The sequence below is a fragment of the Eulemur rufifrons genome, chromosome 15, assembly GCF_041146395.1.
Source record: "Eulemur rufifrons isolate Redbay chromosome 15, OSU_ERuf_1, whole genome shotgun sequence".
Taxonomy (NCBI): Eukaryota; Metazoa; Chordata; class Mammalia; order Primates; family Lemuridae; genus Eulemur; species Eulemur rufifrons.
In genome coordinates, this window is record NC_090997.1 from 62,184,769 (window position 1) to 62,328,947 (window position 144,179).

Consider the following 144,179-nt stretch of genomic DNA (forward strand, 5'->3'; position numbering starts at 1 on the left):
AAACATAAACAAACGCACGCCCGCCCGGGCTCGGGTTCGGGCTCCGGCTGCGACCGTGGCTCGGTTGCGCCAGCTCGGGCCGCTGCCCGCTTTAAAGGCGCGGTCCGCCCCTCCCCCTTCTTCCCCGCCCAGCACCTAGCCCAGGAGAGACCTGCAGCTCCGGCGGCCGCGGCGGGGGGAGGGGGCTGCCCCGTGCGAGCCCGTCGATTCGCTCGCGTCTCCCCCGCGGCCTGGCCAGGGGGCGGTGTCTGCTGCGCCAGGTTCGCTGGACGCACGTCTCCAGGTCTGCCTGTTCCTGGGAGGCGGGCGCGGTGCGGCTGAGAAGCGGCGGCGGCGGGCGAGGACTCGCAGAGGACTGGGCTCTGGCCCGGGATAACCAACTCTCCTTCTCTTTCCTCTCGTGCTTCCCCAGGCGGCGGCGGCGCCCGGGAGCCGGAGCCTTCGCGGCGCCCACGTCCCTCCCCCGCCGCACCCCGCCCCGGCGCTAGAGGAGAGCGCGAGAGCCCGGGCCGCGGGAGGGCGGAGAAGATGGCAGAGGCACCGGCCTCCCCGGCTCCTCTCTCTCCTCTCGAAGTGGAGCTAGACCCGGAGTTCGAGCCCCAGAGCCGGCCGCGCTCCTGTACGTGGCCCCTGCAGAGGCCGGAGCTCCAGGCGAGCCCGGCCAAGCCCTCGGGGGAGACGGCCGCTGACTCCATGATCCTCGAGGAGGAGGACGATGAAGACGACGAGGACGGCGGTGGCCGGGCCGGCTCGGCCATGGCGATAGGCGGCGGCGGGAGCGGCACGCTGGGCTCTGGGCTGCTCCTTGAGGACTCGGCCCGGCTGCTGGCTCCCGGAGGGCAGGACCCCGGGTCCGGGCCAGCCCCCGCGGCAGGCGCGTTGAGCGGGGGAACTCAGACGCCGCTGCAGCCTCAGCAGCCACTGCCACCGCCGCAGCCGGGGGCGGCGGGGGGCTCTGGGCAGCCAAGGAAATGCTCGTCGCGGAGGAACGCCTGGGGGAACCTGTCCTACGCAGACCTGATCACCCGCGCCATCGAGAGCTCCCCGGACAAACGGCTCACTTTGTCCCAGATCTACGAGTGGATGGTGCGCTGCGTGCCCTACTTCAAGGATAAGGGCGACAGCAACAGCTCTGCCGGCTGGAAGGTGCGTACCCACCCCAGGCTGGCGGCCGGACCCGCCGGGCCTCCTGCGCAGCGCGGTTTGGATTCGTCGGAGCACGCCTGCGGGCACCGGGGAGAGGGGTTGGTAGGGGGACCCTCCGCTGTGAGGGTTTGGGGGCTCTCTTTGACCCCTCGAGTAGGAGCACCTGGGGACGGCCGCGGGGGGTAGGGGGAGGAGGCTCCCGCGGAAGCCTCGGGCTTAGGCAGGTGAGGAGAGAGGTCAAGGAACGCTGGCGAGGGCAGGCCAGACCGACAGGAGTGCATTTGCTGGATTCTCCGGACGGCGCTGAGGAGGTGGGTCCGCGGCCAACTTTGGAACAGAGTTCACCCTAGTGGGGGTCCCATGAGGGCGCTGTGGGTGGAGTGAAGGGGTGGAGGGGAATATTTGAGACTCAGTGCCCGGAGGAGGGGTTGGATGTGTGGTTTCTAGTCGGTCGCAGGAGCATGATGCATTGTCACTAGCTGAATGAGAACCTGTGGGTCCAAGTTTCGGCTTGTGGGTGTTAACTCCCACAGGAACATTGATCCCATTCGAAAAAGCAGTGGTTGCAAAACATTTTCCTGGCTCTCTTTCCTTGTGTGTATTGACACCTTTGCACCTCAGAGATTTCATTCCAGTACACCTGCCCTCGAGTAGCTTCTGAAATGTTATGGGACCTCGAACCGGCCAGCCTGGCCTCCTCAACACGGACTGGCCGTACCTGCTGTTCCTTCTGATGCCTGGACTCTGGCACTGTTTGAGGCGGGGGTTCAGGTGTGGGGGACTGGGGCCTGCGCTCCACCTACGACGTCGTTGAGAGGGAGCTGTGGTGGCTGAGCTGGGCCAGGCCATAATGGCATCTACCTGTAAATGAACCTGAAAAGAGACTACATTTCCTTTTGGGCCTCTTGGGGCACCGGACACGTGGTAGAGAGAGAGGTGTGGAAAGGCCTATGATGTAATGATTTCCTGCAGTTGGGTATCCAAAGAGATTAACTCGTTTGCCCCTGCTGGGCCGCGGATACCCAGCTGCTTTGCCCTTCCTAGGTACCTCTCTGGCCCCTTCCCCCAAGATAAGAATGTGTCAGTACCAGGCAGAAGAGAGACATACGCAGTTGGAGATACACATGGCTTATCAGCTGCTCGTATTTGCAATTTAGTTGCATTTTTGTGTTTGTTTTTTTGTTTTTAATGAAAGAGGGAGTCGCTTTCTCCTTTTTCCCTCTCATTGCCATTTGGGGAGCCCTCTGTCTTCCAGGGTTCCAGTAGGTGTAAAAGTAAGAACAATTTAATGTTAGGCAATTGAAGCTCTGGAGAGGAGCCTGTATATGAAAAAGCTAGAGAGTTTAGTGTAGGGAACGTTATAATTTGTTTTTAGAAAAATCTTGCAAACTGCCTAATTTTTTTCTTAATTAGAAAGGCTCATATTAGAGAGGCCTTATTTAAATACTTTAAAAGCAAAACGTGTGCTTGATATTATTACACAAATCTGTTTCATCTTTTAACAAATGCTGACATTATGAATCTTACATTTGGTTTAATTTTATTGCTTTACAAAGGAATGCCAGTTGGATATGAGGTTTCTTTACAGAAAGAATGAAAGTTAGATGGTTTTGTGTCAAAGCAGCACTAATATAATACCTTTTAAAAAAAGGTTTCCAAGTAGATGGCAGGGGTTAATCTCAGTGTAGTGTCAGGAAGGGGTGAGTGTGCAGGACCTGAGAAGATGGATTTGAGTATTTGAGATATTTTTCAAATTTCTCACACTCAAAATTTAGTCCTGCATGTCTGAATTTGGTACAGAGGATCTGTTAGTTAACTAGGTTAAAAGTTAACAAAGAAAGGGTTTTCACCTTTCTCATGATTTTTAAGATTTTAAAAGCAATTTAATTTCACAAATAACATTTCTTGCTATTATGTTTATGGTTAAAGATAGTAACAGTTTAACACACTTGATTTTTTTGGAAGATTACATGAGAAAGTGGTAGCACCAAAAGTAGCCATGAATTGAGATTGGGCTAGTTCTGTTGTCATGTAGTTTGCCGGACTTGCAGTAGAGATTTTTGGGCCTAGTCATAAACTTTGTGGTTTTATGTCATAACCATGTTTACGTCTCATGGTTTCTTTTATCCTTCCCTGCTATCTCATCTCTCTCTAACTAAAATCTTAGGATATACTGTAAATTGAAATTATTAAGGTTTAGTATGTTTAAGATAGGGTACACATTTTATGATTATTTTTACTTTAACTTTTTTACACCAGTTCCATTTCTGAATGTCATGTGGTAGCTAATCCTTGAAGACTAAAGGGATATAATTTAGAGTTTTTGTAAGATGACCTTCATCAAAAGATGCAGCCATGCAGGAACTTTCAAATCTTTGATGATGGAGAAGGCTCTTTGAAACTGGGGCTGGTTTCATATTCTCATTATGACTAATAGCCAACATTTTTTGTGCTTGTGGTTTATTGGGGGTGGAAGAAGAGGGAAAAGGGAGAGGTCAGGAGCTAATTGTGACCCATTTCCATGCATCCAAGTTTAGGAATTGATTCCTATCATGATTGGTAATTTTGGAAGCATGCATGTGCATTTAAACCACACTACTTGCATTCTGAGTTATGCATTAGGATTTTTAACTTCTAAAAATGTCTAGAATTCAAGTTAACTTCTTCTAGTCAAGTTTTAGGCACGGCATGCACAGTCTAGGCCTTACTTTTGTGGCTATTTGGGCCATTGCATTATGAGATCCTGTAACCAGAATTATCACCCTGTCATACCAAATGAAAAATTTAGAAAAGAGGCCTTGGAGATCTGAATCTAGACCAGTGGTTCTCAGCCCTGGTTATGTATTAGAATTACCTGAGAGCTTTTGAAATATATAGATACCTAGAAAATCTGATTTGACTGGACTGGTGTGTGGCTTAGCATTTTTTTTTTTTTTTTTAAGCTTCTTAGATGATTCTAATGGATAACCAGGGTAAAGTTTGCTTATCACTTCAACTCTCTTATTTTATTGGCGAAGAACCTGATTCTTAGAGAAGTTAATGACTTTTCTCAAATCACACAGCTAGTTATTACAGAGGTAATTAGTAGCCACAGTTCTAAAGGTCTTTGTTCTTTATTTTCTTTCTCTCTATTTTATTGTTTAAATTGATCTTTTTTTTAAAGGTCATTTACTAAGTAATGGGTCTTACATAAGTAGAGGTTGCTTTCCTGAAAAGCATGTTTGCCTCTCAATTACAAACATTTTGGTTATTATTCCAGTGTCAGAAGGATAGGCGAATGTTGGTGGAGGCCAGATGAGTGTATCATGTTTGTATAGCTGTCCTGTCAGTGTGGGGGCTTTGGAACTATGAAGTGATAAAAGAAAGAAGAAAGATAGCATTTTAACAAAAGGAGGAAGCCGTTGGTTAACTTACATTTGTCAGATGCATACTGTGCCAGGGAGAAGGCTGATGGCTATCTCACAGGTTCCCTTACCTCAGGCATTAAAGTAGAAATGAATAATCAGATGTGGTGAAGAGGGGAAAAGGTTGCATTTCCTTTAATTCAGATTAAGGTTACTTGTACTGCACCCATAAATGAACTAGTGAATTTTCTCAGTTCCTCTTGTCTTGGGGAGATCTCTAAGGACTCCAGGGTTTACCCAGTAAGGTCTATTTACTATTAATTCCTCAATACACACCCACACACTTGCATTTCCCATGGGTCAAAGCATGATCATATAGGCAACCTTGTGTTTTTGTGGTGGTGCCCACAATTTCACAAATGTGGGATACGATGTTAAGACTTTGCTGCTGCTGCAGGGGATAATTCTTTAAGAGTCTGAGCCTTCTTCTATGTGAGAATATGTACTGTTATGGCTTCTTGCCAAGGTAAAAAGATGAGGGCTGACCTGCCACATAATGCTTATTTATGTCCTCAGTCTTCCTGTTCTTTAGGTTAATGTATCAGTTCCTTTTCAACATACTGTATTAAGAAAATGTTAAGTGCAACTTTAAAAAAAAATTTTTTTTTAATTTCAAAATAACAAAGTCCTAATTGTACATTGGCTCACAATTTTGATCTCAGTCACCTTTTGAAATAACTTACCAGAAGGGTGGTTATGGTCTTGTGTGGAGAATCTGTTTGCTTGGCCCATGTTGCCAAAATGCTGTTTTGTAATTTCCTTTGGCATACTGTCTTCGTCAGTGATTCTCAGCTAATATACTTCCTCTTTCTACAGCAGCAGTACACTAGGGGGACTGTTTTTCCTCTTTTTCAAAGCTGTGTCACTGACCTATGAAGTGAAGAAATTGGCCCTTTTAGACTTTGATCTGTGAGCCCCATGTAGCAGAGAGACTCAAAAGAAACTAAGTGTGTGTTTTGATTAAGTTTATCTCCTTCTTAGAAAATGAAATGAAACTATAGCCGACTTATTTTTAGGAGATTTTAGGAGGGTTCTATTTTAAGAAAATGACACCATAGAAGAACATCTTGTAGTTAAACTTTTTAGTACTCTGCTTGTGATTCTTACTTAAAAACCTGCAAGGTATTTTTATTTGGAAAATTAACGAAGAGGCCTTGTCCCACTAAGAAGTCATTTACTTGGTCTGGCAAAAGTTTAGCAGACACTATCCATCCAAAGATCTGGGTAAAAATGCAAAAATAAGACTTGAGGCCTGTGCATCTGGTGAGGTACCCCATTTACCCATCACTGGAGGAAGTATGGAATTTATTTTGCTTTTATACCCACTTATCATGCCTGTAGGGTACAGACTTGATCCTATTCTTGACTTCTCATCTCTCTCCTTTTCCTGCATCACAAATTGAGGGGTCATGAAGAGCCACTTTGCCTTTTTGCTGTCATTGAAGGAGCTGGGGACCATAAATGCAAAGGTGGGATAGTATCAGTGGATGTTACAGCTGGTGTACAGAGAGCAAATAAAAGATAGAAAAGAGAAAACCCTTTTCACCCATTTGCATCACATCCCATTTCATTCAGTCAACAAATATTTATCAAAGGCATATTGTGTGTACAGCATTCTGCCAGGCCCCAGGAATATAGTAGTAGCACAAGGCAGATAAGGTTCCGGTTCACAGGAGTTCACTTTCTAATGGGGGAGACAGAAAATAAACTTGCAGTCTGTGCTTTGTGAACTTGTCTTTGCCACCTATTCCCTTTGTCTTATCTGTACTCCTGTTTTCCCCAGTGCTTCAACTCTGCAGAGAAGTTGCTGGCAAATGGCACAGTGGATATTGGGCATGGTTCAGAGCTGGCTTTTAACTCTGCAGATCATTTTGAGCTTGCTCTGGAGATGCAAGGCCACTGTAACGTGGCTTCTGTAGGTTGGGTCTGTTTGGGAGAAGCTTGGGTTTTCCTAGGTCCACCCAGATTAGAGCACACCTGTGGCCCTGAATGGATGTGGGATCCCCACTTCCATCTTCCAGGGCCTGATGTAGGACTGGCCTCCCTCCGGAGTGTATATGGAGCCTTGACACAGCTGACTCATCTATGTTGTTTGTTGTCTAAAACTCAGAACTAAAAGAGGTCTTAAAGATCATCTAACTCCTTAATTTTACAGTGGAGGAAAGGCCAGGAGTGCGTGAGTGACTGGCTCAAGGTCCCACAGCCAGCAGACGTGGGGTTAAGAGTGTGTCCTCATGAGCCCAGGGCACCTCTGTTCTGTCATGTCTGCTGCTAACCATTGTGGTTTCACAGCTGTTCCCCTTGGGTTCTGCAAGCTCTTACTTCATTTGTTCTCTGTTGCTCCTCCCCTCTAAAAGGCGAGCTCGAACTAGAATAGCTATGTTTCTCTTTTGCATTCTCCATCAGGCTCTCAGCTCACCTTGCTGGAAAAGCTTTTTCTCTTAACCCCACCCTACCCTGTCTACCCCATGACACCTGCCTGTTTCTTTTGTCACTTTCCTGTGACTCCTATATATTCTCAAGAACAGTGTAAGAGCCTTGAAAGCAGAGTGTGTGTCTACTAGACGCATATGCGTTGCTCATACTTGCGGCCTTGTTCTAGGACTGTGATACTAAAACAGGGTGATGTGACTCAGGAGTGAGCTGATGTCATGTGTGGAATCTTTTGGATACTTGTAGCTCTGAAGGTGCCATTGATCTTAGACCTTTTAGCATTGATGTTGATATGATGTGGTGTAAATGTGAAATGATGCTCTGATATCTCTGAGGTTTCTTACGGTGTCTTGTTTCTTAGCATAGAAGTCCCTGAAAACTGCATAAGTGCCAGTGACTACTCACCACAGAAACTGAGGGAAACCTGATCTCAGGATGACTTTTTGTTAAAAGAAATATGAAATCGTTTTCCCTCTGTATGTATACCCCGCTGTACGCAACATCGGTGTGCACTGTCTAGAAGGTCACTATGGGATTGTTTGGCCTAGAGTTTACCCACTTCTTACAAGAGCAATGCTGTTATGTAAAACTAGGTTGGTTATAATGTTCTGCATTTTAGGGCATAAGTCCCAGATATTCTTGAAGTTTTATATCCATGGATTAGGACGTAGACGTTACATATGAAGGAAGAGGAGATAGCAAGCAGTCTTTGAAACGAACCATTTCAGGGCCAATCTGCAGCTCTTCCTGGTTAGTTTTCCGAATAAGTGGTTACACTAGTGATTATCACAGCATACCCCAATTCTGTTTATATCACTGCCAAACAGACTCAGTATCTTTAACCATTTTATTTCTTAACCAAACAACTTTCATTTCACAGTGTCTCAATTTCCCCCAAAAGGAAAAGAACTTACAATAGCAGACATCCATAGAATACTGTGGTGTGTCACTCTTTCTTGGTAAAATGCACATATATGATTCGAGTATCTAGAGTTTGTGTGTTATCTTTTTACTCCTGCTGTTTTGAGGTTTTAATCTTGAGACTGTCTCTGCAGTGCCTCGGTGACCGTCTGGAATAACATTACAAAGCAAAGCAGACTACTCTGATGGACCGTGGTCCTTCTAGTAATTCTGCTACTCCCAGGTCATTGCCTACGGTGAAGAGCCAGGTTATCTTCTGGGGACTCACCATGTCTGGGTGTCCACATGCATCTTAGTCCTGCAGTGGGAAGTTGAGCACAGAGCAAGGAAGGCATGTGGTATGTGTTTGTAGGAGGCAAGGCCAAAGCAGAAGTGACCGCTCCCCTAAACAAATAAATGATATGCATTAGCTTCCTTCTGGAGTGAACCTATAATAAACCCAACAGAGATGTGTTTGACAGTTTTCACATGTGTTTTGACATTTCTCTTTAATTTCTTTGAACACCTTTGTGGGGGGGGGGAGGTGGAGAATCCACATCATATTTTTCTTTGTGTTTTAGATGTGTAGTGAAATTAATAGTTTAGTTCCTGAAGCCTTTGAGAATTTATTTTAAATTCAGAGCCAGCAGAGGGAGTACATAAGTCTTTAAGCTGATCTCAGATATTTTTTTTCCTCACAGCTAAAATAATAATCTTCATTTAAAAAAAGAACAACTCTGATATATAGTGTTTGCATGTAGCCTTATTGTTATCATTAGAAAAGGGTAATTTGGGAGGGGAGGGTAGACATTAAAAAGCTAAGGTTACTTTTTTAAAGGAAACCTTGGTCTTCTAAGGCCCATGGTTCACTTCCCATACCCAAATAGTTAAGTGAAAAATGTCCTCCTCTGCTGTTCATTTTTTTGCTGCTTGGCTCCCGATAATATATGTGAATGTCCATTTGCACCTAATACCTAACTTGTGCAGAGTATGCCCAGCGTCTGGATGAGTGGAATGTTCTATGTTTTAGTGTTATTTTGATGGGGACTTTTGGTATTTTCCAAGGCCTCACAGTTTCCCATGGGTGACAGAAAGGTAAGAATGACATTATTTCCAGTTCAAATTTAGTAATTGTGGATCTCCTGGAGACTATAACTTTGAACTTGTTTATGATTCTGTCATGGTATAATTTGTCATCTTCCTCCACTTTGCCACCTGTTTTGGTGGTGGTTTATTTTGATTTGGCAGCTGTAGTGGGTTGGATAGTGTCCCCTTAAAATTAACATCCTCCTCAAACCTCATAATGGTGACCTTATTTGGAAATAGGGTCTTTCCAGAAGTAACTAGCTAGATTAAGATGAGGTCATACTGGATTAGGGTGGGTGTGAGAAGAGGAGGGGTTACACAGAGACCCAGAGAAGGCCTTGTGGAGATGGAGGCAAAGATTGGAGTGATGCAGTTAGAGGCCAAGGACCAAGGATTACCAGGAACCACCAGAGGCTGGGAAGAGGCAAGAAAAGATCCTCCCCCGGAGCCTTCAGAGGGAGCAGGCTCGGCCAACACCTTGATTTTGGGCTCCTAGCCTCCAGAACTGTGAGAGTAGATTTCTATTGTTTTGAAGCGTTAAATTTGTGGTCGTGTGCTATGGGCAGCCCTGGGAAACTGGCATAGGAGCCTAGGGATGGAAGAGAGGGTCCCGGCAGGGCTGTGGAGAGAGGTGACAAATAAAAGGGCTTTATTTAGATTCAAATTAAAATGTTAATGATTATTCATAAGCTACTTTCTGGTCATCTAAATTTCTTCTTTTTCTAAATCCTACTGTGAGGGACACATGGGAGGCATGAATTCTCCTTGATTTCGCAGTTAGAACTGCTAGAATTTGTCCCCCTCTCCTGTTTTGAATGAGGTATGTCTTCCCTGCTCCCCCAAACCCCTACCCCCGGTTAAATTTCTTTTTCTTGACCTATTTCATGAAACTGGTGATAAGGCTGTGCTTGTCATTTGTGGGCTGGACGTTTGCAGGTTTACGCTAAGACTGTGAGGTCTGGCTGAGGGCTTTGGTGTAGAAGAGTCAGTCTTTGAGGGGAGAGAGGAGCCAAGGATCCTCCCTTCCCTGTCATGGAGCCATGCTGGGTTCATCGATGATGGCAGCAAGGCTAGTCCCCACTCTCTCTGGAGTCCCCTCAGCTTGTCCTGTGCTTGGTTCAAGCCTTTCAGTCTCACACACCTGACGTTTCAGGCTCACATCCTGTCTGTTTACATCTATGTCCGAAAAACGTCTGTTCTGTTGACACTTATAGAGTGGTTGTCCTCATAGAAGTAACAGCAGTAGATATTTGCTAGGTACCTAATAGGTGTTTGGCTTGAAATATTCAGATATATTTGAGTCAGAGTTGCATCTGTTTATTCTCATATTTTAGAATGATACTTTTGGGGGCGGAAGCCAGGGTTATAGTAGCGATATAGTTTGGTTTTTACAATAAAAAGAGTCTACACAAGACATTCCAGGCCTAGTTGTAATAATAATGACAAAAATAGCTATGATTTATCGAGCCCTTACCATGTGCCAAATACTCAGGTAGGCTTTTTACACCCAATACTGATCCTATAAGGTAGACATTTAAATGTAAACTCCATTTTAAAGACAAGGAAATGTTTCAAAGAGGTTAAAGTAACTTACTTGGGATCCAAACCCAGGTCTCTCTGACTTCCGGAGCTTTTTCCTTTTCTGTTATGCTTGACGGCCTCCTGGAGTGTGGGTGGGCTTTAAGTACAACAGTGACTTAAATAGCTGCCATTTTAAAAGTTTCTATTATGCCACATTCTTTACATATATTGCCACTAATCCTCACATTAATCCTTCAGAGTATGTCTTGAGTGCTTATCTTCAGAGTTGTGCTGACTCAGAGTTACTAACACCTGTCTTTGTGTGTTGGTGGAAAGTATGCTGTGACCTAGGATTTAGGCTCCTTCCCTTGATTTTTGCGTGAACTAATAACTTTTAAGAATACTGAGACAGGAGGATCCCTTGAGCTCAGGAGTTTGAGGTTGCTGTGAGCTAGGCAGACGCCACGGCATTCACTCTAGCCTGGGCAACAAAGTGAGACTCTGTCTCAAAAAAAAAAAGAATCAGTGAGTACCTGGGCCTTTAGTGGGGGAGGAGGAGTGGCTTGAGTATTCTGTCAGAAACCTGTTGGTTTGGGGATCCTCACTTGTGTTTGGTCACTGCTGTGTGTAACCATGGTTTACTGAGGGTCAGATGCAAAGTGGTGGTTTTAATTTGCCACAGGAATGCAGTACCTATGTGTCCTAAGATAAAATGTGGCTAGCAGGATGTTAATTATCCCATGTTGTTCTGTATGTGTTGGAAAAAAATTCAGAACTCTCAGTTTCACAGTAAAGATAGGTAAGTAGTGTCTGGATAACGTCCAGAGGATAGACTGAAACCCTGTGATAACTGTGAGCCGGCAGAACGGTTGGTTCTGCCTGATAACTGGCTATGGCCAGCGTGCGGGGGAGGGGGCGCAGCTGGAGGCACTTGCGGTGGAATTGGCAGTGCCCCTGGTGCACTTGGAAAAGGGCACCTCTAGGTGTAAACCTGAAGTTTAAGGAGGGCATAGAATTACGTACAATTTAGCTTGTTAGACGTCTCCTTGAAAACTGGTACTACATTAAAAAGATCAAGTGGGTAGTTAAGTCATTAATTCAGGTAATTCAGATCTCCAAACTGCTTTTTTCCTGAAGTGTCCTAATAATTGATTTTAAAAATGATATTTCTTTCATCATAAATTATCTGCATAATTGCTTTGGTCCCATATTTCATATTAAGCTTGGACTGAGTGATGTTTAAAGCCTCCTGCTCACCCGCCTCCCTTTTAAAAAAAATTTTATTTACTTAATATTTAAAAAATAACTTGATGTAGTTTAATTTTCTTCTAATACTGTAATGGTTTTATAAAGTAAAACACTTTCCCTAGGTCTCTCCATTTGAACTTTTCCTATTGGTAAATCCCTAGAAAAAAAATTCTACCTAACTTAAAACTCATGGTGGCAGTAGCTCTTCCAGAGTTGTTACCTTAGACATGGCTGTTTGGGGGCTTCCCAGCAACATTCATTTCCAAATCAAGGACTTGTTAGTCTCACCCTTCATACTTCTATATCTAAGTCTGAACTGGGTAGTTTTTTTGCAGTGAAATGTTCAGTTGGTAGGATGAGAAGGCACATATCTTTATTTACTAGTTACTTTTTAGTACAGTCCCATTAACAGCATTAATTTGCCATGTATGAATATACCTGTCATGCAAATAGTGGCCCACAGACTAGTAAAATTTTAAGCAAGAGAATTTTTTTAAGTAAAAATTAAAACTCTGAGCCCAAGTGTTCTAAAGTTCTTTAAAAGAATACTGTCAGATCAGGTTCATCATTTATGTAACCCTGAGAAGCCTGGAATTGACTTACGTATATGTCGTGGGCCTGATTATTTTAAAGTTATCTTCAAGGCGATAGCAGTGTGAGTTTGCTTGCTTTAGAACACTTGGGCTTTTAAGATCCTGGTAGGTAACTTCCTAGGTGAGATAGTGTACTGTTTCTTGAAATTAGTGGCCTAGATCAGGACTTCTATCTCCAAGCCTGTCCAATAAAGATAAGTTTACAGCCTCCTGTTTGAATAGGCACATGTCCTTTGCTGAACTGAATTCTCTAAGTCTGTCCTAGTTAGTCTCCTCCCTTTCCAAGAAAGATCCTTATTTCAGACAGGAAGGCTAGGTGATTTGGGCCATATTTTAGGCTTTATCACACTTAGCTTTCATGTCCGTTGCTAAGGTGAAATTCAGCACTTGACTGTAGGCATCATTTAGTAGTGTTCTTTGGGAAGAGGGGAGAGGTTTATCTTGATAATCCCATAAATCAGGAAATGCTTTGAGTTAATTCATGGGCAGCCAGTACTGAATGAGTGAGGTATCATGCGTTAAATTAGGAAAGGTAACTTGTGCTGCTAGTGAAAACTGTGTCTTCTAAATTGGCTCTAAAATGATTGTCCTACCTCAGCCTCCTGAGTAGCTAGGACTACAGGGGTGTGCCACCACACCTAGCTAATTAAAAAAATTTTTTTATATAGACGGGTTTTCGTTATGCTGCCCAGGCTGGTCTTGAACTCCTGGCTTCAAGGAATCCTCCCACCTCGGCCTCCCAAATTGCTGGGATTACAGGTGTGAGCCTCCACGCCTGGCCTAATTCACATTTTTAAGATGTAATTTTATCTACATCTAAGTTTTCTAAACAACAACAAAAAAAATGGTGAAGCCATTTTCACTTTTAATGCAGTGGAAATACATGTGGACTTTTATCTCTGGGCTCCCGGTGTTTGCCCTATCCATATGAGCAGAGATAATTTTCACCTGACATCTTCATTGCCTGCCCTGAGAGTCCCTGCTCTTTCCAATGACCACCAATACTGCATTCTTCTCACTGGTTTGTTTTATGTTCATTCTGCCTTAAACCGGATCATAAAGCTTTCCAAAAGTCTTTTTTCAGCTTGTTGTCTCATGCATATGTGCTGGTCAAGAAGGAAGAGAAGAAAATATCGTCTGCATCACATGATTTTACAACTTCAAAAACCCATTTGTCAGCGTGATTACTGGGAGGGTAATTTCAACTACCAACTGCTCTGAGAGTTACTTTTAAAATCTCTTCCCTCCCCTTTTAAAACAATTGCTGAGGGAGAAATTTTATTGTTTTTCTGGCACATGACTTCAAACTTTAACGTTTAGGTGATTTGTGAAAAGTTAAAGCTCTTTGCCTCAAGTTCATTGTTATTTCTCGTACATCAGTGGCTTTTTCAACCCTGGCTGCATTTTACTATCACCTGGGGAACTGAAAAAAAGAAAAAAGAAAACAAAACAAAACAAAAAAACCCCACCAGTGTCTAGGTCCCATCCTAACATAATCAGGTCAGAATTTCTAGGTGTGGGGCCTGGGCATCTCTATTGCTAAGCCTCCAGGTGGCTATAATGTATAGATAGGGTTGAGAACCATTGTCTTAGAGAAATTAGATCTGGCTGTGGAAGTTATCAGCTATTTTAGTATTGACTTTTGGACCCATTTCAACCCTCCTCCATACGAAGCTCAATATGAAAAGGAGCCTGGTCAGGTTGGGATTGAAGAGTGCGGTTGGCTTCTAAGTCAAGGGCATCATTTTTACTTAACAAACTATGTTTAACTGGAATCTCCTCCTCTCCTTTCTTGTGTTATAAATGCATGTGGCTTCTTTAAAGTTTCCAACTCCCACTTGTTTTCCTAGACTCTACTGGACTCTAGTAAACTTATTTTGAAGTTTTCAGGAATTTGTAAGAAGAGATGGTATTGTTTCAAGTCATTGCATAAGACTTGAAAACACAGACATAAACTTACCATCCCTCTTTTGTACAATCTAATCTGAGATACTAGGTTTCACCGTATTCTGATGGTTTAAGCTAGTGGTTCTCAAAGTGTGGTTCCTACACCAGCAGCATCCACATCACATAGGAACTTTTTTGGGAATGTAGATTCTCAGGTGTACCCCAGACATACTCAATCAGAAACTCTGGACTTAGCAGTCTGTGGTTTAACAAGCCCTGTAGGTAGTTCTGCTACAGCTGAGATTTTAGAACCACTCTTTTTAAGTCATTTGCTTAGTCTGTGGAATTTTTCTGGTGACAGATTAGGAGTCAAAAATCAAGCATCTCATGCCATCTTTATTTCAGAATCCTGACAGGAAGGGGAAAAAAATGAACAAAAATCTTATGGTGGTATCTGTTGGAATATAACAGAGCCCTAGCCCCTCGAGTGTTCTAGACTTCCCACAGATCCCAGTTGCTGTGTAGCTTTCTGTGCAAGACAAGGGTGCCAGCCTTCCAGGATGACAGTTCATTCTAGTGTGTATATCGTATTCAGAGGGCTTGTGTTTAGGTTGGATTCTGGTTGTTTTCTGATCTTTCTCCCTTACGTGTTTGTTTTGGTCCTTTGGGAATGTTGCTGGTTTTAAGACCAACATCAGACAGGGGAGTAGTCACACTGAGTCATCCCAAGACGGACAGGGGACCTGTGGGGGACAGATAAGATAAAAATGTGCTGGGTGTAATCACTGTGAGAGGGTTGGTGTGATGAAGTGGAGAGTGATGCAGCTCTGGTGGTGGAGTCCTGGGCGCGGCAGTGGCGAGCAGCTGACAGCCATCCTGGCTCAGGATCCTAAAAGGCCTCTCCCGCCACAGGTGAACAAGTGTTGCTGCTTGTCAGTATTGTTGGATTCTGTTGTCTGATAAGCAGTGCCTCTGGATCAGCCATGTCACACATAGCCGCTGGCTTCAGGAGTATAAATAGTGCAAAGAACAGGTTGGCCAGCACTGGAAGTTCATTTCAGGACCTCTTAGCAGCTGCTTCAGAATGTTGCCCGAGATTCATAAACACTCTTATATCTGACACATTAAAAAAAAAAAACCACCAGGATAAGTTTGGATTGCAGACTGTTCTGTTGTTAGTAACATACCTTTTCCTACATGAAGCCGTATCCGAGAGGCTATGGCTTGAGAGTGCTGAGCTGCCAAAGGGCAGCAGTCTGTGCTTTCTTCTCAGGAGAGTGGGTAGGGCAGGCAAGTCACTCTGCTCAGATTCACCAAGATTCTTGGGAATGGTCAAGAAGGCAAGTTTAGGTGTCGGAACATCAGAAGGTCCACACAGAAGGGAAAGCTGCACTGGGCACCCTATGTCTGAGGCCCCAGTTTAGAGGAAAGTCCTAAATATTGTGCCATCAACACTGTAGGCAGCATTCAAAATGGGACTCTGGGAGAGTACTGGGGACTTTGAAAGATCAGAAGGCAGTGAGATACAGCTGGTAGGAACTTGAAGTGCTTGAGAGAATGGGACACTTTCCAGAGCTGCCACTGCTCACAGAAGAAATATGTAAACATGTCAGTGGCACTTCTCAAGTTTTTCAAAACCATGGGCCTCTGCTTGCATGTTTTGGGGGTAAGGAGAGGGGTGTATCTTGAAAGGATTTGGCACTGAGGATACATTTATAGAGAAGTAAAATGTCTTAGAAAACAATCAGGCTCATGAGAAAAAGCCTGCCTGGCAGCAGTCTAGAAGGTTTGGCTCCCAGCCTGAGGGACTGAGTCCTTGGCTCCTATGGCCCAGATTTGAAGATGGTGATGAGGGACATCATCTGCTTGACGCCTCTGAAAACTTCCTCTAGGAAGCTATAGAGGAGGCCTTTCCCTGTGTCCTGACTTCCGCATGCTGCTGAATTGCACAGTCGATGTTGGAAAGCTTTTAGTCTCATGCCCCACCGCCAAAAAGGTGCAAAAAATGCTCCATCTGTGTTGGTGTGAATGGATATGATGTGTGCAGTCATAGCTTTAGGTTTGTCCATCATTTTCATGGCTGTCACTAAAAGCTACTGTTAATTGAGCATTTATTAGCAGTGTACCATACACTGTTGAGAGCTCTCTGCATATTAGCTCTTCCTCTTCACACATAAGAAAACTCAGGTGCAGAATGGTTAAGTGACTTGGCTGAGGCCACACAGTTGGTAAGTGATAGAGGTGGGATACCTCTATCAATACATCTCCACTTTGACTAAACAAACTCCAAAGTCAATTTACCCAAGCTTTTAAGGATTTTGATTTTATAATACTGCCTGAGACCTCGCTGGGCTGTTCTTTTCCATCATATTTCCCATTTTGGTTTAAAAGAAGAGAAAGGAGGGGAGTTTGCATGATCTTTCTGTTAGAATTGAGACAGGTGCATTCTAGCTGGCTCGTCATTGTTTCAGAACCTATAGAAAGAACAGACTTGAGTGTTGGGTTGTAGACAAGCATTCACATTGAACACAAAAGCCTTTTCAGACTTGTACTCTTGTGAAGTGTGATTATTCTTAGTGATGGGACTCTTTAAACTGCCTGTTTTCTCCAGGCAGTTTGATATCACATCCAGAGCAGATGTGATATTCCAAGAAGGATGACCTAGGTTGTCTTTTGCAGTTTCAGAAATGAGACACAAAGATACTTTTACTCTAAACTGCATCTAAACTTTCCTGTGATCACTGCTTGCTTTCTCTCCTCCTCCCTCTCCCTCTCTCCTGTGGAAGTGGAAACAGCCTAATTGTATATCATCCCTTGGTGAGCAGCCCCATTGTGCTTGGAAGCTGATGGGTCATCCAGGTATAGACAGTGTTCATTCTTTTCTTTGGATCTGCTTCACACTTTCAGGCCCAGGACGTTGTGCATGGTGGTTTAAGAAGGTGATAGCAGCAAGCAAATGTTGAACAGTGGAAGCAGGAGGAAGAGGACCGGGGTAGATGACTGAATTGGCAAATGGGGGCTGAGGAGCCTGGGAGGTGGCCCAGTAAAAATACCTTGGCACAGAGGCTAGAGTGTTGTAGTTGTATGACTGCGATAAAATATTAGCAGTGATGGCTGGGTTTAGGAAAGTTAAGCCATTATGTAATTTCTTTAAAGAATGTCGTGAAGCAACATATATATGTACTCCTGGCTAAGCGGTATCATTAATGAGCACCCTTTGTAATTTAAAGTACAAACTGAATTTGCTTTCAGTCTCAAGTCTTGGAACCATTGAGACACCTTGGGGAGGCCAGTGAACCATTGAAGTTCTTCCTATACTGGAAGGAAAGAGGAAAGCAAAGTTATTTTGTCATTCTGGAATAGTAAAAAAAAAAATAAATAAATAATGTACTGTGTTTCGGTAGTGCCTTCCAAGGAGTTCAGAATTATGAGTCATTTCTTCTGTGTCAAGGTGGGAGAGGCATTCTATCTGACTAAATCTCCTAAAGTCTTTGGTTTTTGATGGGTGAAAGAATGAGAGGAAAGACATAGGAAACTGTCTGGGCCATCTTTTCCCCATTATCATCCTTTCATAAAAAATGATCTGTGGCTTGCTGCCAAGACCATATTAAAAAAACACTTGGTTTTCTGGTATTTCTCATCTCCATGAAAAATAAAAAGTGTCTCCATTTTTTTCTGAGATAAATGGTAAAGATAAAGCTTTCTCAATATTTTAAAATAATAGACTGTACACTCTCCAAGAAAAAGCCCTAAAAACAATGGAGGCTATTTTTGGAATATTACATAAACAGTTTTAACTATCACATAGGGACAAGATACTTCTCCTGTGCTCCTAACCCTTACGGGAAAAAGGAGAAATCAGCTCTCTTTCTTGGGTTGGCATTGGGCATTTATTTCCTAGCCACTTAAGCAGGTGCCTACCAGCCACTTTGAGATTAAATCTAGGGATCATCTTGTTTACCAGATGTGGGACGCAGGCTCAGCGGGCCTGTGACTGAGTGGAAGTAAAGGTGAAGCATGGGCTAAGAAGTTCAAGGTTCCCAGGCCTGTGTTCTAGCAGGAGCCATCACCTGGAAATCTTTATATCTGGTTGTTAAGAGCTCAGAAGCATCACTTTTCTCAGTCACAGACCAATAACTTTTTAAAAAGTGGCTGCAATTTTTTTTTTCCTTTTCTGGAGAGAGGGTCTTGCTTGTTGCCCAGGCTAGAGTGCAGTGGCATCATCCCAGCTCACTGTAACCTCAAACTCCTGCGCTCAAGAGACCCTCTTGCCTCAGCCTCCCAAGTAGCTGGGACTACTTGTGCACACCACCACACCTGGCTAATTCTTGTAGGTTTTTTTTTTTTTTTGTAGAGATGGTGTCTCACTATGCCCAGGCTGGTCTTGAACTCTTGGCCTCAAGCAATCCTCCTAAAGTGCTAGGATTACAGGTGTAAGCCGTCTCTGGCCCCGGCAGGCTGGACTTTTTAGAATAAAAATTTTATATTCTTCTGCATGTAAACAGGGATGTCCTAAAAGACCTAAAAGAAAATAAATGAGCTATTTGTCAGATAATACATTTATTCTATTTACCTTTAATCCTTTTCAGTTAGGTTTTTGTCATGAAAATGGTGAGTAACTCCTTCAGATGATGTTAAGCAATGGTGTTACTTCTTTTTTAAGGAGAGAATTTTTAGGGCAGACTTTTAGTATTTTGTCTTGTTTTGTGTATATAACTATGTATAAAGATAGGAAAGCCGAGCCTGACCCAGAAAAAATAGTGCCAGTCCATGCCCTTGGTCTGTCATTCAAGCCCTTGTTCGGTGTGACTGCCCTCCATCTGCTGGCCAGTGCTGTCGGTATCTACACCCCTTCTCCGCAGCCCTGCTTTGTGTCCCTGACATCCCCCTGTTCATCTCACCTGGGCTGTTTCCTGAGGGATTTTCTAGGGGATGGTCTAATCCAAGAAGCAAATTAATGTTAAATTGGTGGAACCCTGGAGTTCCAAAACTTAATGCTTTGGATGTCATCTAATGACCCTTTATTTTCTGAACAAGGAAATTAAGGATCAGAGATGTAAAGGAGCTTGCCTGAAACCACTCAGTGAGGTCACTCAGTTATGAACTGGCTCTCTGGTCATCACCATTTTTGCTGAGGAAGATCTGCTGACTGTCTGAAGAGTGTCTGTAAAGTGCCTGCACCTGCCTGGGCACATTCCTTATTTCAGGCACCATTACCTTGTTCCAATTTTAGTATTCGCGCAGCCGAAGCGAGCACACCATTACCTTATTATCTAGGGAAGGAACAAGGCCTTTTATTTCACTGTAGCCAGTGTGGAGGCATTCTGTGGAAATGTACCCTATGGGAGGCTTCTTCCAGTGGCCATAATGCTACCTTATAAACCTCTAGGCCTTGAAGAATGACGGCCTGATGGCAGCCCGATACTGCATAGTGATGTGGCCTGAGTTTTCTAAGAGGTTGTAACTTCGAGGGTTGTGACTTCGGGAAAGAATTACACCACATGTAACGTTTCCAAGAATTACTCTGTGCCAGAGGAGTGGGCACAGTAAGCTGGATCAATGGGTTTAATTGGTAGCAGTTTGCTACATGAGAAATCTGCAGTTCACCAGATTTAATGCTGGGCGGCCCTTGTATTAAATACTGTTTGGTAGAGTTGGATGTCTTTTATTGGGAATTAAGCCCCCAAAGCAGCTTTTTATAACTATTAAAGTCCGATTGATAACGCTAAGCTCTTTAGGCACTGGAGAAGTCTGGCAGTCTTTGGAATGAGGAATTTCTTTGGCTTTGGCACTGAGAGCAAAAGTGCCACTTCTAGTCACTTTCAATGTTACCAGGAGATTTCATTCTCAACATTGATCATTGAAAGGTTTGTGGCAAATAGGATTTCAGTGCTGTGGTGAATTAATCTATGTGTGTTTTAAAGTTGAATAAAAGTACAGCATATTGTTTGAATATATTTCCTGTGAACAGAGTTTTATTGGTTACACAGAGGGTTGGAAGTTCCTCAGCAGTGGGTTGGTAGAAGTGGTGCTGGCTTCTATAGCCTGGGCTACGTCCAGGCCTAAAGTCAGGGGAAAGTGTACATGTCCAGGGCTCACATGACTTGATCATTTGGGGACATGCTCCCTGGGCCACGCCATGGTTATTCATCTGTTTGCTTCATTCAGCTGGCGTGGTAATGCATGGAATAAAGATGGACATAGAATTGCTTCTGATGGGTCTGCATTATAGTGAGTGATAGGGTTATGCAAACAGAAAGTTGCAGTATTTCTTGGGAGACTGCACTAATCCACCTTGTCTGGAAGGAAGGGAAGTCTTGCTGAGCTGTGCATCCTGGCATGTATTTCTGCCTTCATTCATTATTTTCACCTCTGATAATGAAATTACTGACAATTCAGTGTGTTGTTGGAGTTCATTTTCTTTTGTTGCTAAAAAGTATTACAGTAATCAAAGAATCCCTTGCAGAACTTTTGCAACCCTTGAAGAAAAGTGATAAAACACAGACTTTGCTTGATAGATTGCAGGGTACAGGGAGGTGGGAGTTGTCCCTCCTTTAGCTTTGGCTTTGCTATTTGTTTGTGTAACCATGAAAGAATACTGAGTCTGCTTTTTGTAAAGGAGATGACTTGGCTCATCCCTCACATGCAGAGTGTTGGGTGAATTAATGAGTGGAAGGCACATAATAATATGTGGCACTTATGTAGTATTTTGATGATTTCACCTAGAATCTTGCCATCTGGAAACTTGCATTTATGAGGATACAGAGCCAATTTTGGATGATACTGAGTCCAATGTGTATTTCAAATGGTTTAGATTTTCATTTGGCTAAAACCTAGGAGGTGTGGACTTAATAGAATAACAGTAATGATAGCTTTTCCTAAGGAGTTCTGAATAGCCTCAGAAGCACTCTAATGGGAAGAAAAAGTCAGGAATCTTACTCTGTTTCATAGGATGAAATGGAAACATGGTAGCCTGTACAGGGTGGTAAAGCTGGCCCCCTTTGAAATGAGAAGTTCAATTTCCAATCCCTGGTTTTGGCTCTTGCTTTGTTACCAAGCATCGCTGTCTCCAAAATCTCCAAGCCGGGAAGAATCTTTGCCGTCTTATTTTCCCAGCTCCTGGGGAACAGAACTTTCTCCCACCTGGATTTTAGATTCTGCTGAAGGCACTTCGGTCCGAGCCTCAAAGATCTCAAAGCTGGTCAGGGCTCATAGCCACTTCACCTGGGCACCAGCTGCACCCTGTTGAGTTTGGAGCCCAGGCGGTGGTGAGGCCCTGGCTCTTCACTCCCCAGGAGGGCCCTCTGCCACCCCCTCAGCACGTCAGCCAAATGAGGCTATGATCTTTCGCAAGACAGTTGGGAGTCTCTGCAAGGTGTGCCCCATGCCTTCCTCCAATTTAGAGATGGTTTTTACCCCTCATTAGAGTGCTTCAGAGGCTATTCAGGGCACCTTAGGAAAAGCTATCACTATTGTTATTCTGTCATTCTGGAGCCTCCTAGGTTTTAGCCAAATGAAACTCTAAACCACTTTAAACACACTGGATTCAGTATTGTCCAAAATCAGCTGGGTGCTTAGAGTTTTCCACAGGGTGGTGGGGTGCGCTGCCCCGGGCATCTGTGTCTGTCATTCTGGCTGCTGCCCTTAAGCATCCTTGTAGGGAACATGGGAGAGAGATGAGGAGCAGCACATGCCTGAGTTCTGCTCCCACCCCATGCCCATCCCACTTTCTCAGCAGGCTTCTTGCTTTATCATTGCCTCTAAAACTGACAGGGACCTGCCATTTCTGGATAGACTCAGGCCTACAAAAAAAGCAATGACTGCCTTTCCCTAAAGATGTTAATTTCAAACTTAGGTTTGTTTGTGCCCCTCTTGGGCAAGAGCAACTTACAAAAGTATATGTAGGCTGGGCACGGTGGCTCACGCCAGTAATCCTAACACTCTGGGAGGCCGAGGCGGGTGGATCGCTCGAGGTCAGGAGTTCGAGACCCAGCCTGAGCAAGAGCGAGACCCCGTCTCTACTAAAAAATAGAAAGAAATTATCTGGCCAACTAAAATATATATAGAAAAAAATTAGCCGGGCATGGTGGCGCGTGCCTGTAGTCCCAGCTACTCGGGAGGCTGAGGCGGTAGGATCGCTTAAGCCCAGGAGTTTGAGGTTGCTGTGAGCTAGGCTGACGCCACGGTACTCACTCTAGCCCAGGCAACAAAGCAAGACTCTGTCTCAAAAAAAAAAAAGAAAAAACCCACACAAAACAAAAAAAGTATATGTAGTATTAAGGGAGGAAGCGTAAGGGTCAGGGAGGATATAGTACTTGACAGGTGCTAGAATTATGTGACAAATTTGACTCTTGAGTTTCATTGCAGTGGAAACAACAGGGGGACATAAGATTAGCTTCCAAACTTATAACTGCCTTTAAATAAAAACATCAGTTTCACAGAAGCAACATGGCCTTTTCTGTTACTTAAAATTTTTTTTCTTGGGACATCATAAAGTGAACACTAATCTCATAGGCAGTGTCCTTGTGTTTGAAATTTAGGTCTCTAAAATAATGAGCCAGTCCATTTGTTTCAGTGTTCTTTCCTCAGTGATGTGTTTATGTCCATCCATCTAGCCTTATAAATCCTTTTTTGACATACCAGGACTTTGGCTGGTTTTGCATGGCTCTGGACTTAGGGAGTGACCAGGACTTACAGATGAAGCAGAATGGAATCAGGTTCTTTGGAGGGGTTCTTGGAGCCCATGGGAGGAGCTCAGACAGGTGGGAAAATTGAGGAATCGGAAGAAGTGGGCAGAAGGCAAAAACCTGGTGTAAGAAATTATCTATAGCAAGAAGTAGCAGCAGGGACTCGGCAGATGGGTCCGGGGCAGAGGGGAATACCAGGGCCTGCACGACTCATCAGATCACGTCGCATTGCTAAGGAGTCAATGAGGAAGTTGCATTAACATGTATTGAGCACCATCCTCACAATAAACATGAAGGTAAATATGATTCCTTTTTACTTGCTGAAGAAACTGAGGCTCAGAGCTGGGTCTGGCCCATGATTGGCTCAGTAGGTATTTGGTGAACCGAGTTGACCAAGCTCACACAGCTTCTGAGTGGCAGAGTGAATACAGACTCAGCCTGCCCACTCCACTTTTTGGTTTCCCTGCCCCCACCTGAGGCCTCTATCGCTTAGAACAAGAGCTCAGGGCTGGGATAAGCCTCTAGGTGACAGATGAAGGGACTCTGAGATTGCTTCTCTCTGGGGCAAAATTGGTCCCAAACTGTTCAAGGGAGTCAGGTTGTTCTCAAGGGAGCATCAGATACGGAGATCGATGGGAGTGGGGGTGTCAGGCAGCCACTGGAAGCTTTGTGTGTCCATCCATGATACATATACTATGCATATTTATACAGAAATGTGTGTATACCCACACACACCCGATTCCACTGCTTGCTTTTGAAGTGAGAGCTGTGGCTCGGTATTGGCCTTGGTTTTTCTCCCCTCCGTTTTAGACCAGTCTGTGTTCCTGCAAACAGACAAGGCATTGTTTCAAGTACAATGTACTCTCCTGCTTTTGCATTGTCATCAGAAACTCTTGATGAAATGTTTAATTTTTCTCTGAGGTTATCTGGACTTGGTTGACTTCCCTGATGGTACATTTCGTTCTGGAACATGGAACTTTCCTTTTGCCTACCTGTGTTATGTTAGTCATTGAACACACATAAATATTTTTATAGAAAACTTAAGGATTCCTTCACTTTGAGATGACTCAGACCAGTGTTTCCAAACGAGTAACATTAACTGGGACACATGCTGGAGAAGGGCTCCCCATGCCCCCCAGCTTTTCCTCTGTGTAGCCATCCTTCCTAATACCCCTGTTTGCAGTAAGGCCAAAGAGACCTGCCTCTTAAGTGTAAACGTCCATCTAAAAATGAAGTTAATTTTAAAGGCAACTTTAGCTGAGTTAAAAGCTCTAAGTTCTGTGATGATCTGCTAACCAGTTGCATTGCTTGTGACCTCATTTAAGAATGTGTTTTATCATCTTCCAGTTTATAAGTTCTACAAGGGTAGAGAGAGATAATGTGAGTTGTTTTTAAGTAAAATTATTTTGAACTATTTTTTAATATATTTAAAAAATTTGGCCGGGCGCGGTGGCTCACGCCTGTAATCCTAGCACTCTGGGAGGCCGAGGCGGGTGGATCGCTCAAGGTCAGGAGTTCGAGACCAGCCTGAGCGAGACCCCGTCTCTACTAAAAAATAGAAAGACATTATATGGACAACTAAAAATCTATATAAAAAAAAAAATTAGCCGGGCATAGTGGCGCATGCCTGTAGTCCCAGCTACTTGGGAGGCTGAGGCAGTAGGATCGCTTAAGCGGAGGAGTCTGAGGTTGCTGTGAGCTAAGCTGATGCCACGGCACTCACTCTAGCCTGGGCAACAAAGTGAGACTCTGTCTCAACAAAAAAAAAAAAAAAAAAAAAAAAAAAAAAATTCAGTTCATATTTTTCTCTGCACTTGGGCTTATTCTTTTTGCTAGTTTGCTGATTCATTTGCATGGACCATTGACTGGATGTAGTTTTGTTTTTTTTAAAGCTAAACTATATGAGAAATCAAGATTTACAAAAAAGACAAATTGAGGCTATTGTACAATTACATTTCTTTAATGAGCTGTTACATTTTAAAATTTTTAATTAATGAGCTGTTTTGCTATTTCAGAAATTCAGTTGTAGTCTACATTACAAGAGTGCACTGGTTATACAAAATGAGGTACGTGTGTATAGACAGAGACCATGCTTTCTCCTTCTTCCCTCTGGTCAGTGCTGCTTTGTATGCCCGGGTCTCCTCCCCACCTCCAAAAAGGCAGAGGCTAAGAAGAAACTTAAAGTATCAAGACACACTGACCTGTCTTTGTGGTGAGTCAAGCTGCAGTGCCCTGCTGGCTAGGAAACAGTGGGCTGGGCCTCCCAGAACATGGGAGGCTACAGAGAAAACACAGCTTCACTGGGCCTTGAGCTCACACTCAAAGCCTCAGCAGGATGCTAGAGCTTTAGCACTGCTTTCTGCTGTGCTGGGATTATTTTTTGCAACTAGGCAAAAAAAAAAAAAAAGCCAACATGGTTTGTTCTGGTGCAGTTGGAACATGGAAAAGCTTGAAGGAATACTTAACATTTTTGGTGGAAAGTAATGCAGTATTTTAATTCCCCAACATTTATTAGGTAAACATAGTTTTGTAGGTTCTACAGTTAGAACATTTAAAAATTGGTGTTCTGAGAGTGTTTCCTAAGACAAAGTAGCCAAACTTGTGTTTGGTGTAATGGGGTTGGAGCAGTTTGATCCCCATCTGTTTGAGGAGGGTGGAGGGCATCATGCACCCTGGGTTCTACCCCTGTGAATGGTTCCACAAGTAGTTGTTTTCCATATTCCAGCTTTACTTAACTCAGCTTCAGAAAATTATTGTTTTTGAAAATAAAGAAAAAATCTAAGTGGTAGAGAGAAATACAGGCTGTATTTAAACTGGCCTTTGTAATTTTTCTTGGTCACACGCAGCCCACATTTTGGAGCTCTGTGACGTGAGCACCCCCTGCCCAGGGAGCTGGGAGTCTTGACCAGGCCAGGCCCTGGCCGCCCTGGGCTACGTAGACACAAGCACAACCCAGATCCTTGTTTACTTCCTCTCCAAGTGCTGAGGACATTCAGTACTAAGGAGGACCGTGTGCTTACACAAACATTCCTGCCAGCATTCTCTCTCAGCCCCCTTGGGCCTGACTGTCTTAGAAAGTGCTTCATCCCAAGGCAGGCTTTTGTTCTTAGAGTGCAGGTGTTATTGCCCGCCAGGCACCTTCTTCCAGGATCCCAGTGCAGGCTTGCAGGCCCACTCCCCCACTCGCCTGCAGGCTAGCCGGGAGTTAAGAGCAGGCTGATTCAGGCGGGGTGGCTGGCGGTTCACTGTGAGTTTCTGTGACTAATATTTGGGAAAGCTGTACTTTCTTCAGATGCTTATGGGAAATTTAAGGACTTGTGGATTATACTGTGTTGCCTTATGCTGATTCTAAGATAGAGCCTTCCAATTGCAAGTGTGTTAAAAAAAAAAAAAATACCATTTCATACCAAATGTTAGTCAGGCTTGAGAATGAACCTTTGCAATTTGGTGAATAATCAAAACAAAAGCGTGCTGCCAGGATGAGCTGTTGCAAAAGCAGGTGGTATTTCTTCAAGGAACTTTTTTACTGTCATGCTATTGGTATTAAGAGATTTATTCTTAATCAAAGGATGTCTTGTTCTGTACAATGTCATAATAAAAAACCTTGAACAGTAGCATTCAGATAAAAACAGGCACATAGATGTATAACACTGAGACTCATTAACAGGATTTAATTTAAATTCTTTTTTGTTTCTGAGAAATAATACAGGTTGAACATCCCTAATCTGAAAATTTGAAATGCTCTGAAACGTGAAACTTTTTGAGCGTCTACATGATGTCACAAGTGGAAAATTCTGCATCCGACTCATGTAACGGGTCAAAGTCAAAACTTTGTTTCATGCACAAAAGTAAAAATAGTGTATATTTTTGTAATCTGGGAAAGGGAAAAAGTGCTGTATAAAATTACCTTCAGGCTATGTGTATAAGGTGCATGTGAAACATAAATAAATTTAATGTTTAGATTTGGATCCCGTCCCCAAGATATTTCATTATGTATATACAGGTATTCCAAAATCTGAAAAAATCTGAAACACTTCTGATCCCAAGCATGTTGGATGAGGAATACCCATCCTGTACTCAAATCTGAGGGAAGGGAAACAGTAATGGATAGACAAAAGAAAAGTACTTGTTTAGCAACTACACAACCAAGGATTATGAACAGAGAATCGAGACTGATGGTTCTGTCGGAATTTTGAATGCCTTGCTCACAAATATGGTTTAAAAATATGCAACTTTTCTCATTTTAGTACTGGAATTGTGGCTCTTTCATGAGCCTCACATGACAACTTTCAGACTGAAGCGAACCTTAGAGCTCATTCTAACTCAGCCACCTCAGTTGAGAGAAGGAGAAACTGAGGCCCAGAATTTGGTGGTAGGCTCAGAGAACCCAAGCTAGTTGGTGAGGCAGAGTGGTCAGTCTTCTCACTCCAGGCCCTTTCCTTTAAAAAAATGCTGCTGCCTGCCCTTGTGACTATTACAAAGAGCTGTTTGGGGCAAGGGTAGGGAGGTGGGGGCTGGGAGGTTTTAGGTTTCTCATTTCACATTCCAGGTGTAGCTGGGACTCACTCGGTGACATTTTAGAACGTCTGCTTTCATTTTTGTACCCAACATTGGGATAAGGGTGGTCCATTTCCGTTGAGAATAACCATGCCTATTAGAGGCAACCATCTTAAGTACCATCTGAGGTATATGCTTTGTATATCTGTTAGAACAGTGTTTCCCAGAGTGTTTTCCCTTGGAAGCACTAGTAGTCTTGCATGATTTGGGCAGTTAAACAAAATTTAAATGGTTTATTTCCTTTTCTAAACAGAACTTCTCAGGACAATCCCACCTCAAGGGAAATCCCATCACATCGTTCTGGTGGGATAAGCCAGGAGTCAGCATGAAATCCAAGATTCTGAGCAATCAGGAAAAAGCAAGACGGATCAGAACCTAAATTAAAGTGAAGTTCTGAAGTTCAGTTTTTGGTCAGGCATTCAGGAAGTAGCACATGAAAATTTGCTTGGGTACAGTTTCCTCATAGTTCTTCAGCACCTTGAAATAACATTTTTATTTGGCAGTAAACAAAATTCTCTATCATTGTTCTTTCCATCTGATTGAACAAGTTACTGTATAGGGAGGTGACACAAAATAAAACTTTGTGTTTCTGAAGCCAAGATTTTAGGATCTGCACTTTATACAAAGTTACTTATAAGTTGCAATTACCTTGAAAGAAAGAAAGAATGGTATCCTTAGAAAGTCTTACCTACGTGTTTTAAAGTTAAGCACTGCCATTTTTTATTAAAACAAGATTAGAAACTTGTGCTATATCAGTACAAAGGGAGTACTGCTCTGCGGTAAAAAGGAACAATTCACTGGTGCACAATATGGATGAATCTCGGAAATATGCTGAGAGAAGAAAGTCGGACACATAAGAGTACATACTCTTTGATTCCATTTCTGTGAAATTCTAGAAAAGGCAAACTAATCTATGGTGACAGAAAGCAGATCAGCAGTTGCCAGGGGCCACGGGGATAGGAGGGCATTGACTGCAAAAGGGCATAAGGGAACTTCTGGGGGAGAAATGAAAATGTTTTCTGTCTTTCTTGTGCTGGTGGTTACAGTGGTGTAAATACATTTGCCAAAATTCATCTGACTGTATGCTTAAAATGGGTATGTTTTTTGGTATGTAAATTATACCTCATAAAGTTGATTTAAATAGAAAAAAAACGTTTAGAAAAGACTTTGGTTGGAATTTCTTTGTGTAATTTAAAAAAACAAATAGTCCAGTTGGGCCAGATTTTTTTTGTTTTTGTTTGTTTGTTTTTTAAAAGACTCAGGGTCTCACTCTGTTGCCCAGGCTAGAGTACAGTGGCATGATCATAGCTCACTGCAACCTCCAACTCCTGAGCTGGAACAATCCTTCTGTCTCAGCCTCCCAAGTTACTGGGACTACAGCTGTGCACCACCACACCTGGCCCGGCTGATTTAAATCTTTTTTTTTTTTTTTTTTTGCCCCTATAGAGAAGGGAAGGGGGGCGGGTCTCATATGTTGCACAGGCTGGTCTTGAACTCCTGGCCTCAAGCAATCCTCCTGGACACCTCAGCTCCCAATGTGCTGAGATTGCAGGTGTGAACCACTATGCCCTGCCGTGGGCCAGATTTTATGGCACTGTCATCTAGGCCCTTAATGTTCAGATTTCTTCAGTTATCCCTTTATTCATCATTACTCGGGCATCTTCCCATCTCTTCTGCCTTCCTCCTTGTTCCATGATCTGAGCAACAGAAATTCTTTGCTTTCAGGAGCTTACAGTCCTTGTTAGTTGTAAGCTAGAATGCATTTTGAATTCACCTCAAATCATTTTTAAAGTAGGAGGTTCTGTAAGCATTGGTGATTTTCTGGAATGGAGGTGTGGTGGAAGCTTGAATGTATGTGTGTGGGAAGAGGCTGGGTGTTCCTCAGATAATTGTGCTGTGGTTCCTCACACCTGTCTAAGCTTCTGTGTGAATACTGAAAGAAAATGTCATGAATTTTGCTGCTGGCATTTGTCGGCCACAGCTGGGGCCTTGGGTGGCACATTTGTTGTGGTTTCAGAGTCTCTGAGAAGCCGTTTGTTGGGAGTGTGCTGAGAATGGTTGGTGTGGGTAGTAATTGAGTAGGTAAGGGGAGGAGTAGGATTCCCAGTGCCTTCATTGCTCTCTAGCTTTTAATCTCAATCGCAATGCCATTAGAATTTAAAGAGGCATTTTCCTTGTGTGTCCACAGAGGAAATGGATGCATGCTTAGGAATGTATAAGTTAGTGGGCAATTTAGACCATCTAGGTATTGGGAATATTGTTGAGTGTTTTTCAAGTTCAAGTCCTCCATGTCTAGCCCACATTAGCCTCCAAGAAAGAACTAGTTGTTCTTAATGGATTGTGTTAGCTGGATGTGGTACAAATATTTTTTCTTAGAAGGGAGGATTACACATTATAGTAACAAGATGTTCTTTTATTTCCTAGTTTATCAAAAGATGTTGATTATGAAATAGGGTGTGCATATATTCAGATATGAAGGTGTTTTAAATAGATGAGCTTGAAAGAGTGAGGAAAGGTTGTGTCAGAAGGTTAACTGGCCTTAACGAAAGCATTTTAAATAATTGGAGGGGGACAGAAAAGTAAATAATTTTTTCCATTGCTATGTATTTCTCTTGGACATCTTTTGGCTCTGTGTTTATGTTAACTTTGACTTAAAACCACAGCAGTAAGAGGGAGATGGCAGAAAGTGGTGTGCTGCTACTCTTTTTCACTTTTTTGTTTTTCCCTCTGCGAAAAGTTGCTGCAGAATTCATTTTAAGTGGAGGGAAAGGGGCAGCTTGAGATTTTTAGTTTGACAAGTTATATGTTTGTTTACAAAAAGGTGAAAACAGGTGAAGTTTGAGAAACTTCAGAGAAGAAAAAAGGAGAATGGTTGTAGAATATCAAAAGCTCATTTCATACTCCTAAGGTTTAGAAGCCAAAGAAAGAAAACAAAACTGTCTACTGTACTAGTTTTGATTTCTTACTAGCAGACTAAAGGTATGAAATGGGCCAAGTTTCAGAGGGTTTCTGTAGGTAAGAGGTATGCTTCACTCTCTTCCCTCCTGCCCACTTTAGCCACATCTCCTCCTGGCCCTTGCCTCCCACTCATGTACCCTTCTTCTTTTGGGCTTGCTTGGGCCACGTTGTTTTGGTTTTACTGATCTGAACTCTAAAAATATAGGTGGCAAATCCGAGTTCTGCCTCACAGGCGGTGGCCCAGTTCTCCCTGCCCCCTTGAGTCTCATGTCCTGTAAGTCTGGCATGTCTCGATGACCCAGTGGGTGTAGGGCAGGACAGCCAGGCACTGGCATGCCTGCTAAATTGCGCTTTGTTGAATCTGGCAGAGCTTCAGCTCTTTCCAAACATGACTCCTGCCAGCCTCTATGCTGTGAGATAAGAATGGCCTGCACCTGAGCAAAGTTTGGTAGGCAGGTCTCCCTTCCTTTGTGTACTTATAAAGACTTTTCAGCACGAGTGTGTTGGTGGTCTAAATGTGTCAGGGAAAATGTGTGATTTTGGTGAAGATGCTTATAATCCAAGGTATTTTCACAGCGATTCCCCAAGCAACATTAGCAAGAACTAAGGGTTCAGTTTATCCTCCCAGTATATTAACGTACTCAAGGAGAGATGTTCCCCCCAGGAATGATTTCTACCCTTCCTCTGTGCAGCTGAGTTTTGCAAACCCTTGTCAAGCCACAGGTCGTTGAAGCCAAAAGCCTTCTTATTTCTGTTGAGTGTATGAGAAGTGTGAGCAAAATAGTGTTTTTTGGTAGTGATGTGGAAGAGTTTTCAGGAACACTGGAAGTATTTCTGAAGAAGGAGGTGGAGAGAAAAAATATTTTTTCATTATAATTGTGACCTCTGCACCGTTCAACTTAAGCTAAATTTAACTAATTATATAGAAAAAATTTTGTGTTTATTATGTTGAATTTATTTCCCAAGCATACTCATTGTTTTATATGAAATACAATGTGAGCTTTCGTTTTTTAAAAATCCAAGAAAAGCTACTGGGTACAGGGGACCCCTTTGCCCTTTCATTGAGGCCATCTAAAAAAGTTTTTACAATTTCTGAAACTTATTATTTAATGTTTTCTCTCTCATAGAAGTGTATTCTAGAGGGAGGGCAATTTCTTAATACAAATCCTAAAGATAAATTATTTACTCTAAAAAAGAAAGGATCAAAGAAAGCAGAAAATCTGCTCTTCTGTTTTAAGTCATTGCTGTCTAAGGGAGCTTTTTGCACACAGCATGAAATTATAGTGACCTCTGCGTTTGCACATGGTCATGAAGGGCCTGATGGTGTTAAAATGCCATGCAACCATTTTACCTTGTTAGTGATGAGCTTCATAATATTACTGGAAATTGATTTTGCATTAATGGGCCAAGTATAGTATATTTTGAGATTCCAGTAAGAAATATTTTAATGGTGGCAGCTTTGGCCCCCTTCATCTGTCAGACTGCCCAGACTTTGCTTCCTTCCTCCTGTCCTTTTTGTTTAAACTTCCCATCCTTATTTTTTCTTCCTAAAATGTTTACTTATTTTGAAGAATGCCCCCAAAGCTTATAATCTGTCAGTGTGTATTATTTTACCATAAAGGTCAGTGTCTTATTTTCTATATTTCTCCTCTCCATTCTATTATCCTTTAGCATTAAAAACATTTTCATAATACTATAAAAAAGTTCTAAGTAAAAGTAGGAATATGAACTCAAGCATAGGAGGAAAATATCCAGATTACTTGAAATCTGGATATTGGTGAATGATGGGTTGGTGAATGATGTTTTGTAAGCAGAGAAGGAAAGCACTTGTTTGCAAAGGGGATGAGAAAGTTTAAGCACGAAATGGAAATCAGAGATGGAGCTCTGAGAAGGGACATTTCAAGGAAAGAGGAAGGTAAATATGCACCTATCCATGGCCAAAGTAATAAGGAATTCGGGAGAATCTAGAGTGCTAACCTAATCACCCATTTTATTTAAAAAGTGATCTGTGGTTAAAAAAAGTTTGTGGAAAATACTTAATGCACTATCACCCTTTGGAGATTCAAGATGTGTATTGGCAGATTGAAGCCCCTGTGAGGTCCTACAGTAAAGAAACCTATTTTATCTTGTTTAACCCAGTGTATTTCAGTTTTGGCTCCAAGGGATGCTTTTTTTGGGGGGTGAGGTGCCAAAAATATTCATCAAAACACACTTTGGGAAATGAAATGCTGGACTAAGTATACTAGAGGCCTTTCTTTTCTAACTCTTTAGAGTCTGAAGTGTGGATGATACCCTGAGCCACCGTAAGCTGAGAAAATCCCAAAGGGCTAGAGAGAAAGTTTTGCTCTGGAGATGGCAGCAGCTAAGTGAGAACATAACTTGGCCTCACAGTTGTGTCTTCTCTTGTCCTAAAGGGGAAGTGCTGGAATGTGGGTGATACCACTGAACTATGTTAGAGACACATCAGTGCAGAAGTTGTGTAAGTTGCTACTAGATGAGAAAGAAGCCAGACCTGAGTGTCCATTTGCACCATTAGAGACCATGTCACCCTAGAGATTTACTCTTTTCAATTTCTCTGTCCCCGTTAAATCCAGAAGCACACCAGGCTGAGACTAGGTAATAGGCTTAAGCACAAAGAAATTGCTTGTGATTCTGAATGTGGAAGGCATTTTTCTTTTCAGCTATGAGGATGCTCATATGAGAGTAATTGCTTTCTTATTAAACAAAATGATTGTGCTGTTTTTAATTGGATCAGAACATCTCCATGCTGTCTTGTGGTATTCATGCTCATTCTGGATAATGACTGTATGAAATTACAGATTCTGTGGGCTAAACTTAAGCTAGCAATACAGGGCAAAGGGGTACTTTGATTCCATCATACATTGCATTATCAGTCTCCAGAGCTCCTGGGGTTAGATAACCCATGTTTTAATATGTTTCAAGAGTATTGTTTTATTCTGCAGGCTTTGGTGGCTCTTACTTAGACTTGTATGTGGCTGAGTCTGGCCGCAGCATGTGCGATACCAGAGAGCTATTTCAGGCTCATGTTTCCTCCAATTTTTAATAAGCACTTAGGTCTTCCCGACTCTTTGAGATGTATCACAAGCTACCTTCTGTAGTACCAAAGAGTTGCTAAAATTAGAATTCTTGCTTTTGGTTTTTTTAAATTAGTGATGCTTCTTCCTTTGTTAAAACTACTTATATTTGTTAAATAACCTCTTTTAAACCCATAAAGTCTAAACTAGAATTTATGAACACTTAAAGTAAGCAAGACAAAACTTAAAAAAATAAAAACATAATTGCTGTCATAGTTTTTTGAGGTTCCTGGTTATTTGGTGGGACATGTGTTTTTCTTTAAGGATCCAGTTCCCATGCAGTTAATAATATACAGTTTTGTGGGTTCTCTCTGCTCTGATCCTTGCCGCCTTCCTCCCAACACCCCTCTTCATTTTCCCCAGCCTGGGGAAGGAAAAATCCCCGTGTCTCTCAGTTTGAAACAATCTTTCTGCTCTATCTAGAATTGGGTTCTCCAGTAGTTTCTTCATCTTCCCTTGAGTCACCTCAGCCCAAGGGGAGGAATAGATTGGCTGAATTCTGCTGACTTGTTGCTGCCCAGCTCTGCTGATACGGACATTTGTAGGGTGGGGATGACAGGGGATTACCAAGCAGTTGCTGAGTGATAAACTGAAGTGAGGCAACCGCAAGCAGGATGCACAAAAAAGCCACTGGCACACACTGACCCATTGCTCTGAACCAGCTGTCTGTGCTGGGGTCTGGTAGGAAACAGGAAAAAAATCTAGAGCTTTGTCTTGAACAAAGTTAAGGACAACATGAGTCTGAAGTATAATTCCAAAAGGTTTGGGCTGTATAGATTTGGTGGGAGGAGGGGGAAGGGGCAAGTGTTACACATTTTATGGTGATTGACTTCCTGGAAATTCGACATCTTGGAAATAGAAATTTAGGGAAAGAAATCTAAATGTATTCTGGGAAGGAACCCATTCATGAAGTTGGTTTGGCAGACAAATGCCTTCCAGGAATGCCCACCCAGATTTATATAACAACATGGGGATGGTTTGTAATCTCTTTTTCTGATATTGTGACCTGGTCGTTATTGGAGACTGCCCAGCTGGGGCAGGGATCTCCCTCTCCACACATAGCCCTCCACCTCCTTCACTCTGACTTCTGATGGCCAGCAAGTTTTTCCAGTTCTCATCTGTGCAAATTCTTTCTCTTTCCCTTTTCTTTTTTTATAATTAATAAAAAGGTTACTAACACTTATTACGTAAGAAACTTGAGATGTAAGCAGAGTTCATTAGAAAATGGGATGAGAGCTGTTCACATATTCCTAGATCAGAGTAACTTTGAGAGAGCAAGTTATTTTTTATTCCCTGTTCTCCACCTTCCTTTTTACTCTGTTATTATTCCAGTTAATAAGTAAATGACCCTTCTGAACTGAAACAGGCTTGGGACTGTTCTTTAAAAACATAACCTTTTTTATTGGGATTTATTTTTTTTTTTTTGAGACAAAGTCTTGCTCTGTCGCCCTGGGTACAGTGCAATGGCATGATCATAGCTCACTGCAACCTCAAACTCTTAGGTGAGGACTGCAGGTCCACACCACCACACCCAGCTAATTTTTTGTATTTTTGGTAGAGACAGGGTCTCACTCTTGTTCAAGCTGGTCTCGAACTCCTAACCTCAAGCCATCTTCCCATCTCAGCTTCCCAGAATGCTAGGATTATAGGCCTGAGCCACTGCGCCTGGCCATTATTGGGATTTTTTTTTTTTAAGACTGGGTAATATTATTAAAAGAAAAAAATGTGATCTTGCTAGGTATTAACTTTGTCACTTATTCTGGGACCAAGAAATATGTTAATTTCTATACTTTAAGCTATGCCTAGAATATTGTGTGTGTGTATGTACATATCACAACTATAGTTTGTGGATGTGTGTTTTGAATACAATTATTTCTCTTTATTTGAATGGTGTTCAGCATTTTGTTTAGGAAGCGGCATAAATAGCTTAAGATTATTATCTTTTCAAAATGCTTCTCATAATGACCTTTCACTATGTGCTTTGTGCTGGGACTTGATGGGAGTGTTGTGTTTCCAAGAAGATGCTTCTTCATGGTCTTTTCTGCACAATCAGCCACAGAAGGCTTTCCCGGATTCTGTGTGCCAACTTTTGACTGTAGCTCAATGGATCTAGTTTTCTAAAACCCTTCTCCTACCCTCCTCTAAAAAATTTTTAGTCCATTAAAATCTGCCTCACAATCTTAGAAAATGCTTTAGAGTAAGTATCTGAGAAGCAAGCCCCCCCCCCCACATCCACCCTATATGGTGGTTTCTGTTAAAGGCTATCATCCCATTTCTTCCCACAAATTCCATCTTCTTCCTCCTGCCCCATTTACTCTTGATTGTGAATGTGGATTGACCTGTCTCAAGTTTCCTTCCAGAACGTAGCCACATTTCAGCAAGAAAATTTAAGGTGGCTGGTTCTTTCCTTAAAGACCCATCTGAGTGTGTGTAGGTCCTCTGTTTCAGCAAGATTGAGTTGCTACCCAGCACCACTCGCCCCTGGATATTCCTGCCTGTTAAGATTGCCAAGGGTAAGCCGCTCACTTTAAGAGATTACTGACAAAACCTAGTTGTTACTGGGGGGACTAGCTCCATGCAAAATACAAGCCTTTACAACTTTATTTCCTCCTATTATAAAAGTATATGTGTTGATTGTGGAAAATTTAGAAGCCACAGGTTACACAATGAAAAAGTAAAAATCACCTATAATTCTGTAGTTAATTAGTGTTAACATTTCTTTGTGCTTATTTCCTGGTTGTTTGGCTGACGGGAATTATACATACTATTTTAAAACCTGGTTTTTCACTTTAGCCTCAGGGACTTTGTGGTTGGATGGCTTGGTTAATTTTCATAAAGAGGGAAAGATTATGAATACTTTTCTATGTCATTAATCATTGGGGACTTTATTTTTGTAAATTAAACATCTTATTTTTAGTTAATTATAATTCACATGCAGTTGTAGGAAATAACACAGAGAGATCTCATGTACTATTATTATCCATTTCCCCTCAGTGGTAATATCTTGCAACAGGGTAGTACACACAACCAAGGTACTGACATTGATACAGACAAGATATTTAATGTTTGCATCACCACAAGGATCCTTTCTATTGCTCTTTTATGGCCACACCTACCTCCTTTTCCCCACCTGTACCTTTACCCCTGGTAACCATTAATCCGTTCTCCATTTTTATAATTTTGTCATTTCAAGAATGTTATATAAGTGATAATGCTATCTCATACAGTATATGGCCTTTGGGGATTGGCTTTTTCCATTAAGCCTAATTCCCTGGAGATTTATCAGTAGTTTCTTCTTATTACTTAATAATGTTCCATTGTATGGATATATCACATTTTATTTATCCATTCATCAGTTGATGGATATTTGGGTTGTTTCCAGTTTTTGGCTATTTTGAATTCAAGCTGCTATGAACATTCATATACAGGATTTTGTGAGAACATAAGTTTTCTTCTCGTGGGGATAAATGCCCAATGACTTCATTTTTTTGATGGCATAATATTTCATTGTAGGATGGCATTGTCTTTCATTGTGTGAAATAAATATTTCATTTATTTAGCTGGTTGCTTCTAAATGGATTGTTGAAGATTTTTTCCCTCTAGTTTGTTGTTTTTTTTGTTGTTGTTGTTTTTTGTTTGTTTGTTTTTTTGCTGTTACAAATATCACTGATGAAAATCTTATAGGTAAATCTTAAGGCATATCTACTTTTACTTCCAGGAGTCAAATTTATGCCTCAGAGTATACAAAATTCTAAAGCTTTATTTTTCTAGTACCTCTCATTTGTGTTTCCTAAAAACCTAATCTCCTACCAGCAGTGTTTGAAAGTGCCGATTTCTCATACCCTTGCCAACACAGAGCATTATTACTTTTAAAAAACTTTGTAAATTTCTACCATACCACTGCAGCAGCATACACTTAAAGCTTTACTGTTAGTTTTCCAGCCCCACTTGGCCTACAAAGATCTTCCAGAATAACAGAGATACTACCAAGATCTTGTTTTTGCATGAAGTTTGGGACTCTACTGAAGTGGTTTTGTAGAGCCTCAGAGAATTTGGTCTAGAATTTATTCTTGGATGTTGACTTTGTCTCTTCTCCCTCAGATTCATCAGAAAAACTAAAGAATGTTGTTATAACCAATAACATTAAAAACAAACCAAAGGGGAAAAAAAGACCTTTGAGATGTGAATTACTTTTTATAAAGACTGATTAATACAAGCAGTGTAGGGGTGTGTGTGTGTTATGCAGTGGTCTTTTAAAATAGAACTGCTAAGAGAAGGTAAAGTGGTGAGATGCTTTTCTTCACATTTTATGCTAGTGTTTCAGTTGTTCTTCTCTGTGGCTGGGCAGTGACTTTGAAGGAATAAGATAGGGTTAATAATATATATCTACCAAAACCTGGCAAATGTGTTTGTGTTTTCTGAGATAAATTAAATCTTTGGTTTGAAAATTACTTTCAGGTAGAATATGGCAAATTGACAATTTGTCTGATATAAGACTTTTTTTTTCTCTTTTTGCATTTTGAGATATGTAGGGTTTTTTTTCCTTCTCCTTTTCCTGTGGTACCATATTTAAGATGAATCAGATCAAATTTCAGTAAAATTTGTTGTATTGTTTATCACTCCAGTAGAAGTTTGGATGATTTAAGACAGGATTGGTCACTGACTTTTTTTGGTGCTAAATTAGTGTCCTGTGACAAAGAAAGACCCAATTCTTACAAATAATGAATAAAGGAGACTGGCAGAATCTGGCATTTCTGTTTTTAAAGTTTACAAGACATTCTTGCTGAGCCATTTAAGTACCTTCTGCCAGTTTGTAGCTAAAGACTAATAATGAGTGTAATTAAATGAGTGGATCAAGTAAAGCATCATCTGTGAAAACGGTTCACTTTCTCAGGGATGATAAAGAACCCCCTTGTTTTTCTTGTCATCTTTTCCATTTTATCATGATTCTTACAGTATTGGTGATCTGAACATTCAAGTATCTAGAACGTTTACACACGGTTTGGCCTAGGGAAGAAAGTACAGTATTGAACATCAAGTTTGTCATTCCTATCTTCGGGTATTCTATATAGCCTGATTTCCAAAGCATGGCTTTTGGTATAAAGAGGATGTAGGGAGGGAGCTCTGCTAACAGAGGAGAGGAGGTGATCATTAGGAGAGTTTTGGATAGAGCATTTTCTTTGAACTCAGCCTATACACCCTGTCCCAAACTGGGGATGTGCCATCATTTCCTTCAGGGCAGTAGAAGGGCCCTGGAATCTGTCAACTTTATTCAAGCTCAGAGTTCTATTTTTGAAATAAAAATTTGTTGGCATAGTACATTACAATTTTTTTAATTTTAAAAAGAAGTGTTTTTGTAATGATCATGGAAATAACTGCAGGTCCAAAACTCCTAGAATAATTTTTTCACTATGAAGTTACTAGGAATGGTGATGTAAGCTACTCTGAAAGATGTGGTGTTGAGGATGACCAGTGCAAACCACAGCAGCCTCAGACCCTCAGACTCCTTTGACTAAAAAGGTGATATCTGATTCTAATCTGAGTGGTTGTTAGGAAAGGAGGCAGCACTGTGCAGAATTAGTTTATCAAGGAGGTCTGAAGGAGCTACAGGAGAAACAAACTTTGTTATTTTAAATAATCAAGATTTATTACATAGATATTTTAGGAAAGATTTGCTCATGAAAAAATCTAGAATTATGGTGGATATAGTAAGTAATAAAACTGGAAGATGACAATACCAACTGTTAGTATATTTCTTGGTGAACAAATGAGGTGAAACATGTTGCATTCCTTTGCCCTCTTCAGTGGCAGGTTACGTTTTTGTGGCTTGTTACATAATACCTTTGCATTACTGTGTGCAAGAACTTCCTGATATTTTGTGTTCTTTTGGATTTGGATAACATTTAACAGTGATGTGCCTTTGCCTGAAGTAAGTAGAAGCTTCATATGATTTATTAGCATGTAATGTCACTTTTGATACTGACATTTGTGAACAAAGAATAATCAATTCACTTTCATTGTTCATTATTGTGTTTGAACAACAAATAAGTGTTACAGTCTTAGGGTCTGTGCTAGAACCGAAGTTGAAAAACAGCCCGTGAACTCAGGCAAACAAAACAGCCAGTTTGGATGTTTCAGGCCCCCTTAAGTTTATGAGAGTTGGGTTTTTTGTGGTTACTTCTTTGCTTTTTGATTTGTTTGGTTTGGGCCCTTTTTTTTTTTTTTTTTTTGCATCTGGAGAATTGTCTTAGCTCTTGTTCATCCCTGTGCAGATGCCCTCATGTGCCACGTCTGAATGTCATGAGTGGGTGGTGATTTTAAACCTTCCCCAGTTTGTGGCATGGCTCACCTGTGGGTTATAATGGCCCAATGAGAAAAGAGAAAAAGGTATTTCGAGTCAAATGCTTCTGTTTTGTAGATTTCTTTATACTGTTCCACCATAGGGCCATGGCCTCTTGGCTTTACTAATTTTTATTTTTAAGCTTAAGGTGTTGCTTAGCCCAAAATAAACTTACTAGTTGAGATAAGTAAAGTTCATAATCACACTCTTTATTATGGACATTCTTATGTCTGCCTACTCCTAATTTTTTGAGTGCTCACTGTATGTCATACACTGTATTGGGTCCTTTTCATACAGTATTTCTAATCCATACCTCGAAAGTGGCTCATTTCTCAGAAGAGGAAACAGAGGATTAGATCAGTTGAAACCTTGCCTAAAATGGCAGTTTTCGGAAATAAGAGTGGGGTTACAGGTCTGATTTTCTTTATTTCATAGGTGATTCAGAGGTGATTGGATTTACCCTAGGAGATTTGTTTTTGTTTTGATTAGCACAGTGAATAGCGGGCTGTTTCCCGTTATGACTACCTGCTTAGATGAAGTTAAGGGACCAGGCCAGGATGGCTGAACAATGCTGAGGGGGTGAGCATGGGAGTGAAGCATGAGGCAAATTAGCATGTAGGACAGCAAATTAGAAGAAAATTGGGTTGAAAGGAAAAGTCACAAGATCCAATTATTTTGTACAACGTGGTGTTTTCAAATCACTCAAAAGACGAAAAAAAATTTTATCTTGTAATTTGAGCATGTGATACTGGATAATTAATCGCTTTGCAAATTGTCATTGGTAAAATATTTTGGGAGTTTTTAGGTAAGAATTACAAGTAAATTAATATAGTTTGTGCCACAAAGAAATTTTGATGTGAAACAGAACAATTATAATTTAAAAGAGGTGGGCAGGGTAAGAAAACAACTAATTTGGTATTGAGGGTTTAAAGACTGGAGTTCTGTGTCCTACGATAGGAGACTCATCAGAGCCTCTTCTTGGTTGTCAATAATGTTCTTGTCGGTTAATGACTAATTGCTGCTCTTGCCTCGAAATCCAGAAGCTCTGGAGATAAGTTCTTTCTGAATCTAATTCCACAGTACATCACCCCTTTTGTTCACCCCCACAGACTGTACCCTGGCTCCTCTTCCCAAAGGGCGGTTCTTTGGCAAGTCTGTCTGGTAAGGCGGTGTTTTCTGCATAGTAATCAGGCCTCTGCAATTGTGATATTCCTCCCCTTCCTCCTAAACTCTTTGGGTTCTTGACACACAGTGGCAATGCCACCGGTAGAACAAAAATCAAAAGGAGAAAAGGAAAAAAAGTCCTCTCAGATTTGATGTGTCTGCACAGTTCTGCCACACTATGATTAAGGCTTGTCTACAGGAAACCCCATTAAAAACTTTCTTCTCTGCCCAGGAAGCAGCCTTGTGAACAAGCGAGTTCAGAAAGCCAGGGAGCCAACGGACTTTTTCTAGTCCTTTTACCAGCCTGTCCTACTTTTACCAACAGCTTAGTGATGGGTCTGCACATTTTAAATTGTTAAATGTGTATTTCGATCACCTTCAGCACACGCTTATTTGCACGGCCATTTTAAAAGCCTGATGTAATTTGGCTATTTGACCACTGTTATGTGTGATTTTCATTTTTGTTGCCTGCTGTGGCAGAAGGGAGTGTCGGTGATGGTCCCATAAAGTATGGAGTAAGTTGAAATACAGTGTTGGTTCATGTTGGTGTTTTGTTTTGTTATATTTAAAAAAAGAAATGAATGGGATGTCAGAATATTTAGGAGCAAGGTGTTGTCATTGGTTCTCAGACTCAGGGAATTTAGAACTCATAGACTTCTAAAGTATTAATTTTTGTGTTTTGTCTTTTATACCTAAAAGGGCATACATAAGAGATGAAAGAATTTTTATCATGAATTGAAATTGTGGAAGAATAATATTTCCTACATTTCCTTCTTTAGAAACTTGTTTCACTGATACTTTGTTTTCTGATCCCAGAAAGGTTACGTGTCTTGAAAATAGGATTGTAAAATGTGCTCATTTCTAACCATTTCTCTTGCTGTCTTCAGTGAATGCCTAGATAATTTTGGATAAATTCTACTTAGTCTCTAAAGTCCAAGAGAGTCCCTGTATCCTAATTTTTCTGCCATCTGACATATAATAGGATATAAGCTTTCTCCTTCCTTTAGGGACTCACAGATTAAATTCTTTAGATGCCTTACCTCAAATGCTAAGGAAGAAATGTACTCACTCAATATTTATTGATGGTTACTATGTGCCAGGCACTGGTATAGGCTTGAGGAATAAATCAGTCTTGGGGAACAAAAGACACTCTCCCCCCCCTCCCCGCCCCCCGCCAAATAAGATCACATCCTAATAAAAATTCATATTCTTTAACAGTAGATTATCGTAGAAGAACTGGTCCTAGTCATTACCAGTTTCCTGGTTCAGAGCAGTGGCATTTGGAGAGTTGATGGCAGGTCTAATCTTCAGTCTTGTCCTGTTTGCTACCATTTTCCAAGAACCCTGGAATCATAGAATGTCAGAGTGGAAAGATATGCAGAAATTCTAGTGCAGTTCCTTCATTTTATTTATCAGAAGTAATGGGCAGCTTCATATGTGTACTGCCGGTGGGCCTTAAGATCACCTCAAGTTTCTCTCTGTTTCACACTGAAGTGTCTGTTTTATACTCAGAATCATCTTCAGAATACTTGAGTGAGAGCTCTAGTTTAGCCCACTGGAAAACTATGCTTTGATAAATTAAGTGACACTCTTACTTCATTTAAAGATGATTGGGAATTGATTATCACAGACCTATTTGCTGGCCTTACAAGTAGTTCTGCCTAAGTGGCTAATTTCTAACTGGGAATTACTGTTTTGCCCCCAGAGGGAAAGGGAACATGGACTAGATTGGAGGCACAAGTCACACAAAGTGGAAGGATACTCAAAGAACTTTTCAGAACTTTCTGGGTTTTTAAAAAAAAAAAGGAACCAGAAGAACCACTCTTTTACTCTTTTCTGATACTGCTGCAGTTTCTCAATCAAAAACAAAATCCAGAAACAACAATGCTCTGACAGAAATCAGGAAACCAAATATCCTACCTGCTAGCCAACTGTATGGTTTCTGAACAGAGTGTACCATTTAGGATCCCTTTCAGCTGTCTTTGGGTTTATTTGAAAATCACTCCATTGTGTTTGTAAGTGGAAAACAATTTAAAGGCTTTTCTTTTGGCTTTGGTACTTTTATAGGGTTTAACATTTCTGATAGTAAACTCTTCAAAAAGTTTGTAGAGAAATATGCTATTCTCGGAGTGGGGGGAAGCCAAACTTTTTGTTTTTCTCTACCCCTTCCCACCCTGAGTCAGAAAACTGGCCCTAAAGTCCTTGGACAGATTTGTTTCAACCTCAGGATAGTTGTTGAAGCAGTTAATGCTCAACAACATAGAGAATATTTCCTTTTGTTAATACTAAGGAAGCCGAGATGCTTCTGCCAGCTTCGAAGATTTGTTAGCTGGACCTCAAGCTATTAGGAATATCTTTGGTTGGTTTTCCCTTAAATCCATATGGACAGTTACCAGAGTACATGATACAGCAGAGGTTATTGGAGGTTAGTTCTTAAAGTCTTTAAGATCAGCCTATCGTAATTCACATTCATTAAAGCTATGGTTTATAACTGGTAAGCTGAGTAAATGGATTATCTTTAAACCCTACTATTTTTAAACTTACCCCCCCAAATAAATGGTGAATTGTCACATCACTTCCAAAAAGTTTTATTTCAGTGAGTGTTTAGAGACTGGACAGATCTCATGAGTTGTTCCGAGAGAAGGCAGTAGGAGGGAATGGCTGTGATGACTGGGGGCATTGTCCACCATTGAGAGGCACCAAAGTGTTCCAGACCTGGGTGCCCATAGGGTGGGCCTGCGTTCCAGTCCAGGTTTAGCTGCTTTAATAGCTGAGTCACCTTGGGCAGAATTGTAAAGTTCTGGTCTTGATCTCTTTAGCTTTAAAATTAGTCAAAATACGGTTTTCCCTGCCTATTACCTTTCAAGGTGGTGATGAAAATACAGTATTGAGATTGCAGGTGGCATTGTGAAGAAGGGAAGCGGGAAGACTGAGCCATCAGATAGGCACATACGTTTGTCTCTCACCGCATCTCTCTTTGTATAACACTATCGATCCGTCACCTTTAAGACTAAGGTATTTGTGTTTCTGGGTTAGGCACATGGGCCAACAGAGTGACCTCTCTTAAACTGGAAAGCAGTTTGATGTTCTCATTTGTTTTTTCAGGCCATACCCCGTGAGCGGGACGTATCATTACAGGTCCTTCAGTTGTAGTTGGAGTATAAGAACATGCTGATAACATGCCTGAAGGATTTAACTCTTGACAGCAGGGCTCCTTCTTGCCCAGGCTGGAGTTCTTTCGTTAACTTGGGAGATATATGCATGTTGGATTTTAAAAATTATACATGCACACACACATGTATACTTTTGAAAAGAAAAAAGTCAGGGTAACCTGTCATAACCTCTCTTAATTTATGTGAGTTCCTTGCAGATTTGGTCATATGTGCATGTGTTATTTACTTAGCTGCAGTAAGAAATTTTCTGCTCTTTGCTTTTTGTCCTCACCTCCTCTCCATATATAGGCTTTATAATGGCTATTTCAAAGTGTCCTTTTATTAATAATGGGGCAAGGATTGATTTATAATTTATTTGATTATTTCCCTGTTGAAGAGCCCTTGGTTTTTTCTTCATTTTAATATTCTCTAATATTATAGTTATGTTTATAATTTTAAAATGGAAAGACTGAATCTAAGAGTCCTGTAAACTGCTTAGGTTTTAACAGTGGACTCCTGACCAGGATCCCCGAGTTAACTGGCTATATTGTAAATGTACTCCACAAGAAACTCAGTAGAATTAAAAGGGGAGGATTCGGTGTGCTTAAGTACAAATGAGAGTCATGAGACTGGACTTCTGGGCTTCGAAGGCGGAGCCTCTTCACCTTTGTGCTCTGAGTCAAAGAGGAAAAAAAAAAAGGGAGGTTTGGTGGGTGTGTTGGTTTTTAAGAGAGAGAATGCATTCACATTCTGTTGTCTTTGCAGGTAGATATAAGTGATGGGACGGGCTGGACGAAGGCTGAAACACAGTTTAAAACAACTCAGAAACAGCAGCCACATTTTTCTATTGCCTACACTTTTTGTTCCTGCTTCCCCATCCCCCATCTTGTGACCCAGAAAGGATAAAGACCCCTTCCCCCCCTCCACAATCCTGCTGTTTTTGAGGCATTTGGATAATTTTATAGTGAAATAAAATTGCCTCTGTTTTTAAACTATGGTGATTTATTTTGAAATTTAAACCTGTGGGAAAAAATTTAATTATATTTATTGAGTTATAATTTGAAAACATTAACATTTATCAGTTTAAGTGCAAAATTTGAGCTTTGAGAATTGTATATAGTTGTATAACACCACAAAAACAAACATTTATCACCACAAAAAAATTCCTGGTGGCATCATTTCATCAGTCCCCTCCCCCCACTCCCGACCCATGATAACTGCTGAGCTGCTTTTTGCCTTTTCTAGAATTCTGTATAGATGGAATCATACTGTATGTAGCCTTTTGTGTTAGCATCTTTCACTTAGCATAGTGCATTTGAGGTTTATCCATGCCTTTCATGAATGGTTCATTCTTTTTAATTGTTAAGAAGTATGCCATTGCTGTATGGATATTTCATTATATAAATATACCACAGTATTTTATCTGTTCACTAGAAGATGGACATTTGAGTTGTTTCTACTTTATGACTATTATAGATAAAGCTTCTATGAATATCTGTGTTCAAGTCTTTTTGGGATTTATTCATTTGGGAGTAAATACCTAGGAATAGGATTGCTGGGTCATAGGTACAGTGTATGTTTAACTTTCTATGAAACTGCCAAGCTGTTTTCCAGAGTGGGTGTACCATTTTGCATGTCTACCAGTAATGTATGAGTTCTAGTTGTTCCACATCCTCTCCAACACTTGTAATTGCCGATCTTTTTACTTTTATCCATTGTAGCATTTAGTGAGTGTGCAGTGGTAGATATCTCATAGTTTTAATCACATTTACTTAATGACTAATAATGTTAAGCATCTTTTCATATGCTTATTTATAATTTATATATCTTCTTTGGTGAAGTATCTGAAATCTTTTTTTAAAAAACAGAATTGTTTATATTTGCACTATTGTTAGGAGTTCCTTGTGTATTCTCAATATGAGTCTTTTATCAGAAATAAGTTTTGTGAGTATTTTTTCCTGTCTATGGATTGCTTATTCATTTTCTTAAGTGTCCTGACAACTGAAGAGCAAAGTTTTAGCTCTTAAATTTAAGTCTCTGATACATTTGGAGCTAATTTTAGTATTTTGTATAAGAGTCTAAGTTCATCTATCCTTTGAACTACCTTGACACCTAGCATATTTCTGGACCTTCTGTCCTTTCGGATCTGCATGGTGTATGAATACCACACTGTTTATTATTGTAACTTTATGGTAAATCTTGAAATCAGGTAGTGTAAGTCTTCTAATTTAGTTCTTTTTCAAAATCATTTGGACTATTTTAGATCTGGTCATCTTTAATGTCTCTCAGTGATGTGTTATGTTTTAGAGTACAGTTCTTACACATCTTTTGTGAAACTTATCCCTAAGAATTTCATATTTTGATATTTTAAATGGTATTTTAAAAATTATAGTTTCTGATTGTTTTTTCTCCTATACAGAAATATAATTGGGTTTTTGTATATTGACCAATATCTCTTGTAACTTTGCTAAACTCATTTATTAGTTTTAATGCCTTTTTTGTATTAATAGATTTCTTAGGATTTTTTACTTTGTCTATGTAAGTAGAGTTTTACATCTTCCTTTTTAATATATACTGTATTCATTTTATTTTATTTTTCTTGCTTTATTTCACTGGCCAAGACCTCCAGCACATTGTTGAATAACAGTGATAAGAGTGGAGAGCCTTACCATGTTCCTAATCTTAAGGGGAAAGCATTCACTCTTTCAGTATTAAAGTATGATGTTAGGTGTAAGTGGTTTGCATATGCCCTTTATCTGGCTAAAGAAGTTCCCTCTATTCCTGTGTGTTCAGTAGTTTTTGTTTTTGAAATCATGAGTGGGTATTGAATTTTTGTCAGATTCTTTTTCCTCATCTATTGAGATGATTATATGGTTTTTCTTTTTTAGTCTTTTTGAATGATGAAGTACATTGACTGATTTGGAATGTGTTAAACCAACCTTACATTCCTGCGATAAATCCCACTTGGTCATGATGTGTTATAGTTTATGTTGTGGGATTCAAATTGCTAAAATTTTGTTAAGGACTTTGGTGTCTATCTTCATGAGGGATATTAATCTATAAATTTGTTATCTTTGCCTGGTTTTGGTATCAGGATAATGGTGGTTTCATAAAGTAAGTTGCTTGTTCTGCATTTTGGTAGAATTGTATTATCTCTTCCTAAAATGTTTGGTAGAATTCATCAACAGTGAAGCCATTAGAGCCTGGAATTTTCTTTGTGAAAAGATTAACTAATTCAATTTATTTAATAGATGCAGTGTTAATGGCTTATCTTTTTCTTCTTGAATGAATTTTGATAGTTTTTCAAGAAATTTTTTCTATTTCCTATAAGTTGTCAAATTTATGGCATAAAGTTGTTTGTAATATTACTTTATTATCCTTTTCATACATATACCATCTATAGTGATTTCATTTTCATTCCTGATATTGATGATTTATCTTAACTCTTTCCCCCCCCTTATTAGTCTGGTTAGCGCCTTACAATTTTATTGATCTTTTTAGAGAGTCAACATTTGGTTTCAATTGATTTTTTTCTCTGTTGCTTTTATGTTTTTAGTTCCATTGATTTTTATTGTTTGTTATTTTTTTTCCTTTTGCATGTTTAATTTTCTCTTCTTTTTCTGGCATCTTAAGGTGGAAACTTAGATCATTTGTTTGCAACATTAAAAGCTATAAATTCCCTGCTACAACTGCTTTAGCTGCATCCAGCAAAGTTTGTTTATTTTTGCATTCAGTTCAATGGTTTCTAATTTACCTTGTGGTTTCTTCTTTGATCTGTGCTTTGTTTAGTAGTGAGTTACTTAATTTCCCAGTATTTGGAGGATTTTCCAGATATCTTTCTGTGATTTTCTAACAAAATTCTTTTGTGGTTAGAGAAACTATTTTATGTTCTTTCAGTTCTTTTAACTCTGTCTATTTATTTATTTAGAGACAAGGTCTTGCTTTGTTGTTCAGGCTGCAGTGCAGTAGCATGATCATAGCTCACTGTAACCTCAAACTCCTGGGTTCAAGTGATCCTCCCGCCTCAGCCTCCTAGGTAGCTAGGAATACAGGCACATGCCACCATACCTAGCTAATTTTTTTTTTTTTAATTTTTTGTAGAGATGGGGTCTTGATGTGTTGCCCAGGCTGCTCTTGAACTCCTAACTTCAAGTAATCCTCCCACCTTGGCCTCCCAAAGTGCTAGGAATTGCAGGCATGAGCCAATGCACCTGTCCTCTTTTATATTTATTGAGGCTTGTTTTATGGGCTAGAATGTGTTCTACTTTTATTGAATGTTTCATGTGTACTTGAAAAGAATGTATTTTTTGTTGTTTTGGGTGATTTGTTCTATAAATGTCAATTAGGTCACATTGGTCAAGTTCATTTTCTGACTACATGTTCTATCAATTACTGTGAAAGGAATGTTGAAATACCCAGCTGTAATTGTGGATTTGTCTATGTCTCTTCATTCTGTTAGTTTTTGCTTCATGTATTTTATAAAATTTTACTCTTAATTGAAAAATAATTGTACACTGCTTTATGTATTATAGAGATCTATTAGGCAGCTAAACAGTTAAGGTGGTTATATTATCTTGTATGTTGACTCCTGTTATTATGGAATGTCTCTTCATCTCTGGCAATATTCTTTGTTAAAATCTATATTAATATAGCTGTCATTAACATAGTTAGTCCAGTTTTCTTTTGATTAGTATTTGTATGATCTTTTTCCTTCCTTATACTTTTAACCTATCTGTGTCTTTATATTTAAAGTGGACTTCATGCAGGAAGCAAATAGTTGGGTCTTTTTGTTGTTATTTTTTAATCCAATCTGACAATCTCTGCCTTTTATTTGGATTTTTGTTATTTTTTTTCAAAGACTATTTCATATAGTGTAGTTATTAAATAAAAGTAGGGGTTTAAATCTACCATCTTGGTATTAGTTTTCTATTTGTCCCATCTATTTTTTTTTGTATCCTTTTTCCATCTTTTTTTTTTTTTTTTTTTTTGCCTTCTTTTGAGTTAGGTTGTATTGTTTTATTTTAATGAATCCATGTTATCTCCACTCTTGGCTTATTAGATAAACCTGTTATTTCTAATGATTGCTCTAGGGCTTACGCATCTTTAGCTGATCATGGTCAATCTTCAAATAATATACCACTTTACATAGAGTGTAAGATCCTTGAAAAAATATACAGCCATTTCTCCTTTACAATAAGCTGTTCCTACAGCTATTTTACTACTACGTAATTTGTAAGCCCCACAATATATTGTTATTTTTGCTTTAAATAGTCATTATCTTTTAAAAAGATTGCAAGTGAGAAAAAATTCTTTATATTTACCCCATATGTTGATCATTTCCAGCTCTCATTCCGTTGTTTAAATTCAAATTTCTATCTGGTATCATTTTCTCTCTGCTTCATGAACTTTTAAAAACATTTCTTTCAGCGTAGCTTGGCTGACAGTGAATTCTCAGTTTTGTTTGAAAACATATTTTATCTTCATTTTTGAAAGACATTTTTACTAGGTATGGATTTCTAAGTGTATAGCTTTTTCCCTCTCTTATTTAAGATGCTCCGCTGTTGTCTTTCAGTATATATGGTCTCTGAAAAGCAATTTGCTCTCATTCTATCTTTATTCCTCTTAATGTCTTTTTTCCTCTGCTGCTTTTAAATATTTTTCTATATCACTGGTTTTGATTATGATGTGCCTTTATGTGATTTTTTTAATACTTATTCTACTTGGGGTTTGTTGAGTTTTCTTGGGTCTGAGTGTTTTATAATTATCAAAATTTTAAAAATTTAGCCATTATTTCTTAAAACATTTTTTCCTGTCCTCTCCCTCCATTCTCTTCTTTTGTGACCCCAATTACACATGTTAGACAATTTAATATTGTCCTCACAGGTCACTGATAATGCTTAATTTTTGTTTTTTCAGTCTTTTTCTCTTTCTCTGCTTCATTTGGGATAGTTGCTATTGTTGTTTCTTAAAGTTGCCTGATCTTCTGCAGTGTCTAATCTGCGGTTAATCCCATCCAGTATACATTTAATTTAGTTATTTTATTTTTCTTCACTGAAAGTACTGGGTTGGTTTGTTTTGTACCTTCCATTTCCCTGTTTTTTGTTTTTTGTTTTTGTTTTGCTCTACCTTCTTACTACTTAGAGTATATTTATAATAACTTTCTAATAGCTTTATTGAGACATAATTCACATTGCCATACAATTTACCCATTGAAAGTGTACAAATTAACAATTTCTAGTATATTCACAAAGTTGTGCAACCACAGTCTAATTGAGAACATTTTCATCATCCCGCAAAGAAACCTTGTACCCATGAGCAGTCACTCCCCATTTTCCTCATTCCTCTCCAGCCTATGTTGATATGAAATGTCCAGCCTATTGAGAACATTCTGGACATTTCATATTAATGAAATCATATAATATGTGGTCCTCTGTGACTATTTTCTTTTACTTAATATAATGTTTTCTAGGTTCATCCATGTTGTAGCATTTATCAGTACTTAATTTCTCTTTATTGCTAAATAATATTTCATTATATGTATATACCACATTTTGTTTATTCATTCATTAGTTGATAGACCTTTGAAGTGTTCCCACTTTTTAGCTGTTATGAATAATGCTTCTGTGAACATTTGTTTATAAGTTTTTGTCTGTCTCAATACAGTATCCCTGGCAGGGAAAAAACAAAGATTTTGCGAGGACATATATTTTCATTCCTTTGGGTATATGCTTAGCAGGGAATTGCTGGGTCATGTGGTAACTCTGTTTAATCTTTTGAGTAGCTGCCAAGCTGTTTTTCATAGAAGTCGCGCCATTATAATAGCTTGTTTAATGCTCTTGTCTGCTAATTTCATCATCTCTTGTCATTTCTGGGTCTGTTTCTATTGATTTTTTTTCTCCCTGTTATGGGTCATATTTTCCTGTTCCTTTGCATTCCTGGCAATTTTTACTTGGACACGAGGCATTGTGAATATTAAATTATTGAGTGCTAGATTTTGTTGTATTCTTTTAAAAAATGCTAGATTGATGCAGTAAGCTATCTGGAATCTGTTGTATCATTTTGAAGCTAGCATGTAAGCTTTGTTAGGGTGGATGTAGGGCAGCCATTTAGCCCCATTACTGAGGTGATGTTCTTCTGAGGACTTTACCTGATGTCAGGTATATTGTGAATTATTTGTTTTTGCTGGTGGAAACATGAACTATTCCTAGCTGTGTGTGAGCTCTAGGACTTAGGCCAACTGCTTTCTGGTGCGTCCATCCTCAACTTTGGGTAGTTTCCTTTCACACATGCACAGATCAGTCTAAGGCTCTAGAGAACCTCTGTGCTGCTCCTTCCTCCCCAGTGTTCTGCTTTTCCAATTTTGGCCATCTTGGCCTCCTTGAATATGGCCTCCCTGATTACTGATCTCTGCTGCTCAGTGAGACTGACATGCTCTGAGTTCCTCCTTCTCTATGCTATGGCTTGGAAACTGCCTCCTGTCAATAAGTTCAGGCAAATATAGGGCTTGCCTCATTTGTGTCACTATTCTCACAATTTAAGTCCTGTGCTGCCTGTTGTCGAGGACTTGAAAACCATTGTTTCATACACTTTATCTGGTTTTCCAGTTGTTCTTCCATCATAGATTGAATCTATGATAAATGTGATTCCAATGCCCAGATCTGCTGCTATATTAACTCTTTAAAGCAGAGCTTGTTATATAGGTAGAGGAAAAAAAAGAAATGTGTACAACTGTGGGGCCAAGGGAGAAAGCATTCTGCCTGTGTACGACAGACATGGCTATATTTACTTTCTAACTTAGGGCATTTGTGATTTGAAGAGGAGACATTTGAATTTTAAATATGATGGCCTTTGTTTGAATAATTGCCCCTTCTCATTCTTGTAGTCATTCAAGTAATATTTATTAAACACTCACTGAGTACCTGGTGCCCTTCTAGGTATTACTTCTCCTTATTCATACTTCCTAACAGTTGGAATATGCCAAACAAATGAAATAAAAATAGTTTTTCTATTCTGGATTCAGGTTGGATTCTTGGATGTATCTCCCAAGCTTTGACATTCAGAAACTGAAAGTGGAATTTAGTATATTCTCAGACGTGAAGTTGATCTCTTTTCCTTACTGGCCATCTGTTTATTTGTGTCCAAGAATAACAAAACTCTCATATCTGTATTTTTAATTACTAAAAATAATAAATAGGCTGAACCATGCTTGCCCCACTTTTGAAACAATTCCTCCGATAGACTGTTGCAGTAGGGAGCTAATACCCTTGATTAAGAATAAAGACCAGACCTACATAAGCATATGTTGTATTGCTGTATCTGATGTCATGAGGGTGTGATTAATGATCCTTAAGAGTTTTAATTTGGCGTGTCTTACTCCTAAATCTCACTTAAGCTTTGTTGCAGAGCCTGACAAATGAGTCTTCTGTACATGCCAAGATAAGATGTGGCACCACCTTCTTGGTGCCTCATTTCTTAAACCTGCCTGGGTTCTTACAGGTTAAATTCGCAGGGTAGGATCAGGTTTGCATGGAGTCATTGGGAATCTCCACAGATCATTCTTAGTGCAGAATAGTTATGTAACTAACATTCCTTGGCTGAGAACATGGTTCATTTCCCAAACCAATCCTAACACTGTCCTCTGTTAGATCTTTAATAAATCCTTTTATTGTATTTTTGGGATCAGAAAAACAGACCCTGCTTGTATTCTAGAGTCAGGAAATACACAGCATCATTGACTAATTCCTGTCTTAGAGGTCTTAACAGGATTTCATGTTGCCTTTTGGTTTATTTTTATATGTGGAACATTTTTTCTTAATACTTTGAATAGTACATAATTTTTTGTCTATCCTTTTCCTTAAAAGGGAGAAAATTTTTTCAGTAGGAAAATATCTCGTGGTTAATACTATCATTTTATTCCAGGTGGGATGCAGAAGTTTCCCCTAAAAATTAGTTACCTGCTTTTTGAAGACGGGGCCCCTATATCTCTCCCATAGTACTTTATAGATGGTAAGGCTGTACACAGCAAATGTGTTTGAATGCATGATGTTTTCCTGGTGGAGCTGAGATAATTTGTATTATGAAGCTATGCTTCTGAGTGTGAGGATGAGAACATCAAGTCGTTATTTATCTTGGAAAGAACTAATTTGTTTATACTAATAGCAATTTTCTTTTATTTTTCTTTCTTTCAGTCAGTAGCAGCTGCTGTTGGCAGTATATTACTAAAAGATTTCAAGTTGTAGTTTTTAATCTGGGGTGGGAGTAGGGGAGAACAAAATTAATAACGTAAATGTTTTTATTTGGTAAAAGTTTTATTTGATGTGGGGCCTTTACTGGTGTCTCAGTCGCATAGTGTGTTATTACTGACATGCAGTGCTCTCTGTGCCCATAGCCTTCCACAGTAGCCAAAATGTAGGCACTTCCTAGATCTTTGAATGAACGATACAACCCAGAATACTAAAATGTGTATTAAAATCATGTCTCATTTATGCCCCTACTTCCAAAGAGAATTTTAAGGATAATTAGAATTTTAATTGTTAAGGTTAGATAATTTTGTTTGGATGAAGAATCTATGTTCCTGTGAAATTGGGGTTTATGAAATAAGACTGGAAAAAATAGAGTGTATAATTGGGCACATCCTGTACAGCTTGTTGAATCACTCAACCAATGTTATCACCATTAAGCACTTCGGAAACCAGGCTTGTGTGTCCTTGCTCTGCCTGAAGAGCTAGGAGTGCCCGTGAGGAGCAGTAGTTTGTCCAGGCCATAGTCATTTGTGTGACTTGTGGAGCCCCTGCTTATGTGAGTGAGCCTTGCTGGCTGCCTGTGAGTTGCAAAGACATCCAAGCCAAACCAGGCATTTCCTTGGTGATTCTTAAGGCAATGGCAGGAGGTACAGTTCAAAATCCAATTTACAAAGCAACGTCCAGAAGAAAGAATTAAATATGTGTATAGTGCATGATGTACCTCGGCTATTGCAGTGAAAAATTATTGGATTGAATTCTTTCACCGTATTTGTCAGTTTTTCTTTGGCCCCAATACAAACCTACTTTGGAAGGAGTAGATGGTTCATTAGAATAAAAATGCCTGAAAAAGTGAAATTCAAACTTAGGGCCAGATTAGCGGTTCACACCCCTTCTGACCTTGTAAAGTGTAAAAACCTTTTAAGCGTTGTGAAGATGGCACACAGGACATTGTGTGTATGGACATTTTTCTGGGACGTGGGTGAGTAGCATTCACCAGACTCTCAGAGGAGTCCATGACTCCACAAGACGATGACCCACTGACCTAGAGAGATGGTTATGGTTGTAAAAAGGAAGTTTTAAACACACTAGAAAGGAAGATACTTATCCCTGGAAGAAAAGGGAGCATTTATTGGCCTTTCCCTGTGCCTGCCTGCAGCACCCCATTCACTCCAACCCCAGAATCCTTTTGAGGAAAGATTTTGATTTCCCTTGTGGGCGGTAGTGTTTCCAGTGGCTGGTTAAACTGCTGTGAGACATGGAGCTAAGTTTTGAAGAACTTTTATCCTTGGAAGCACTTTTTCTTTCCCTTTTGCCAACTTGTGGTCTTCAGTGTAGCATTGCATAGTGGTTATAAACATGAGTTTTGAAATTAGAAGAATTTGTATTTGAATCCCAGCTCCACCACTTATCAGCTATAAGACCTTGGACAAATCACTTAGGCTTCTTGAACTTTAATTTTTTTTCAGTTATAGAATGGGGATAGTAACATTCTCTATATTATAGGTTGTTATAAGGATTAAAAGAGATAATGAATATGAAGTACATAGCAGAGAGCCTGGCAGATTATAAGCTTCCAGTAAACCTTAGCTGTTTGGTAGTGATAAAGATGTTGATGAATGAATCCCAACTTGATTGTCAGCAACTTGAGGGCAGGATGTTTTATCAGCATCTAGATATCCTAGAATAATCAATTGTTGGTTGCCTTATTTTGGGGGGGGCGGTGGAGACAGGGGCTAGTGTGCAGTGGCATCGTCATAGCTCACTACAACTTCAAACTTCTGGGCTCAAGCAATCCTCTTGCCTCAGCCTCCTGAGTAGCTGGGACTACAGATGCATGCCACCATGCCCACCTCATTTATTTGTTTATTTTTTAAATTTTTTGTGGAGACAGGGTCTCACTGTTGCCCAGGCTGGTCTCTAACTCCTGGCCTCAAGCAGTCCTTCTGCCTTGGCCTCCCAAAGTGCTAGGATTACAGGCTTGAGCCACTTCACCAGGCCTGGTTGCTTTTTTAAATGCGGTCCCAAGTCCCTCTGAGGCCACCAACGGAATTACTCCACTTGTACAAACCCTCTCACAGACATTGTAGGTCTGTGTCTCACCTATTTCAGCTTTTCTACAGATAGTTCGTTGGTCCGGTACTGGTAGAGACCCTCCTCAGTAGAATGGCTGCGGTTTTTTGCTTCATTTCATTGGTCAGGTCCAGTTTGGCCCTTTGGTTGTGGATGTTTGGTGCACTTTAGCCTCTCTGGGATTCTGTTAGCTTCCTGTAACGTCAAGTCCGTATTTCGTGGATAAGACAGAGACTTGAATTTGCTTCTGTTCTCTCATAAATAGGGGTAGAAGCAGCTTCAAGTCCAGTGCTACCAATGATGGGTTGGTGTTTTCTATTGTACTGTTTCCTACTGCAGAATTCTCTGTTCTCCTCCCTCGCCTCAGCCCTGCCCCCAAGACTGTGCCCTCTTAGTTTAATCATATCCTTGTCAGACCATATTCCTTTCAGAGCATAGATTAATTCACACCCATGTCTCAGTAGCTTATAGCAGTTCAAGTCTTACTTTTCCCTCTAGGAATATGAGAATTTACAAAGAGAATATGCAGGGGTGATATCTTAAGCCAGTGGTTCTCGACATGGGAGCTGGTTCTGCTAGAGCCTCGTGGGTAGAGGCTAGGGATGTTACTAAATATCGTACAGTACACAGGACGGCCCCAACAACAGAATTATCCAGGTCAAAATGTGCTGAGGCTGAGAAACTTTGCCTGAAGCCTGACAGGGGTACAGGCCATTTCATAAGTATTTGGGGGAGAAAATTGGAGGTGAGAAGTCTTTAGTTCCCCTGAAGTCAGGCCACCTACACGCTTACCAGGTAGGCCAAGCCTGGAGGCAGGATGTACTAGGAAAAGTTCTTCTGAATTTGGCCTCAGGTCTCACACAGCCATGTTTATGTGACATGTCTATGTGGTCGTGGGCCTGAGGCAGCTGAGGGTGACTCCAAAGTTTTGTTTGGAGAGTTAGGAAGAAGCAGCGCATCTGACACTTTGAGGAGTAGTCAGGGCACTCTCCTTCATTTCCTCTTGGAGAGAGAGTCAGGGAGAGTGAAGCTTCCTGTCTCTGGGGTGGCTTTATGCCTAAATGTCCACTTGAATCAGCCGGGAGAGGGTGGGGAGGGAGGGAGGATGCCTCTGTCCAGAGTAATTTCCCCTTGGGATTGAACCAGAGGAAGGAATCCCTGCTCCTTGGACAATTATGAGAGTATGATTGAGATTCCCCCCCCCCACCAATATATATATATATATATATTTTTTTTTTTTTTTTGGTGTTTTTTTCTTTCTTTAACATCTGTTTCCTTCCCTTTTGTGTTCTTTGTCCTGCCCTCCCTCCACCCCCACTGAGCAGAGACTTCCCCCCCCCCAGGTAAGGAGCTGCCCGTGTGGGAGGCAGCAGGAGTTCTCACCGGGCTCCCCCTTCCCTGGTGCTGTCTCCACGGATCCTGTGTGGCTCAGTCTGCCTTGTTCACTCTGAGCAAGGGTGGCAGTGGCAACAGCAGAAGTGGTAAATCAAGTGACTCATTTTGCATGACGTCTGTGAGAGAGCTAGGCCTCCTGTGTGCTGTCTCTCTCATTCAGGCATTCTTGCAGAAACTTGCTTCTTCTGGAATTGTGTGTAAGAGGGCCTTAAAAAAAAAAAAAGGTGGAAGTGTTTCCCTTCCTGAGCTGCAGCGGAAGCAGCAGGAGGGTGAGCCACTCCCAGGACAGTGGGAGAGCCCAGACAGATGCTAGCATGTGCACCTCCGCTCTGGGGCACAGTTCCCTCTCTTACCTTGGACGTGTCACAGAACTGGAGTGCCTCAGAAGCCTGCTAGAACTTGCCCACGGTTTCTAGCACCTGGGTCTGGGGAGGACTCTGGTGATGCTCCCAGGGCTCCCCATTGGGAAGTGTCAGGGCAGACATCGAGAGCTCTGGTTGTCTCAGGAGCCTTTTCTGATGAGCTTATAAGCTGGCCTGCATTCATGATTTCGTGAGTATGGGTGGGAGTTGTAGGATATTTCGTGGGTGAGTAGAAAATATTGCTGCAGGTAGGTTTTAGTGAACCCACCTGTGCATGTAAATCTTTGCTTTCTAATGTCTCAGCTCCTCACACTGGGTGGAGAAGCTTGTCACCTCCGATTCATCCCTAAGCTTTGTCTTAGGCCCAAGACTGACAGACACTAGCTCAGCCCCATTGTGGACACCAGCCCAGGCCTTCAGCTTTGGAAAAGATTGTTTTTTCCTTGGGCAGGCCTTGTCAGACTTTTTGCTCCTGGGTATTTGCTTTTTTGATGTCCTTACTATACAGAGCCACACAATGTCTTTCCAGGAAGGCAAAAAAATACACACTCGCCAAGCCTCTAACCTGTGTAGAAAATACAGTTGTGACAAAGTATACACCAGTTTGTGCTGTTTCATTAAGGAGTAATTAATCTCAGCTACTAAAATAAAGGGAGAAGGAAGGAAATCCAGGTCTTTAGCTGTAGGTTCATAAACTGGATTTAAACAAGAAGAGTCTTCCTCCTCTTACGATGGCACCTGTTCTTAATTCTACTTTATGAACAGTTGATACAAAAGTTTTCTCCTGGCAGGGCGTGGTGGCTCACGCCTGTAATCCTAGCACTCTGGGAGGCCGAGGCGGGTGGATCGCTCGAGGTCAGGGGTTCGAGACCACCCTGAGCAAGAGTGAGACCCCCCCCCCCCCGTCTCTACTAAAAATAGAAAGAAATTATCTGGCCAACTAAAATATATATATACAAAAAATTAGCCAGGCATGGTGGCGCATGCCTGTAGTCCCAGCTACTTGGGAGGCTGAGGCAGGAGGATTGCTTGAGCCCAGGAGTTTGAGGTTGCTGTGAGCTAGGCTGACGCCATGGCACTCACTCTAGCCTGGGCAACAGAGCGAGACTCTGTCTCAAAAAAAAAAAAAAAAAGTTTTCTCCTTTCATCTGAAAAATAGAGAACAACCGCACGTTTTGTTGGTTAGTTAAATGGACTTAGAAGTGACTGAGAAATTCATGGAATTCCTCAGTGAAAAGAGATCACATTAATGGGCAAGTAGCAGTCATCGTTGCCAGCAAGATTTTGGCATCTGGATTCTATACAAACTGATAGTTTGCATACAAAACTGTAAAAACTATAAAACAGTGTTGAGGTTGCAGGGGCAAGGGAATTTCCTTCTTCTCATGAATCTGATATTTTGGGAATGTCCTGAGAGAAAAGTTCTTTCACTTACGTGGTGAGCAAGGTCCAAGTTTGTATACCCAGGTCAGATTGTACCCCAGGCTTTCCAAGGACTTACCTTGCATCTGAGCCAAATGCTTAAGGTTGATGGAATTTAGGGTGTATTTCCCTTCCTTGTTTTGATCAGACGTTTCTTAGGATAGACTAATGGTTTTTGTGTTTTTTTTTTTTTAAGTCTGTTGGTTTACTCTAGAAACATACAGCTCTTCTGGTACAAATCCAAGGAAGTCCAAATGAGGATTAATGTAATTATATTTCAAGATGTGAAGGAGGTACACCATCACATTTATCAGGCTGGTAGATTTCCTCCCTAATAAATAGTGGCAAGAAGAAAGTTATGGGTCCAGCCGGGATGGGTGCAAGTTTTTAGAAAAGATTATTTGTAGTGGTAAGGCACATCTCTGTATGTGGGCTTTGGTCTTGAACTCCTGGCCTCAAGTGATCCTCCCGCCTCAACCTCCCAAAGTTCTGGGATTACAGGCGTGAGCCACCACACCTGACCAGAGCTTTGAAATAAGAAATTAAATTGCTACTTCAGGAGCTGAGCACTGTGGCTCACTCCTGTAAATCCCAGTGACTCGGGAGGCGGAGGCAGGAGTATCGCTTGAAGCTAGGCGTCTGAGACCAGCCTTGGCAACATACATCTCTACAAAAAAATTAGCCAGGTATGGTGTTGTATGTAGTTCTAGCTACTCAGGAGGCTGAGGTGAGAGAATCGCTTTAGCCTAGGAATCAGAGGCTACAGTGAGCTATGATCGTGCCACTGCACTCCAGCATGGGCATTTATTGTCTCTAAATAAATGAATATTAATAGCAACTTCATTTTTGCAGGAAATAATCAAAATGTAAAAAAGTTAAAGTTAGTATTGCGTTTTGGTAAAGCTTAAATGTGTTTTATGCTTCTGAAAATAAACTGTTTTCTGTGCGTAAAAGCAGAGGTTGAATGAATCACAAGTGTATCCTTTACGGAGTGGAAATGGATGCTGGTGTTTCATATACTCATATTACTTTTTTTGAAGTTGCTTGGCGTTTTTAAAAGCTCAGTCTAAAAAGTTTATTCACTGAATGCATGCCACGTGCGTAGGATTAAACATTTTATCTGGTATTTGTTATAATTTAAGCAGGAGTGTTAATAAAACCATGTGTAATGAACTAGCATATACTTGCCATTATATTTTTATCTTAATAATTGTTATTTAGTTTCTATGAAAAGTTCAGTTACTTAAAATTTCCATGCTTTTTGTGAGTTTGCTCTATTGTTTAACTTTACTGACTGAAGTAATTTTGTTAGGTCATTAGATTGGTGGTCTCCTTTTTTGTATAGTCACAATTAATTTCACTCATTAAGTTTGAAAACTAGTGCAAATCCTGAGTTGATCACAAGACCACAGTTAAAGGTGCATTCATGTATCTGGTGTGAGATACCTATCTTCACTGTATTAATCATTTCCATTAATCAGTAAATTTTTAACTTTTAAAAGATTTGGTGATTTAAAAAAGACACGATGAAAGGAATTATTTCTCTAAAACCAAAGAAATCCTTGCTCTAGGAAGCCTTGTTGAGAAGAGTGCTGAGCTCTGCTGCCTGTGTCAGGATTCTCTGGCAAGTCCTCACCCCCCTGTGAGTCAACTTTGGTGTCGTAGAAAGATGCTGCCACTTGCAGTCAGGAGGCTGGGGCCCAGCCCCACCCTGCCACCTACCAGCTGTGAAGCTTTGGGTGAGCCAGCAACTTTGCTGAGACTTATTTGCCTTATCTTCAAATTAAAAATGGTATTACTATGTCCTGAGTTGTTTAAATGAGATTACTCAGTGCTAACAGGGCCTCTCCTGCCACAGGTGCTCAATAGGTTGAGGTTTCTTTTCCTGTCTCCTGCCTCCTTATAAGGGAGGCCAGAGCATTTTGACTTAGAATTGTGTCTAAATTCAGCTGGTGTGTTGCATAAGCCTAGTTATCTGCTTTTCCTCTCAGTTCTTCCTTAGCAGATAGCTGATTAGAGGGAGGTGGGGTGGGGGAGGAAGCTGCATGAAGCTCTGAGAGAAGGTAGTATGAGGTTCTTTAGTGTAGGAGCACACTTAAGTGTGACCCTGGGACATCTAGAAAAGCTTAGATTATGTCCAGTGCACTGTTTTAAAATGGCTCACATTTTAATGTTTTGGCATTGAGAAGTAAGTGTTAACTTATTTGAAAATTTTGCTTATGAGCAATCCGTTTATTTTCCTGTGGTACGAGATAGGAAAGATATACCAGTTGGCCCACACTCACTGGTGCTCAACAAGAACCAGACCCAGAGCTGATGGTCTGATCTCAGAGGATACTAATTTTCTTTCCTGAGGCATCAGAACTCACTAGTCATGTTGCCAGCCCAGATACCTGTGACACCCTGTCCTCCTGGCAAGTGGCCACTCTTTTGTGGAGTATCTGTTACTTGCGTAAGGCAAGCCTCATTATTTTAATACTTGTTCCCAGGTTAATGTCTTGAGCACATATATCAAGATAAATAGACAGGTCATTGATTTTTGAGATGAAAAACAACTATACAGCCAGGAGGGAAAGATAAAATCACTTTATAAGTTATAGTGGTACAGGGTGCTCTGCCTTCTCTGATGATTTTTGTTTCCAGGAATCATTGATTACATAGCCTTTTTTTTTTTTTTTTAAAAAAAAAAAAAAAAAAAAAAACCTATACCCATTCTGCCTATTTCAGAGTGAAATGTCCTATAAGGATAATCTTGTTAATCACTAATGTGGAATTTTATGTTCCCCAGCTGGCCATGCCAGTGTTTTGGTTAGGGTTTTTGGTGATTTTTATATCTACTGTAAACTCTGATGTAAATCATTGTCAAACAGATACTTAAAACCAGGGGTACCTCCAAAGGTTTCGCATAGGAGGAGGTGTGTGAGCTGAGCCATGAGGGGTGACCAGAATTTCTTTAGGTGAAGAAGGATGGATGAGCTTCATAAGGGCAGGGACTGTGTGTCTTGAGTTCATCCTGTATCTCCAGCCCCTGACAGAGAGCCTAGTGTATGGTGGGTACTACTCACTACATATGTCACAAATAAATAGTAAATGACCAAGTAGTGGGAAGGTAGGATAACAGATCTGGAGCCTGGAAGAGGTCTTGAGTGTCCGGCCAGAGGGTGGGTTCTTGATCCTGTAGAGCAGGGATGGTTGTAGATGCCCTCCTGCATGCTGACGTGCTGACTGATGGTGGCTTCTGAGTTACTCCTGAGTCTAGCAGGAGGGAGGGCTTCTAGCTTTCTTGGACACCAGGTGGGAGATGGAGCAAGGTATGGCAGGCTTGTTGCTGTGAGTTTGCCCTCCAGTGGTTTGGAAATGGGGAGTAAAGCAGATCTTTATGTTAGACCATTTCCAGTCTGTCCCAGTCTGCCTTCACATATCGTCAGAATGGACACGTACAGCCTGGTCGGGGCTCTCTGGGGGCCCTGAGGTCGGAGGGGCTGGAGGCTCAGACAGGGCAGTGGCACTGGGAGTGAGAAGCCCCCAGCAGTCAGAGCCCTCCATGCATCCCCCTAGACTCAGTTATTTACTGATGATGCTGCGTGGCTAGTTCACAATACTGATGGCTGAGTGGGGTATGAAAAGTGAACCCTGTCCTCAAGAGCTTGCAGGCTCGTTGGAGAAATAACGACAAAAAATCCCCAAAACCATGGTAAAATAAAAGAAACAAAAATCCAGGTTGTACATTTGCACTGTAGTTCAGTGACTAAGAGTGCACGATGCTTTGGTTTAAATCCCTAACTTTGCTGCTTATCAGCTATGTGACATTTTGCAGGTGACTTAAGGACTCTTTCCCTCAGTCTGCTCATCTGTTAAGAGTATTACCTGCCTCATAGGCTGTTATGAGGATTAAAGGAGAAAATATAGGCATTTTTAAAGTGCTTAGAACAGTTTGGCGCATAGTAGGTGCTATATGATTTTTACTTTGGAGGTAGAGTCCCTAATCATCAGTTTCCTCTTTATAATAAGAACTTCATAGTATTGTGAAGGTTGAGTGAAATAATGTCTATAAAAACATGTAGCAAAGAGCCTGGCAGAGACCAAGTGCTCAATAACCAGTAGCACTTTCATTCTGGTTATTTGATACTTGACCTTTGGTGTGAGTTTGTTTGATTCTCCTTCCACAGATATATGGGAAGATATAACATATTTTAGTCCATCTATTTTTGCTTTTGGTTTCAGAATCCACTTTTCAAACAAAATATGCATTTGTTAACAGGCTGCTTCTATGCCAAGAAAGATGACAAAATTACCTTTGCACACTCTTCTCTCCTCCCCCCAAAGCCCTGTGTGAGCTTGTCTCTGGCTGTGCATATTTAAGTATTAACTAAGATAAAGCAGGAGCTCAGCAGGGGCTTTCTAATAGCTAATCCACAGTAACCCATTTTAAAAATCTTTTTCTCCCACACAAGAGAAGAACTAGCAGGGATGGGACATTTTGCTGGTTATTTGAAAGGAATGTCACTCAGGGCTTTGGGGAAGGTGAGGAGGAAGAGTGGTATCTCATGGTTGAGGTTTTTTTGCTTGGTGCATGCCTCTTCTCCCGGTCCATTTGCTGCATCCAAGACATGAAGTGGAGACAAGTGGTAGGAGGAAGGAGCCTTCGTCAAAGTTCTAGGCAGGTTCAGCGGTGTTGAAAGAATTGAAACCCACACTACAGCCAGTTATAATTAGGAAGAAGTGGAACAGCACTCTACCCTGGGATGGCATGGGGAAGAAACCTCCTTCTTCCCCCGCTAGGCACTGACAGCCAAAGACAAAAGGTGGGAAGAACCTTGGGTAGGTGGAAAGTTTTCTACACAGTAAGTGCTGGTGGTCTTCTGAGCTCTAGGGCCCTTTGAACTTCTGGAGTTGAGATGAAGGCATGGAAGGTCTTTTTGCCTAAGGTCATGAGAGTTTGGGCTTTAGAATCTGACGGACCTGGGTTCCAGTGTGAACATCTTGGCGTATTGGCTGTGGGGACCTTGAGCAAGTTGTGTAACCTCTCTCTGCCCCCATTTTTCACAGGGAACGTCACACTTGAGGATGAAGTTGAAGTTGTGCATATCATCTATTACTCTTGGTGGTGGTAGTATTAGCCAGCAACATTCAGAGGGTAGAGGAGGAAACAGGCAGCATTCTCAAGGGCGAGAAGTAAACGTTGCCTTCTGGGTTATAAAGGACCCTTCTGAGACCTCCCAGCTCAGTTTTGTAGCAAAGGCAAGTGAGGTTAAGAAGAAGGGTTGTGTCGTTTTCTGGTACCTTCTTCCTGGGGGGCTCCTAAGATCTGAGCTGTAGGGAATTCGAGTGGGGTAGTGGGGGAACTGCCAGTAGGGAGAGGTTTGGTGGTTTGGGGCATCAGTGTAGGGGGAAGTTTTTTGTTTATTTCTTTCCTTTTACTGTCTTAAACAGCATGTTGAACTTTATTGGAATTGTAAACTCAAAGGATGCTAACATTATAATATCTTTTTGTATTATCTTTTTATCTAAAAATTATCTAAAAATACATCTTTTTAGAGGGGATTAGAAGGTAGAAGATTTAGTTAATATTTTTGCTTCATAGTAAAATCTTTCACCAGTTTTATTTTATAATCTTTTTTTTTTTTTTTTAAAGAACCTTTTTTTCCTGACAGGAGACATTAAGAGAGATCTACTTTTTATGTTGTTTTCTCAGGTTTTTTTTTATGAATGAAGTAGCACTCGTCTTTAAGCACCTTTGATAGGAATTTAGATAATAAGCCAGTGAAAGATCTTTTTTATCCATAAATCTCTGTTGTGATGGTGAACCCATGATAAAAAGGTTAGAAATATAGACCAGGAAATTGAGATATATTTGCTTGGTTATATAAACTCTGCATTTCAGACCTGAAATAGAACAAGCCCACTTGAATGAAGCTTTGGGAGCCTCTTTGCTGTTTCCAGGTCATCCTTGAAGGTCTTAAAGTATTTTTTTTAAATGACCAATTCTTTTCTACTGTATTGGTCTAAACTATGTTGGCCCTTTCTGGTTTGGGAGTAGACTACAAGTGGCTTCAGGGAAAGAGGTTTCTAGGTATAGAATGGGTGGGGAAGGAGGAGTGGGTAGGGAAGGTTTTGGGGCATGCAAGTCAGAGTGGAAACGACTGTAGAACAAAGAGAGAGAACGGGATGAAGGGGGAGGGTACAAGGAAGACTTGGGAACAGGGAAGAGCAGGTTGGAAGAGAAAAGGAGAAAGAAGGCAGAATGATGAAAACAGGGAAGAAGGAACAACCCTGAGAGGACACAGAAGGTATTGGGTAGGAATGGCCAGAGATGAGGTTGAGATGAAAGGGTAGAGGTGGGTAAATGGGGAAAAAGAGAATAAATACATTAGACGGGGGCATGAGGGGTGAGGTGCCTGAGGGATGCCTTTGTGGCTGTGAGACTTTCAAGGGCATTTGAACATTTTGGGTATCCAGAGTGACACTGGGAACGTGATTGAGCAAGGCTTGTTGGGCATTTGTGTCTCAAGGGATCATCTGAACTTTTGTGCTTTGGGGTGGGAGGAAAAAGTAGAAGGCAGCTTTGCCTATCCTTTTATGTTAATTTCTTATGATCTTGTGACTAAGGCCTATTTTTGTTGGGTCAGCTAGTTCTGCGTGTCCACTTCCTTTCTTCTAAGTTCTATCAACTCATGCATGAGTCTTGCCACATCTCTATAACTCTTTGTAACCTGTTTCACTTTAAATATTTTTTTAAAACGTTTTTTAAGGGAAGAATTAAAAAACGATTAGACCTTCTCAAATTCTCTCCTTTCTTTCTTCTCTCCCCTTGCCACTGAGGGTCATTGCATTCTTCTCAGTGAGCCATTAGAAAGCCTGTTTGTTAATTGATTAAAATGCAAAAAATAATCTTGGGCTTTGAGTTCTTTTATTGCTTTTCATTGGACACAGAGTTTTCTCTATTTTAATGTATGTTAATGTGCAAACCCATTTATTTTAGACATTTTTATAGTCTTTCTAAAATGTATTTAATTATGCTGCTTTCTTAAACTAAGTCTAGAATTTAGTTTATCATCATGGACCATCAGTATTTTCTAAATCATCTGGTTTTCAGAAGATAGGATATTGAGGTAGTTAGGATGTGGGTACATTTGTTCATATTCATTTGAAGTGTGTTTTATGTGCTGGGCACCTGGGGCTGTAGCGGCTGTAGTGGACAGACCCCATTCTGCGCTGCTGAGTTTAGTCTGAATTCTGCACAGCGATCGGGACGTGTACAGTGGGGAGAATGCTGGTCTTGTGTTCTGGATGGTTAGAGTCATCAAACTGCCTCCAGATAAATGAAGTATTACTCTTTTAGGCCTCTGACTCACACATTTGGTCATTTCCACCACTTGTGTATATTGCCTAGCCAGCTTCTCAATCCATGTGTAGTTTTGGGTTTTATTTTGTTGGGGGTGGAGGTAGAGGGCAAGGAGAGGGCCATGTGTTGATTTGTGTGGAGACAGGATAGTGCTGGTCCAAGATTTTTCTACTTTCTAAATGATTATTCTGTAATCTTTGAAAACTTTTTTTTTTTTTCTGACAAAAGACATTAAATAAGTGAGGAGCCAGCCTTTTCCTGTGGTTTTCTAAGATTTTGTTTTTTTGTTTTTGTTTTTAAAGTAAATGAAGTTGCATTTCATCTTTAAGCACCTTTAATAGGAAATAAAATAATAAACCTGTGGAAAGTACAGTGCTGTGCCTACAATAAAGTCCCTTCTGACAGCCTCTCGTCCTGCCCAAGTGTCTTCTGCTTTGTTCTTACCAGCATTGGTGTTTCAGAGTTGCCTTAGGGGGCCTGGCCTGGCTCCTTAAGGATGGCACTGCTGATAGAATTACTGTTTGCCATTCATCTGACAGTATGTAAAGTGTTTTGTCCTTGTAAAAAAATATTTAGTAGAGGTAATCAGAAAAGAAAACTTGATTTTTATTGTTTGTCAAATGAACTGGCTCTGAAATGAATGTTGTCTCATTTCTAGGTGTGTTTCAGGAGCAGACCCCCTCAGGTACTGACTGTCCGCCTGTAAAAAAAAAAAAAAAAAAAAAGACTGACGTGTGTGTGTGTGTGTGTGTGTGTGTGTGTGTGCGCGCGCGCGCGCGCGCGCGCGCGCGCGCGCGCGCCCGCCCACCCATTTTCTCTTTCCCTAAAATCTCAGGCATGAGCATCTGTGAACAGTTGACTGATTTAAGCTACTTCACTGATAAGTTATGAGAATGTGGTCAGAGTGGTTTGAAAGTATTTACTTAGTTTGTGCATAAATATTTTTAAGTTACTGCTTTTGAGCTTCCTTAATTTAAAAGTTATGAAAAAATGTTGAACGTATTCAAAAGTATGGAGTATATATTCAACGGTTATCAAGATTTTATTTTATTTGCTTAATCTATCTCCCCCCTTTTTTCCTTTTTCTTCCCCCTCCTCCACCAAGGATTTTAAAGCAAATCCTAGGCCTCAGTAATTTCATCTCCATATATGTCAGTGTGCACCTCGGAAAAACATGGACATATTCTTACATTTTCACACCTAACTACTGTTACTATATTTTGTTGGTATCATCTAATGCCTAGTTTATAATTTTGAAAAATTCTCAATTATGTAAAATAAACTTCATAAAACTATTTTAAAAACATGAAATAGTATGTTAACACACTTACAGTCTTTACCTGTCTCTTCTCTACCCAATTGCCACCACTTGTAAATTTTCCTTTCCCGTAAGAAAGTAAAATTTCAGCCACAAGATGTCTTCTTGAGGGTTTGTAAATCCAGGAATTTAAGCAGAAGAAGGGATTCCTTGCTATATTCAAAATGTTCAAGATACTCTGAGGAGTATCTTTTTCACTGTTACATTTCAGCATTTAGCACAGTGCTAGATACCCAGTGCTCAGTAAATACTGATTGAATAAATAAAATGAGACATTGAGGCAGTAGTGTTTATTCTTGTTTAGAAATTGCAAGTAAACTGTGTGATCACAATGAAAAATCCTTAGTCCGCCTTGGATAAGGAACTTTGGCTCATGTACTAGAGAGAGAGGAAGTAGGGAGAGAGAGACACAGAGAGTGTGTGTGTGTGTGTGTGTGTGTGTGTGTGACACTGGCAAATAGAAGAGAAGGATTTATCTTATCTGCTGTTTTTTTTTTTTTAACATGATATGTTCATTATAAAGAATATACAGCTCTCCATTGACGGGGGTGGGGGGTAGTGTGGAAAAAAATGAAAAGAATATAGCATTTAAGATATATGCAACCTAAGAAACTGCTGAGTAAAATTCTGGATTTTGTTCTTAAATGAAAAATGACATATCTTCCTTAAAAATTTCTATTATAAATGACCAAAAATTGTTAGAGGACCACGCTTTAATGCATTTACTGCATGAAGGTCAAATACTTAGGCCATTATAATTCTGCCCCCTTTTGTGCAGTACAAAGAGCTCTTTGACATGGCGATACCACACTCTGAAGATGAAGGAAGGTCATGTGTTTTCAGGCATTGAGAGCATGATCTACTCTTTTTGGGTTCCCTGTTGTTAAGTGGCTGTTGAGGGTAAAGTTGAGGGGAGAAACTGGACTAATGAATGGCTTTTGTTTACCTTTGTACTATATTTTACTTTTCTTACACAGAAGTCAATTAGATCATGACCTCTTAAAAGGAAGAGTTGAATGTCATAGAACTGAGAACCAACTGCCCATAGCAGTCCATAGACAGCCTTCAGTCTGGCTTAGTTACTCAGACTTTTATCACGTACTTGCTAGTGGAGTTTGATTATCAAACAAGTATATAGCTTCTTTATATTCCACTGGAACTGGTCCTTTTGCTAAGGAAGTCATGTGAATAGTTATATGGGCCCTGGAGCCAGTCCACCTGGGTTCAATAAGTGGTTTCATTTATTTGCTATTTGACCTTGGGGGAATTATTTAATTCTTCTGTGCCACAGTTTCTTCATCTGTAAAATGAGTTAATTGTGCAACATGAGGCATGAAAGAAATGCCCGACACAAAGAAAATACTTGGTAAACATTAGCAACTGCTGTTACATGTGTATGTGTAAATTTATTTAGAGATGCAATTCAGGCATTGAGTATATAAAGGAAGGTGAGGATGGGCTTTCTCTCTAGATGACAAGAGGATGTTATTTGGGTAGTTCAAGTATTCAGAGATAAGATGGAGCTAGGGTTTGAAGGTAGTGGGCACTGGAAAAGTTCGGGGATGACTTCCTTCCTGCCCCAAAGCCACTGGGAAAGGAGAAGCTCATACTCAGACCACTGGGCCTAACCGCAGCTGGCATTCCTTTTTGCCCTATTGGAGCCATCTGCTAATGATTTGAGCTATAATTTCTAGGGTGGTTGAGGTTGTGTATTTGGAGCAGGCCCCGCCCCTGCCTTGGCTTCTCTTTAGAAAGCAAGCCAGCTCCAATAGAAACTAGACCTTTAAATTTTCTGCATGTATGAGATTTCTTTCAGAGTAATTGGAGGCCAGGAGGGAGATGAGTAGGTAGGGGGTAGATATAATAATCTGTATATATTAATAGATGTAAGATTGGCCATGAAGCTGGGTGATGAGTACATGGGGTTTATTATAGCATTCTTTCTACTTTTGCATGTTTGAAACTTTCCATAAGACAAAGCATTTTTAAAATTGAGCAAAAAAATACAAGTTATATAACAATGTAGACAGTATGATACCCTTTATGTGAAATTTTAAAACATGGAACAGTATTATATATTTTTACGTATATGTATACACCCATAGTAAAAATTAAAAGTTGTGTGGAAATAAGAACACTAACTTTAGGATAGTGGTTACCTGTGACGAAGGTGGAAGAGAAATGGAATGAGGGGATACACAGGGCATTTCACCTATATCTGTAATAGTCTGTTTCTTAAAAAAAATTATTTGAAGCAAATATGGCAAAATACTAAGATTTGCTAAAGTTGAACAGTGTGTACATGGGTGTTATGTTCTGTGTAATTTTTGTTTGTTTAAAGTATGCCACAAAAAGAAGAATAAAATGCCATATTATAACGCTATATGAAAATGCTTTGACAAGGAACCTTTTTAGACACATCAGGGGCTGAGGTGCTGAGAGGTGCCTTCCCTTCTGTTAGAGAGGCACATCCTGCGGGAGCATTTCACCTCGCGGCTGGCTGGGGTGGTGAAATAATTGGCCACTCCTACAGTTGCAAAATGGAAGAGAAGCCCGCATGGATCAGTAGAGACGGAGGTAAGGCGGGTCAGAACTAGAAGCAGTCCCATACAGCAGAATTAGTGTTTTCTGGAACATGCTGACCTGCCTTTATCAGAGGGATTGGGCTAGGGCATGGAGGATGAGTTAGTAAGTACAATGACTTGAGTGTTTAGAGACAACAAGGAAAAGGAAGATTTTTAGAAAGCATAGCTTTAATGTAAGAACTGGTTCCCTTGATAAAACTTCTCGGGAGAAAAACAAAGCTATTTCTATTTCTGATTGGTTGTCTGTGTGGTAATCTTGTCAAGCTTCCCACACAAAGCGGGATTAAGCTGTGTCAGCCATGACCTAGGGAGGCCGGCCCTCAGTTTGGGGAGTGAGAAGACGGGTCATTCTAAGGGCTGGGTTCATGGGCTGCTTCCAAAACGTGACTGGTACCTCCATGGTGGCCCCCTGCTTCTGGGATTGAAGTGATCTGTGAGCCCAGGTCCCATTCTGTGTGTTCCTTAATGTGTAGATGTTAATTTATAGATGTGGGGGGTAGTGAGCTTGTGCCGTAGCACACACAAATTCTTAATTTGATCTCTTAGGGAATACAGATGTAAGATGTTCACTTTGGTCTTTATTCACTAGACCTCTCAACAGGAGATCACTGTTTCACATGCTGTAGAGAGCTCATGTAGTGGAGGGAAAGGGTAAATCCAACATGCCGTACAGGTTAAACATTCTGCCAATAGAACAGACCGGTATTGAACCCCCATGGAACTGAGGGGGTGAGGTGCGTGAGACAGGAGACTAAGCGTCTCCACTTGTGTGCTAGTATTCTAGATTCTATGGAAGAAGGTGACGAGGCCAGCACAGCCCTTCGCCCCTGTGCATCCTGGGAAGTGACCTCCTCATTTAAATAAGGATGGAGGTCTCTAGGGTGTGCTCTGGAAGCTTGTGAGGATGAGCATTGGAGAATTAGGGACCTCCATTTGGTATACGCCAGGTGAGAAACCACAGGAAGCAAAGACCACCCAGACTGGCAGGCACTGATGAGAGTTTTTGTCCTCATGTCATGTTCTGTGCCCATCCAGCCTCATTTGCATTCCCTGGAAGAATTTGAGAGGTTGCAGGACCCCCAGCTCCGAGGCTTCCTCCCTGGCGGTCCCACTGAATCCCCTGTACTGAATCCTAGCTGTTGAGAACGAGCAAGCCCTGTAAATGGACGTGCAGGTCTTTCTGACATGCAGGAACGGACTGGGAGAGATGCAGACTTCTGCAGACGGAGGGAGTTCCTGGGTGTTGGGCAGCGTTCTGTCACATCTTTGTCCTCTATTTTAGTTTACGACTTTGTCTTCCCTTAATAAAGGTTTTCCCAAAAGCTGGCAAAAAACAAAGTGAGGTATTGAAGGAGTACATATATAACTGAGAGGTTATTTTCCTGTTTACTATTTTTGTCTTCGTTAATTGTTTGGCTAGTTTAGCACCACTTGAAAAAATAGTGTGACATTTAAGTTTGATGAGTTCCATATGAACTTGTGAATCAGTGGTTTCTTGAGGTGCTGCTGAGTCCAGTGCCACAGTTTAGAACACCAAGTCAGAGAGGCAGAAACCAGGCAGCAGGCTTTGCTGCCTTGGTACAGATTTAACCCAGCCCTTGGTTCTCCCCCCAGAATAATGGGGGATGTATATATGAAAATAATATTGGGTGAGTTAAGCCTGTTTATCAGACTCTTGATAAAGACAGAAATAGTTCATTTTTCTAGACTCATGGTTCTGTAAGACTATTTCTGCCAAGAATTTCCTTGGTGTGTGTCTTTCCCCCTGAATTTTTCTCCCTACCCCCAAGGTGGGCAGTGTGTCCTTTCCTCTTGTCCTAGGCTTTGCCTCTTCCCCCTTTCTGTAGCTTTTTGGTCTTCTTCCCCTTTATCTAATATTATCCTCATTAACAAATTTTTTCTCTTCACTTGAATGATTAAAATGTTCAAATTTTGTGACATATTTCAGAAGGTAGCCATTTACCAAAAAGAACGTCTTGAAATCCTCACGAGTATTCACAAAAATTTAGTGTGTTAAGCAAACACATGTCCACTGTCAAGTTTGTGAAACTAATATACTTAGAAGAAGAAAATGAAAATAAAATATATAAAAATGTCAACACTGGTTAAGTTACGGTCATTGGAATATGAGTAACTTTTTACCCTGTTTTCCACATGTTCAGTGATGTCGTTATGTGTATGCTTGTATGTCTGCCGTGTACCTCCATATAGCATTTTGAGATGTGTGGGGCAGGGGAGTATACAGGAATGTGTGGTAGAACAATAATTCTCAAATGCAGTGCTACAAAACCCTGCAGGTCCTCAGAGGGGCTTCAGGCCCTGAGAGAATTGGGGTTAGGGAAGGAGGCTCTGGGCCTTTACCTCCCACTTTAATCAGATCAGTTCCAGGGAAGGAAACCAGAACTCCTTTGGCTGTCACACTATCCTACCATTAGCTTTTGACTTTTTTAAATAGCTTTTATCTCCAGGTACATAAAGTATATGGTATTATAAATAAAGCCAAAAGCTCAGTTTGTTGGTCACAAGTGCATTATACTGAAATGAGAGAAGCCAGATGAGACCATCTTATTTCTTATTGCACTCTGCTCTCAGAAAGCATCCCGGGGATGAAAAACCCTGCTTAAGCCTGGTATGGTGTCCCCAGGTGACAGCAAAGATGGCCAGCACTTCAGAAAGGAGCAAGTGGATCAGGACAATCTTTAAACAGGTTTGGGTTTGCTCCCTGGTTTAGCTTAACCCAAACATCTCCCTGCCCCCACCACCCGAAAAATCCAATGACACCTTCCTTTATATTTAATTTGAATAAATTAAGTATAGACTAACTCTCCCTGAGAAGTACATATCAATTTTAAGAAGACAAAACTTAGAAGATCAATACATTGTGATTTGGGCTGGTCTTATAGCATAAAACTGTAGATTTTATTTTCTAAATATCTATTGAACACCACACTGTATGCATCGACTCTATCATTCTGAAGTGCAGAAAGAATAGAAAACTTAACTCCTTGATCTTTGAGTTTACAGTCTCTTTGGAAGGGCAGAATCAAACAGAAAACCATATATATCTGTGAAACAGAATGGTTCAAGTCAGCAAGGCACCATGGGTAAGACAGTTCTGTTTTTTTAAAATGGGGCACCTGCTTCCAGATGCAGAGGACCACAGCAGTGCTCAGAATAGGGTGGAGCCAGTCTTGCTGCAGGCAGTGGGTTTCAAGTTGGAATTTGAAGGATGTGATGGGTGAGAGGAGGAGGAGAGGTAGTGCTCCTAGAGAGACCCCTCTCCTTGGAGAAGAAAGGTAGGGGTGATTTTGTGTGATAATAAGAGGGCTGTGGCACAGTAAGCCTTAGGACAGGCGCGGGCAGGAGAATTTTTCAGGTGTTGTAATTAGGGCAGCAGCACAAATAGGCGCGATTGAAATGGGATCCCCACACCCACCTGTAGGCCATGTGCTCCACCTTGTAGACTTCTGTGTTAGGTCACTGAGTGCTTTAACAGTAGTGTACCATTTGAATCACGGACGATGAACTGTACTTTTATGAATACTAAGCACATACTCGTATTAAATACACTAAGAGCTATATCATTAACAGAAATGTCAGCATTTTATGTGGATACATGTCCATTTATCCTGATGTTTATTAAAGTGTTTTTTATGCATCATTTTCAGTTGTGTGAACTTTTTAGCATCAATTATGTGACATGTTTATGACATTTAATCAATTTGGACTTTCTGATCCTTCACAATTTCGTATGTACAATTAGTAGATGTAAAGTTTGGGTGGTTAATCATATAGCTTATTATAGTAATGTCTTCTGGATGTTTTGACTTCCTTTCTACTGCTTTGATTTTGCCCCTTTAGGTTGGGTTTTCCTACAAAGCTGATGGGTCTCATTCATTCATAAGTTCATTCAGCAAATAGGTATTTGGCCCTACTATGTGCTGGGCACTGTAGTAGGTATTGAGCTCAGGTACTGATATAGAAGCTCAGTATTTCAATGTGGAGTGATTGTTTTAGCTAATTTTGTTTTCTTTATTATGCCTTTGAATTTAAGTTATTGTTTTAATTAAAAATATTTCATCATCAGTAACAGAACCCAAACATTCTTACTAGTGCTATGAAAACATTTCTGTAAATGCTTTTGAAAGAAATCAATTTAGTAAATTTGGCACATTGAATTTTGGTGAGTTGGTCTGCTTTCCCTGCCCAGGGACCCCAAAAACCTCTAGGGACTCCATAAACAGTTTGAAAACCACGGAGTCCAGATAAGCTCTAAAGCCTCCTCCTGTTCTAAAGCTCTCTCTCACCTTCTCTGTGCCATTTTTCTTTTGCATCAGATAGGATAATAACATTTAACTTATTAACCAGACAGAGTTGTGATGACTACTTGATACAAAGTTAAGGCGTAATTCACCTTACTCCATTTTTGGGTTATTTCTTTCCCTTGGTGGCTTGGTTGCCCTTACGGCAAGCAGGCAGGGATGTGAGGACTGGGGAGTCTATAAGCAACCCTTATCCTCAAGTGTGATGTATGTGGTAGGGCTAGAACTGTCACCAAAAAACACGGGACAAGGACATTTTACAACCAAAATCCCTCTTGGGCCAGGCACGGTGGCTCACTCCTGTAATCCTAGCACTCTGGGAGGCCGAGGTGGGCGGATCGTTTGAGCTCAGGAGTTCGAGACCAGCCTGAGCAAGAGCGAGACCCCAACTCTACTAAAAATAGAAAGAAATGATATGGACAGCTAAAAATATATATATAAAAAATAAGCCGGGCATGGTGGTGCATGCCTGTAGTCCCAGCTACTCGGGAGGCTGAGACAGGAGGATCGCTTGAGCTCAGGAGTTTGAGGTTGCTGTGAGCTAGGCTGACGCCACGGCACTCACTCTAGCCTGGGCAACAGAGTGAGACTCTGTCTCAAAAAAAAAAAAAAAAAAATCCCTCTTGTGTTTTGCTTGTGAAGGAGGAGAACATTTTAGTTAAAAGAGCCTTTGTACCTTGACTACAGATGCTACTCGTATTGAGACCTGTCCATACAAATGGGCTAACTGGAAAAGCAGTCTGCATGGAATTTAGGAAGAAGAGTGCAAGAATACATGGAACTTGAAGCATCTAAAACACTAATTCAAACTTTGAGAGAAGTACCTAACTGAACAATGAATAGTACAGGTCATTGAAGTTTTAAGAAATATACTTCAGAGGGTTTATTGACAAGGGAACTGCTTATAATATAACATTAATTTGGGGGGAAATTAGGATAGCATGTGGGCTGTTCTCATTCATATAAACAAAAAATTATAGACAGTAAGTAGCAAAATCCACAAAGGTCAATCATGTGTTTTTTCCTGCTTCTACACACTTACCTAATCCCGCCAGATTTTTAGAATAAGCAAATGTTACTTTGGTAATCAAGGAAAAGTTAAGGACTAAAAATAAAAAAGTTCAGCATCTCTCATCCAATTCAAGACTACCAAATTATATGAAAAATTAGAATAATTTTTGTATGGGAATAGGTGCCCTCTAAATTACTTTAATACTCTCACTGTGAGACTATCATTTTAACTCTTAACTTGCATTGTTTTGGACAGTTGCTGGAAGAGTCACAGGTAGAACGGTCTGATCCCTGTCCAGCTGAGTCCCATTAGTGGTGCCATAAAGCTAAGTCATCCTCAACTAATGCAACTTCAGTTTTTGTCATTGTAGCAGCTTGTTTCTGGTCTTTGCATACAGATTGAGCGTATTTGCAAGAATCCAGAGTACAATGGGTATTTCACATGATCTGATAAGTACATCTAAGCTGCCTAGCCGAAGAATTTCTGTGTGCTGCTCTTCAATTCCAAATCCAAAGAGACTAAGTCTTAAGTGTAAATAGATTTACAAACTCTCGTTCCTCCCCTTTTGGTAAATCTATGTGGAAAGCCTTACTGTGGGATGAATTTTATTTCACCCCAGTTTTTGTGTCGTGCTGTTCTATAGAAGATGTCTTCATTTTTAGTTCATTCTTGTAATTTTACTGTGTAAACAATGAGTTCTTTACCCACGGCCAGCTTGACCTTTTCAAACTTAGTGTAAATTAAACTGGCTGGAGGCAGAAAGTACCAAGAAGGGGCCTGGGGAATGGGAGGGTTTAGGGGACTAGTCAGGCACCACAGCCTCCTTATATTGCTTGTTTTGAACTTCGAGGCCACCTGAGAAACTAGCACTTACCTTCTCAAATACCTAAAAACTATTCTAAGGTGGAGGAAAAGGCAGTGGGATTGCTGGATTTTGAAAACAAGATAAGCACAACTGGTCTTCTGTTTTTCTTTTGTTTTTTGTTTGTTTGTATTCTTGGTTGCGGATTAAGAGGACTGTTCAACCGCAATCAAACAATTTCTTCTCTTTGCTCAGCTTTCCTTCCTGGCCGGACTGTAAGAGGAGAAGACAGATAGCAAGAATGATTCCATGTGTTTTGCTTTGCCCGACCCCTGCCCAGGCTGTGACAGTGGTGCCCACTAATCAACAGTGGTGTCTTCCAGAGCTGAACTGTAGAGAGTTTAGGAGGAGCAAAGACCTGACCTCAACGCAGAGTTCAGCTGTCTTTGCCCCTCAGATCATTTCTAGGGTGAAATAATAATGTTCATGGGTCTCTCATTGGTGAGTGGGAAATTATCGAATTGTGCTACAGGATGTCCCAGCCCCTAGATAGTAAGTATTTTCACAAGATGGAAGGACTGATCCTATGGCCATTGTTCCTCTTTGTATGAGTGGAATCTGTAAAATTGTTTTGCCCCATTTTAGGTCCTCTGCTGGGAAAAGCTGTCATGTGGCTTGAGGGCCAGGACACCAGTCCCTACACGTAGGCTCTGGATCCTGTTCCCTCTCACTCTCTAAGGCCTTCACTGCATCATGATCGGTCTCTAGAGCCAGACCCTTGAGTTCTCATCCATGTGGTCTTAGGCAGGTTTCTGCAAGCTTCAGTTTTCTCTTCTGTAAAATGGGGATAGTATTACCCCCATTGTTTTAAGGACTTAAAAAGACAATACATATAAAATACTCAAAACACCATCCTGGGCAACACAACGAGATCCCATCTCTACAAAAAAAAAAAAAAGATTTAAAAAATTAGCTGGGCCTGGTGGCATGCATCTATAGTCCTAGCTATTTGGGAGGCTGAATTGGAGGATCACTTGAGCCCAGGAGTTCAAAGCTGCAGTGAGCTATGATTGCATCACTGTATTTTAGCCTCGACAACAGAGCGAGACCCTATCTCTTAAAAAAAAAAAAACACTTAGAACAGTGCTTAGTACATAATAAGCACTGAATAAATGTTAGCTTTTTTATTATCATTAGTAATCCCTTGCTGGCATCTTCCCTGACTTCTGCCCCTAGCATTCCCCTGATACTTCTGTTGTCAAATCAATGATAATCTCTGTTTCTAAAGCTCATGGACACTCTTTGGTGTCTTCTCTTTCTGAATCTCTCAGTGTTGACCTCTCTCTTCTTGAACCACTATGTTCTCATGGCTGTGATTGCCACACTGTCGTCCTCTCTGGTGACTCCTATTCATTCTCTTTTGCCTGGTCCTTGTCCTTTGCCTGCCCTCTATGTTACATGACTTGAAGGAGAACCTCTCAGGTTTTCTCTTCTCCCCTTTTCTCTCTAGGTAAATTCATCTGCTCCAGTGGCTTTCATTACTTGGTTGCTCATCCTCTAGGTGTTAGGTCTTTCTTGACTTTCCAGTCTAAGTCTTAGGTCCACCCAATCCACCTTATTATTTCCTCTCATGGTACCCTGTTGTTTTCCTTCAGATCAGTTTTTGCAGTTTGTAATTATGTATGTATTTGTTTGCTGTAATTAATGTCTGTCGTTGACCTCCCCTTACCCCATAAAGTCCATGAATGAGACCTGGGACCACGTCTGTCTGTTCACATTTGTCGTGGAAGGACTTCAGTAAATACCTATTTGAACAACTGAATGTGAGGCCCCTCCAGTTCTTCTTCTGCTACTCCAGCCCTGACAGTTCAGGTGAGGCTGGGGGGAAGGGCCGCACCTGTGTTGTTATTCCTTCCACCTACCTGCCAGCGTCTATCTGCCCCCTATATCAGATGGTGCCTTCTGTGGAACAGTGCCATGGTCACCCTCAATTCAGAATTCTCAAAGTTAATGATCAGAAGACCGAAGTAAGCACCAGCTGTTAGTTCCTGGGAAGCATTCAGAACGGAGCATCCTGGATGGTTTGCTCAAATCACTAAGCAAAAGAAAATTGAATGTAAGACATTTATGCCTAAGGAAACAGTGGTTAGTCCATCAGATATTTATTGTGATTTGAAGGGGTTTTTTTCCTTTTAAAATTTCCTTTAGTGTGGTTATACTTCAATGAAAAAAGAGTGTCTGTGGAGTGCCCAGCCTTGTGTTAGGAGTTTCATGGGAAACACCACAACAGCTGGCAGTCCTGGCCTGGGGGGATGTTGATGCCACAGAGCCACTTTCAGAGAGCTGAGACTACACATTTGTTTATGAAACGATGCTGAGAGGGAGAGTTTAAACTCTGAAACAAACATTTTTCATCCCACACAGGTTTATGGGATTAACTGTGTAGTATTTATCAGTAAAATGTACATGAAAGATTAGTTATTAAGTGACCTCCTCTTTCCTCTGAGTAAATTAGCCATTTTTTTCGGTGTTCCTGAGGATAGCCCTATCTTCATACTCACTGACTACAACCCAGCAAGTACATACCTAACTAGGCACATTTGGGGCTATTTTTCTAGCATGTTCTTTCTTACATATACACTAAATTAGGCAGCCTATTTAAACATTCATAATGCTGCCCTGTTTATTAGGCCTTAATAGACACTGTTTTCAATATCCAGCCTATAGACAGGAAAAATTGATACAAGCCCGTGGTATCTTAATGCAATAAAGTTTTTATTCTTATATAGCATTATTATTCAGAGCATTGGAATAGCTTTATGACAAATCTCTTTGTTTACTTCTTTTCCTGATTTTGGAAAATTCATTTTAAGGAAAAGGTAACTAACCACATTTGGTTCAGTGGGAGTATAGAATTATTTTTTAATACTGTTACTGGATGCCATCCCCAAATGTCCAGATATAAGACTTTATTTTCTTATTGGATAACGTTTTTATTTTTTAGATTTGATGCTCTGGGCTTAAGAGGAGACTGTCTTACTTTCTGTCCATTTCATGTTGTTACAAATTTAGAAGAGTACAATGTAAGCCTTTGTCCAAGTTATGACATCGTGGTATTTTTGTAGATATTCTGTGATCACTGGCTGTTAATGTTATTTCTGGATAGTTACGTGAAAATTGTTGCTAAGGCAGTGGCCCAGGCATAATTCTCATGAGTGGTAGAAATAACCTTATATAGTCTATTACCATAAAATTAATCCTCAGTAGAAGTTAAGACTATATGTCTCTCCAGGCCATCTTTTCCATGATTCATTTTTGTGTCTTGAATCCCCCAAAGTGCTTTTTTCCTTGAATCCAGGTTGAGTCAAAATAAGAAGTGTTGAATAACCTCATCATAATATGGCCTCTTCACTTGCAAATGTGCTGAGTTTCTGTCCTTAGTGGCCTCCGTGCCAGAACTTCTAAAACTCTGGCTAGGAGGGTTACTGCTAGCCCTGCCAGTCTGAAACATCAGAGGATGACAGTGTCCAGCACATACACAGTCATTCACTGAAAAGCACTTTCAAAGTGCCTGATGACACATACATTAAGGTCGGTGGGAGGGAGGCACATAAAGGTCTTCTTGTTACGTGTTTCTATTGTGTTATCTTAATGTGATCAGACACCTCTAATTACCATTATTAATACTTGACATTTTATAATTAACTATTATTTGTTATAAATCTAAATGTGCAAAAGTTGAGAGAGAGCATATGCATATATGTTATATACATGGATGACACATGCAGAAGGGTGTATCAGTAAAATTAATTTCTAAAAATAGAATTGTTGGGTCTATTACTTAGAATCAGGTTTGGCTTGGATAACAGAAAACCCAAATTTCATAGTGAAATTACTTCTCATGTAAAAGAAGTCTAGGGCTGATATGGCCACTCTAAGAAGTGACTAAGGATCAGTCTTCTCTTATACTCTGCACCAGTGTAAGGTGAAAGTCAGCAAGTCACCCCTCGTGGTCCATCCAGGTATAGGCCAGAGGGAGGAAGAACCAGCAGGAGGACAGAAGGGACTCACCCCTCACCAGCCTCAGCTGCCTTTAAACTGTCTTCCTCAAAATTCCATGGAACTCTTGCACTTCCATGTCATTCTACTTTGAGAACTAAGTCACATGGCCTCATCTAATGTGAAGGAAGGCTGGGGAATGTAAGTCTTTTCTCTGGGCCCAGCTAGAAATCAGGATTGTGTTAGTAAGGAATACAAGGAGAATGGGAGGGGTGGACATAAGGTGGTCGATCTGCTCTTGTGTCTAATAGAAGAGGAAGGTAAAATAAACCTAAACCTTCTGCTCACTCAGCTCTGTTCCTCACATGCAAACCACAACATTGAGCAACAGCTGAAAACGAAGGTGACAGATGGAGGTGAAACACTACAAAATGACTCTCTGGGGATCTTCTCGCCCTCTCCTCTTTTAGTAATGGCTAATTTTCATAAAGCTTTTGAGGGTCCTCAGCAGAGCCAGGCCAGAACATTCAAAGTGCTGGAGCCATGTGTATCTCCCTCTCTTGCTTTCCCTTTTTCATCCCATTATCTTGTATTCCTTCTTAATTATGTAGGGAAAGAGAAGAAAGTTGGCTAGAGTTGAATTGCCCAATTTCATCTTTTGCAGTTAAGGAAATATCAGCTGTTCATAAGCTAAAGCAGTGGACTGTCAAGACGAAGAGTCTCAGATTTGCCCCTTCTAGCTTCAAAACTCTTGGGTCAGAGACAAAGGAATTTATTATTCACTCATGGCACAGCAAGCAGCACTGGCAACAGCATATTTTGCATCAGTTCCCTCTTTGCTCTCAAGTTTCATCAGGGTGACACAGATGGGCCCAGGTTGATGCCTCCACGTGTAGTGGGATGCACAGGAACCCTGAGTTTAGGGATCCTAACCTTTTGTAATGGGCAATAAGCATGTCTGTCCTCTGCTCTGGAGGGAGAAACTATCACTGTCTTGCAGGGCTGTTCACTATGCAAATACAAACACCCTTAAAAGATAGTCCAAAACAAAGAGCCATTATTATTTTGCTTGCCAGACATGCAATAACACGAGACGCATAGAAAATTATCTCCCAATGTGGATTTGTTAATCTTATAAGTATCTGGTACTCCCACTTCCCTTTCAATCCACAAATTAACATCAGAACTCAGCTGTCTTTCTTAGGATGACTGCGTAGGTTTTAGCTGTTTGAAAGAACTGGATAAACTTGTTTCTGGAGAAACGGCTAACATTATAGGGTAATATCATTCCACCTAATGCTTCAGGGAATTGGAAATTTGTTACTTGAAGGTAACTTTGAACCTGAAAATGGCTCAGCAGCATCTGTTCCTGTGCATTTTTCCTCCCTTGTCTTGATGTGAAGGAATTAATCTCAGTGGCCCCCATGTGTAGGATGATCTATTAAGCCTTAGGGAAAAACCTAGTACCTGGTTGTGCCGTGATCCCACACACAGTTCCTATTAGCAAATGAACAACCTTACTAAGGGAAAGAGTTGGAATCTTCAGGAGGTCCAGGTAAAGGGCTTCAGGAAGTTGGGGGAGAGAATCTAAGGGCTAAACCTGCCAAGTCAGACTTAACCAAGGAGGGTAGTTTTAAGGCCAGGGGTCCTGCATCCTCAGGAATGGCCTTAGAAACACTGAAAGCCAGCGTGTGGGGACCAGTGATTCCTGGAGCCCTGTGACATCTGGTTGAGGAGTGGGCTCACCCCCAACTCTCATGCTGTGACCTCTTCCTCATAGGCTCTTCTGTCTCTTCCAGCCACAAACAGGGTCTGAAAGAACTGTCTCCTAAATTCCTTTAGCCCTTGAAGCACCCAGTTACAGGAATTTGCCATTTCTACTGTCTTTCAGCTTTTGTCATCTCTTGTGTGACCATCCTTGCCAATTAGTCTTATCCCTCCTGCCCTTTGGGTGCCAGATGCTACACCACTGATGCTGGTGTTTCCAGTTCCTTAAGTGCTTTCAAGCTTACCTAGCAGTGTATGTGAAGTTAGATTAGAGACTAGTACATATTAGTACTGAGGCATTGCATTCCTGTTGTGGCCTTTAGAAAAACTATGATTTATTCCATGCACAGTCAACCTGGTTTATTCATCTTAGTTTAGAGAGTAGTACTAATATTAATTTGCGCATTTGGGAACATCCTAGGTTTTAAGTTAAAAATGCGTTGTATCTGAGTAGCTCAAGTGATGCTTTTTCAGAAAAATGGAATAAGCGCTTGGTTCTTTAGTCAGTGGAAATGTCCTTTCTTTTTTTGATTTTATCATTTTATGTGGACTTTTGAGCTTTCTGGTGCTATCTCTCTGTGTAATTGGCACCCAGGAGTGTCCTGGAATAAATGGTTGATTATCTCTCAGCATTTTAGCAATATCATCATATTGGTCATCAACCACTTTTGCATCCTGTGGTTTTAAATAAGAAAAAATCTTGCAAAACCATTACAGTGAAATACTACACAGGCAGATGAGGTTATAGGTTAGAGGAGACAGTTCCTCAGGAAGCTCCTCATTAGCTGAATTTCAGTGGGGTCTGCAGGGAACAGAAGGTACTACTGGCCCCAGTCAATGTACAGAATTGTACATTGTGGTACTCTTTATTTCCATGAAGAAAAGTTGTTTTGTTTGCTGTAGCCAACATGAGATACTCTGTTATGTGGCATTTACTTACTTTTTCTGCTTCTTTCTCCAGTAACACCTTGATTTATGGTGACTGTTAGGAAAATTAACACTGACACTTGGAAGATAGCCTGCTTCCAAATGCATGCACACTTGTCTGTTTTGTAAATACTAGCCCAAACTTTTTCCTTCCCTAGCTGAAAAATGTATCTCCACTCCTTCCAGTATTTCCAGGGTGTGGGCCTGTACATAGCTGTGTCACTGTGCCCACACATTGGCATATATTTCATAGCTACCAAAAAGAAACTAGTTGCTCTTGAAATAACAAGATGAAAAAGAACGGTTTTTCTGAGGCATAACATCTGAAGAGCTGGAAACAGTTGTGTTTGTATGTGCGATGTTAAAGCCAGTAAATTTCATTTGAAGGAAGGGATTGTAAACTAAGAACAGAAAAGCAGTTTCCTGGATTTCAGATGTCAAACTCTCAAGCTGTTTAACTCACCCACTCAGCACCTCCACATCCATCCCTTTAATGTGCTTGCATTGTCAGTGATTTCTGTTTCTGCAGCTTTTGATGCCAGAAGACAAATAATAAAATAGTATGCATATGTAACCTTAAAGCAGCTTTCTACCAGAGTTTGTGATTGAGGTTAAACAGAAGCATCCTGATCATGTTGTCAGTTGGCAGGCAAAAGGCATCATATTTTAAGACTCACATAGTTTTAAAGCAAACTGATCTTTTCTGGCTCAGTAATAAACTAATTACACGTTTTAAATAGTACAGAGCTGGGTCCCTGTTTCAGATTAGGCCTCATAATAGCAAGGTCCAGGGCAATAGCAGACATTTGCCTGATGTGTCTGGCTTGAGGGTCCATAGCATCATGCCAGCTGTTTTAGGACCTGAGTAGGCCTGCCAGGGACAGCTAGGTAGTGCTGGCTTGACTCAGGCAGCGGGCTAATTCTCCCTGAGCACAGAAGCCACCAGATGTGCCACCGAGGAAGGCTGGGTTACATAACGGTTCAGTTTATGGCTGTAATCATGTTTGGTCATTCCCCAAAACAGTGATCCCAGACTGAATTAGGACATGCCAGCAGTGTCTCTTTTGGGATGTGTCTGAGAAGAAAAGGTATCATTTCTAAAAAAATATCAATAGTTTTAGGAGATGAGTAAATCTAGTTCCAACAAGGCTTGCTTCATGGCTTGTCAATTTTCCACCTTTTTCCTCCATTTTATAATCCTAGGGACCACGTGACAAACCCATGATTCAATTACATAGATTTTGTAGTCTTTAAAGCTTCTTGTTCCTTGGTCACCTGTTAGCAGTTACCTCCCTCCTTGGGCTGTTTGGTGACTTCAGAGAGAAACAGTGCTGTGGTCAGAGCTTCACTTTTAGAGTGAGCCTCAGGCTTGATTTCTAGCACCACCGCCTCCTAGGTGAGTTGCTTAACCTTTCTGCACCTCAGTTTCCCCCTGACAGGCTTGCTATGCAAACAAAATGAGATTAGATTTGTTAAGCACAGAGCATTGGCCCTGGTAGGCCCCAAATACATGACTGTTCTTCAGACTGCATGTACAGTGGACTCTGGTTTTGGATTTCCTTTGCTACCTAGGTGCTTGCTTGGAGGAAACTTAGAACCAGGGTGTGTTATTTGTGGTTTTGAGTGTGCCACGGAGGACTCTGAGCCTGACAAGACAGGTAGGGAGTCAGCTCTTCACCCTGGATGGCCTGAGACACCTTCTGCCGAGGCCTCACTCCATCAAGTAGCACACACATTATCATATTGCTCCTCCTTCTGTCCCCTGTTATAGAGAACATTAGTTATTACAGAGAACCTTAATAGTATATATTATCATGGGGAAATTGGGGTTAATATCCAGGGTGAGACTTGTCAATTTTAAAAGCTGCTACTTCAGATTTTACAATGGAAGCTTACTTCCATCTTCACTCATGTAAGGATCATTCATTGGTCTCACGTTTTTATCACATCTCATTTCAAAGTATAATTCAGGTCTATTTTGTAGCTCCTGCCCCTTTTCCACTAATTCATTGATTAAAAAAATATTTTTGAGCACTTACTATGTACCAGGCCCTATGCCAGCTATAGCTAAAGCTATACTAAGATGTGGTATCTGGTTTAAAGGGCCACACTGTGTTAGAAGAGACATGCTCCCTGCGTTTCATCCCTTCAGTTGGTGTGTTGAGCAGACACTGGGACTGCTGTTCTGTTTCTAGGTGGTACTACTTTTACACCTCAGAGCCAGGGGATCTGAGTTTGTCTCAGCCCTGTTGCCACGTATGAGCTGATTGGATTCAGGTATGCCCTGTACCTCTTTGGTCCTTAGTGTCTTTCAGTGTGCAGTTAGGCCTGCTTGTTTCACAGCACAAAGGTTTCCCAGCCCTCTCCATGTTCCCCAGTATTACCCTCTGTACTGAGCATCTTGGCCTGATCACTTGTCAAATGTCATGAAAGTGATTCTAAACTCGCTCGTGTGCTCCCGAATTCTGGGTGTGTATTTCCAGTGCCCTTTTATCCTCTCCATTTCCACCCACACTAAGTTTTCAAACTGGAAAAAGGTGCAGCCTTATTTTTCTTTACATCTAAGTGAATATTATGTTAATAATAAAATTATTTCTGATCTACTTCATGGGTTTTATAATGTCATGGCTTTTAACCCTTTGAGGCATCCATTTGTATGGCCAGCTGTCTGTAGATCTTAAGGGGGAATTTTAATAGCATGTGTTTGCTAAGCCCCTTGTGGCAAGGTGAGACTGATTCAGTGCCACCAGAGGACAAGCTTGGAGAACGAGAGCAGGGGTGGCCAAATGCTGCAGCTTTAACCTACTTTCTGGGGACTGTCATTCCGTTGACTGCACGCCCTTAGCCGCTGCTTCCTCATTCTGTGGGGCGAAGAACTGGGGTTGGAAGTAGGAGAGTTTTGGAGAGAGGGCCAGCATGCTGCAGGGAGTGGGTTTGGGCAGAGGCTGCAAGACTGCCAGGGTTCTCTGTGTGCCGGAAGTGCAGGTTTGGCTGTGAGGAATGGAATGTTCTCTCTTGCCCTCCAAGAGCAGAAACAGCTGTGGAAGAGCTTGAAAAGAAGATTACTAAATGAAAAAAGTAAAAAAATAATATGAAAATAAAATCCACACCAGAAAATCCAACAAAACTGTCTGCAGCATAGCGATAGCCATCTTTTTCATGCTATTTAAGAGAACTTTCTTCCCATCTAGGATTTCTTTTTCAGTTGGGGGTAGAATAAATTGTCTGCCCAGGCCTTCCTCCCCCAGTAAAGCCTCGTGCATATCGTTTTGTTTGGATAGGAAATTGATTCATTATTCTGATCACCAGATGATTATTTTATTCCTCCTAATGAGGGACCAGAACCTGTCACTTGCTTACTGCATGAAAATTTGAAACAATTGTTAGTTTCCAAAGGAGATCTCTGTGGGTAGAGGAGTATTGTCAGCAAATTTAACGGGAAATCTTGTTTCTAGCTGGAAATTTAATCTTTCAGCCAAGTTCCCAACAATATTTATTTTAGAACATTTGTCTTTTTTTAAAAACTCCCTTAATGGTTTACAATTTTAAGTTTTAGACAAGCGTAAGAGTGGAGCTAGACTGGAACTTGTCTCACACATCAGGGTTGATTGTGCAATCCTTTGTGTGAAGGTTTATTTACGTTTTCTTCTCAATCTGAAAGGTTTGCTTTTGGCCATTGTAGCTGGTATTACATATGCAATAATAACTTTTTAATTTCAAATCTGTTTTATGCTATCATTCTTTCTGCACTAGCTTTCAAACACGTTCGTCCCAAAGTAGGTAAACTCTAGTGGAAGAGAGTAGGCAGCTAAAAATTAGACTTGGGCAATGGCTAAGGAAGTTACAAGCATCAGTTACAGTCCCAGCCCTTCCTTCTTAAGCCCATATCAATTCCTAGCTTTGTGGAAGTCCACCTGCCCTGTTTTCTGTCCGTGCCTGTGCGTGCTGGGTAGAGAAGCATCACGGGCCAGAATGAGTGACTGTCCTCAAGGCAGTTGAGGGTTGAGGATCCTTCCCCCAACCTCATCATTTTTTAAAAAAGAGCAGATGTGGACCTCAATTCTCTGAAAAATTGCCCTAACTCTCCATTTTACTCTCCACGTATAATCACAGCTTTAATGTCTGACCCCAATTCTTGCCCTTGTCTTCAGTGTGTTGAAAGACATCACTGTGCTGTTACTAGACCTGGAAAGACTAGGATCATTCGGTTGGAATCATATTTTTAGTCACTGAAAAGGTAAGGGGGAAATTCCAGTGGTTCTCGGCCCTAATTGCACATTAGGATAATCTAGGGAGCTTTAAAAATGTACCCATACCCAGGCCAATTGAATCGGAATCTTTGGGAGTGGGATGTAAGTGTTTAAAACCTCCCCACATGACTCTAATAGGCAGCCAGGGTGAAGAACTGAATCAAGGGCCTCATCTGAAGAACTGCCTTTGAAAGAGCCTGTCATGATAAACCAAAGGCACCTGCACAGGCCCTCTCCTGAAGCTGTCTCTGCATTGCTCTGCTGTGGCACACAGACCTCTGGGCTTCCCTATGACTCATGGTTTCCATTAGGCTGTTCATGCAACCTTTGTCATCTGCAGTGTAGCAGATGCGTATATTAGACTTCGGGCATTTGGCAACCTCATTCTGAGTTGTCAGTGCCCACAAGTCAAGTAGTGCAACTTGCTTGAGATGTTGGTCCTGTACAAAAGATATTAATAGATGAGCACTATATTATTTAAAGACAGTCCTTTGCATCACTTCCTCCTGAAATCCCTCCTAAGAACCAGGAGATGCCTGTAATCTGCCTTCTGGGACATAGTGGGCCTGGCTTCAGAGCTGACAACCATAACTCATTTTGTTTCTCTGTAAAGAGCCCCTCTTCCCTCAAAAAGAGAGAGAAAGAAAGAGAAGGGGGTTATCTTAAAAAAAAAAAAAAAAAAGCACGAGCTTTTAAGAGTTAAATTGCACAACTCCCTGTTTATTTTTAAAGTGAGTAGATTTTCTTGTTGCCGTTGCTGAGAAAGATAAATTGATACCACATGTTGCTTCCAGACAAAACCTTCTCTGTGTTCCAGGGGAAGCACATGCAGCTGGTGTCTGGCTTAGTGGACAGTCTCCACAAGGTAAACATGGTTTGGAAGGGCTGAAGCCGACGTAGGGTAGCAACATTTAAGGAATTACCAGTTACTCCTGACTGGCATGGCACCTTTGAAATACTTTCAAGAAGTTTGAAATCCTTTCCTGGAAGGGGCCGCCCTCTTACTTATTGGCTTAAAGTACGTGATGCTCGGAAAACAGTAAGTTAATATTTGTGATGTCACTGCTTCCGTGTGTGGGATCTAATAGTTATTGAGAGCTGCTTTTGTGCTTGGCATTCCACTGAGTAGTTTGCTTGCAGAAGGTCCTAGAGATAGAGTCTTTTTATCCCCGTTTTACCAAAGGGGCAACCAAGGTTAAGAATCTTCTTCAAAGTGGCAGACAAGTGCCAGAGCCAGGACTCCAGCACAGACCTGGCTGACATCAAAGCCCGTGGTCTTTCTTCGGCATCACACTGCCTCCCTCCACTGGCCACCTTCAGTTGCATGTGGGCATTATTCACTTTGTAAATTATTGGTGGAACACTTTTTCAGAGAGCTTCTAACACCTAATCTGTTCGGGTCCATCTCTCTGCACAACCAATTGGCATATATGTAGGGACCCTGGACATTTTAGCATTAGCAGTAAATGTGTCTTGTAATAGAAAACTTATAGCAAGAAAAATAGTTACCAGATTCTGATAAGTACAGTCATAATTTCTTCGAGGTAGGCCAAGCAAAGGAATCTGTAGGCAGCATGACTGTGAGATGTGAATTCCATTGTACAGCCTTTGCACATGCCTCCTTGAAAGGCTATGCCACTAATTGCAGCTGGAGTCGTACAGGACACAGGTTTGCCAGTTCTGCTACTGATTAACTGCATTAATGGGTTTCTGCCCCAGTACGAGGCTTGCTTCCGTGTAAATGATTTTGTAAAAGAGAAGGTTGACATAAAAATGAGAGAGTATTCATATCTCTGCTCTCCCTTCAGACACATTGTGATAGAGTTGTTGTAAGAGTTCTCTAAGTCTTTGGGCACAACTTGGGGAAAAACTGATATATTTGTCCCTGAAGCTAAAGTTTCTTCCTGAAGATGTTTGCTTTCTTGTATTTCCTCAGATTCTTGATTTCTAAGTAGTGGATTTAAATAACCAGAACTATTCACATGGTTTTGGGTTAGGGTCATAGTAGCTTCTTAGCTCCTTTAGTAAGTATCCATCATGACAGAATAGCCTGAGCTCTAGCAATAGAAGTTTTGGTTGGTATTATATACCTTATCATCATAACCTTAAGGAAAGCACGTCCTTAGTTCTTTGGCCAGTTAACATTGGCCTGCCTCACAGGGTCTGTCACTGTGTGTATTGAGATGTGATTAGAAAAATCACTCTAGTTTTATCAAACCATTCCTTCTTTACCTTCAGCTCCCAGTCCCCACAATAATGTAAAAATCTTAGAAATTTAGACTATTTGTAAGATGATATGTGAATTAGCAGAAAACCATAGCACATTTTAATGGTGTATTTCCTGGGATTGAGGTTAGGAAGGGGCCATTTGAAATCTTACAGAAATTGTGCCACCATTAACTTTTGTTATCAGGGAAGGTACAGGGAAATTGCAGTTCTATTTTTTTCTTCCCTTTCTTTCTTTCTTTCTTTTTCTTTTTCTTTTTTTTTTTTTTTTTTTTGAGACAGAGTCTCACTCTGTTGCCCAGGCTAGAGTGAGTGCCGTGGCGTCAGCCTAGCTCACAGCAACCTCAAACTCCTGGGCTCAAGCAATCCTCCTGTCTCAGCCTCCCGAGTAGCTGGGACTACAGGCATGCACCACCATGCCCGGCTAATTTTTTTCTATATATATTTTTAGCTGTACATATCATTTCTTTCTATTTTTAGTAGAGATGGGGTCTCGCTCTTGCTCAGGCTGGTCTCGAACTCCTGAGCTCAAACGATCCGCCCACCTCGGCCTCCCAGAGTGCTAGGATTACAGGCGTGAGCCACCGCGCCCGGCCCCTTTCTTTCTTTCTTTCTTTTTTTTTTTTTTTTTTAAGAGATGGGGATCTCATTCTGTTGCCCAGGCCAAAGTACAGTGGCACAATACTAGCTCACTGTAACCTCACACTCCTGGACTCAATTGATTCTCTTGCCTCAGCCTCTGAAGTAGCTAGGACTATAGGTACGTACTGGCTAATTTTTTTTTTTTTTTTTTTTTTTTTTTTTTTTTTAGAGACAGGGTCTTGCTATGTTGTCCAGGCTGGTCTCAAACTCTTGGCCTCAAGCACTCCTCCCACTTCAGCCTCCCAAGCCTGGGATTCCAGGTGTGAGCCACAATGCCTGGCCTTTTAAGATTAATTTATTAAAAAAAAAATTTTTTTTTTTAGAGACAGGGTCTCACTTTGTTGCCCAGGCTGGAAAACAGTGGCAGAATCATAGCTCACTGTAAGCTTCAAACTCCTTGGCTCAAGTGATCCTCCTCCCTCCCGAGTAGCCTAATGTTTTATCTGGCATCCATTTATTTACTTTTTAAGTTTTATCAAAATTTAAGTTGAGAAGATAGTATAGTTGACCCTTGAACAACATGGATTTGAACTGTGCAAGTCCACTTATATGCGGCTTTTTATCAGCCAAATAAGGATGGAAAATACAGTATTTTCAGGATGCAAAACCTGCACACGTAGAGGGCCACTTTTTCCTGTAGGCGAGTTCCTCAGGGCCAACTGCGGGACTTAAGTGGGCATTTGCTTATATATACACAGGCAGTCCTGGAACCAATCCCCCAAGTGTACTGAGAGACAACTGTAATTAGAATCATGACCTGTGAGGAAAATAATACAATACATTTCTAGCACCTGACATTAGCAGGGTGAGGGGCACTTGACCTAGAAGTGGACAGATGAGGCATATAATTGGGCTTTGTCAGTGCCTCACTTTCAGATTATGGATTTGATATATGGAAGGCCAGCCAGCCTGTGTGAATAGAAGGCCGCTGAGACTGGGGGCTGTGAGGATGATGGTGGCACAGCTTTTGTTTGTATTGTCTTTATAATGTAACTGGAAAAACCTGTCTGAGCTTTCTGTAGGCAAAAAGCCTCAGGGGAATGTATTCTGCTGCTAATAAACCTCTAAAATGAGAGTCAAGCAACGATTGGACACTGAATCTAATCAGCCATTTAATAAGTTGGGCTTTGTTTCAGAATCTAAGAGTGGTTAACATTGGTTTATATGGTAACCACTGTCCTCTCCTTAGAGTGAATGCTGTGGTGGCCACTTTGCTAAGGGAAGGCAAGCACATGGTCTACAGCGAGCTTATACTTTCAGGTTTGCTCTTCTGAAAGACAGGCTTTCATTTGAAAAGTCTTTTTTGAAAATTTTTAAGAAGGACCTGCCAAAGTGTTACCCCTATTTCATAAACCGAATTACCGTAAGATTGCGCTTTTGTATTCTTCTTCTTTCTTAAATGGTAGTTTCTTTAAATGTTTCTTTAACTGTTAGCACAAATAGATTTAATGGTGACTTCTAAGTAATTGTGGCCTTTGAAGAGTTATAGAAAAAGCAATGAATTAGAGCTGGGAAATCCAATTTCTGTTTTGGTCTTATATATGCTTGCTGTGGGACCTCGTGTTATTTAATAACTTTCAGCCAGATCCTTCATATATAAAATGAGGGCACTAATATACTAATTCTGCAGGTTTATGATGAGGATTAGAGACAATGGATCTAAAACCTATGGTCAGTAACTGGCAGTGCTGTAATCTGGCAGGCTGTCATTTCTTCACCCGTTCAATTAGGGACCTGGACAGGTGGGTGGTCTCCATGGTCCTTCCCCGCCCTGACACCCTGTGGTTCCGGCCCTGGATGTGGGTATTCTAACCTCATTACCACATGCCCTTACAGAATTGTAATACCTGTCTCCAAATTTTAACCAGTTGTATACAGTTGTACTTGTATATATAATAATTACACACATACATTGTTGGAGGTTACAGTCGCGGTGATAAGTGGCCATCAGAAAATCCATGTGGGGCATTTTGCAGTTCTATAAAATGTTTCATTCATTTTTTCAATTGGAATTAGTGAAACTAAAATACATTTGAAAAATATTGTTCCTTAAATGCTTTTTTTTCTTCTTCTTTTTTTATTTCAGCGTATTACAGGGGTACAAATGTTTAGGTTACATATATTGCCTTTGCCCCACCAAGTCATAGCTTCAAGCATGTCCATTCCCCAGGCAGTGCACACCGCACCCATTAGGTGTGAATGTACCCATCCCCTCCTCCCCCTCCCACCTGCCCAACACCCGATGAATGTTATTACTATTTGTGCGCATAAGTGTTGATTAGTTAATACTAATTTGATGGTGAGTACATGTGGTGCTTGTTTTTCCATTCTTGTGATACTTCACTTAGTAGAATGGGCTCCAGCTCCATCCAGGACAATACAAGAGGTGCTAGATCACCATTGTTTTTTGTGGCTGAGTAATACTCCATGGGGGAATAACTGAATACTTACGATTGGTCATTCTTGTTAATTCGGGTGTGTGAACCCTTTCCAGAAGCTAGAGCAAAGGGGGCTGGCCAGGATGGGAGTCATGAGGGGAGGTGTCCACGCTGTCCCACATAGCCTCAGGATCTCCCTATTTTTTCACCCAGAAGCTTGAGTGTGAGTTTTTATTTATTATATCTAGTCATCTGAGTACCCAGTAGTATTAATAGAACCACGTTATACTTGCCTGCTTTGTGAACCCTATAGAGTGCATGTTAAGAACATGCTTCATACCTATTTCATAGAGAAAGTGTTTTACTTCTTAAAGAAATATGATTTCTGAACCATTAGTTAGAGATGCCATTACTCTTTTTAAAAACCGTAAGAGTAAAAGGGAGGCAGGATACATAGCCTCCTGGACAACATTTGTTTCATCAGATACTCAGCATGTTTCCTATTTTCTTCTCCCAAATGCATCTTTATTGTAGTTGTAGAAATGCCAACTTCTGACCCATGATTGCTAATGCTCATTGCCCAGCCTGCATACAAGCCCTTCTTGCATGGGAACATACATGGGAAACACTTTGAGTATTTTGAGTTATTTACTTCTGGTAAAATCCTGCTGACTTTCTGTGTTTTAAAAACATTCTGGTAGAACACATGTATTTGTATCCTCTACATAAATACAGTTGGTGATTGCCAATTTAAAAAAAAATACAGTAACTTTTAGGATTGTTCATACTTAATATACAGCATCAGGCAATATCTTTTATCTTTAACTTGCAAATAAAAACTCATCTGGCCTGCAGGTGCTATTCCAGATGTAGAGAATGCGTATTGGTCAACTCCTCTCTTTTACTGCATGTGAGGCATTTTACAGATGAGAGTGAGCCTGCCCCGGCCATGAGCTCTCTCCACCGTGGGCTCTGTGTTTTACAATAGCAGTAAGAACACCCTGAGTTCACAGCATGACTGGCTCCTGAAGTATATCATCATACATCCCTTACGTCATCCCTGTCAGAGAGGGGTAGTTTGGATATTATCATGGCCATAATGAAGACAGGGAACTGCATTTGTTGCAGACAGATTAAATGATTTATTCAGGTCACATGGTTGGTCAGTGGCAGAGATAGGACTGAATCTGGGTCATCCCTGTCAACTGGGCTTATCTACCAAGCCAGAAGGAGAATTCTTACAAGATGGGTGCAGTCATTAGGGCTTTGAGGGTAATTTTGCCCTACTTTTTAAAAAAATTAAAACCTTTTGTTTTAGAATACCTCTTTAGATTTACCGAAAGGTTGCAAAGGTAGTACAGAGTTCCCATATATCCAACATCAGCTTTCCCCTACTGCTGACATCTACATGGTATGGTACGTTTGTCACAACTGATGAACCAATACGGCTACATTACTGTTAACTAAAGTTCAGCCTTTATTCAGATTTCCTTCGTTTTCATTTAATGTCCTTTTCCTCTCTCAGGATCCCATCCAGGAGACCACTTTACCTTTAGCCATCATGTCTCCTTAGGCTCTTAGCTGTGACAATTTTGAGAAGTACTGAATAGGCATTTTGTAAATGTCCCTTAATTGGGATTTGTCTGATGTTTTTCTCATGATTAGACTGGAGTTATGGGTTTTGGAAGGAAGACCACAGAAGATGGTGCCATTTTCATCACATCAATCTAGGGTGCATGCTGTCAACATGACTTACCCTGTTGATGTTGACCGTGATCAACTGAGACAGTGTTTGGCAGTTTCTACACTGTAAAGTTACTCTTCTCCCTGCTTTTCATGCTGTACTCTTTGGAAGGTAGTTACTGGGCTCAGCTCGCACTGCCTTGAGGGAGGAGTATCTATATGAATTATTTTAATTCTTCTGAATGGGAGACTTGCTGACTTCTTTCATCATCCCAGCAAATCCTGCTCTACTATTTTTTTCTTATGTCTGCCAGGAGTTATATAGTGAGGTGTGAAATTGTGGCAGGACGAGATGGAGTCATAGAAAGGATAGGTAAAAATTCTCACCAGTTCTGAATTCACAGAAGTGGTTAAGAAAAGGTAGATGCTGCCTCTACACTAGTGGAGGAAGGGACCATAGAAAATAAAATAGCCCCCAGGTGATGAATTACCCTTTGAGGGCCAGGGAGGTTTGTTGCAGAGTGCTGGGGAGAGAGTGGCATGGTAATAAATTACAAGTGTGAACTTCAGTACAGGCAATAGAATTATAGAAAGAGCAGTAAAACTTAGGAATTCAGGAAAATACCACTGTCGGTGAGCTCGTACATTCCCAGCATCTCCTGGCCATGACACCATCTCCCCATCTCCCAGATATGAAACCTGCCCTTTAACATGTTGTTCTATACCAAGTCAAGGAGGGTGAACCAAATGTTTGTCTTTTTGAATCAGGTTTTTTTTTTTTTTTTTTTTTAATTTTTTAGCTTTTGAAATTAGGAAGGCTTTAAAAATGAGGAATTGGTTAACCTTGTCTTCAGGGTGCTTGATTTTGGACCATTCATTATGGTTCATATTCTGTATTTTCTCTTTTCTCTCTGCAGAATTCTATACGGCACAACCTGTCTCTGCACAGTCGATTCATGCGGGTCCAGAATGAGGGAACCGGCAAGAGCTCTTGGTGGATAATCAACCCTGATGGGGGGAAGAGTGGGAAGGCCCCCCGGCGGCGGGCTGTCTCCATGGACAACAGCAACAAGTATACCAAGAGCCGTGGCCGTGCGGCCAAAAAGAAGGCAGCCATGCAGACAGCCCCGGAGTCAGCCGACGACAGCCCCTCCCAGCTCTCCAAGTGGCCTGGCAGCCCCACGTCACGCAGCAGTGATGAGCTGGATGCGTGGACAGACTTCCGCTCACGCACCAATTCCAACGCCAGCACGGTGAGCGGCCGCCTGTCGCCCATCCTAGCAAGCACAGAGTTGGATGACGTCCAGGATGATGATGCGCCGCTGTCACCCATGCTCTACAGCAGCTCAGCAAGCCTGTCCCCCTCTGTCAGCAAGCCATGCACTGTGGAGCTGCCACGGCTGACCGACATGGCGGGCACCATGAATCTGAATGATGGGCTGGCGGACAACCTCATGGACGACCTGTTGGATAACATCCCACTCCCGTCATCCCAGCCATCACCCACCGGGGGCCTCATGCAGCGGAGCTCTAGCTTCCCATACACCACCAAGGGCTCGGGCCTGGGCTCTCCAACCAGCTCCTTTAATAGCACGGTGTTTGGACCTTCGTCCCTGAACTCCCTGCGCCAGTCTCCCATGCAGACCATCCAAGAGAACAAGCCAGCTACCTTCTCTTCCATGTCACACTATGGCACCCAGACACTCCAGGACCTGCTCACTTCGGACTCACTCAGCCACAGCGATGTCATGATGACCCAGTCAGACCCCTTGATGTCTCAGGCCAGCACCGCTGTGTCTGCCCAGAATTCTCGCCGGAACGTGATGCTTCGCAGTGACCCTATGATGTCATTTGCCGCCCAGCCTAACCAGGGGAGTTTGGTCAATCAGAACTTGCTCCACCACCAGCACCAAACCCAGGGCGCTCTCGGTGGTAGCCGTGCCTTGTCGAATTCCGTCAGCAACATGGGCTTGAGTGACTCCAGCAGCCTTGGGTCAGCCAAACACCAGCAGCAGTCTCCTGTCAACCAGTCTATGCAAACCCTCTCGGACTCTCTCTCAGGCTCCTCCTTGTACTCCACTAGTGCAAACCTTCCTGTCATGGGCCATGAGAAGTTCCCCAGCGACTTGGACCTGGACATGTTCAATGGGAGCTTGGAATGTGACATGGAGTCCATTATCCGTAGTGAACTCATGGATGCTGATGGGTTGGATTTTAACTTTGATTCCCTCATCTCCACACAGAACGTTGTTGGTTTGAACGTGGGGAGCTTCACTGGTGCTAAGCAGGCTTCATCTCAGAGCTGGGTGCCAGGCTGAAGGATCACTGAGGAAGGGGAAGTGGGCAAAGCAGGTCAGTGCCCGACGCTCTGGCATACAAGTAACAAGACGGGAAAGAGGGGGGAGCCTTGGGGCAGCCTGTCTTCTATTTACTGGAAACGTTACTCCGCGTTGAGAACCATGGAGCAGTGGTGCACGGTATGCGGTGCCCAGCCAGGTCGTCTCAGTGTCACCTGCAAACCAAACAGGCTGTCAGGTGTCCCTCCCACAGTTTGCTGACAGCTCAGGAATCTTACTGCTAGTAAAGGGAACATGTGTACATTCAGGGATCTCATTCTTCTCTGTATCCAGTCATCCTCAGTGACCTAGGACACAGGTCCCCCTGCGTGATGACAGGATGACGATAGAAGGGGAAGCATAGGCCATATTCAGGGATGAGGATCCCAGCCAAACGACTTTCTTGGAAGGAATCTCTGGTCCAACACTGTCTTTGTCAATCTTTGGTGTTTCTTCATCTTTTTTTTCTACTAAAGTAACAATTTGGAAGCACTTCTAATTTAACTGAATAATGTGTATTCTTGACCCTTTCGTATATGAATATGTCTATCAGGAGGAAGATCTGTTAGATTATTCTTCATCTTAGTACTAAGCATCTTTATTAGTTTGCACTCAGAATCTAAACATTTAGAAAAGCAAGAGAACTAAGTTGCAAATACAAGTTTTTATCTGAGGGCCCTTACCCATGTACTTCTCCTTGTTCCCCAGACTGTAATGATGTCAAGTTTCAAACACAGAATGGCATGGGTTATGAATGGTGACATATTTTAAAAACCGTGGCCTTCTAATGTTGTTGGAACCAGCAAGTTCAGGCAGTGTAATATGTGAGGAAAAGCATTTGACTTGAATCAGGAATTTAGGGTTCAGTCCCATTTCTACCACTTTCTGGCTACCATTGTGGGTGTGCCATTAGGTTTGAGTCTCAGTTTCTGGTTTTATAAAGTGAGTGTAGTAGCCCCTGCCACTTCACAGGGTTGTTGCAAGAATCAAATCCCCTAAAGTTTGTGAAAGTGCTTTGAAAACTGCAGTGGGCCGAAATATGTATGGTGCAGTAGGTATGTTGACAGATAAGCAGACAGGTGGCCCAGAGAGGTTAAGTAGCTTGCCCAAGGTCTCAGATTTGGGCCCATTTCTTAAATGGCTTGAACCATAGTAGTTCTTCCTTATTTTCTCTAGATGGTATAAGATGGGAAATGCTCTGAACTGGAGCCAGAGTAGCAGATAAACTAGCTTGCCCTAAAACACTCCTCCTCAAGAAGTAAGATGAACAGTGGGACCTGCTGACAGGTTTGTGCCCCAAGACACCCCCATGTTAACAGGGCTGTGTTCTGTACCCCAGCTCCTTTATTTTTGTTGTTTCCATCTCAGCAAGCTGCTTACATTCTGCTTTAAATGGTATAAAAAAGAAAGGGAATTCAAAGCCATAAAAACTTGAGTCTTCTTTAACCCTCTACTATGGTGAAGGGATTACAAGAGTCTCCTATGGTGAGCGCACTCCAGCTCATTGGTAGTTATAGAAAGGAGAATGTCAAGAGTGTTGTGATGCTAAACTTCTCAACTTTCCCAGACATAAGAGACCCCTAATGGAACTCAGACATCTGATTTCACTCCTTTAATAGCTCTTCAGATGGTGAAAAGACTGTAATGAAAGCTAAATAGGGGATGGTACTTTCACGCCAGCCAGCTCAGTGCCATATCAGAGCTTGGACTGCTGGAGATTTGGCTTTAAAAATTTAGATATTTGGCTTTTAGAAAAATAGTTTATCTTCCTTTAAGAAGAGGAATGTGAAGATTTATCTTTAGAAATTTAGATATCTGGCTTTTAGAGGAATAAATAGTTTGTCTTCCTTTAAGAGGCTCCTAAAGACACAAATAAGTTTTAATTTGGGTGTAATTGTAAGGAGGGCACTTTCTAGTTCATTGGAAAGAATACATTCAGAAGAAAATATTTTATCAATTTTTGTCTGATTTTTCAAGTGTAGGTTTCCCTGTTAGTTGAGCAGCAGACCCTTGTGTATGTGTAATTCTAAAAGATTGTACAAAAATCTCTTAAGGGAGATTTAAATACTTAAATGTAAAAAATTTATTTAATGAGCTATGATTTTAATAATAATTACTACTTTGGGAATGATGCATTTCATTATTATGCCCTAATGGAACCTTGGGGTCACTTTTCCTCAGAATATTTTGAGAGAGGTGGATTTGAGGAGATACTTATTCAGTTAAAAATGAAGAGTCGGCCGGGCGCGGTGGCTCACGCCTGTAATCCTAGCACTCTGGGAGGCCGAGGTGGGCGGATCGTTTGAGCTCAGGAGTTCAAGACCAGCCTGAGCAAGAGTGAGACCCCATCTCTACTAAAAATAGAAAGAAATTATAGGGACAGCTAAAAATATATATAGAAAAAATTAGCTGGGCATGGTGGTGCATGCCTGTATCCCAACTACTCGGGAGGCTGAGACAGGAGGATCCCTTGAGCTCAGGAGTTTGAGGTTGCTGTGAGCTAGGCTGACGCCACGGCACTCACTCTAGCCTGGGCAACAGAGTGAGACTCTGTCTCAAAAAAAAAAAAAATGAAGAGTCACAAAAATTTCCTGAAAGTAAAGCAGCTGAGTATGACCACAGAGCAAGAGAAGAAGCATCCTAAGGACAATGGAGGTCTTTGAGGGAGTCTGGTTTCCAGGCTTAGAATTTCTAATTTGCCTTGAAATGGATTATCCCTCCCAACAGCCAGAAGCACATGTAGCTCGAATTATGTTTTTTGCTCTGAAACTTAACAGTTGCTATCAAGACTCTTTCCTAAATTCACAGGACAGGCCTGAGGTCAGAGTCTCACACCTCACTTCTCCCAAATTAAGTGCCCCAGCTTCCCAAAAGTTGCTTTATGATGCTTTCTTGGTTTGACTTTTTTTTTTTTCAGTATTTCTCCAGACTTACTTCCTGGCTTGCAAGCAGAAAGTCACATGACCCTGAATCTGTGCCGCCCCGTGTGGTTAACTGAACAGTTCTGTGCAGCTGACAGTCTTGCTGAGGAGCTGTGGTGAGATGCTTCTCTGGAGGGCCAGGTGTTTCACACGTCATTCATTTTAGGCCATGTGTGAAATACTTTGATCTATGGCTCTATCTAGAAAAGAACAAATAGCCATACATTTTTATGAGTACCAGCTGCTCTGGTGTGAAGGGCACTGTCTTCTTTCAGATGCTTATAAAGCTTGGTGCGCATACTTACTTACAGATTGGTGGCAGAGTTGGCTGTGAGCCTGAGCATCCGGTCAGCCCTCTGGAGTTTGAGATGTGTCTCCTCTCAGAGGGAGAGCAGCTTCAGTCTCACCCCAGTCAAAAGATGCCTAAATTCACAGACTCTTTCATTCATCTTTATCTTTTGGCATTTGGAGACCCCATTAGAGAACAGCATAGTTTTGTGTTTAAACTACTTTGTGATAAGGGCTGGAAAATATCCACCAGGAAAAGTCCAGATGGAAAAGGGAGGGGTAGTTCTCTTCCTGTCTCTGCCACTGGCCACGTCATTAATGAATCTCTTAGAATATTAGGTTTCTCATCTGTCAAAAGAGGACAGAATCATAAGAGTTTCTAAAGGTGCATAGTATGTATAATTTTAAACTTGAAACCGTAACATTCTATTTGTGAAATGGCCCTAGTGAGATGATATACAATGATATGAAACTATAAAGAAATAGTAGTGGGCTAGTAGTGTGGAAACAGGCTCCAGTGTTAGAAGCCATTTAGAACTTATATGTAGACTACCCAAAAGGAGTAAATCTTTGATGCTTGTTTGATGTTTGAATGCTGTGATTCCATTGTGTCTTTAAAATTCACCTTGGGCTAGGACTAATTCTAACGGAATACAGGTAATACAGGCTATATCATGTTTTTTCTTAATGTAGATATCTGTTTTAGAGAATGTAACATATGATAAATATGAATCTGTTATGAATTACTTAGAGAATATACTCTGTTATTTCCATTTGTGACTGCAGTCTCTGGTCACAGTATGTCAGCCTGAAGGATTCTGCATCTGCAGAAATCTTTATTCTTAACTTTTTCAAAAGCCCAAAGTCTAAACTGTCATTCATGAAGAGAATGACTGTCAGGATCTTTTTAGTATTTATGAGAATAAAGGAAAATTGATACAGCCATGAGGAGTTTTCTTCCTGGAGCACAGTGACAGCCAGCACTAAGGCTACTCTTCCTAGGCCTGATGGTTTTATAATGCACCTGTGCTCACCTGTGGTCAGCCTGCTAAGCATGAGGACAGAGCCTGAGCAGTTTCCATTTCAAGCAGTTGTGTTTATAAATGGCTTTGTGGAGCTCTTCTGGTCATAAAGCTTATATGGAACATAAATAAATGGGGTAAAAATCACCAGAATTGCTACTTATAATTCTTGTAAACTTTAAGCTCCTATTAAATGCTTCTTTTTAGAGTGTCCATAATGCTCAACAGTCAACATCTTGTAAATAACATTTTCTATAAGTAGAGTCTTCCACCAGGGTCCACCTGTGCTTCTCGCAGGCTTAGCTTTCTACATGGAGATGGGACCAAGGGCTTTGTTTGCTGCTTTGCTGGAGAGATTGCCTCCTAGGCCTTGGGGCAGGCAGAAGGATGCTTCCTGACTAATTTTGCTTCCTTGACTTGGAGACACATTTATTGGATTTTTGTTCCAAAATGGAGATTCTCCACTTTGCAAGAGATAACCCACCCACATCACTCTGCTTTTGTTGATGTGTTCATTGATTTCAAAGCATTGCTTTCCGCCATCCTCCAGACTGTTTCGAAGTTTAAAGCTTCAGAAACTAAAATGAATTAAAAAGTTGTTTTGCTAATTAGTATTTAGATGTCCTATAGGTCAGTGTTTCTCAAAATGTTTCACAGAATACTAGATCCTCAAGACATTCATGTGTGTAAAATGGAAAATGGATTCTGTGTTCAAGTAAGTTTAAGAAATGCCATGTTAGGCCGGGCGCCGTGGCTCACGCCTGTAATCCTAGCACTCTGGGAGGCCAAGGTGGGCGGATTGTTTGAGCTCAGGAGTTCGAGACCAGCCTGAGCAAGAACGAGACCCCGTCTCTACTAAAAATAGAAAGAAATTATATGGATAGCTAAAAATATATATAGAAAAATTAGCCGGGCATAGTGGCGCATGCCTGTAGTCTCAGCTACTTGGGAGGCTGAGGCAGGAGGATTGCTTGAGCCCAGGAGTTCGTGAGCTAGGCTGACACCATGGCACTCTAGCCAGGGCGAAAGAGTGAGACTCTGTCTCAAAAAAAAAAAAAAAAAAAAAGAAATGCCATGTTAAACAGAGAGCAATTGGGTTATTTCCAGCAGAACTTCTCAGAGCCTTAATAGTTAATACATGTCATGAACCTTCTAGGGTATGCAGTGTTTCTTAAATTTATTTGATAGCTTGAATCAAATCCTTTTTCTTCAAGAAACCATAGCACTAGAGTTCTAAGGAACTCCTTAAAGAAAGAGTGCAGCAACCCCCTTGAGAATTGTGGCTTCCTTCCCCTTTTCCACCTCATTTTTGTTGAGTTTTTTATGCCCCTGTCATATAGCAAGCATTCTCAGCCTTGGAGTGGGTTCTATCCTTGGATGAGCTAGCTGCCTAGCAAAGTGGTAGACCCCATTTTGGTAGAAGTACAGAAGAAAAGCCTGGATTCATTAAGCAAAATTCATCTGTTGAGTACCTGCCAGACACAAGGGTTACAGGCGAATAAAATAAGGTCTCCCCCTCAAGGAATGCATGACCTGATTTGGAAAGTGGTGGTGACCACTTGTCGTAGAGTAAAAGACTGTCTTACATACGTGGTTGAAGCAAAGGACCTATGTAGTGTGCCCCCCTTACATGCTTGGTGTTCTGGGAGAACCCTGCTTGCAAGGATTCTATTCCATTGTCACGTGGTCTTTTCCACGTGTGTTTGGGGGATAAAAACACAGACCCTACTATTTCAGGAGCACCACACTAATAGGTCAGAGTTCAGGCTGAATCCAGATGCTGGTTTATTTTATAACTGCATGACACTTGCTTTAGTTTATGATGTTTGCTTGCTAGAGCTGGTTGGTTCATCACAGTTGGACACGAGCCACCCACTTCAGCACATTGTCCCTGGGGCTCTGAGGGGAGCCATGGATTAAAAAAGCCTCCCCTGCAGCCTACTCCAAGTTAAATGAGGTCCTGTGGGATGGCAGAGGAACTATGGGATTTGTAGCAGAAGGCTGTCATCTTCATAGCTGTGTATCATTGAGTCAAGTCACTTATCTCTCTGAATCTCGGTTTGCTTATCTGTAAAATGGGGTTAAATTAAAATTTACCTTGCAGAGCTTTTATAAAGACTAGCCCTGATATGGGCTTATGTCCTTTGACACCTTTTTAAAAAGTTATTTAATGTTTATTATGATTTAAAATGGCTCCAGAGGTTAATTCAGAAAACAGGAAGCAGCCAAGCCAGTCCTACACTGTTGGCAGAAAGAGTGACTACTTTCCTCAGTGAACTAGAATCGGCTGGGTTTCTTTTCATTAAATAGGTATAGAAATGGCCTGTTGTGAAACCTTTGAATTCTGGAGTTGATGTCACTTAGAAGCACTGCCTATTAATTGTGGGGGGTGTGGGGGGAAGCAGATACCCTTTAGACAGGCTGTTTTCCACTAACAAAGAGATCTGATTTCACAGATGGCACGAGGAGATTTGTATATGGTACCCAAAGTGTTCCATTAACATCCTTAAAGAATTGCCTGAGGATCCAGCTGTCTAGCTTCAGCTCTCCTTAGAGTGGCGTCAGTTGGATCCGGGGGGGCTGGTGGCAAGCTACACCGAGGGAGAAGCCTCACCTTGCCCTTTCAGATACCTCAGAGCCTCGAGCCTGAGCCTCTCCTGCCGTTGGGAGGGAACCTGGCAATCTGATCTTTGCCCTCCCGCTGCCAGGCCACGCTACTCAGAGAAATACGGGACCACTCCAGTCCCTCCAAGGACTTTTTTGGGGAGCAGAAAGACTGGCCCATAATAGCATGATGCTGGCAGTGGTCTGGCCTTGCATAGGCCAAAAGCTGCTGGTTTATCTCTTATTGGCTAATGTGGCACAATCGGGGGTTCAGAAAATACAGTCACTGCGCCCTTAAGATCTCTTCCAACTCTAAGTTCACTGAAAACCCAGGAAAAGTAGGCTGTTTTTCTCCAGGTGCTTTCTTCCTGCAGCAGCAGCCAGGCCTGGGACTAAAATTACACCACTCTCTAAAGAGACACTGGACACTGGGTTGCAGTTGTTCTGTTTCTTTCTTCCCAGTAATAGATGTGGACCTTATTCTGTAATTCTAAATTTACTAGTTTTTATAACCTCTTTTTTGCTAAAATCCACAGCATTCGTCTATTAAAGGATGAGAATCACTTAGTCACGAAGTCTCAGAGAGCAATGCCAGTGTTTCTGAAGGATAAAACTTTAATTGCCGATCTTGACTTGATAGAAGGCTTGTGTGTCTGTATGTCTTCTCTCTCTCTCCGTCTCCCCCTTCCCTCTTCTTCTTTTTCTAATGAAACCAATCTGGGCCATAATTTTTTTTAAAAACAAGTATTTATGTCTGTGTGGATTTGATTCCTTAGGGGAAATTGTTGGCCAAGAAGAGAAGGCCAGAGGTAGGAGTCTAAGAGTTACAAGGCTGAAATTTTAAATTAATTTAAACTAGGCCTTCGTTTGTATATATGCCACTGTAATTAATTGGTGCTTTTATTTGTATGTTCAGAAATGATCAGAAAGTAATACAGCCCAACATAGAAGTAATCAGAAAGTGTGTGTTGACTGACAGCCCTGTTAGAAGGTGGCCCTAATGCATACCTGCAAGTGCTGCCTGCGAGAGAGCCTCAAGCCAAAGCACTCCCTGTTGGGTCACGGACAGGTTCTGCTCAGGCCGCCCTGCTGGCTGGGGTGGGGTGCCCTGTGGCGGGGCGCCCTGCACGTATTTCTGCCGTGCAGGTGCAGGCTGAGCCGAGAGATGGGGACCACACAAACAAGGCTTTGCCTCACTCCTGGAGTCTGCATGCCTGACGTCAGGACGGTCCTCCGTGTCAGTCGTGGAGCCACCCTTGGGCCCATCCTTTCAGTTCCCCCTTGGTTTCCTTCCTCTGTTGTGCCAGTGTGATGGCTGCTTCTTGGCCACCTTCTGTGTCACTGGCATGCTCTGGTCGTACCATCTAGGTGGATGAGTGGTTTGGACTGTTTGTGCAACTCAGAGCTGATTTGTGTTTTCAATTTCAGAATCACTTGGTAAAATTAGATTGTCTCTTAAAACGCTGTATATCTAAAGCAGGAAAAGAGGACTTGGAGACCCCTCTCTTCTGTTCTTGGTAGCCGAACCCTTAGATGGGCTGGTGATGACACCTGCACTTCCACCCACCCTCAAGGGATCTAGGACATCCCAGCCTGCACACGCCCATCATTCACCCTTCACCCCACACCCCAGTAAGTGCAGTGAGGAGTCATACAGCATAGGGTCACACCCAGTGAACATAAACATTGTGACATTCAGGTCATGGTTGGTCACGGTTAGTGGCTCTAAGCATTTCCTCCTGGACTACAGTTCCCTTTTGTCTTAAGTGGTGAATCACTTTGTTAATGACAGCAACTTGAGAGTTAGGATAGCAGCACTATTTGGGGGCAGCGATAAAGGGTGTGTATGGTGGGATGTGCAAAAAGGATGGGAGAAGGTAAATACTTTATTAAATACTTGAGAATTAGTTGAATGTTAAAATTGTACCTTGTATTGATTTCATCTTACAAGAAACAGGAGTTTTAGAAATTTAATCTCCAGGAAACACTTTCCTCACAAAACAGCATTTTAAATCCCAGGTCTTGTCCCACCAGCAGTAGGTTTTGCCTGTCCTCACATAAGACTGACCCTTGGCAGATGTGAGCAGGCCATGGCAGCAGTAGCAGTGAAGGATGCTGAGTATTCAGGTCGGCCGAGAGAAAGAGGCGGCTCCTCCAGGAGGATTGTTCAGTCATTTACTCAGCACATATTTACTGTGCACATGTTTTATACTTTCAGCTTTCCAGGCTACTTGGGACATCAAGAAAATTTTGTTTCCTTCACCAGAATATATGTTGCTTGAAGGCAAATACCATGTCTAAGACAGTGCTCTTAAAACAGTAGGTGCTCCATAAGTGTTATTTGAAGACGTTGCTCTGCTTTCAAGGGGTTCAACATGTTGGGAGCTCAGAGTTCATGAAAAAGTAGCCATTCCAGCCACAATCTGGTTAGATGCCAGGTGAGTGTCGTTAGGAGTTCAGTCAAGGACAGCCTAGGAAGTGGGACTGGAGGAGCCCTCTGAACGTGTGGGTGATTCACATGGCTGGTGAGGAGAGCCATCCAGGCAAAGCGTCACTGAGCCAACAGAGGGTTTGTTCCCAGAAGTAGTAGTGGGTGGCAAAGCCTGGTTGAGGACCATGGAACTTGATCCCATAAGACTTTGCCAGCTAAGATTTTCCGATATTACAATTAAGGTTAAGTAACCTTGAGTCCAGAGAGGATCCGAACACCCCTTAAAGGCTTTTTGCCTTAAAATTTGTTCTTTAAAAGAACATAATCCAAAACTTGACAAACTGTTCTATGTGGTTTGAAAATCTAAGAATCTTAAGAAAATATGAAATCTTTCCATCTTTGTTATTGACAGTAAATCAGCACCTGTCCTATTTCTGCCATGTCTGTCTCCATAGTTGACTCTGGATACTTGAAGAATATTGGTTAACATAATCCCTGCCCCAGTGTGAAGGCAGATACAGCATTCTTAAATTAAGCTTCTTTTAGCCATCAACAATCTCTAAAGTTTAAGCAACAGAAAAGCGGTGCCTCCCAGCAGGTGGCCCCCAGCTCTTTGTCCTTGAGCTGTGAGGTGCTCTCCACTGTCCCCCTTGTGATTTTTCAGCACAGCACAAAGCTGGAAGGGCAGCCCAGGTCCAGGCTCTCAGGAGTCCTGGTGGCAAAGGCTCTCGAGGGGCCTGTCACCAGCCCGCATACACAGGCTTCACCTTCTGCCTTGAACAAGCCCTGGAATTGCTACGGGGGTGGCACAAAGCAGCCCTCACACAAGTCAGGCTTTTCTCTCACACAAACTGAGCTCTCCTTTTTTTTTTTAAGTAGTGTGTATAGCCTTTCTAGTAGCATCGTGACTGTCACCTTTGCCATTAAAAGCTTCTCCTCCTAAGCCTCCCTGCAACATCCTCACCTTCTCCGTAAGTGTCTACTTGCCCATTAGAAAGCGCCACAGCCAGGGAGCTGGGTTTCCTGACGTTTGACTTCCCCGCGGGGAGGCTCCTTGGCCGAGTGCAACTCTGGCCTCCAGCCTGTCCGCAACTTCTGTACCTGCTCTGTTTCCCTCACACACTGTTCGGTGCCTGAAATGGCAGCAAGGCAGTTGACAGCATTTGCCAAAATGGGCTTTTACAGAGCTGCGCCTCCTAAATCCCATCTCTGGCAGACGCGAAGGATGTGTCTGTGTGGCCAGCGTCGCAGGCAGAGGGCTGGGTTCTCACTGGCCAGGCCCCTGCTGTCAGTGACCACCAGACTGGTAGCCATGAACTTCTCTCCTCTTCATCACCTATTCCAACCTAGAAGATGTTGAAAAATGACCAAATTAAGCCAGAGCATTGTGCCATTAGCATATTTTCCTGAACTGCACAAGATTTACCTACGAAGGTGAACTCCAGGGGAACTGCGGCCATTTTGGTGCTCCCAAATTAGACGTGGCTGCTTAACCCCAGGCCTGCTGTTTTTCCTGGGGTGACACCAACCACAGGAGCCGTGGCGGATGCTTGCAGACGATGGGCTGGTGTCCTTCAGCCCTCCTGGAGTAAAGCAGAGGTGGTGGCAGGCAGGCAGGCGTTTCTTTGAATGTTTGAGTGGAAACATTCAAGCTCTGAAACCCACACCTGTTCTCTGAGCTCCATGTGAGGCTTCCCTGCCAGGTGTGTGAACACCGCTTCCGTTTCTAACCTGAATGTTTCAGATTTAGTCCCCAGCGTGCCCCAGGGGTTGCAGGTTTGGCTTAATTATCTTCGTAAAGAATGAGGAAAGTGCTGTTTCACTTTAATTTTGTTTTGTTTTGTTTTTCAGGCAAACTTTCCTCCAAACATCTTGTAGTTCTAGCTAGGAAAACAGTTGCTAATCCTCATGGATTTGTGGATGTGAGGGTTTCCTGTCATTATCTCTTTTTTTCTTCCATGTCATATTTAGTATTGGGGTTCTGTTCCTTCCTTCTCTCCCAAGAAGATAAAAGCACTACTGAAAAATTTTTCACAGTAGAAAATTAAGTTGTGGGAGGACAGCAGTAGGAACACTTGTTTTATTCCCAGATTAAAGTTGATAGGGGTTCTTATGTTTTGTGTAGAGTTTTTGGAGGCGTTTCCCTTTCTTGGAACATCATGTGATTTAGTGGTGATAATTAGGCAGAAACTTGTCTTCCCTACAGATGCCAAGATTATAGAGGGACTTACTCTCACCAGAGACCAGATGACAGCATCCATAGATATTTTTAGAATGGGCCTCATCATTTATTTGGTCTCCTCGGTTCATTTTCCTTGCATCAACAACTGATTTCAAACTTACTTATTGGGGTGGGGGGCATCTTCTCCCTATTAATGAAAGTCCCTGATGGGACAGGACAGCATTTTTGTATTTATTGTTAATTGGCAAATTGCCTAGAAACTGCAAAGTAACAGCTGTAATTCCATCAGCTGTATGCTTCCTTTTCTTTCTAAAAGTTTTGCTCAATCTGATGTTTTTAAGCTAGAAGAGCATCAACTCATACACATAAACCTCACATAGCTAACTAAAGCGTCATCCTTTAAGCAACGTAAGAATGATGTGAGCCTCCTTAAAACCCATGAAGCTTGTACCCAAGCTAAGCAGCATTGAATTCCCAGCTCGGTAGCTGCATTTCTCCACCTAATGTGCTCCCCCTACTCTTTCTGTCCTTGAGTGAATCAGATAAACGTGCAAACATTGAGCCACAAAAGAGCCATTAAAAATCTAAGACATCTTACGATTATTTTTATTACCCCTGTCTTTGTTGTGGTGATTCTAGTGTTTCTTTTAGAAGGATTATTTTATTTCTGTTCAACATTTATCTAATTTTATGTTTTCACAATATTTTACAATCTGGTTTCCTTCTATCACGGAGAAAACCAGAGGCCTTTCTTTTCTGTGGAGTAGGAGTTTCCATAATAAACTTGTCCTCTGTAGGAGCTGCCTCTATACCTGGGCCCCTGCCTGCTCGACCTGCAGGCATTGAAGCAGTTTCCCCAGCAGGCCTCCCTGGGAGGGCATTGCCTTGGGGGACCTCGGAGGAAGCTCTAGTACATAGCATCACAGGTGGCCCCAGCCCCACTCTGCAGAAAGGGAAAGAGTGATGATTAGTGTATCTCCTTCTTAATTACGAAGTTCCCTGAAGATTCTGGGCCTTTTGATGAGGAAATGGGTATTTGGTTTGGGGATTGTTGGCGAGGGTTGCTTTAGACTGCCCTGTGTGGGCCTCCTGCCCCCGAGCTGACGGCTTGTTCTACTCAGTGATACCATGTGAGGGGGGTCATAGGTGCCCTCTGTCTCCTTCCCTCCTGTGTGAGCCCAGCCTCAGCATCGGAGCAAGCTGCACACTCTGCTTCTGTACTTGGGGAATGAAGTGTGTCACCTTACCATTAGGCACTGGCTTCCGTGCCTGAGTAATTAACACCAAAGGGAACCGTGGGAGGGGGCCTGAATTAGGTAATACTTTACGGCTTTTCCCTTGGCAGTTACAGTAAGTCAGGATCGGGACTTGGGGACCGTAGCCCCTGATGACTAATTGCATAGTGATGTTAGATTGTGGTTTATTAAGTGTTACTGTGAAAGAAAAAGCTGAATCCCTTTCCAGGAGACTATATCTGTGAAGCCCCTATGTGTTCCTGCTTCGGGGGATGCAGGTAATCTACTAAGCTGAATTCCTCACATATACTGAGATCTGGTATTTATTTTAGCTTTTTCTCCCTCTGAAATCAATGCATTATTTTATAGTCTGAGATAATACTGTCTAGGAGCTTTACAAAGCAAAGAATTACCCCCAAAACCCATCAGCCAGGGAAACTAAAGCCTAGGGGTAGGTGGGAAGAAGAAAAGGCCTTCTTTTCCTGCTTGACTGTCTCTGCCTCTAACAAGACAGTCTAAATTCTTCTATTTGGAGCTATAACAAGGGTAAATGTGACCATGAGTATGTAACATCATTAGTGCTAAGTCCTGTTTGTCTTTGTGAATATTGATAGTGAAAGGTAAGATTGCCAGCAAGTGCAGAGTCACAGAAGATTGGAGTCACATGCTTGTGAAAATTCCAAATGAACTTGACAGCTCCTCTGAAGGTGGGAGAAGCTGATGTATGTAACATGTTTTTGTGTGTGAGTTTATTGATGCATTTTTCATTACCTAGTCACCTTGTCTGGTAAGAAAGAAGATCATGACTTTGTGTTGCTACACTACCACTTTCTATCCATTTCTTGGCCTAGAGCCGTTGTTTTTTACTACCATACCAACCAACACTATCTCCATAAATAAAAGGTCCTATGTCTTGAGGTCTGTCATGTCAGTTCCTCTAGTAGCTACATCTTTATCAGTGTACTTTTTTTTTTAAATCCTCTTAACTTTTCTGGACTTAATGGTCACATGAAGTCTGGTAAGACTTGTATAAATTCAGATGCTCTAAGAGCTCTTTTGTGCCTTTCCCTTGAAGACTGTTGGAGCCAAAATAATAATAATGTTAATTGTCAATGGGATGTTTTGTGGGGGATTTGCTTGGCTGTGTGTATGTTATATAATTTTTTTCTTTGTAAATTTTTAATATAAAAATCAAATTGTTGAGCCAGGCGCAGAAGCATAGACCTATAGTCCTAGCTACTTGAGAGAGTGGAGGATCTCTTGAGTCTAGGAGTTCAGATCCAGCCTGGGCAACATAATGAAACCTTAGCTCTTTTAAAAAAACAAAAAATCAAATTCCTACTTAGAATTTGGCCCACTTAGAAACGACTTACTCTTTTTACGGTGAGAGGGTAGTAAGCAGTTTCAGTTAGACGACCTGGCCAGTGGGGGAGAGCTAGAGAAATACAGCTGGTCTGTTTAGGTGATGACCACCTTTCCTTGCTTTAGCATGGAAGTCCCGTGTCCCAGAAAACCCCTCAATCCAGAAGTCTAGAACAAAACCCCTTTTTCACCTTGGACATCCCTAAAAGAGCCCTAATTTGCTTTTTTTAACCTTCCAAAGTGAATGATCCCATTTCCTTTGGACTTTTCAACTTTAGAGCATTTTGTAATAAGGAGAAAATAAGAACTAAGGTAAGTAACCTTCATGCTTTGTCCTTAGGATTTCAGGCCTTTGTGGTGTAGCAGCTGCTCTGGGGTGGGGCGAGGCGGCGAGAGGCTGATGAAGCCTGGCCCCCAGGTGCCCACTCTTACTGTTGGAATGCCCTTCCTGATCTGGTTTTCTTTTCTCCTCTTTTAGACCCTCAAACTGACACAAGACCTACAGAGAAAACCCTTTGCCAAATCTGCTCTCAGCAAGTGGACAGTGATACCGTTTACAGCTTAACACCTTTGTGAATCCCACGCCATTTTCCTAACCCAGCAGAGACTGTTAATGGCCCCTTACCCTGGGTGAGGCACTTACCCTTGGAACAGAACTCTATAAAGTATGCAAAATCTTCCTTGTACGGGGTGGCCAGCGCCTGCCAACGGAGGACAGCACCCCGCCAGCACCACCCCCCTCGCTCAGAGCACACCGGGAGCCCCCGTCGGCGATTCTGTGGTGTTTTAATATTGCAATGGTCTATGGGATGTTTTAAGTGTTGTTCTTGTATTTGTTTTTCTTTGATTTTCTGAGTTTTTCACATGCATTAACTTGCAGTATTTTTCTGTTAAAATGTTAACCGTCCTTCCCCTGGTAAATTTAAAAACAAACATACCAGTTACCATTCCGGCTTCGGGCGTCACAAGCTTTTGAGCCCATGGAACTCCATAAACTAACACATTACATAAACTAGAGGGGGATTTTCTTTCTTCTTTTGTTTAGTAGAAAATTATCCTTTTCTAAAAACTGAACAATGGCACAGTTGTTTGCTGTGTGCACCCGTCCAGGACTGAGCCATGCATTGGCAAACCGAGTGGAGCACAGCATCTGGCCCACCGTGTTTCCAGTTCTGAGTCCGGTGTCTGTGGATGGGACCCCAGCACCTGGTCTGCGGTGGCCAGATCAGTAGGGCCTGTGATCGCCTCTCAGTGTCCTGAGCTAATGTGAGCAGCTTTGGTCAGTTGGTTAGAAACCAGGATCTTTTCAGGAAAGAAATCAGCACAGCTATCCACTTGTTGCCAAATGCCACTAAAGGGTTTGGTTTTAAGGAGAAAAGAAAAGGAAAAAAAAAAAATAGTAGTCCTGTTTTGCTTTGCAGAAGGAGGGAACTTACAGGTGAGCATTAAGCTTGCAGTGAGAAATGTGTGAAGAATACAAACCCCAGTCAATGCTAAGGCAGTTCTAACTCCACTGTTTTCCTAAATATACATCCTTGATTATTTTCAGCCTTGCTGTGTATAATCTGATCTGCTAGAAGTGTATGAGTGAGAGACAATAACATACAAACTGATTTTTTTTGAATATAAAGCTTAGGTTGTAATTGTACAAGTGACACAATGGAAGTACAAGATAAGGCAGTTTACCTTTCTTTTGTTTTTACTTCTGCTTCTATGGATTTCATTTTGTTTTGTTTTCAAAAAGTTATGGTGCTGTATAGGTGCTTTCTGTTTAACCTGGAAAGTGTGATTTATATTTGTACCCTCCTTGGTAGACAGAACAGTTGGGAACACCTTGGTACATGTGAAACTGGTGTCACAATGCTCTGATTAGCACAGCATATACATACTTCTCCAAAGTGATATATGAAGACTCTTTTCTTTGCATAAAAAGCATTAGGCATATAAATGTATAAATATATTTTTACCATGTACAGTACAAAAATGGAACCTTATGCATGGGCATTAGGATTACAGGCTAGTATTTCAGCACAGACTTCCCTGCTTGAGTTCTCGCTGATGCTTGCACCGTGACAGTGGGCACCAACACAGACGTGCCACCGACCCCCCCACCCGCCAGGCACCCACCACCGGCCACCAGGGGCACCCTTGTGCGCCTTTGCTTTATAACTCCTCTGGGGGTGATACTGGTGGTGATCACTGCTCCTAGCATAATGAGAGTTCCATTTGGTATTGTCACACGTCTCTCCTGCCTCGCTAGGGTTGTCATGTTTGAGCGATTGCCCTGTTGATTTCACCCTGCCTTTTACTGAATCTGTAAATTGTTGTGCAATTGTGGTTATAGTAGACCTGTAGCACATCGCCTTTTCTAAACTGCTACATGTTTATAATCATTTTAAAAGTATGTATAATTTTTAAAAATATGTATTCTATTCATGTGGTCTGCTTGTCAGTGAGCCAGACTGGCTTACTGTATTCCTTTATAATGACGCTGGCCACTTCCTTGATCCTTTAGTAGCCTGCTGTACACAAGAACTGTCCAGAGTGAGCGAAAGAGGGCTGCCTCTGGCTTCCTGGGTGACACTGCTCTGGGTGGGGAAGCATCGCAGAGTCGGTGGCAGCAGCTGGTTGCGAGGGCAGCCGGGGAATAGCGGGGGGCGGGGGGGACACCACATACAAAGGAGAATCCAGAGTGCTTCCAGCGTGAGAGTCCTGAGAATTTCTCTCCTGGGTTCAAAGAAACAAGCAAACTAACAAAATAGCTACTTGCCTTTGCAGTTTTATAGACTCTGAGAGCTGCTTTGGGAGTGAGGAAGGCAACCCTCCAATGTGTTTCAGCTTTAAAATGTTGAATTCCTTTCAGACATGTGGCATCTCGTTTATTCTCTTCTTTTCCAATGTTTGTTGGATTTCAGGCAGAATGTTACAAAATGTCCTAGAACCAAATTATTTAATCTGAAACAGCCGAGGAAGGGACAGAGGCAGTATGAGGGCAGGGCAGTCTCAGGACGGGTCAGGAAGAAAGGGGGGAATGCTGTGATATTTTTGTTGACATTATTTTCTTTTTTAAATAACTCAAACAGCATCTACATTTAGAGTGTTGTGGAGAGCTGAGACCAGGGCAAAGTCAGATGCAGCATTGGCACCATGAGCCCTGCCACCCCCGGGAGAGGGTTCAGGCAAGAATCTAATGGTTGGGGCTATCCAGGGCCATGGCATCCCACCCTCAGCTGGCCCCCCACGGAGAGGCTAGGCTCCCTTAGACTAGCCAGGGTTTAGGGGGTCAGACTGGGCAGAGGTGCTGCCTGAGCCGCCTGTCTCTTATGTTGAGACCTGCTTCCAGGATGAGCCACCTGTTGGCCACCACGTCACATTCTGAGTGTCCCAGGTTCCTAAGAATGTTTTCTGATCTGGACCATCTCAGCAGTAATACTTAGTAGCCTCAGGGGGCCTGGCAGCTGTAATGTTTGAATCCTGGCGAGAACTGTCCAGGCTACCCTCAGCCTCTAAATAAGCTGCTCTAGGGGGCTGCCTGCTTTTTGATGGGAAATTAGAAGAGTAACTAATATTGAAAACAGGACATGCACTCTGGGGTTCTGGTGTTCCTTTCAGGGCTCCAGAACCTGATACCTATTACCAAAGCTAGAAAAGAGCTTTAGCACAAGCCTTCGCTGTCCTGGTGTGAGAACTGCCCGCCAGGTTCAGCATACCCCATTAACTGTGAATGAAGCTGAGGTTGGTGTTCTTTATTGCATCCTCTGCAATAAAATGATTGCTGAAACACCTTTTTTTTTTTTTTTTTTTAATTCTCAGAGGTTTGTCTCTCCTGTTAACGGGAGGGTCATGCACACATGCGTAGTATAAGGCGGACTTTGTGTGTGTTTTTGGTGTTGATTCTTAGCATCATGTGTGTTGCTTCCACACCCTGAGGAGAGGACATCATGGCTCACTACTCAGGACAGGTGTGTCCCTCCCAGGGTGTGATTTCAGGTGGCTTCCAAACTTGCACACAGTTAAAGGATGGTGGGGACAGACTTTGCCTCTACCTAATGAACCCCACTTAAAGAATAAAGAGCCTTTGAATCTCTTACAAAAGACCATCAAGAATTAAGCAGTCAAAAAGCAAGTCCTCCGTTCCACATGTTGGTGCCAAGGGCTGGCGAGGGGAAATAAAAATGTTACCCTTTCTCTCTAAAAGCAAAAAGAAAACCCTGACAGCTCTGAACTGATTATCTTTTCTTGCTGTATTTGGGGAACATTGTATGATTAGGCATAATGATTTTTTTTTAATTAAAAATTTTTATAGAAATGCAATCACTAGTAAAGAGGTACGAAAAAGCCAGCCTCTCCTGGAAACTGGGGGAGGCAGGGTGCTACTCGGGGAAAGTGAAGTTCTTGTGGAATCAGGCCTGTCAGACAAGATCTTAAAGCAGACGCCTAAGTAACTGAAGAGTATGTTATGTTTGATCTAAATCTTTAAGTGGGTAACATTTTATGCAGTTTGAATGGAATATTTTCCTCTTGTTTAGTTTTGTTTGTATGTATTTTCTTTGATGAATGATTGATTATGAGGCCTCTGCCACACTCCAGAAATACTTGTGTGGCTGTTTTTAAAAACTATGTGTCTGGTCACTTATTTCTCTCAAATTATCTCATTGCCTGGCAATCAGTCTTCTCTTATATACTTGTCCTAGCACATTATGTACACAGGAAATGTAAACAGATGTGAAGGAGGACCAGAAAAATTAGTTAATATTTTTTAAAATGTATTGTACATTTTGGCTTTACATGTTTAACTTTTTTTAAAGAAAAAAGTTGCATGAATTGAAAAAAAAATCTGTATACAGTATCTGTAAAACTGTCTTATCTGTTTCAATTCCTTGCTCATACCCCATATAAACTAGAATTAAATATGGTGCATGGCCATATTTAAACACCTGAGAGTCAAGCAGTTCCTACTTTGGTTTGAAGCACCTCATCCTTTCTTTCCAAGCGAACACTATCATATTGCATTCTCACTGAGAATTTTTGTCTAACCATATGTTGCCACGAATTAACTCTGCCGCCTTTCTTCTCAAGGATCAGAACCAGTTTGATTTGGGAATCTTCCCCTTTCTAAATGAAGTAGAGATGCAGTACTTACTTTCCTTGGTGTTTGTAGATATTGCCTTGTGTATTCCATTTAAAACCGTAATCTACTTTGTAAGAGATGGTAACGCATGTAAATAAAGCATCAATGACACTCTTACTCCAGGAAGTCTTTTTGTTCTCCCTCCCCCTTTCTTTAGCCCTAGGAATAAAATGGCTAAGTTTACCTCAAGGTCTTTGGAATCACTTCCCTGGCTGGGAGAGGCCCAGAGCCGAGAGACTCTCTCATGAGGTCTCTAAACTAAATGAACCTGGTGATCTTCTCTGGCCCATTCTGCACTCCACAGACACAGACAGTCTAATCAGAGCAGGTTTATGGCTTTGTCCATGGTGGCTGTTGGCCGCTTGTGTGCACCGAGTCCTGTTGCCCAAGAGGAGCTACTACATGGGGAGGCCGGATTCTGACAGCCTTCAGCAGGCGTCAGAGGTTCAAACGCAGTGAGGCTGTCAGCAGTGCCCTGCTGCATGTGGAAAGTCCAACACACTGCTTCAGGCTTCTGGGGAAATAGCATAAATGTTTCCCCTGTGTGCACGTTCAGGGCCTCCTCAGTTAAGTCGGGGGAACATCACCCTATCATAAAACTATTCTTGGTAGCCTGGGTTGTATTTGTATTTAATGATAGACTTATACAAATTATTCAGCTTATAGAAGAAGGAGGATCTGGTTTAAGGTGCCAAGCAACATGGTGGGGTCGTATTTCAGATCAAGGAAGTAGATTTAAAGTTGGCTATTTGAGGTAAGTTCTGTATTGGCGAAGAGTCATGCTTTCATAAGTTTTTCCTTAGCATTGTTTTAATTACCTATAAAGGTAAAACCTCACCATCTTCTAATACCAAAGCTTACTGGAAAAGGGTATTTCACTTGAAAATATATCCCAGTTTTGATTCTGTCTCCCAAAAGATTAAAGATGGAAATCTAATACCAGTTATCACGAGATTCTCAGTAGACAGTCCTCCAAAACCAGGTAAAAATGCAAAAGACTAGTTAATTTAATACAGTTATTATACTAAGTCCACGTCAGCGTGGCGGAGTGCCAGACGCTTGCCGTGCCCCGGGAGAGCGAGGGCGGGCGCCTGCCCTCTGAGCGGGCGTTCTAGGTGCAGTCTGTCCGCTCCACCGAGGAATAGAGGCCAGTTCTTGCTGACTCTCCCTGCTTCAGCTTTTTGTTTAAAAGGAAGAATTTGGACTAGTTAATCTCTAAAACACTTTAGGGATTTGATTTTGCAAATATTCAAGTAGAGCTTTAAGCCAGAAAATGTTACTTTGGCATGTGTCAGCCGAGTCGCCCAATACCACAGCTGGAATACAGGGGTCAAAGGTGGAGGAGGGTAGAATTCATAGCTGCTGTGTGCCAGACACACGCAACCACTCACAGCCACCCCCCTGAGACATGGAAAGTGGGGAGGTGGCTGCGGGCTGGTGGCGGGGACTGGTCTCTGGTGCCCTGGGTGCCTCGGCTCAGCCGTGTGTGGGGACGGGCAGGCGAGTGCATTCGAGGTGTGAGGGGCCCACTCCAGCACTGCTTTCATCGCTGTCCAAGCAGCCGTGGACTCAGGGCCAGGGCCAGACACATTTGGAGCTGAAGGGAAAGAGTCCTTTCCCCTGGATTTTCCTCATTCAAAAATTAAAAGTGGAAGACCAGCAGCAATTTTTAAGACCTAAAGAAAATTAGACTGTGTGTGTGTGTGTGTGTGTGTGTGTGTGCCTAGTGTCTGTCACACAGGAATGGCTCAGAGCTGTTTTGCCTTCTCTGAGGCCTTGCTGGAAACGCACTACAAACACCGCACTCTCGCTCAGGGAAGAGAAGTCTCAATGCCCTCTGGTACTGGCACAGGATCTCCTCTGTGAATCCCACATCCATTCACCCACCAGCACCTCCATGTGCCAGGCACCATGCTTGTCCCAGGGAGGTGGCCCGCTGGCATGCACTTGAGTGAAGGAATCCCATGGATGCTGCTCAGGGTAGGATGGAGGAACAGAGGAAGCTAACATTGGAGCTGAAAGGCAGAAATGGGTCAGGCTTTGGGACCCAGTTGATTTTGCAAATATTCGAGTAGTTAGGGCAAAGCTTTAAGCCAGGAAATGTTACTTTGACATACACGTGTCTGTCAAGTCACCCATACCACCCAGCAGAGGCAGGAGAATCCCAAAGACAAAGACAGGAGACAGGTCTGGAATGTACTCAGGAAACAGTGAGTAGTGGGTTTGTTTGGGGCTTAAAGAGCTCAAAGAAGCCAGGCAAGAAGTCAGGCAAGAAAAGAAGGCTGCCAGCCAATTCCAGACCAGGCTCAGACTTCTGACTGGGTAAAGGGAAACCAGCAGGGCAGTGGCCTCCACAGAGCCAGGCTTTGAGTGGGCCCTGGGTCACACTGTGGGAGGGAGACTCTAGAAGAAGGACATTGAGGAACTGAGAAGCCATGGTAATTCTAGAACTATTTTGCAACATGGCACCCACAGATGATGGGGGCTGATGTTTATGTGGCCCACCAGGAAGGGAGAGAAAGCTGCTCCAGGTCTTAGGCAGCCAGCCCTGGGCTCTCACAGCCACAGGCCCTGGGGGCTGCCCTAGGGACTGAGGGACCAGCAGCTCACACCCCTGTGACTGTCCCACCGAGCTGGAAAGCTCTGATCTGGAAGAAATGACAAGAAACTTGGTACTGGGTATGTCTGGGCGAGGGAGGCAAGGGAGCTGGGATTTCAGCTCTTCACCTTGTGTACTATTTTAACTTACCAAAGCAGGAATGTATTACGTTCACAAAGATGAATATAGCTTCTAAAGAGCCAACCGACGTGGAGAGGCTGGCTTTGACCCCTCCTCGTCTGAGACTGGAGGGAATAAGAAATCAGGGGGGGTAAGGGTATTGGGGAGCAGAAGTGGAGGTGCTAACTGTTTAGGGAATCTGACTGATAAGTGAATAGTATCATTGCAAATTTGTATCTTCATAACTTTGAGTTTCCTTAACTTCCTATTAACATCTTGAATTTCATAGTATAGGAAGGACCTAATTAGAACAAAGGAATATTATGCATCTATTAAAACAATAATTCTGAAAACTATTCATATACATAGAAAACACTCATTTTGGAAGCACTCTCAGAAATGTAATTATCTCTTGCTCTTATATATTGATATAAGAAAAATAAAAAGCAGAATACAAGTAGCATGTACCAGTATACAACTACGGCTGGAAGAAGTTCTAAAAGGTAAAATGTAAAAATAGGAATAATCATTGTGTCCTGGACACTTTTGGCCTCACCACTGGACTCAGGCCCTTGCTAATGCCACCAAAGTCAGACAGCATCTGAGCCACCTGCTATTTGAGCCCCAGGGCTGGAGGTAGGGACCAGGAACACAGGGCTGTTTTGGGTAGGGGAGGAGGGGCTCTTCCTCCCACAGAAATCCACCCAATGGGTAACTCCTCCAACTAGGAAGGGGTTCTCATGCTGGGACGTGCCCCCAAAAGACAAACGTCCATTGTAGTAGGGCAATTGGGTTATGGATTTTTTTGGTCAAAATCTTCATTTTCTTGCAATGTTTTTAAATTAATATTTTAAAAGGCCATACATCCACATGATTCAAAAGCCAGAAAGCACAAAAAGATACACACACGGTTTGTTTCCCTCCCACCTTTGTCTCCTGTCTGTCTAGTTCTTCCCACCCCAAAGTTTCTTATCTTCCAGAATTTCTTATGTACCTACAAGTAATAAAAACACAGATCCTTATTTTCCCCTTTTTACTATGCAAAAAGTACATTATACACACTGTTAGACATCTTGCTTTTTTAGTAGTTTTCTCACATATGGAGGAGATACCAGTACATAGAAAGTTTCCTCATTCTTTTTTATAGTTACACACTATTCCATTGTATTAATGTATCACAATTGATTCAACCAGTAGTCCACTATTGATAGACAGTGGACATTGGATTGTGTCCAAAAGTTTGTTCTTACCACACCACTACAAAGAACAACCTTATGCATATATTATTTCATACATCTGCAAGAATCTTTGTAGGATTAATGCTCAAATGTAGAATTGCTGGGTCAAAGGGTATACATGTTTGTCATTTTGATAGAGGTTGGCCAAATTGTCTTCCAGTGTACCAATTCACACCACCAACCATGTATGAGAATCGTTGTTTTCCCATAGTCTCATATTTTTGATATTTTAAAATTAAAATTGCAAATCTGTTTTTCCCTCTCCCCCTGCAAACTTTTTTGTTTTAGGTCCACCCCTGCGGTAAGGAGGGCCGGGACTAGGGAGAATGAGGGGTGGAGGGTAGGAGGGAGGTGCAGGCGGTGGGGGAGGGAGGAGGCGCTGTGGGCAGGGCGCTCAGGTGATTTCCATAGCTGGGGAGTCATGCTGGCAACCTGTCCGTCCAGTCTGGCCACGGGCTCCGCCCCTCACACCACCAGCTTGGACTGCCCAGCCTCGGGTCAGCGGCCTGACCTCACAGCTGCGCTCCCTCACCTCCCAGAATTCCAGAGGGGAGCTGTCAACCTAAGGAAACAAGTCTGGTCTCTTTGGCCCCAAACCACACACCCAGACCTATTCATAGCGAGATTGCACAAGCAGCTGGAGGCCAGCCCGGCTGGGCATGGGAGCGCAGCACTGCTCCTGGCCAGGCCCTGGCCCCCGCGTGCCGCTGGGCAAGGCTGTGCCAGCTTTCAGGGCAGGGCTGTCCCCGTGGCTCTGGGGCCTCCAGGGTCTTCCCCCCAAGTGGGGAAACTTGGTCCTCTAAAGGAGAAGCTCTGCCACCCTCCCGCTGTCCCACCGTGCAGGTTGGCACGGGGTGGGGGGGTGTTGTGGGTGCACACAGAAACCAGGTGGCAGGCTTTTACAGGACAGGAAGCTGAGTCATGGAGTCAGCTCCTTGCGTCTGGGGGGGCAGGGAGGAAACAGCTTCGGAATGGGACAGACCCCGATTTGAACCAGCTGAATGGTGATACGGGAGTCAATTGACTTCTCTGGGCCTGCATTCTTGTTTGTGAAATGGAAACGAGGCACCTGTCCGGCAGGGGTGGGAGGACCACGTGAGAGCGTGGCCGGGGCATCTGCAGCACACTCCACGCAAGTCAGGAGCGAGGCCTCCATCGAGGTCCCCTTCTCCCCAAACATGTCTCACTGGCCCAAACTCCACGGGTGGTGCTTGATTTTTTATCACATAAAAACATACAACAGAATTAATCTGACATTAGCGAACCCCATCAGCATGATTAGATTGCCTCGTAATTAAGAATGAAAGGGAAGCAACTTGTGAGGTTCTCTGCTCTCCTTGTCTTTGATGTTCTTCAGGATGTGTTGGCAGCAGCCACGCTCACGGTCGGCTTCCTCCACGCTGTGTGCCACGGAATCACTGTCATTATCGCGAAGAACTCAAATGTCACGGCAAGAGAGGGTTGGAAGACTTGTTTCTAGCCCTGGCTCTGCCACCCGGAGCCACGTGGCCTTGAGTGAGGCATTTCCCTCCCTCTGGCCCTCAGTTTCCTCATCTGCGTGTCCACTTCATGAACATTCCATGCTTCCCGGAAATGGAGCACACGCTTTACACACTGCAAGGCAAGTTTCAGAACCACAGACTCTAAGTCAGGAAGTTGGCAGATGCTAATAAACTCATTTTCCAGAAGAGAAACTGAGGCAGATCCAAAGTGGGCTCGAAGCCTCTTCGTTCCTTGCTGCAACCTGCCCTTCTGTCCCAGGCCTGCAAAGGCAACACTTAAGGCCGTGGGACCCTGGGGGGGGGGAGAGTTGGGGGAGGGGGTGCATCCTGGTAGGGGGAGAAATGGAGAAAGGGGGACTTGGAGAAGGGGAGGGGGTGGGGAGGACGGGCATTCAGAGGAGGTGGAACACCCTACACAGATGTTAGCGCCATAACCCACCTGGTATTACACTGAGTCTCACAGGTTTCTGTCCCAAAGAAATAAAATGATACAGGGGCCGTGGTGGCCCAGCTGGAAGGTCTGTCTGACGCAGACGGGAGTGGGGGATTTGCTGCTGGTTTGAAGGGGGCAGGGCATGGCGTCAGCCTGGGGCCTGGCCATGTATGAAGGGAAACTGTCCCCTGGGGTGTGTGTGAGAGAGAGAGAGAGGAGCCCTCTGACTTTGCTGTCTCTTAGATGGACCCCTTCCTGCCCAGGGCGCTGCTGTGGCCCTGCCAGGTATTTGGAGAAAAACTTAATTAAAGAGGACCTACCAGGTGGTTTGAAGCTAATTGCAGTGTTTGTGCCTCCCTGAGTGTAAAGGTTCAGACCACTCCTCTCTCCCCCAGGCGTGGCTATGCTCAGGGCTTCCTCCACCTCTGGGGGAGTAAAAACATCTTCCCTGGGTGGTAGAGCCACCACCTGGGCCTGGTTTAATCAACTAGGTTCTTTGTGATAGAAGCCACTTATTAACTACAGATCTCAAAGCAACTGAAGTTTTATAATGGTAAGCTTTTTGTGTAGTGATAAACGCACAGTGAGAAAACAATCTCTGAGAGGACACGTGGACGGTGGCTTGCAGGCCCCTGGTGTGATGAGGAGCAGACGGACTTTGGAGTCAGACACAGCTGTGGGGTTTTCTCTCTCCAAGCTTCAGGGTCCTTGTCTGTTTCCTGGGGGATACTGATCGTACCTCCCTTGAGGATTCTCGTGAGGATCAGAATTAATGCATGCAAAGCACCTATCTATGTATTCACCCTGTATTTCAACATATTTATTGAGGGCCTACTATGTACCAGCACTGTGCTAGTGCTAGTGATTGAAGCTCAAGCTTTAGAAAAAGGAAAGGAGAGCGAGGCAGCCTTCTGGCTTTGCCTGGGCAACTTTAGGTAAATCACCTGACCCCCTGAACTTCCGTTTTCTTACCTATGAAATAGAGATGATAATAATAACCCTTCCTGGTTGCGTTGCTGTGAGGATTAAATGAGATGATATGTGGACAGTGCTTAGAACAGAATCTGACACATAGTTAAGTGCTTGATAAACTTAGCTAGATCAATACTCAATATATTCCATAGTAAAAAAAAAAAGAAAACTTAGCTATACTTATTAGTACATTGGAATTGCTCAATAAATCATAGACCATAGATTTTATAATTAGGTTTCTAAAATGTAGCTCCTACACCCTATCCAAAGACAAAGGAAAATAGATTTTTCATAATGTGGTCTTTGTATCATGTACATCAGGAAGGCACGAGGGAGCCTGCCAAAAATTCAGACTCCTTGGGCCCGTTCCAGATGTACTGAGTCAGAATCCGGCAGGCCTTAAAATTCTGCCTTTTCCAACATTGTCTCCCATGAGTCTGACGCGCACTAAGCTGGGAAATCCCTGGGGTCCAAGGTAAAGATGCCCACTCATTTAGGAATGTCTTCTGCGAAGGCAGAGTAATGGCCCCCAAAGATGTCCACACCCTAATTCCTCGAACCTGGGAATGCGTCAGGGTACACAGCAAGGGGGGATTTAGGTTGCTATCGACAGACTTTTATTAAAAAGAAGGAGACTGTCCAGGTGGGCACAATGTGATCACAGGATCCTTAAACGGAGTAGAGGGAGGGAGGAGAGTCAGAACTGGAGATAGGGCCTCGTGAGAAAGACGCGACTGGCCGTTGCCGGCTTTGCAGATGGAGGAGGGGCCACAGGTCACGCAGTGAGAACGGCCTCTAGAAGCTGGAACAGGCAAGGGAACGGTCACCTAGAGCCCTCAGAAGGAGCCGGCGCTGCCGACACCGTGATTGGATCCCAGAGAGACCCATGCTGGACTCCTGACCTCTAGAATCATAAGATCGTAAATTCCTGCTGTTTGTGGTGATTGGTTACAGCAGCAACAGAAACCAGGCTGGATTCATGCCCCTGGATCTGGAAGACGCCTAGAGGTCCAGACCTGGGCTTGGGTGGGAGTCCTTGGCGGCGGGCAGCTGCAGGGGAGGGGGACTCGGGCTGTCCTCACGGCTTCGCTGACCTCCCTCTGCCATTTGTTCCTTGTCCATTTACACTCCTGTGCTTAGACAGCTGTTGAGCAAGACTCTTGTGCGTCAGGGGCTCAGAGTGTTTATAAATTGCAAACAGTTGGCAGCCCAAAGGTCTCTGTCATGTTTTCACCCCAACCAAGAGGGCCTGGCGCACCTGAAAGGGACCCCATTGGCTCTTCCTAGAACCCTGAGGAAAGGGAAAGGACCTTGCCAGGAGCCTCCTGACCAGAGGGGACTCTTCCGCCCCCTCCCCAGATCCCCTTGAGATGGAGGCGTCACGGCAGCTCCCACCCCACCCCCTCCCGAGGGCGGCATTGCAGGGCTCCCGGGGCCCCTCCAGCACTGGGCCAGCTGCAGCCCTTCTCCTTCCCTACCGGTCCCTGTCCCCTTGCACTCCCTGCCCTGCCATCCTCACCTCCCCTGCTCCCCGGCCAGCTGAGACCTAGGAGGTGACAGGCACTGGGCTGATGGCCTTAGATTCATCATCTCTTATTCTGATCTTATTACGAAAATTTTCAAATTTTCATACACTGCACTACACATCACAGACTCTACACACTACGCTAAAAGAATGACTAGCCATTTACCCATCAGCTGGATTCTACAGTTCTTAACGTTTCTCCATCTCTGTTTTATATATGTATGTACATATAATATATGTATATGTGTTTCTGTTTTTGCAGAATCTTTTGAAAGTTCAGCCAATGTAACATGTCACCTCTAACTACCTCAGCATGGGTCACTTAAGCCCCATAGGATCCTTGCAAGGTAAGAATAGTGCTCAGCACTATTTTACATGTGAATGTAAGATATTTGACATTTTAAGAAGTGAAACTACTTGCCCAGAATCACGTAAGTGGTAAGCGATGGAGCTGCGGTTTGAACACAGGTGCGTATCCTGCCTTGTCTTTTAGTGGTTCTAGGGCTCAGAATTGCTGACATCCCAGAGGGGCACGCCTCTAGCTTGGGATTTTTTTTTTTTTCCTGCGAGAAAACGCAAAGCATTTTAGACAGACAAAATTTCATCTTAACAATAGCCCCTGTGATCGACTACCACTTCCTAAGAAGTGGTAAATTCCTAGCTCGAGCCCCATTCTAAGATGCCAGGTTGGTAGAGACAGATGCTCAGGGTGCAGGCCCCAGGGGCACAGATGATTAGGCTGCCGAGCCTACTGCCCCTGGAACGCAGGCAACGTCTCTGAGTTCCCCCGACGCGTACCTGGATGTCCCTCCCCAATTACTGTGAAGCTAGTGGTCCCCTCAGAAACACCAAGGAACAAAAGGAGCCTGATCACGGAAGAATGTCATCCTGAAGTAATGGAGAAAGGCCTAATAGTGGGCTTCAAATGTGGTCTGTTAACCGCCTGAACCAAAATAACCTGGAGGCTTGCTCAAAATGCAGACTCCCGGGTTACCCCAGATCCAGGCAATCCGATCCCCCGGGGATGGCGCCCTGGACGCTTAACACCTTCCCCAGGTGACGGCTGCCAACTCTTGTGAGGGCACCAGTGGCCAAATTCCCATGCCACTGCATGCTACACCACACCACACTGCGCACTACAGTACTGTGTAGGCTGCATGCACATCACACCCTCTACACACTGTGCTACACTCTGCACTGCTGCATGCACTGCACTGTGCTACACACTACTGTATATACTGTGCTATTCTACACGCGACACTAGTGTATACACTACATCACACGCTCTACACACTGTGCTACACTCTGCACTGCTGCATGCACTGCACTGTGCTACACACTACTGTATATACTGTGCTATTCTACACGCAACACTAGTGTATACACTGCATCACACACTCTACACACTGTGCTACACTCTGCACTGCTGCATGCACTGCACTGTGCTACACACTACTGTATATACTGTGCTATTCTACACGCGACACTAGTGTATACACTGCATCACATGCTCTACACACTGCTACACTCTGCACTGCTGCATGCACTGCACTGTGCTACACACTACTGTATATACTGTGCTATTCTACACGCGACACTAGTGTATACACTACATCACACGCTCTACACACTGTGCTACACTCTGCACTGCTGCATGCACTGCACTGTACTACACACTACTGTATATACTGTGCTATTCTACACGCGACACTAGGGTATACACTACGTCACACACTACACGCTGCTACACTCTGCACTGCTGCATGCGCTACACTGCACTACACATACTGTATATACTGTGCTATTCTACATGCGACACTAGTGTATACACTACATCACATACTCTACACACTGCTACACAACACAATGTGCTACTGTATATAGCACACTGCACTACTGCATCTACTGCACATGACACTACTGTATAACTACACATTACAGACTCTGCACGCCACACTACATGATACACTACTGTTACACTACACTGCACTACACACTACTGTATATACTACATTGTACACTACTGTATCTACTACACACTACACTACTGTTTACACATACACACTCTACACACTTCACTACACTACACAATATTTTATATACTATACACTACTGTATATATTACACTATACTACACATGACACTACTGTATACACTATACTATACTTCATTACAGTGCATAATCTCATGCTATCCTATACCACACTATGCTATACTACTAGACTTCCTGATAAATTACTTTCTCAATGATCTATTTTAAAAAATTTCTCAGAGTATTTTATTTCTTAATTTTTAAAAACTTAGCTCAGGCCGGGCACGGTGGCTCACGCCTGTAATCCTAGCACTCTGGGAGGCCGAGGCGGGCGGATCGCTCGAGGTCATGAGTTCGAGACCAGCCTGAGCAAGAGCGAGACCCCGTCTCTACTAAAAATAGAAAGAAATTATCTGGCCAACTAAAAATATATATAGAAAAAAGTAGCCAGGCATGGTGGCGCATGCCTGTAGTCCCAGCTACTCGGGAGCCTGAGGCAGGAGGATCACTTGAGCCCAGGAGTTTGAGGTTGCTGTGAGCTAGGCTGACGCCACGGCACTCTAGCCCGGGCAACAGAGCAAGGCTCTGTCTCAAAAAAAAAAAAAAAAAAAAAACAACTTAGCTCAATTTCCATACAGAATGCCAGGCGCGGTGGCTCACACCTATAATCCTATCACTCTGGGAGCCTGAGGCAGGAGGATCGCTTGATCTCAGGAGTTCGAGACCAGCCTGAGCAAGAGCAAGACCATCTCTACTAAAAATAGAAAAATTAGCATCGTGGTGCACACCTATAGTCCCAGCTACCTGGGAGGCTGAGGCAGGAGGATCGCTCGAGCCCAGGAGTTTGAGGTTGCAGTGAGCTATGATAACACCACTGCACTCTACCCAAGGCGACAAAGCAAGACTCTGTCTCAAAAAAAAAAAAAAATCCATACAATAAAATTCACTTCTTTTGGTATACAGTTCCACAAGTTTTTACAAATGCATAGCATGTGACCACCAGCACAATCGAGGTACAGAATAGCTCCATCTCCCTGCACATTCTTCTGTGGCCCCCTCTTTCCGTCACTCCCTTCCCGCACACTTACTCTGGTAACACTGATCTGTCCCCAGCCCTGCAGTTTTGCCTTTTGCAGAATGTCATATAAACGGAATCCTACGGTGTGTAGCCTTTTGAATCTGGCTTCTTTCACTTAGCATAAAGTGTTTGAGATTCATGGGTGCTGTGGTCTGTAACAGTATTCTATTTTTTTTAATTCTGATATTATACTATATGAACGTATCATGGTAGCTTATCTTTTCCCCAACTGAGGGACATTTGGGTCGTTTTTGGGTTTTGGTGATAAACCCAGTGATTCTTTCCATGGGAGAATAAGCATTTCACACAGTGCCGGTGTGAGAAGAGGGGGCAGGTGGCGGGCCAAGGCAAATGTCTCCCACCTGGCTCCTGCCGGCAGGTCACCTGTGGCACAGCTCAGGTTCAGCCGTGGAGGACCGAGAAACCTCTGGTCTTCCAAAGTCGTAAAAATAACAGGGTCTTGCACGGTGCTGCAGAGCCTGTCTCTCACCAATGAAACAAAGGGCTCTTGGACATCAGGTCCCAGAGCGCACCCTGAAACAATCCGAGTCCTACGATGTTGTGTCCCACGGGGTAGACGGCAAATGTCATCATCCTTCTTCACGGCCCTCTACTGTTTATAGTGCTTTTGCCCAGCTGGATCTATTTGATCTTTCAACAAGCCCAAGAGGGAAGAAAGGCAGATTTTTTTTTTGCACCATTTGAAATACAGTTGCTGAAGCAGCTCAGGGAAACTGGTACTTGTTCAAAGTCCACAAGCCCCTTTGGCTGGGGAGAAACTGAGATTCTTCGCAGTCTCAACCCAGCGTTTTCTAGCTTTAAAGTTTTACTACTACTACAGAAGCACAGTGTGGGGTGGTGATCATCTCTTTAATCTGAACATTGTTTAATCCAGTTTTTCTCAAAGTGAGTGATGGGTGGGCAAGAGGAGTACAGAGCTGAGTTTAACTCTGGGTCTGCTTGCCAGCTCTTGGCCCCAGGTTCTCCTCTGGGATGTGGGGAAACGATGCCTCCCTCCTTGCATGTTGCAGAGATGGAGGTGGCAGAGGAGCGATGGTCGGTGGAGAAAGCACGGGAGTCACTCCATAAATGGCAGCAATTTTCACTAACAGGTTATTCAGAGACCCCGTGGACTGTGCACACCATTCAGCACGTGTGGAGGGTGCTCTCTGCCCGTCCGCACGCACAGGATTCCCGGGCCCAATTTTTCTCTGGCAGCGATGCAGGAAAGCAAGGGGTTAACACGGAGGCCTGGAGGCTGGCACAGCTGGGGGATCGTTACTTCCTAATGGGGGCCAGCCTGGGAGGGGGCCCAGGAGCTGCGAGGAGGGGCGAGGAGGGGCACCGAGGATCTCCTGCGGAGGAAACTTGGGGTGAGAACTTTGTTTTTCTTATTTCTGAACTCGGTTTTACGCTCCAGAGAGGAGTTCCCAGTGTCTGAACTCCGTTTCGGAGCCCTGGCGGTTCCTGCAGTCAGTGCCTTGCCACTTCTTGTGGGGCAAGGTTGCTATTGATGTTGCGCCAAGGTGGTTAGAAAACGGGATCTTCCAAATGGGAGCTTTGTGGTTTGACCACACTGAGATGTGTCTCCGCAAGCACAGCTGGGGGTGGGGACGGCTGCCCGCAGGGCAGGGCTCAGGCTGGGTAAGTGGTGCTTCTCCTCGGCCACCCGTCCTCCCCTCCTTGGCATCAGCAGTCCTGCCCCAGTGTCGCCTGTAGGGTGGCCTCAGACTCTGCTGGGAGAAAGGGGCTGTGTCGGCACCCGCTGGGCCCTGACGGGACTCAAGGTGCCAGGGGCACTCTGGAGAGAGAGGTGGGCTGGAGAGGCAGCTCCACCCCCTCTGCAAAGCCTTCCGTTACCCCTGGGCCACAGTAGGTGCCTCTGCCCTGTCCCTCTCAGCCCTGGGTCCCCTCCGCACGCAGCAGCCATCACACTCTATCGTAATTCCCCTGCGCCCGCACTCTGACAGCCACAGGCCTGTGCTCCAAACACGTTGGTGGACTGACTCATCTGCAGGAAAGAAGGAAGTCTGAAGGTATCGCCAGGAATGACCTGGAGGGGCTTTTGGGCAGGGATCTGCCCATGTGGCAACTTTGCCATGATGGACAGGGACAGGCTCTCGCAGAAGAGTAGCAGGTTCAGAGCCCTCATTCCTGCCCTTTCTGAGTTGAACTTCCTTGGAGTTTCTCCTTCCTTTTTGTTCCACCTGTTCCCCAGAAGCAGAGAGTACTAGTTTAATTGCAGGTGTGCATAACATTTGTCTCCACAGCCCCAGCGGACACGCGGGGCCTCACCCTAGTCCTGGCCCGCTCTGGTCAGGTGCACGCGTGCAAGGGCGGACCGGGTGAGCTTGCTCTCGAGCTCATTGAGCGTGCTCTTGACCACGGCCTCGCACCCGCCCCTTTGCCGCTGCAGGTGAGGGTGCTCATGAGCACCGGAAGCAGATGCGGTGCTGGCTGACGCAAAGGGGAGGCTGCAGCAAACTGGCAGGGAGTTGGGGGGCGTGAGGGGAGAGGAGGGCGTATGGCGCTTATGCCCCATGGTCTATGCGGGAGGTGGTAATGAGAATAGAGGGTGAGAAGAGCTGGGATAGGGTGAGTGACCAACGAGTTAGTCAACGAACAAAGCTAATGAGCCTCGGCCCCATTCCCGGGTCCTGCACACCTGCTCTCTTCCAGCTTGCTTTGCCTTCGTAGCTGGTCCTTGCCGTCTCCCTCGGCAGCTCAGCAGGCTGACTTCTCTCCGCCCCGTCGGCGAGGTGGACAGGAAGCTGCTCGGGAGCCCAGCTAACACCTGCCTGAGCCATCTGGACGCTCATTCAGTTGACTTGCGGAAGCTCTTATTCCCACTTACCCATTTGTGGATGTTTTTCCTCATCCTCATCCTCACTGCTCAAGAGGATTGATTATACATGACACTGTGATGCGTATTCTATTATCTTCCCAGAGAATTACCTCAACTTTGGCCTTGCTTAGTATTCTCAGCCACCGGGGCTCCGGAAGTGCATTTGGAGAGACGCATTCTAGAGTCAGGGGCTGGGATGCCAAGTCGGGAGGGAGGGGACGGAGTATCCCATCGGCCTGGGCTTGTGTCTCCCTCTCCCTGAAGCCTGTTTCTCCTGCTCCTTGGCCCCCTGCTGCAGCCACCCCAGGAGCCCATTCTCCTCTGCACCGAGCAGGCAGAGGGAGGCAAACGCCGTCACAGCTCAGGCCAGAGAGAGGAACCCTAGGCTTGCTATTTCCAGAGCTAAAATTGAAGCCCATGATTTGTTTCCTCAGCACTTAGTCTCCAGCGCCTCACAGGGCTGCCTCCTTGCCGCCCACAAGCGAAGGCCCTGACCAGTGGGTTTGGAAGTTGACGCTGTGTCCCAGGCGGGAGGGCTGGGGCCTGGAGTATTTTTACATGCGGGAGGCTGTGGACAGCACAACTGCTTGGTCCTGAGCCAGTCAGACTAAGTCAGTTGGGAGAGGAGGGACCAGGAAAGCTGTTAACTCATCCTTCCTTCTTTGAACTGCATCAAAAGCCTGCGAGACAGGATCTGGGGGGGGGGGGGGCGGTGAGGAAGGGGCTGCACAGTGAGGCTGGAGTGGGGGCCGGGGGCCAGGCACACTGGCTGGTGTTCCGAGTTGCCGGGGTCAGGTTGGGAAGGGCTGGCCGTGTAAGCCAGTGGGTGATTTCTGGGCCTGCTTCAGCTCTTTCAACTAAAACCACCACCATAGATACCGTTTTTAGGGCTGGAAGGGACTTTAGAGACCCTTTAATGAGGATTTTGAGGACAAAAGAGGGAAAATAAATTACCCAGAGCCATACGGCTAATGAGAACCAGAAGTGGGGATGGGCTGTTTTGACTCCTGGGATGGCTGTCTAACTAGATTTCCCCTTCTTAATCGCTGTCTCTTGGCTTTCATGGGGACACAAGTCTTTCATTCCAGAGTGAAGGTAAGGCATAAAATGCAGATGCACTTGAGTAAAGTGACACATTAATTCAGTTCACACTAAGAGCTAAATAACTGGCCAGCCACGGTGGCTCATGGCTGTAATCCTAGCACTTTGGGAGGCCCAGATGGGATGATTACTTGAGCTCAGGAGTTGGAGATCAACCTGAGTAAGAGTGAGACCCCGGGTCTACTAAAAATAGAAAAATTAGCCAAGCGTTGTGGCACACACCTGAAGTCCCAGCTACTCGGGAGGCTGAGGCAGGAGGATTGCTTGACCAGGAGTTAGGTTGCTGTGAGCTAGGCTGATGCCACAGCACTCTAGCCTGGATGACAGAGCAAGACTCTGTCTAATTAATAAATGAATGAATGAATGACATTTGACACTTTCCTGAGTAGAGATTTTGATGAGCAGGAGGAGCACTTTTGACCGTCAGGGTGAGGAGACACCATTGACTTCATAACTTAAGGCCATCCAGCCTCAGTGTTTCTGGAGGGAGTACGCAGGGGAAGTTGAGACCTGTGATATCCTGAAATAGAACCAGCTGCCTCTCAGGGGGCAGTGAAAACAGGACACCGGACTAATGATCTCTCATATTCATTAATTTTGCAACATTTCTCCAAAAAGATCAATATACCAGCCTTAGGAGCACCATTACTATTGTATTGTACCCACCCATGCATCCTGCAACCAAGGGACCTCTCATGTTTCCTACCCCTCCTTTTCCCTCCCTTAAAACTCCTGAGGCTGCTTCTCAAATGTGGGAACCAATAGGGGTGAACCATGTAAGACCTACGTACATACTCCAGAACCCTGAATTAAGTTAAATGATAGCCATAGCCAGTATGTATTTTGCTTTTATTTTTTATTAAGCACTTCACTAGCATTATCTCATATCATCTTGAAAACTGTTATTATCATCATCCCTATTTCACAATTAGGAGATCCAGGCTCAGAAATGTTAAATGACCTGTCCAAGGTCACCCAGGTGTCAGGTCCAGGGTTGAGCCAAGGTAGACATATTCTAGAGCCTATGTTTGAAACACTCTATACTGCTTCCTCTGGTGGAAACAAAATTGTTTGGATTACAGGGGGAGCCAGGTAGAATTTTGTCGGATAGCAAGAATGAGGCACACACTGTTTATCACGTAGGCAGAGGAGTCAGAGAGTGAGGAGAGTGTGTGGCTGAGAGTTGAAACTGCAGTGGGATTTCCATGTTCTATGCCCTAAAGCTGGTGTTTGGCAATACATTGCTGCTTTTCTGGACAAATAGCCTAAATTTCCCCTTCTTTTCTCTTTGTCAGGGTCTTGGGCCACTGATACCATATTACCCCCATTCCATTCTTGTCTCATATTTGTCACTCAACTCATTTCTATGGTCCAAACCTGCAATGATTCAGTATCTGCTGAATGCAAATAAAGGTGATTTTTGATACCCAGGGACAGTTGAAGTTGACATAAGCTCTTTGTTGTCCCTTTTCTCTTCCTCCTCTTCATTCTGTTACTTCTTCTCTGCTACTTACTTTAGACATTTTATCACCTTCACTAGGAAAAGTGTGCTCATTGTTAGTCTGATGCTGTCAACTAATTTTGCCGGTAGTTCCTACTGGAAAAAGACTAATGGAGAAATAGTTTGAAGCTTGGAAATTACCTTTTTGTCTGTGAATTTCCTATCATCTGAGAGCCCAGATAGTGTCTAAACTTTTTTTCAGTTGGGCCTTGGCTCTGTTTGTTGAATTATATGTCATTTTTCACTCAAGACTACCTTTTTTCAAATTCTGTGACTGATGAATATGGATAGTACGAGACTCTCGTTGTATCCTACTAAATGAATTAATGCATGTAAAGTGTAAAGACGTTGCTCAGCCCAGATTAAGCACTCAATAATTGTTATTATTGATATTTTAAGATATTGCTTGAAAAATAATACTCAATATCAAAGGCATAAATTATTTTTGTTATCTTGAGAGTTTTCATTATAGCTGCTGGGACTGAGTTTTAAAGCAAAAGTTACAAAAGGGCAGGAACTAAGAATCATAAAATAGAGATGTACTAGTTAACTCCTTAAGGGGAGTTCTTCTAGCTACAATGGACTAGATGGATCAGACCAACCCTCCCTATGAGAACAACTGGATTTTAAAAAGTGAGAAATATCTATTTGAAAGCATCATAGAGCTACTAAGACAGGGTATAAGAAGCTAGGGAAAAGGGAAACACAGAGAGGTGAACAGTTACTTTCCCCATGAGGCATTTTCTGATTCTGAAGTAGTACAGAGACGCTGAGCAGCTAAGAAGAGCTCTGGGCAGTCTTACAGGGCTGAGCAGACAAAAATTGGAATGCAAAGATTGTCAAAGGGGAGAGGTCCTAGTAAATATCCCAGTCTTTTGGCTGGGAAACTTGAAGGACTATACACTGGTAGTAAAGGTAGCCTAGAAACAGACTAGAGACTGAAACACAGATTGGAATCATTTCAATCTCAGATTAATGAGATATTCTCCTAGCTAACTGCCTGCCAGAAACAAAAGTAAATCCATGCTGGAGGAAGATATCTTCTAGAACCTCAAATTATCACTGCAACTTTTCACATACAGTCTCCTGCATTACATTTTTTAAAATTACTAGGCATACCAGGAGGTAAGACCATATGATTGAAAATCAAGAGAAAAAAAGCTGTTATAATTTAAAGGGATATGTAGAATCTGTTTTAAAAAGAATCCACAACAGCAACAAAAGGAGAATCAAATACAAGAAAAATTCTAGTACTCAATAGGACTCTAGTACTTGATAGGACAAAATTAAGTACTCAATAGGACTTAAAAGCAGATTGGACACACTTGAAGAAAATATTTGTGAGCTTGAACATACGTCAGAAGAAAATATTCAGATTTCACTATAATTACAAGATAAAAAAATTTAGGCAATACAGAAAAGAGCCTAAGAGGTATAGGGGACCCAGTGAAAACATTTGTGTAATTAGAGTCCTGGAAGGAAAGGAGAGACAATGTAACATAAACAATATTTGAAGAGAAAATTACTGAGGGGCTGGGTGCAGTGGCTCACACCTGTAATCCTAGCTCTCTGGGAGGCCAAGGTGGGAGAATCACTTGAGGTCAGCAGTTTGAGACCAGCCTGAGCAAGAGTAAGACCCCATCTCTACTAAAAATAAAAAAAAAAAATTAAAAAGTATAAAAGAGAAAATGACTGAGGATTTCAAGACTAACAAAATACAGATTCAAGAAGTGCTACAAACTCTAAACAGGTGACTAATAAAAAAACAACAACCCAAAACTAGGCACATCATAGTACAATAGCTGAAAACAAAACAAAGAAAAAAATTGTAAAAACGGTGAGTGTAAAACAAAACAAAAACCACATTGCATATTATGTGCAGAGACAAAATACTCAGCTGATTTTTCAACAAAAGCAATGGGAGAAAGCCAAATAACAATAAAATGATACCTTTAAAGGTTTAAAAAAATGAAAAGTGCTAACCAAAAATTCTATACCCAGAAAAAAATATCATTCAGAAATGAAAGTGCAAGACATGTCCAGTCAGACAAAAATTGAGATAATTCATAACTAGCTGACAGACACTAAAGGAAAAACTAACCAGAGTTTTTCAGATAGAAGGGAAAGAATTCCAGATGGAAGCAAGGAGATGCAGAAAGGAATGAAGAGCATTGTGAAGGATAAACATATGGGAGAATCTAAATTAATATTGACTGTATAAATAATAATATCTTGAAAGGGTTAAAATATATGTAGAATTAAAATAACAACAATACACAAAAGAAAGAGGAAGATGGAATTAAAGTATTCCACGGTCCTTAATGTTGTCCAGAAATTGGAAAAAAGTACTAATTTATATTAGTCAAGGATACATGTTGTAATCTTTAGGTCTAGGAGCATATATTTAATTCTACAAAAAGAGGAGTCTTGGGAGTCTTGTGCTCACATTAGAAGGCAGTCTTTGTCTACCTCCCTCTTTGAGAAATTTATTTCTCTCAACAGCCTGATTTTCAATCAACATAAAAAAGAATTAACAAAAGATTTTGCAGCAGGAAGAATGAACTTATAGGTCTCATTATCCCAAGTGATAATACAAGATTAAAACAATGAGGTTTTTTTTTTTTTTTTTAAGTTTTGGATAACTTCCTGGGTGTGAGATCCATAATTGACTATGAAAGAGAAGGTGGGATGCTTGGGTATGGCTCCAACCTTTAAAGTTGACCTACCTGAGGATAACCATGTACTTCCACTGTGAGTATGTGACTCAGGATAGCCATCATCAGGTGACTGACAATAAGTATCCTAGAAGCCTGGTTCAGAGGCATAGGCTTTTTAGCTACCAGGATGACGGCTCTGAGGATCCAAGCTTTGGCTTCACTATTAAATTAATAACACTGTTAAAGACCATCTGTTTGCATCTGGGAGCAGTTAAGGTCATAAAACTTAACATGATTTTGGAGTTGGTGACCTGGTTGCCCCTGGCTTTAGTTCGAGGTCTGTGCCTTGACCAGCTGGGAGACACTGGGCATCGGGCATGCCATCCAACATGTCTGAGCCTTGTCCATGAATGGGGGTACAAAGACCTTCGGGGCAGGTTGGTTTTGGGAGTTGAGTGAGGAGCGGTATGAAAGCACTTGTTTAAGTGCAATGCACTGGTCAAAGGTGAGGTATTGCTATTAGCTTTATCCTCGAAGGAAAAAACAGTGCTCTGGCTACCACATTTTACTGTCAGAAATATTTGTCTAGTGCAGTAAGATGCCCTGTGATAGAAGGATTTTGTGTTCAAAAAAGCTTAGGAATCTCTGATTACCTTTCTGCATTTGGAAATTCCCAGTGCTCACTATTCTTTTTTTCCCTCTGGAAGTATAAACACTCAGTAGCCTTTGAAGGGCCCTGAGAAGCCCTGCAGTGAAGAAATCAGTGGAAGGATGTTTTATCCAGTGCTTTCCAACCTAATTTGACCAAGGAAGCCTCTGTCTAGCACCCACCACCTCTCTACACATATGCAGACTTTCATGCTCTCCCTGTGTGGCCTCATCCAGACCCACAGCATCAAAACCTTCACACAGCCACGACTCCCAAGCTGATGTTTCTAGTCTGGACTACTCCTGTGAGGTTCAGGCCTATCCACCCAGCTGCTTCCACTTGGATGTCTCAGTACATCTTAAACTCAGTCTGGCCCAAATGTCTATAACAAAATTAGTATCCTCCATCCCAAACCCAGATCTTCTCCAGGGTTCCCTAACTTGATAAATGGCCCCAGCATCCTTCTAATTCCATGAGCCCCAAACCTCGACACCTCTCTCACCCTCATCCCTTGCGTCCCCCACATTCAGTCTATCACAGTTTCCTGCCCAATTTGTGCCTCAAGTCTCTCCTAGTCTCTCCAGCCACATTGCTACCACTCTGGGGCCTCAGCATGAACTCTCACCTGGACCATTGCAAGAGCTCCCTTACCAGTCCCCCTACTCGCTCTCTTGTCCCCTCAGGCCACCTTCTGTGAAGGAAAAGGATAAATCTTCAGAATCCAATTCCTGCCCTACACCTTTTAATGATTTCTCCTTGCTCGGATGTTCTCACTGCCCCAGTCACCAGGCGCCTTTCTAGTTCTGCAGCTGTCCCCACCCCAGGGCCTCTGCTTATGCCCTTCCCAATGTCTAGCACATTCTCTCCTGCCCCACTCCACCACCTTTCCCTGGTTCACTTTGCTCCTCCTTCCAATCTCAACCCAATACCACTTTCTCAGGAAGCTGCCCCCAGACTGAGCCAGGGCCTGGCACGGGCCACACCACGGCCTCGCTTCATGAGGGTGGGACCCGGCCTGTTATATTCAATATTATCTATCAGAAGGCTCTGCAAATATTTTTTGTCGTAGAAAAAGAAGGAGATTTTCCTCCTCTTCTCAGTACCTGTCGCACATCTATTCCTACTCTTGCGTCTCTCCAATCCCCAGCTTCTTCAGAAAACCAAAGCTTAACTGTGCCGCTAAGCCCCTCGTCTCTCGCCACAGATTAAGCTGGTTTACTTATTTCTCCAAAGAGCCTCTTTCCGCTCATCTGTGTCCAGACTCGTATTCCAGCTGCTGCACGGCCGCCCACCGCGGGCCCTGCCTGTGGCGCCCTGGACCGCGCCGCGCTGGGACCCCAGACGGCTTTGCCTTCTCTTTAGTCAAAAGGGTAATGGTTTCTCACTAGTTTGGGGGGCTAATTTATACTACCACTCCCGGGCCGCATTGCCCTGCTAGAACCCCGCGTCCACTGCACGTGAACAGATGCAAGCTGAAGGTTTTGCTCAGCTCTGGGGGTGAGACGATGCTTCGGTTTGCTCTGGGCTGGTGTGGTTCGCGGGTCAGCCTCCCTCTTTCCCGACGCCAGCCTTAGCTCAGGCTGGTCTCTCTGCCTAGGAAGGCCCCCGTAGCCCCACCTCCTTCCCCCACCGTTTAATCCTACTCATCCTTCAGGCCTCAGTTTACACACCACTTCTGCAGAGACATCTTTTCTGACGAATCAGCTTAAAATGCAGTTTACCCTGCTGTTCCCTCTCCTAGCATTCCGCCTTTGCTCCGTGACATCCACCGCAATTTGCATTTCTGTATTTGCGCGTGTGCCTGTTTCGGTAATGCCTGTCTCCCTACTGAAGCATAAACCCCACAAGGGCAGGGCCAGTGTCTGTTTTCGCCAGTCCCACGCGCGGCACAAGGCGAGCTTACAGCGTGGCGCTGGGGCGGGAGCAATGAATAAATGAATGTCCTTGCTCTCCAAACAGCTTTTGACCCTTGGAAATCTGCCCGGCTTGAAAACAACTCCAAGCCCAAGCAAAACTTAAGGAAGTGTAATTTGAAGAAATAATTTGTGTCTTGAACTTGTCAATGCCAATTCTCTATTTTTTATTTGTTTTTTCATCTCTTGGGTTCAGAGTGACCTCGCCAGTCCCTAATCTCCTGGGGCACGTACTTCCTGTTGCCCTGTAATAATAGACTGCCTGGAGCTCGCTGGGCTGTGGTTTAAAAAGTCCACAGGTGGCTTTTCCTGTCTCAGTTGGAAGGGACCGGAAGGGAGGGCGGGTTGTCCGTCCCTCCTCCTCGCTCCCTGTCACCCTCCCCGGTCCTGAGAGGCCAGGCTGGGCTCTTGGTGCCTGAGCGCCGGCACACGCACTTCCAATCCTGGTGGCACAGACTTGCTGACACCTCTCGGTTCCATGTTTTTGACTCAAATTCATTCTTACTGGGAAAAAAGCAACTCCAAACCATTTTTGTAGTAAAGCTTGTAGCAGAAAATGCCAGTCCCATAGTCCCGCCACCCCCCAATTTACCATTTTTTGTGCACCCCAGGTTTTGGTACGCTTTCATTTCCAAAGCCAGCACTGTGGCTCTCTGTGGCAGACAGCCCTCAGGGGCCTGGAGCCCGACTTCCACCGGGGTCCCCCTGCGGGATCAGGCCGGGGCCGCCCTCTGGGAATGTTGGCCTGGGATCCTGCCCTGCCCTGCCCTGCCCCTCCACGCCCTCACTAGTGCCCTTCCGTCACGTCCACACAAATCCCCATCTAGGGGCCTGCTCTGGGGGAACCTGGCCTGAGACCACTGGTATCCAGGGTGGGCTGTGTGCAAAAGCGCACTGAAGCTGGGGTGGGGGTGGACAAAACCCTCCAGAAGGGATCCCAGAGGGCCTGGGTGGAGCACAGACATGGTCCACTCACATCTCACATTCAAGTTCACTCCTCCCTAACACAGAGGTTCATCATGGTGATGGGCCACAGTGTATGGTGGAACACGTACAAGGGAAGGGTTGTTGGATGGTTTACAGTCCTCACCTGCTACAGCGAGTCTGGAGGCAAAACTGATATTCATCGCAGCCTTCCTGTCCCCTCACCCTCTGCCGGCAGGCTCTTCAGCTGGTTGTTCCCTGATGGGGTGGCCCAGCCCTCATCCTTGAGGAGTCTGAGACCCTGGTCACCATGGCTGTGGTTGCTACAATGGCCTGGTTACTGTTAATGCTGGGCATGGGAGTGACCTAGATGCCCTGCGCTCCCCACATGCCCCTGCCCAGCCCCCTTGTAGCAGGGACGGAACCTCCTCCTACACCCAGGGTTAGGTAGCCCTGCCAGGATGCCGACTCCTGACTTTGCCTGATGGCGTACCAATAGGAGGAGACCCGAAATGACCGGATGCTTGCATAGATTTAGGTTTGGTGGGACTCTATGTCCCTCGTGGAAGTGTCTCCCTTCTGGGAATTGGGACTTCTAGGCCCGCAGAACCTAGAGCTGTGGCAATGGGAAGCATAACTTCCCCCAGGCAGGCCCCAGGGAATTACAGGGAGCAGGGCCACTCCTTCTCCCTGGGTTCCCCTCCCCTCGGGCAGGGCCCACCCAGGTGCACCCACTCAGGGCCCCTTGCAGGGGCTGGGAGACCTGGGTTGCCATCTACCCTCACCTGGCTTCCTCCCCTTCCTGTTCTGCTCCCACTCCTGCTGGAAGCACTTCCCCAATCACTTACTCGCACCCAAAGTCTGCTTTCTGGGGAAGCCAACCTACAATGGACAGAAAGCCATCACGAGTGGGGTGGGCAAAGCACTCCAATTTTGAACATATGAAATGGACTGAGGCCAAGGGTGTAGGGAGGAAGTTCGGGCTACTGAACAGACCTTGAACTGGAACTGGAGGGTCCTGCTCCTGTTTCTATCTCACTGAAAACCAAAAAAAAAAAAAAAAAAAAAGGCTTCAGCCTTGCCATATATCTGATAAGGATAATGGCTTTAAACTTTTTTTGAGTGATGTCAAAAAAATACTCTCATAAAATGCTCATAGCTCACTTACTTAAATATAGTGACTTTCAAAACCAACAAAGTTATTTGCAGATAATGTATCATATGATAAGATACTATAACACTGTTGCATATAGCAATAGCTAACACTTCCCACGCATTTCTCTGGCCATGCGTGCACGAGGTAGTCCACACAGCTCTCTCCTTTCCTTCTTGCAGAAGATATGGTTATTAGTTTTAGAACCATTTTACAGATGTGAAGACTAAAGGATAGAAAGTGATCTGCATGCATGAGCCACGGAGCCATTAAACCCACGCCCGTGCTCTCAACTGCCCTGCTGTGCCTCCAGCAGGGAGTCACAGAAAAATTCCACCTCTCCCCTGCTGAGGAAGTTTGATGTCTGGGGGGGACAGGGATTTTTGCCAGTCTGATTTTTAAGTTTGCATACACTTAAAAATCCCATGGATTATCTGAGTTGATGAGAAACTCCTACTTGGCTAGGCTCCCCAAAGAAGCCAGGGAAGGCCCAGAAACTCCTCTCGTCCTCCAATACAGAAATCTGGCTGATATTAATATTAGTTGGTATTATTCATGATTTCATTTGGCATTTCCATGAGGAAATCTTGGCTTTATTTGATTCTTGGGCTGGAGGTGGGGCCAGTGAGCTACAGTGGTATCAATAGCTACAGAAGCATCCATAGCCCCCCTAACAGTTCAGATGTTCCTAAACCTCTTCCCAAAGCCAGGTCACCATTAAAACACACCTTCACTTAGACCTGTTTTGCTCAAAGAAGAAGATTAAAGTTTGGGTCCTTAGAAGGAGTTTGTTAGGACTTTCTGTATTGCTAAATGAATTTGAATTTGGCTTGACAATTTGTGGGTCTGTATTCCCACTTACCCTGTGCTACTCACAGAGACAGGACACGTCCTCTCATGGAATTAATGTCCTTGTTAGACTGAAAGCTTTTGGGGAGTGGGCTTGAGTTTTGTTCACTGATGGGTGTGGTGCCTGCTACGCAGTAGGCTCTCTATATATTGTTGAATTAATATATGAATTGAGCCGGGTGTGGTGGCTTGAGCCTGTAGTCCCAGCTACTCAGGAGGCTGAAGTGGGAGGTGAGCCCAGGAGTTTGAGGCTGCAGTGAGCTACGATCACATCACTGCACTCTAGCCTGGTTGACAGAGTGAGACTCCATCTCAAAAAGGAATAAAAATAAAAAATAACGAATTGATAAATGACTAAAGAGAGTTAGCTTAGTTTGCCATTAAGAGCCCAGACTCTGGAACCACATGCTTGGATTCAAATCCCAGCCACATGTGTGATCGCAGGCAGGTGACTTAACTTCTCAGTAGCTTGGTTTTCCCCTCTGTACGATGGGTATGATGTTAATCCACCTCCCTCAAGACTGATGGGAGGATTAAATAAGCTAGTATATGCAAAGCACTCAGAGCAATGCCAGGCACACAGCAAGTACCATCTCCACAAGTTTTTACTGACCGTGACATCAAAGTGTGGCATCAGGCTGGCACAAACTCTCCTCAAAGTTGTTGTCTTCTCCTCATACAATACTAGAAGAAATGAGTTTTGTTGTCATTCCTAACTTGGTCTCTGTGCCTGGAGGTGGAGTTTGCTAGATCGCACTGTTTGCACACAAAAAAGTGCTGAGATTCTTAAAAATCTCCCTTGTGAGTAGCAAGAAGAGATATACATTTTTTTCCTGAAGCAAAGTTCATAATTTATCACTACCTGCCAGAATCTTCCTCTAAGGCATCACCTCTCAAACTTTTAAAATGCTCTCCCTGTCTGCGCAATCAGAATGACAAAATCCAGAGTCATTCTCAAGAGAGAGGAGTGACAGGAATGGGATGCTGGCTGGACGCCAGACATATAATGCTCTAGTGGGGATATGGGGGAAATGACAGCTAGGGCTCTCATGGAAAAGAGTCCCCAAAGCCACCAAATATGGGAGCCAGCAGTCTGCAAAGGGCTCGGAGGGACTGCTTTCCACAGGCTGCAGAGCTGTTCAAATCTGCATTTGTTAAGTCAATACATACTTGAGCACTTACTATGTGCCACGTGCTGGGGAAAAGGTGACCAAGACAAATGTCTCTGCCCTCATGGAGCTTGTACTCTGCCACCATTAATATCTACAGGTCACAACCCACGGAAAACAGTGTTCACCTAGGAAGCGTTTCACTGAGCACGTGGAAGTTTCTCAGGGATTCTCTAAGAGTAAGCTGTACCACACCCATGGTTTTCAGCATGGAAGCAAAGACCACTTGGCTTCTTTGGCCGTGGGGAGGACGTACTGGGAACACTGGTTGCCATGTGTAAGTCTCAGTGGCTGACACTGGGAGGCTCGAGCTCCAGTAAGTCTATGCTGTGCTCGAGAGTTAAGGGTCCACACCTCGCACACATTAGGGCGGCCACTGTCAAAAAAGGAAAAAGAAAATAACAAGTGTTGGTGAGGATGTGAAAAAATTAGAACCCCTGTATACTGCTGGTTTTGATTGTAAAATGGTGTGATTACTATAGAAAATGGTATAGAGTTTTCTCAAAAAATTAAGAATAGAACTACCATATGGTCCAACAATCCTACTTCTGGGTATATATACAAAAGAATTGAAAGCAGGGTCTTGAGAGATAGTTGCACATTCGTGTTCATAACAGTGTTGTTCAGAATAGCCAAGAGGTGGAAGCAACCCAGCTGTCTGTGGCTGGATGAATGGGCAAAATGTGCCATCCACATTAATGGAATATTATTCAGCCTTAAAAAAGAAAAGAATCTTGTCACATGCTGCAACATGGATGAACTTTGAGGACATTATACTAAGTTTAACAAGCCAGTCACAAAAAGACAAATACTGCATAATTCCATTTATATGAGGGATCAAAAGTAGTCAAATTCATAAAAACAGAAAGTAGAATGGTTTTTGCCAAGGGCAACAGGGAGGGAGAAATGGGGAATTGTTCAGTGGTATAGAGTTTTAATTTTGCAATATGAGAAAGTTCTGGATAATGGATGTACAACAAGGTAAATAAACTTAACACTACTGAACTGTATAGTTAAAAATGGTCACAATGGTAAATTTTAGGTATTTTTTACCATAATAAAAAACTAGAGTTAAGGCTGCGGTGGCTAAGAGCTGTGGCTGCAGCCTGGACCAAGGGAAGCAGCGGGAGTGCGTGTGTCCGGGTGTCTGTAGTAGGGGGTGGGCCCGGGGGAGGGGGAGGCTCCGCTCTGCCTCCACCCTGTTCCAGAGGTCCTGGAAGCCCAGATTAATGTGATCACTAGAGAATGTGGGCTTATTTTTACTTGGAGGTGGCCTCCAGAGGAAGTGAATTGGGGCCAGGTGGCTGGCTGTTGTCCCTGCCAGGTCTCTGAGTCCCTGCCTTTCTAACACAAGAGAGGAAATAGAACATAGTGCAGAGCAAGTTTCCAAGAGTTCCAATCCCATCTCTACCACTTACTTAGCTGTGTGATCTTGGACAAGGTACCTGATTGCTCAAGTGCCTCAGTTTTCTCATCTATAAAATGGGGACAGTAACAGTACCTGCATCATGGGTATACAGTCATCCTATGGAAGCCCTTAGCATGTTGTCCCACGTGCTAAGTTAGTGTTTGGAAGGCTCAGGGATTCCTGATAGGATGGAAGTGTGTATGCATGGGGAAATACATGTCACAATTTCAGAACTGGGCATCTGGGTGGCAATGTGTTCAGTGAAAATGTGGTTACTTCTGGCCAAAAGAAGCTGACAGCCTGAACTGACCCTTCCTCAGTCGGAAGGCAGAGTAGCACATGCAGCCATGCATTAAACAAAGCCATTTTGCTCAGCCGTGCAAGGCCAACCTAAGAGCAGCTGGAATGACAGTAGATGGAGGGGTGGCGGTGCCTCCCTAACCACAGTCCCTGGGCATATTGCATTTTCCTTCTCTGCACGCCCACGACTGGGTAGGAGGAGGCACTTGGCTGTGAGGGAGTGACCGGCCACACGTGCAGGAAGCTGCAGGTGCCCCGGGCTGGGGCCTTGGGACACATGCCATTTTGGGGCTGGCGCCTCCCATCCAGGCTCCAGGCTCCTCTGAAGAATCACCCAGACCAACTCCTGAGGGTGCATTTTAAAACCGGTTCTTCCAGCTATTAACCCTGCAACTCCTGAGAGAACACACACACCCAGGTGGAACTAATTAGGGTGAAACAGGAGATCAGACTCTAGGAATTCAGTGCCAGCCTCCCTGCAGGTCACTCAGGGGTTGGGACGTTGGTGGGCCTGCTGCAGACAGCTCACAGCCCACATCTGACTGGGGCCCTGCTGTCCCCAGCTGCTCCAGGGATGTGCCCCCTGCTCTGGGGGAGCCGCACGGTGACGGCTGTATAGTCGCAGCACCTAAGGACGGAGGGTGTGGATGAAAGACCATTTCCTGAGCATTTTGTCTGTGGTGCCAGACACTTTACATTAATTATCTCCATTGTCACAACCACCCTGTGAGATGGATACAATTACTATTCTCATTTTGTAGATAAGGAGACTGAGAAGGTA

The 144,179-nt window shown here is 42.9% G+C and overlaps 1 protein-coding gene across 3 annotated transcripts; it reads left to right on the forward strand.

Moving 5' to 3' along the window:
* The first annotated feature begins 397 nt into the window (after window positions 1-397).
* Window positions 398-115,521, forward strand: FOXO3 (forkhead box O3). 3 transcript variants are annotated; one of them, XM_069488390.1, is made up of 4 exons: window positions 398-1,146; window positions 66,666-66,692; window positions 94,836-96,270; window positions 110,778-110,841. In XM_069488390.1, the coding sequence occupies exons 1-3, from the start codon at window positions 529-531 to the stop codon at window positions 96,234-96,236; spliced, it is 2,046 nt and encodes a 681-aa protein (XP_069344491.1). In that variant the 5' UTR covers window positions 398-528; the 3' UTR covers window positions 96,237-96,270; window positions 110,778-110,841. The 3 variants fall into 3 exon arrangements, with proteins under 3 accessions (XP_069344491.1, XP_069344489.1, XP_069344492.1); XM_069488388.1 differs by lacking the exon at window positions 66,666-66,692 and having other exon boundaries at window positions 460-1,146; XM_069488391.1 differs by lacking the exons at window positions 66,666-66,692; window positions 94,836-96,270 and having other exon boundaries at window positions 460-1,146; window positions 110,778-115,521.
* The last annotated feature ends 28,658 nt before the right edge of the window (window positions 115,522-144,179 follow it).

Coding starts and splice junctions, on each gene's coding strand:
- FOXO3 (XM_069488390.1), top strand. CDS start 529: ATGGCAGAGGCACCGGCCTCCCCGGCTCCTCTCTCTCCTCTCGAAGTG. Junction 1,147..66,665: donor ACAGCTCTGCCGGCTGGAAG/GTGCGTACCCAC, acceptor TCTCATTTCTAG/GTGTGTTTCAGGAGCAGACC. Junction 66,693..94,835: donor TCAGGAGCAGACCCCCTCAG/GTACTGACTGTC, acceptor TTCTCTCTGCAG/AATTCTATACGGCACAACCT.